This window comes from Calypte anna, chromosome 3 (assembly GCF_003957555.1).
Source record: "Calypte anna isolate BGI_N300 chromosome 3, bCalAnn1_v1.p, whole genome shotgun sequence".
Classification (NCBI taxonomy): domain Eukaryota; kingdom Metazoa; phylum Chordata; class Aves; order Apodiformes; family Trochilidae; genus Calypte; species Calypte anna.
In genome coordinates, this window is record NC_044246.1 from 34,139,879 (window position 1) to 34,261,774 (window position 121,896).

At 41.9% G+C, this 121,896-nt stretch overlaps 4 protein-coding genes across 12 annotated transcripts; 1 reads left to right on the plus strand and 3 right to left on the minus strand.

The window, feature by feature from the left end:
- Window positions 1–1,689: 1,689 nt before the first annotated feature.
- Window positions 1,690–20,216, minus strand: LOC103525261 (solute carrier family 22 member 2-like). Its single transcript, XM_030447523.1, is given in 4 exon segments — window positions 1,690–1,850; window positions 5,593–5,701; window positions 7,182–7,604; window positions 19,872–20,216. Coding segments are annotated over 4 exon segments (1,038 nt in total).
- A 9,690-nt stretch (window positions 20,217–29,906) lies between these two features.
- Window positions 29,907–59,908, plus strand: SLC22A3 (solute carrier family 22 member 3). Its single transcript, XM_008490186.2, has 11 exons — window positions 29,907–30,590; window positions 42,325–42,428; window positions 42,976–43,130; window positions 47,589–47,754; window positions 48,766–48,883; window positions 54,108–54,205; window positions 54,352–54,566; window positions 57,405–57,513; window positions 57,775–57,887; window positions 59,000–59,099; window positions 59,833–59,908. Exons 1-11 carry the CDS (start codon window positions 30,177–30,179, stop codon window positions 59,888–59,890), a joined length of 1,650 nt encoding a protein of 549 aa, XP_008488408.2. The 5' UTR covers window positions 29,907–30,176; the 3' UTR covers window positions 59,891–59,908.
- Window positions 59,909–62,178: 2,270 nt separating this feature from the next.
- PLG (plasminogen) lies at window positions 62,179–86,215 on the minus strand. 3 transcript variants are annotated; one of them, XM_030446865.1, is made up of 19 exons: window positions 86,114–86,215; window positions 83,023–83,158; window positions 80,538–80,644; window positions 76,234–76,348; window positions 75,099–75,238; window positions 74,379–74,436; window positions 74,136–74,254; window positions 73,095–73,257; window positions 72,375–72,505; window positions 71,461–71,626; window positions 70,540–70,706; window positions 69,488–69,636; window positions 68,511–68,604; window positions 67,450–67,570; window positions 66,624–66,698; window positions 66,145–66,285; window positions 65,232–65,338; window positions 64,197–64,342; window positions 62,179–62,688 (listed from the first exon to the last, which is right to left on the minus strand). In XM_030446865.1, exons 1-19 carry the CDS (start codon window positions 86,160–86,162, stop codon window positions 62,527–62,529), a joined length of 2,346 nt encoding a protein of 781 aa, XP_030302725.1. In that variant the 5' UTR covers window positions 86,163–86,215; the 3' UTR covers window positions 62,179–62,526. The 3 variants fall into 3 exon arrangements, with proteins under 3 accessions (XP_030302725.1, XP_030302724.1, XP_008488409.2); XM_030446864.1 differs by having other exon boundaries at window positions 74,379–74,496; XM_008490187.2 differs by having other exon boundaries at window positions 74,379–74,499; window positions 86,114–86,214.
- Window positions 86,216–93,439: 7,224 nt separating this feature from the next.
- Window positions 93,440–118,442, minus strand: LOC103525253 (plasminogen). Of its 7 annotated transcripts, XM_008490188.2 has the most exons (19): window positions 118,331–118,442; window positions 115,438–115,573; window positions 114,701–114,807; window positions 110,253–110,367; window positions 109,002–109,165; window positions 108,387–108,516; window positions 108,151–108,269; window positions 106,503–106,665; window positions 105,504–105,634; window positions 104,512–104,671; window positions 103,983–104,173; window positions 102,918–103,066; window positions 102,058–102,151; window positions 99,883–100,000; window positions 98,908–98,982; window positions 98,225–98,365; window positions 96,256–96,362; window positions 94,649–94,794; window positions 93,440–93,718 (listed from the first exon to the last, which is right to left on the minus strand). In XM_008490188.2, exons 1-19 carry the CDS (start codon window positions 118,377–118,379, stop codon window positions 93,560–93,562), a joined length of 2,454 nt encoding a protein of 817 aa, XP_008488410.2. In that variant the 5' UTR covers window positions 118,380–118,442; the 3' UTR covers window positions 93,440–93,559. The 7 variants fall into 7 exon arrangements, with proteins under 7 accessions (XP_008488410.2, XP_030302718.1, XP_030302719.1 ...); XM_030446858.1 differs by lacking the exon at window positions 98,908–98,982 and having other exon boundaries at window positions 118,331–118,441; XM_030446859.1 differs by lacking the exon at window positions 115,438–115,573 and having other exon boundaries at window positions 118,331–118,410.
- Window positions 118,443–121,896: the final 3,454 nt, after the last annotated feature.

The window sequence follows — 121,896 nt, forward strand, 5'->3', positions numbered from 1 at the left end:
TCCATTTCTCCAGCCTCTCACTAGCTGGTATAAATGCTGATGGTGGGACATATATTAGGTTTTACTCTACCGGTCTTAGCTGGATCACAATACTGAGATGGACCAGGTCAGCAAGATTGTTTTCCATTTTCCAGAGCAATAACCAAGAGTCAAGGAGAGAATTCATTTCATGACTCCCTCTGTGTGACTAATGCTGTGAGGAGGCAAGCACTGCTTGCCAACACATTTGGTGCAGCCCAGGGGTAGCAACCCCCAGTGAGATCCAATGTTAGCCTGAGGATGAAGGAGGCTGGGAACTCAACCAGCACAGAACAGAGGGAATCTAGATAGATGTTTCCAGCTTTCCAGCAGCTACTCCCTTGTACATGATGAGCCCTTGCTAGAGGACGTAGCTCGAGAACCTGGGCAAAGAAGAGGGTGCAAATAAGGCCAAAACCTCTGGGAGAGAATTTATGTAAAGAACGGAAACTTGTAGCTGGTCGGGGGCAAAACAGACTCAAATCATTGCTGATGATTTAGGGCACTGAATCATGCACCTCCAGCTGGGGTGCAAAAGCTTTTCCTTACCTACTGTACATCAAGATGAACATTTTCTGATCTGAGGTGTCTTGGCCAGGTCTAGAAATGAAGGTTTCAGCTTTCCTCCATCTTCATCTTCGGAGATGAGATTCTGGGAGTACAAGGAATAGTACAAGAGATGACAGGAGAGAGTATGCAATTAATATTTGCCCCAAAACTAATGGGAGAATGAGGGTTTCCTTTTGCTAGGACAAAATAACCTCTACAGAAAGTATTGGGGAAAGAAAACATGAAAATTTATACAGACAGTCTTCATATCTGCATAGTCATAGCAATTTTGTGTGTGAGGCTGCTGAATGGCATGAAACAGCATTTGAAAAAATAATGAATAAGGGTGTTCTGAAATTTTAAGTCATGAGATTTGGTTAGTCTACTGTTGATTGACACTGCATAAAAGAAGATTTTTACTTGTCTACTGGCTATTTTTACAAGCCTCTTTCCCCAGATCTGCTCTGCAAGAGTCCTAGGCAGTCAAAGACAAGAAAACTCACATGCCTCTGCTTCAGAGGACTGCAGTGCTTATGGTCACCAAGCTGCTCCCTAATCTAAACCCAAAGCAATCCTAAAATTATAACATTATTTGCCTTGAATCTTGCATATATGCAGCAAATGCAGTGCAGTCACTTGGAAAGAGAGAGGTAGCTGCTTCTTATTTCCCTTGGTGATGAGCTTTATAATTTCCACAGCTTTTTCATTTTGTTTTTGATCCATGACCTGGGAGTCTCAGGCAGACACCTGCAACATATATAAGCATCACAGCAAAAATTGTCTTGGCACCAAGGCTGTGAAACCCAAGTGTTCTCTCTCACAGCACCACTTGCTGCCTTTTCGGGAAAAATGTCATACAGCTTCATAGCATTATCAGATAGCTCTTGTCTTTAGACTTTTCCCCTCATTTTGGCACATGCCTCTTCTGGTATGAATATTCCCTAGTTTTCGGAGATGCCTCCTAATGATTCCATGTCTACAAGCTGGTGTAAGCTTGGGTCACAAACACCTTCATTTAAGCCCAGAGGTCCAGTTTGGTAGCAAATAGCAGAATGTCACCGACTACTCTTTCAGCAAGGGTCAGCCCTGCTGCTGAACCAGGGGGTTCCTGCCAAGAGGGTGTTATTGCAAGCTGAGGATGTAGCCTGTCAGACAGCCCCCATTGCTGACCAGTCACTGTATCAGGTGGAAGCTCACCATCCATCTGTAACGTGGTGCAAAGGCCATCAGAACCCCTGAGATGGCACTGATCAGGACTGTGACCAGGAGGCAGAGTTTGCAGCAAAACCTGCGGTGGAAAAGAAGAGAAAAAAGAGGCTAAGCTGCTGACAGGGTAGGGTGGCAACCCAAAGAGTGTGAAGAGGATGGAGATGGTCCCTGTGCCCGTCTTCCCTGCTCATTTTGGGTAGTAGTCTGCATTTTCAGACTTTGCAGCATATTTCATTTGTATGATAGAAACTCAGGGGACTACCCTGTCCCATGTTTTCAGGTCATTGTCCTCTTCTTATTAATGACTTAGCTAATGACTTCAAGAAATGCTCTGATATGGCTCTTCAGCCCATCTTGTAGAGCTGCAATAGCTTTTTAATAGGGATCATGTTCAATAACTGTGATACTTGTTTTCACATCACCCTTGGTTAATCATTGAGCTCTTCTCAAAGAGAGTTCTGCACATCCCTGTTAGTTATTTGTCGTTCCCTGTATCACCATGACTAACTGATAATAAAAAATAAATTGTTTCCAAATGAAACAAGCTTGTTGGAATACTGGAAGGACATTTATTTTCTAGCTGACAGAGATAAATATACACTTAGAAGTGTGATTTATAAAAAACATTGAATTAGTAAAAGTCCACTGATAAAAATAGCATGATAATAAATGCCAGCAAAAATAAGTATCTTCTGTTCTCCAAAATAGTATCAGCAGATCCCATTTCTCAGGCTTTTATCCTGTCATGAGCCTGACATTACAATAATTTTTGACTTGCCTTAAAGGCCACCTCAAGGGAGCCTCATCAGAGCCTCATCATGAGTGGTGCCCTCTCCTGCAAAGCCCCTTTCCCAGTACCCCAGCTCTGGATGATCAAGGTGCAATGGTGCATGTTAGCACTGACCTCAGGAGCTCTCTAGGGACACAAAGGTTCCATTTCCAGGACACCTATGACTCCTGACAGTCAAAGTCAGTGCCTGGATGTATGCCCAGACACTGATCAAGTAAATGAGCTCTCTCTTCTCAGAGAAAAGCACACTTGCAAAGAGCTTATGAAACCTCCCCTGAAGTGCTTGAAACATTTGCAGGAGCTGTCCTGAGTGCATCAAGTTGCAGCAATCTCATTCCTGAGCAAACTGGTGCTCCAGGGGCACCCTGGCTTTCTGACAAGATGAGGAAGGATGACTCAAATCCAGGAAACACAGAATTCACAGACCCCATTATCTTTTCCCCATTATCTCTACTAAAATTGAGGCTTCTGGGCTCGTTTTTGTCTTGAGCACAACGCTCTCTGGGTATGGGATTTTTTTATTGCTCTTGGTTGCTTCCAGTGCAGGAACTATGGTGAACTGGGGCAGGGTGGTGAGCAGAGCAGTAGAAAACCCCTCAGTGATATGACATGCATGTGGTTTATCTTATCAGCAATGATATCCTACTCCCTCATGTCTTCTCATACTTTTGCTTGATGATAAGTCATGGTAAAAAGATCTTCCAGTATTTTGGCAAAGAGTATTTCAGATATAAATGTCTGTCTGTTTGGGAGCTCTGGTTTCTATTGGCTTGCACAGCCACAGGCTGACAAGAAATGCCTTTGTTAGTGAATTTGATTGCTTAATCCACCTCACTGCTGAAAAGGTGACCTGAAGAGTGGAATCTGTGATGGCTGCAGGATCTGCTCACTGCTGTTCCATGTCCTGTCATGCCTGTGTGGGTGGCTGCTACATATTCCCTCCTTTGCTCCCATAAGCTGTGCATCATTATCTAAGTGTCAGTTCTGGGAAAAAGGATGAAATACTTTCAAATTCACTAGAAGACTGTCCAAAACACAAAAATTTGGATGTAAGGGAAAGAGAGGATCAGGGGGCTGACACACGTTTCTGATGCAAAATAAAAAAAATTAAATTATATCTTTCAATATATGTTGGAAGAAAAGCAAAAATTGAAATAAGTTTGTCAACCTTTGTCCTTCAAATCAGACAGGGAATTCCAGCCCACAACTGAAGACTGGATGTAGGATCTTTGTGGTACTGCTGTAGCCATTTGATATCTTTCACCCGAAAGAGACTTTTGCCAAAGGTGTAGCAGCACACAAGATGTGGCCAGGAAGAGCTACTTTGATAAATCTGTTGCAAGACAAACCTCTCTTAGGGCATGGGGCTCTGAGGTCCAAACAGGTTCCAGCAGAAGTGCACAAACAGTGCCCTGAGTCTGTTGCCCTCAGCACTGGTTAGCCTGGCTCAGTGCTACTGCTCTAGATTCAACTGACCTCTCTGCTGGCTTGCTCAGGACTGAGCTGAGCCTGTGCTTCAAGCCTCACCTTTCATTGGCCCCCCAGTCCTGCTCATGCGCAGTGGGGGCCCGCCCTAATCAGGCACAGGTGGGCTTAACACAAGCTCATGGCCACTACCTGGTAATTAGTGGCACCTGGTTGCTTCATTTCACTACACTTTCCCCCCCCCCCTTTTTTTGTTTTGTTTTGTTTTGTTTTGTTATAAAAGAACACAAACAACAAGAAAGAAAAATTATACGATGTCCAAACATGCGAATTCAGCATAAATCAGTATCTTCGGATAAAAATCTAATTGAGTAAAAAGCTTAAGAAACCTGTGCTCCAGTTCACTAACGTAATGGTTTATTGAGGCCTGGAAAGCAGTCTGTCCAATACATGCATTTGTGAACTTCTGAATAAGCAGTTTGTTCATGTGGATGGGTTGGCTAGGACTGTGATAGCCACTTTTCCCACAGAGATGGAGTGCACAGCCTGATGGATGATGTGTTTGCCTGCAAGGAAACATGGGAGCAGAGGCCAGCAACACAAACACATTCCCATCCTTGTTTTGTGACATTATAGATGCGCTATGAGGGATGGCTCTGAACCTTCCTGTAGGCCTTCCCCTAAGGAGAAAGGGGAAAGTGAAAAGAAGGGAAGGGCAGCAGTATCTGCCCAATAGAGTTGATCTGGGACCTGATCAGTGTGGGACGAAAAGGCTATTCCTCACTGTGCTCTCCTGTCTTCTAAGAATACAAATTAAAAAAATAATCTGTCCAAAATAATCTGTAGTGTATTTGACACTACGGAAGGATTGTTCACCTTGTATTACCTTCACCTCTTCAAATTCTAGCTTCAACCTCTGTTTTACTGAGAAATCTGATAACATGCACAGGAAGGTCAGCTGCAAAGCATTTAATTTGTTCAGAGTCTAACCTTAAAAAAACCAAACCTCTGAGCAGATATATGACACGATGGCATTTCTGATGGCCAGGAGGAGATGAGGCATAATAAGGTCTAGATCCAGCTACATACAGAGCCAGCTGAGAGCAAAGGGTGACCAAAGAAAATTTAGGAAGGAGCAACTTCTTCTATTTCTGTATCTAAGGAAATCTCTCTTATTTTGAAACTGATTTATGGTCATCTGGATACTGTTAAAATTAATATGAAACAAGTATGCCACAAAGATAGAAAATAGCTCATGGTGCATGCAATAAAATTTCATCTCAAACTCTGAGCATGCATTGCAGTTTGCCACTGTGACAGGAAACCAAATATCACATGTGAATGTATGAATTGCCCATGGAGCCACTGGGAGGCTGTAAAAGCGAAGCAACACCATGGTATTTCTGTGGATCCCTGGGTCATGACAGCCTTAAAAAGCAGGGGTTGAGGAACCACTATCTACCTTTGTAAGTGACACATGGACCTTTTGAATCAAGTTTTAATAGTATTCATTTCCTCTTTGAATCATGAATTTTGTTCGGTGAGGTACAGAAGGCAGATAATCAGAGGAAACAGTTAATCTCACACCTGCCTACATACTACATATCTGTCACCTATGTAGCCAATGCTCACAGAGCTAATAAAAACCCTAGCATTCACACACGACTGGAAGAGGTCCAGCTTCCAGGAGTCTTCAAACACCAGGTTAAACTGCAAGGGCAACAACCACAGTGAGAAGCACAGGAACATTCAAGGCAAAAAGTGGTTGTATAAAGAGGAAGGAAACTGATGACAAACAAGTAGAAAACAGGCTCCAGAAAAGAACACCCCTAATCTCTTAAACTGACATCTGCAATAGATTCGCCTGAATTTTCCCAAAACTTGGGGAAAGGTTACACTCTGGAAAATGATTGCACAATGACACATAAGGAGAGAGAGAAAGGGAGAGAAACTTTGGACGAACAAATTGAGATGTTCAGAAAAATCTTACCCTCTCCTCCCTACCCATCTGCTTGAAATCTGGAGAACTCTTGGAGTATTGTTTCCTACCCGGATGCCAAGGCCTATTTCTAACTGTGTATTGTTTTGCTGTGTGAAAGCAGCACAGGATATAAGAGCTGGTGAGCCTGCCATGAGCCCAGCCAGAGGGGAGCCAAGAGATGAGTGTCCTGCTTCTCATTAGCACTGGCAAAACGCCCAGGATTTGTCTGACTTTTCTATGCAGTGAACCAGTACTCTGTAACTTGCTTCTGATTTACAATTAACAGGTTACCAAACCTCACCTGGCAAGGGAAGGAGGGCAAACTGGTGATATCTTCTCTACAGCTAGAAAGCTCCATTCAGGAGTAAATAGACTTCAGCCCAGAAAGAAGCATGAATGTATTTGACTGCTGATTTAATCACTTTCTAGCCTGGACAAGTTTGCTGGGGCCATACCAAACATCTCAGATCTGTTTCCCTGTTCAACTGATACAGACAACAGATGGGAGTGCTCTTCTCTGCCCTGACCCATTTGTCCCAGGGGAAGGTAGGGTGGAGTTGCTGTGTAATGGTGATGATAGTGAAGCAAGGGAATATGAATACCCTGACCGAGCAAGCTGTGAAGCATCCAGCATGCCAACTTTTAAAAAGTTGAGGTGTAGTTAATACACATATGGGAGTAGAGGAGAAGTAGATCTCTCTTGAGATTCTTCCTATCATTCAAGCCTTTATGTGGCTTTTAGACTCTTAGTACTGTTTTGCACAGTTTTTCACTTTCTAAACTATTTAGTTTAGATAGTATAAGTTGGAAGAAAAGAATGCTGCTGTTGCTAACTCATTATCTGACAAATTTAGCCCCATCTTCTTGTTCACTGTACATGAATATCTTGTTAGATTATCACCCAAACGTGTAGTTCCTCAGTTTGGCCTGTGGGGTGTTACTCTCAATTTGGTGATTGAAATATTGAATTATGAGAATAGGTGTTGTATGACTGATGACAAGTATTGCAGTATGATCCTCCCAGGAAAAACAATAATTTCCCATTATTTATCCATATGAACCTTTGCCCAAAGTCCCTAGCAAGTCCTGATATTCCCTCTTAGCAGTCAGGTTCAAGCTGTGCACCAAAAGCAAACTTTACCAAAACAGGATCTTCTATCTTCAAAGTGTGCAGGCAAGAGTGATTTTGCTGGACAAAATGAATTTTACCTCTGTCACAAGAGAGGTCCCTGGGGAGTTGTAGACCCAGCCATCCCGGCAGGGACCAAGGGGAGCAGCGCTCTGGTTGCCCACAAGGCTGCCAAGGGGGTCGGTGCAGCTGACGCCTGTTGTGTTCCAGTCCACCTCATACCTCCTGCAGCGGCTGCTGAAACTGTCCCCGTGGCCACCCCACTCGGGAACCGTCAGATTCAGCTGCTCCTCCAGGCTCCAGCCACAGCGCTGGCTCAGCTCAGCCACCCCGGGGCTGAAGCAGGGATGCTCGGGGATGAACCCTAAGGAGATGACACCCACGTACACCGGGGTGAAGGAGGCAGAAAGCAGGCAGAAGAGTAAGAGGGTTTGTTTGTGAAAGAAGCTGAATTCCCCGATCTGCTCTAAAATGCCATCCAGGGTTGACCTCTTTGCATGTTGCTTCTCATAAAAATACCTAACTCAGCTGCTTTCCAGGGCTTTGCCTTTCACTGCATGCTGAAATGATAGCCGAAGTGTTAGCTCCCAAGCCACAAACAAATAATTAATAAATTTAGTGAATTGTCAAGCCCTGCATCACAATCTTTGTTTCTCAAATGCCATTTCTAACAAAACTGTGGCTCTTTTGTTTTGACCTGTTATTAATTTCTTTTGTATATGACACACTTGGAATTCAAGAGCTGATGTCTTAGATTACAGCCCTTTCAGTCCTCCCCTGTGAGTCTGTCTGTCTGTCAGTATGGAGTGGGTAATAACTCCTTTGTCCAGCATTTTCAGAGGCAATGCAGGGAATGTTATCTTCTCCCTGTTATTTACACATCTGGAGACCTTTCTAATTTAAATTCGCTTGATAGAGATGACCTCTTTGGGGATGTAGAAGAAAACACTGCAGAGAAGACACAACAAAGTGGCAGATTTCTTTTAGGAACCTAATAGTTAAAGAATAGTGTTGTGCCCCAAAAAGCAAGCATGGCCCAAGGACCCATCACCAGCCCTTGTGAGCTCACCCTGCCCTCTGCCTCCTGCCCTGAACCCCTGGAAATAGTCTGCAGAGGCTGCTGTAAATCACAGCCCTGTCTCACAAAGGATTTACAGCTATTCCATGGGAATTAGACAATGCTAATGTGTAAATGTGTGCTTAAGCAATGAAGACATCCTCAGCCTCTAACTGAGGGGGATGATATATGTCCTGTTCCCATAGCCGTGGCTGCATAAGATCCTTTCATGTTGTTCCCCATTTGCCTGGCCTGTAAACAATTAGCTTTTGTTAAAATAGCATAAGCAATGATGGAGAACTGGAAGAGGTTCAGTGCAGCTGAACAACATCAAAAGTGTGGATTTGGAAAAAAATAATCTGTGGGCAAATATTTCTGCCTGCAATTTTTCTTCAGACAGGTTTTCTTACCCCTTTTTCTAAGCCGAACTGTAAGGACTTTGCAGCTTGTTCAGTGCTTCTGATGGCAATCCCTGAGCAGGTTGCTGCCACTGAGTTGATTTCCCCCTGAGGAGCACTCAGTGACCTCTTCAAGTTTTATGAAGTACAAAACTAAACAATGAGCCCTGGAGGAAAGCAGAAGTGATAAGTAAAGTGGTGTTTCAAAGGGCTATTAATCACCAGTCCTGTTGAGTTACACTGACTGGCCTACCTAGGAACTGTCATGAATCACAAATGGGACTGCTACTTTTCAATCAACATCTCTCACAGCTAAGAAAGCCCAGAACTTTGACCATTTACAACTAAAATGTTCACCTATTTCTGCTCAGGTCTGGCTTATATCAGAAGGAGGGAACGGTCTAACCCTCTGGCAGCTTTCAAACCTTGCACCCACCTGCTCGCAGACTTCTCAGCAGTGCACATATTTGATGCATTTGTCAATAGGTAACACCTGTAGCAGCCAGAACTGAACTATATGCAACAGAAAATGCAGAGAGTATCCTGGATAGCTTCTTTATTCCCTTTCCTGATTCGGCCTAGTGTCATTTCATGGTTGAGGGAGGGGAAGGAAGCCCAATGCAAATATTGTATTGATAAGACAATTATGCTGGCAGAAAGTTGTATTTCTGCTTTTGAGACAGATTCCTGTTCTTTCTCTTGGAAAAGCTCCAGTGCCAGTTGAGTATTCTCTGGCAGTAAAGTCCTACAGTGGGAGTCACTACTGTGTAGCTTCAGCTGTTGCATGATGTTCAAAGGTTTTGATATTGACAGATGAGCTGCCCATGAATATCCCGACAGAAGTCCCTCCTGTATAGGGTGACAACAGTCTTAGGGAACTGAGTGGTGCATCCCACCAGAATTAGGGGATGTGAAGTCCCATCAGCATAAGGACACGTGTCTCCTGTCACCTGGACACACATAAGTGTGATCTCTTTAAGTCACTTTGCAGCACTTTTTCTTCTATTTCACTGGTGACAGGCTAGGAAGTAAGCATGCATACAGATCTGAATGCATGGTAGATCTGAATACATGGGAATGGAGGCAGAGTGACAGCTTGCTAGGGTGACAGCCATACTGAGGAACGAAACAGGCCTAAGTATGGACTCAAGCACTGTCCTTAATCTTTACTCCCCTCTCTAGTGCTGTTTTGCCTGATTCCTGTTAGCACAGTCCTGACAGTCCCATGGCAGGTTTGGGGTGGTGATGCCAGACAGGCTGTTTCTAGCAGGCAGAAGGGAAAAGATCACTCTGACTAGGAATGGTGTATACAGATGTAACCCATGCCATGCTCCATGCCTGCAGCAATAAAAAATGGGCCTGCATAGATGCAGCACATCTGTCACTGTGTAACATGTAGGGCAGCCAGAGGAGCAAGGTAAAAAAGGAGCACTTCTGTTAGCAGAGGACATCTGTGCCTCTGATAGGAGACCTATATTGCCCTGCAGTGGCAAGTTCATGGAACAGTGTCAGCTGTGACAAGTTTAATGCATATAATCAGTAATCCCTTCAGTTTATAGTAGTGAAGCATTACCATGCCTGCTTTAAAACACGTCAGCCTTCAAAAACCTGGGGTAAAGATTCCTATACTCTGACCTTCCTGAGCTTTAGATGTATGCTCACTGGGTTGGGTGAAATGTGAACAAAGCAAAGCATAAAACGATGCTGAAAGAAATTCACAGATACAAGACAGGTCTAATCCATCCAGAAAAAGAGTGCGCACTGATTATGATAATATATATAACTCTTAGCTGTCAAACAATAGCCTTCATTCAAAGATCTGAAATCATCTCCTAATGAAATCACTTCTGAAGACCAAGAAATTGAGGCAAAGAGATACAGCAGGCTAGCTCTTCAGATACATGGGTTTTCAGGTCTTTGAGAGTTTAAACTAAAATGATTTTCAGGTATTTTTAGAGAGTGATAAGGTTCCCCCTGAATCTCTTCCAGGCTAAACAATCCCAAACTCCCTTAATCTCTCCTTATAAGACTTTCTCTCTAGTCCTTTCACAGCCTTGTTGCTCTCCTCTGGACTCACTCCAGCACCTCAAAATCCTTCTTGAAGTGAGGGGCCCAGAACTGGACACACTACTCAAGGTGAGACCTCACCAGTGCTGAATACAGGGGGAGAATTGCATCCATAATCCTTCATCCACTATTTGTGATGCAGGCCAGGATGCCATTGGGCTTCCAGGACACCTGGGCACACTGCTGTTTCATGTTCAACCAGTGGTCAACCAGTACTTCCAGGTCCCTCTCCGCCTGGCTGCTCTCCAGCCACTCTTCCCCCTGTCTGTAGTGCTGCATGGAGCTATTGTGGCCAAAGCGTAGGACCCTGCACTTGGTCCTATGAAGTTCATACCATTGGCCTTGGCCTATCAAACCAGCCTGTCCAGGTGCCTCTGTAGCTGGATGTGGCATTTAGTGCCATGGTCTAGCCAGTATGGTAGTGTTAGGTCATAGGCTGGACTTGATGATCTCAGAGGTTTTTTTCCAGCCTCAATAATCCTGTGATTCTGTGTGATTTACTAGAGATGCCTCAGAAAGATATTTCAACTCAGGTGCCTCCTGAGATAATCCTCTACAAGCCTTCCTTGCATGAGTAAACATTTGTACACTGAATTCCTTCTAGTGAGTCATTCTTTCACCCATACCATTTAGTAATAATTTTTATAGGTGTTTACCTCCAGGGATGGACCTTTTCATAGTTCTGTTCCTGTGAGTAGAGTAAGAGCAAGGATGTTTAACAGGGAGCTTTGGGCATGATGTTGTCTGTCATAATCATGTGCTATCATAGACTTGAGCAGATTATAGTACATTTAGAAGAATGTGCTGGAGAATCACTGGAAACATCCAAACAGTAGGCCATGCTCCCACTGAGGTTTGCTGCCTCTGGATCAAGATGCGGATACAGGAGACAGAGAAAGCCAGTCTGATTTCTTGGGGGAACATTCTACATCTTATCTCCTTTCCTATGGCACTTGTTGGTCCTATAATCCATGAATTAAATTAACATGGTAAGTGGGAAGTGGCTGATCTGAGAAAGTATCTGCCATAGTCACCTGTGGGGGCTCAGTGAAGGGATGAGGATGAACCCACATAAGAGAAGGGATGGGAGCACATGGCTGGGATCTCCTGGGAGAAGGAAGCTGGATAGGAAATAAGCAGCATCCCCTCCTTGAAGCGTTAGGGAGATCACTGTCTTGTAGCTTTTAGTAGGGCTTCACCTGAGCTAATGTCAGCTGTGAAAAAGCTGAGCATCTAGACTGAGGTAGTTGTCCATGCCTGTTGTCAAGGCTTGTCCAGTCAATAGAGGACAGGCATCTCCAGAAAAATATCCAGATGCAGAGGAGGAGCCTATGGTGGTGGTTAAAGGCTGATCTGTGCACTCAGAGCTGTTAAATGCATTTGGAGCACCACACAATACACAGCTAATGTTGACAAGGTGCTGGCACATGGGGACATTTCTGACAAATTAACCAGGGCCCAAAGTGCTGAGCACACGATAGGGTTGACTGCAGGTGGCTAGCCAACACCCCATCTCGTGTGGATCCTACTGGGACAAAGGTGCCTGTCAAAAAATATTCAAGCGAATTTGAACTGCCAAAGAGTCTGTGATACTGCAGTGCTTTGTGTCCTGGGAGAGCTCTGAGAGCTACATATCTGAGAGCTGACTATAGAGGGAGCCTACACACCTTGGTTTTGAGTTATTGAAAACAACATGTGTTTGCACTTGATATTTATTTGCACCCTGAGAATGTATTTTATAACTGAGACAAACAAAGTGTACTTCATGGTTGGCTCACATATGACTAACACATTTTTCTCAGATGATAATCACACTACATTTGGCAAAAGCCCTCTAGTTTTTGATAATTTGTGTTTAGATCCAAATGTCACAGCTTGAGCTCATTTCCTTATTGAACACTAATTACCATTTAGTATTGTGCAACCTGGAAATGTCTCCTCAATCCTGGGCTTTTGCTGTGGCATAGAGCATGATATGTTGCTGAAATTTGTTCTCTGACTATTTAGTTTTTACAGTTGCAAGGTGGCATGGCTTTTGCCAAGGATGGGAGCACTGCTGAACCTCTGTGAGACTGGTAGTTGAGTCAACATGGTAGTTGAGTCCATGAGCTGCCTGAGCCCTGTGTGAGGAGCTGTTTAGGCCAGAGTGAGGGATGCTCAAGCTGCCTGGGGAAAGTGAATTGGCACTGGAGCAGCTTTGCTTGCTGTAAACTTGTGCCAGGGTCCTGCTGCTTTTCTTTCATCTCCCAAGGAGATGGCAAGGTCACTCCATAATGTGACTGGGGTTTGCACAGCCATTGTTATCAAACAGAGCATTGATAACAGGCTACAAAGAGGAGCAAAGGAGTCCAGGCAGCTCTGTAACTACCAGCCTAGAGCCTGGAGTGTGCTAGGCACTTCAGGAAAAATACACAGGTTTTGTAACCTGCAGATGAGAGCTGGAGGGGGTGACTACAACCATCCAAAGAGCTGAGGCTGAATCCATCCAGACAAGCCTACCTAGCTCTTTGGGTGATTCAGCACAGGCACAGTACAAGCGGTCAGCAGGTACTGGAAGAAGTCCGGAGAAGGACCACAAAGATGACCAGAGAACTGGAGCATCTTTCCTACGAAGACAGGCTGAGAGAGTTGGGTTTTTTCATCCTGGAGAAGAGAAGGATCCAAGGAGACCTTACAGTGGCCTTCCAGTACTTGAAGGGGCTTACAGAAAAGTTGAGGAGGCACTTTTTTACAGGGCCATGTAGTGATGGGATGAGGGCAAAGTATCAAGATGAAAGAGGGTAAATTTTGATTAGGCATAAGGAAGAAATTCTTTACTGTGAATGTGGTGAGACACTATAGCAGAGAAGTTATGGATGTCACCTCCCTGGAAGTGTTCAAGACCAGGTTGGATGGGGTTTTGTGCAACCTGGTGTGATGTGAGGTGTCCCTGCTCATAGAAGGGGAGGTTAGGACTTGATGATCCTTAAGGTCCCTTCCAAACCATTCTCTGATTCTATGATTCTATGAACCTCGTGTCTCACTGTCACAGTCACTGATGGAGTTGGGATGCACACAGGTCCCAGGGCTTCAACTTTCTAGTGAGCAGCTGTGTATGGCTAGTAAGAACAGGCCCCATCCCCAGGACTTGCAAAGTTCTAGCTGTGTTATTTCTTTTGCACAGGTGACCGGCTGATAGCTGCAGTAGGGTTATCAGAACTCAACATGAGATGAGCTGTGCAAAAAGTACAAGTATTACAAGGCCAGATCCCACATGAAGGACTTGTTATCAAGTGAGGATGGAGTGAACCTGACGACATAGGATGCAACATAATATGTTTCTGCTGGAGGCCCAGGTAGGTTTTGCTCTCAGAGACAACATACTGGGAAGCTGCACCTGTAGGTACCTTTCCAGGGCTGTATCTATTTTACTGTTCTCAGCCTGGGCATGGTCACTTTAGGGGTGGTTTAAACATTTTGATTCCTTCTGTCCCACTTACAGATGCTGCTTTTGAACTGGCAGCCCTGCAGGAGCAGGAGCTGCTCCATGTCTTGAATAATAGGGAAGAAATAAGTTAAGTAGGCTGTGCTTAAGCTCAAAGGAAGCTTGTGATTTTGGAAGGGAAGAAAACATAGGAAAAAGCAAACTGGCAAGTAGCAAGCAGGTTTGCTGTCAGGGCAGCCAAAAGACACTGGCATTTCTACAAAGGCTGAGATTGGCCCTGCTCAGCAAGACTTTAATACATAGTTAATTGTGAGCATTTAATTGTGCTGTATGGTCTTGGGTGTTTGATTGCTTAATGAATTGCTTGATTGCACAAATTAATCAGGTACTTAATGCTGTGCTGAGATAGCATGTCACAGCAGCACACCGTGAGGTAAGGATTGGAGCCACCTCCAACACCTCACCCCTGCTCAGAGCAAGGACAAAAGTGGTAGCAGGGGGTGAGGCTGCCCTGTCTGCAGGGATCAGACTGGGAGATGCCCCCTTCCCACTTGGGAGCAGAGCAAAGGTGCTGAAGGAGCAGCAGATCTCACCACTGTTTTAATTGTCAGGAGTCCCCAAATCTCTTCTTTCTGGAGCTCTCCCCTGGCCTGTGCCTTTCTCCACTTTGACACAGTGGGGACAGCACCTACCCAGTGGGGTTGCACTGAGAAGGAGAAAAGAGGATACTTTGCTGAGAGATAGGTGATTGCGTGGAAGAGAGGGTGACTGTCTTGTCAGAGAAAGACTCTGGGACAAAATCTTCTGAACCTGGGAGGAAGGAAAGAAACAAAAGGGCATGGAGAGAGACTGCTCTTGTCACTCAACATCATTTTGTCCTCTTTGAAGACCCCAAACTGTTGCAAGACAAACCTCTCTTAGGGCACGGCGCTCTGAGGTCCGACAAGTGTTCCAGCAGAAGTGCACAAACAGTGCCCTAAGTCTGTTGCCCTCAGCACTGGTTAGCCTGGCTCAGTGCTACTGCTCTAGATTCAACTGACCTCTCTGCTGGCTTGCTCAGGAATGAGCTGAGCCTGTGCTTCAAGCCTCACCTTTCATTGGCCCCCCAGTCCTGCTCATGTGCAGTGGGGGCCCGCCCTAATCAGGCACAGGTGGGCTTAACACAAGCTCATGCCCACTACCTGGTAATTAGTGGCACCTGGTTGCCTCATTTCACTACATAAAGAAGTCACCTCTTTGCCCTGCTTCAGCCTGCAGTGAGCCCCTCCGACTCCTCCTGCAGCTGTTGTCCTTTGCCTGTCTCCTCCTGAAATCCCAGATGCTTGAGGCAGGGACCTGCTGTGCTGGGTTGTCTCAAATGGTGTAACGCTGTGAGACACTCTTTAGGGGAGTAATACCTTTAATACTAGAAGAGGGTAGATTCAGGTTACACATTAGGAAGAAACTCTTTACTGTGTGAGGGTGAGACACTGGCACAGTGTGCCCAAGGAAGTTGTGGCTGCCACCTCCCTGGAAGTGTTTAAGGCCAGGCTGGATGGGGCTTAGAGCAACCTGGTCTGGTGGGAGGTGTCCCTGCCATGGCACGGGGGTTGGAACTGGATACTCTTTATGGTCCCTTCTAAACCAAACCATTCTGTGATTCTATGATTTTCTGAATTTCTGGCAGGCCTGCTCCTTGTGTGTCACCATGCAGCTGGTGTAAATGTGGTCTAACAACACAGGCAGTTACAGAATCCCCCACATGCACTGTGCCAGAAGACTTCAGATTATTCTTGGATTTCCTTTAGAGGCCTCAGCTAAAGAACCCTTTTAACACTTCTTTATAAAGACACTCATTTCCTATGGCATGGTTATAATTTGTTTTTCACATGACTGAAGGTCTGGAATCAGACACACAGCATGTATTAAAAAGAGTGTGAACCAGTTAAAACTGACCTAGACAAATAGCATTGGAGGATCAATCAGTGCAACAGATTTAGTGAAAGAATTTTTGCCTCTGAATTTGAGTGTGTTTTTTCTGGATGTAAAAGAAGTCCAAATATATTCTGCAAGCTTGAATCTCTGGGGAATTAAGTATCACACGCACATAGCTGTTATGCAGTTTGACAGTGTTTGTTTACACAGTTGTTCATAGCCCTGATATTTATGCTTTTAAAAGAGCTTTCTGCTCAGCCAGGGATGCTTCTGTTCAAATTGCTTGTAAAACCAGCCCATTTGTAGCTGAGAAATGGCAACTTGCTTGTGGGCTTCCATGCTCAGATCTGCTTACTCTGACACTGTCTGTGTGCTGAGGTGTCCAGGTGCTGCCTCAGCAGAGGATGAGGTATCCAACACTATTTGTTACAGTAGTTACTCTTAAGTCTTTTGTTCTGGAGAAGCTGAGACCTCTCCTCCTAAGTTTTATTTCCATATCTTAGCTTGTGTTTTAAATAATTTTGGATTTTGGTAATTTCTTTTTATGAACATTTGGGCATCCATCTACACTTCTGGGAGACAATGAAACATACTGATGGCACAATTGCAGTGCCAGTTGCAGCCACAAATGAGACAATGCAAACACAACATCTCAGGGTAAGCAAAGATAAAAAAAGTCACCAAGGAGCAATGGCAAGTAGTTTAAAGTCCAAAGATAGCATACAGGCCCAATATTCATGGACAATCAGATGGCTTTTGGTAGAGAATTGTGGTTGAATGCCACAGACCCATAATGAAAGCAGAAAGCCCTGCCTCACTTCATCCCCAGGACTGCTGACATTTCAGTGGGACTAACTAGACTAAGGGAGACTGTCTGGAGAACTAAAGGGAGTCAGATTCAAGGGAAAGGCGACTGGCAACAGGCAAGGTTGAAGCCAAACATATAACAGAGGATTTAGGAAAGAGAGGCAGATGTTTTCTGGTCCTCCTCTGCAGTGTCAAATTGTCCTGTGCTGCGCAGATGGTTTCAGTGCTGCCCTCCCTGCTGCAGTAAGTACTTTAATAACTGCTTCCAGTGTTAGAAACAAGGCAGTGGGTGGATATTGGTGGTGAAAGAAGCAATGAAGCGGTGATGGACACCGTTAGTAACCCTGTTTGGGTAGCAGCTTTTGAAATGAAACAGCCACGAGAAAGCCTGGCCACTTTATAGTTAAGAGAGAGGGTGGAACAAGATCATTGGACTTGGCCCTTTGTATGGATAAACCATAAATCCATCACAGGAGAACAGATGGGTTGGTGTGGGTCCATTCTTGAGTTGGGAGGAATCAGCTAAACAAAGGCAGGAGAGCTTTCTGCAGAAGTGTCTGACTCAGTGAACTGAAACCAAGCCAACCATGTTAATTAAGTGACTATGGAAGCTTAGCCTCTAACTCAAAGATAAAAACAAGAATGAAGTGGAGGAAGCATTCACAGAAGTAGCCATGGATTCATGCATGGGAACAGCATTGTGTGCCTGTGTGTCTGTATGTGGGGTGGTGAGTTTGCAGGGGTGGGCTTGTGTTACTCAGCAGGTGATATACAAACAGCTGCCCCCTAAATGTGTGGCCAGACATGCAAACAGCACTTGGCCCATTCTGCCCTTCTGAGACTGAGGCTGCAGAGCTTGTGGCATGGATTTACAGTGCACAAGCTGTTCCCCAGGGAGGTGTTTTGGACTGAGTGACCTTGTAAAATGTATGTCCTTCCTCTCCTGTGTAGCAAGATGTCCATTGAGGTTCCAAGTAGCCTCTGAATTATTGGCTGGTCCTACAAATACAAGAGTAAGTGACCTATGAATGTATTAGGAAATTATGAGCCTAAATCATCATTAAATGTCTCCATGAGGCCCTAATAGTGGAAATGGGTGGGGGTCATACCTATGGGGACCATCCAGGTGAGTGACTATTCTTAGTCATACATGAGATAAATTATGTGCTGTTACATATATTTTGGAGCCAGGCCATAGCTACATCAAAGTAATGTTAATATTTAACTGCACCTGCCCCTGAGTTACAACAGAAGATGCGGTGATCTCAGCTTTTCCACCTGACCTCAGAGTTCATGGGCTGCAGCAGAGTTGTCCCACACCAGTAACACCAGTGCTGGTTCCCATGTCACACAGCACAAAAAGCTGACCTGAATCTCCTGAATGCAAACACATTTCTGTTGAATTAGTGCACATGACATAAGGTCTATGCCAGTTTCATGCTTTCACATCAGTGTTCAAGGCCAGCCCCAGGATGGCAGGTGATATCCAAGCCAACATACAGAGATGGACCTCAGCCAGGACAGGAGTTGCCAGAAGGTGTCTTTGATACTTTCTAAGCAAACGATCATCACTCAAGCACATTTACGTGAGTGCAGTGTTTTGCATCATTTTTATCCAGCACTAGGAGTCTTACAGCCACACTGATCAAAGCCTCCATGCCTGCCACTGGTGCTGGTAGTGTATGGATGCTCCTGTGTAGACCTCAGCAGAGACTCCTTCCCAGGCTGTTCCTGCAGCAGATGCATCCTGCAGTGGTTCAGATACAGGTGCTCTGCTGGGCTGATCTGTGCTGCTGGCAGGCTGCAAAGCAGTGCCCAATCTGACAGTTACCAAGCAGGGAACAAATATACTACAGACTCCCGAACTCTGATCTTATCAAGAACATGCTGTAACACTTTTGTGTGTGCTCTTAGATAGTTACAGGGGGTAAATGTTAAGACAAAACTCTTCAGTTAAACAATAGCACACGAGATCTTTCTTTAAACTTCTGTCTGTGCTGTTGTTATTTTTGGGTTTCCAGGCTCAGTGAACTCTGAAAGAATTAGCCTTATGAAAATATCCTCTAGATCTGCTAAATAAAGATTCTGCATAGCAACTGAGAAGGTGATAAACATCTGAGAAGTTTCATAAGCTCCAAAAAAATTAGCTAAGTTTTTGTAAGCAGGCACCAGGAGTAACCTATGACGCAGTAGTGTGCGAGGGCACAGGACCATCCTGTCCCCATGCATGCCCCATGGAAGTGCTGGCAGTATTCATTCAGCATTAACAATGCTGATTTTTCAGCACTTCCAATCTCTACTTGAGTGTGACATCCACTGGACAAGAAGTTGTTCTTCCCTTAAGTCCTGTGACCACTTTTGGTCCCCTTCTAAGGATGCAACCTTCCTGCACCTATGGCATGGCATCTGGCAGGAGCCTGTGCCCAGGAGGTGTCCACAGCATCACAGTGGCATTCGGTGATGCAAACCCCTGCTCTTGCCCTCACAAGTCCCTGTGAGTTCAGAGTGTGAGGTGGTGAAGGTTTTGCTGCTACAAAGACGTGATTTGGTGGCAGCTGAGTTGATGCCCCTGTGTACAGGACCCCTCATAGGTCTTCCTGGCCATCCCTGAATGTCCTTGGCTCTGGGGTCACACTGGCCATGTCTCATGTCCCTACTTAAGCTCTGTGTCTTGCATTCCTGCTTCTTCTGCAAACACTCCTCATGACTGATGTTTCTTTGCCTTTGTCAGGCCCCTCAGAAGCATCCCAAACCACCTTTCCATGACCCGTCCTGGCCACAGCCTGCTGCTACTCTCAGCCAGTGGGGTGGAATCACTGAACCTCAGGGAGCCTCAGCCCAAGGCTCATGCACACACACACACACACGTATACACACAGAGTGTTAAGTCTATCGCTCTGAAAAAAAAAAAAAAAAAAAAAAAAAAAAAAGAGTAGGAAAGAAGAACCCACTTCCACGAGGAGAACATCAGCTGGACACCTGACCTCAGCCACCCTGTCATGGACACCACAGCAGCAGACAGTAAGACACCAGCTTCTGTGCTGCCCCTCTGGTGTCATTTTTCCCTGCATGGGAGGTCAGCCTCTTCTGAAATGCTACCTACCTTCAGTGACAGTGCTGGAGAGACTCTGTGTGGACATTCATCACTTTGGTTAAAAACTACTTTTTCTGCCCTGAGGTTATGGCTTGGCACCACAACACTGACAGTCAGAGCTGCCTGCTGATCTGTCCCCATAGAGGACCCAGGGACAAGGACATATCCTGCACTTAGCCCACCAGGAATCCCTTGTCCTCTCCAGCTCTCTGGTGAGGAAATACCTGTTTTCTCCCATGCCCCTGCCCCTTGACCGGTCCCAGCTCTTCCATTTCTCCTTGGGGTCAGCAAATCTGTGGGGCCACCAAAGGAGCTCAGCAGCTCTCCCATAGGGACATGGCCCTGCTCAATCATTGTGCCGGATAAACTCATTCCCTCTCCTTTCTATTTGTGCCTGCTTTGCACAATTTTCTGTTTTCCCTGTTCACATGAGTTCATAGAGCTTGAAGCAGATCATTGCTCCACAAGCTGCTCTTCCCTCTCAGGAAAGCATCTGATGGCCAAACCCACCTGCAGGCAGGGAAAGAGACAGAGGCAGCAGCAAGTACCAGCCTGCAGTGAGAAGAAGATGAGGTGGTCTGGTGAGGGTGAGTTGAGCCAGCTAGCTCACACCAGAGAAACCAGCAGCAGACAGTGCTGTTCTCCCAAGCTCTTTCCAATGACCATCCTCATCCCCTCCCAAACAGACTGCCCTTAACTCCCTGCCCCCAGTTTTACTGGTTTTGCAGTAGTATCTGGTATCTGTGGTATGACAGCATAGGGTATAGCTTCCCTATTTTGCACCTGCATCAGCGATTCCTTTAAGCCACTCTTTCCTTTCATCATATACTTAATGCTTCTCTTTTTCTCCGTTTCCCATGTCACCTTTTAATCTCCCATGTGGTTATTTTTTTTTTTGTGTAGGTATAGGTCAGGGTTGGCCTTTTGCCTTCATTCCTCGGTAGGGCAAGCTAGCAGTGACAGCCTGGAGGTGAGGGCACCAGGTGAGGTTAGAGCAACAATCCCTATGGGCAATGTGGGGATGAGACCCAAGGCCTGCTAAACAACACTGGTTTGCTACCATCACAACATGGAGCTGACAGGAATAATTCTGTTATTTGGCACTGGTAGTTTTGTTTTGGTTTGGTTTTGTACACACACACACAGTATTTTCTAACAGAGGCATAAGAAAGCAGAGCTGAAGTTACACAAATTCAGCGTGACCTTGTTTCCCAGCAGCAGTGTGGGGAATGGCTTAGTATGAGTAAGGTAGGCTGAGGTTGCTTGGAGATTCATAGGGAAAAATGAAACACAGGATCACCACAGGCACATCTGTTACTTGGAGGTCTTTGTTACAAGCCTTCCTGCTCAAGCAGGGCCACCTATAACAGATTTTCCAGGGCGATATCCATCGAGACAGATTTTGAATATATCCAAGGATAGAGACTCCACAACCTCTCTGGGCACCCTGTGCCAGAGCTCAGTCACCCTCACAGTAAAAAAGTTTTTCCTGATGTTCAGAGGGAACATCCTGCATTTCAGTTTATGCCCACTGCCTCTTAAAATATCCTTCTTAAGAATGTGCTTTAACCCCCTTCTGGCAAAAATCCTGCAGCCTCTATATACAGAAGTTTGCCCATGGCCTGAGTCAATGAATCTTTAAAAAATCTTGGAACAGTATGAACTAGCAAGGATCACAGCTGGGACTGTGGTAGCAAGGTCCTAGGCTTCCTTATGTAGGTCACAAGGCCGGTCTTACCCTCTTGACTGATGGCTTTATGGAAAAGGAGAGTAATAGGAGGAGGGATTTCTCATATTGTACATAGTGGTTTGTCCATAAGAAGACCGGACTTGCCTGAAAGGCTCATCCTCAGAGAAGGGAAAATTGAGGTGGAGCAGAACAAAATAAGAACAATACAGGATGTGATGGGAAAGCCAAGGCAGAAAATTTCCCTGAACACAGAAAAATCAGCAAAGGATTAGCTGAAAAGACCATGGGTTTCCAGAGGATAAACAAGAGGCTTCCTTGCCAAATGCTGACATATTGCTTAGCTAGTGCTATCGTTCTGAGCAACAGCTGTCACCAGGAAAAATGTGAATAAGATATTCTTTGTACTTTAGAATAAGTTTTCATTTGCAGCATATGACTGAAAGGAAGGAGGAGAGAGAGGAAAAGTTTTTTCCATGTTAGTTCTGCCAAGCCTCTTCTGTCTGGAACAAAATTGTCGGCTATTCCTTGGGAAAACTGTTGTGAAGAGGATGGAAGTTGTTGAAGATACCTTTAAGCTCCCACCAACCTGGGGTGAAGGCTGGGAGGGTGGAAGCCAGGACCTGTAAAGCATGAGTTATGTGACAGAAAGCCTTCCTTGGGTATACCAATCAGACTGACACATGCTTCACCCTTTACCCCTGCTGTGTCAGCCTGGCAGCATGGATGGGATGGGCTACACTACTCCTTGCCCCCATGGAAAGGAGATGAGGCACACAGCTGGGCTGAAGATGAGGACAGGATGAGGTCCATGCTTGTGTCTGCTTGCTGTGCAGCAGCATGAACATCTCCTTGGCTCCTGTTATTGTACACAGCACTGAAGGAGGGCAGGTATTTGAGGGGTAAGGATGGTGCCAGAAGCTCTGCTGATGGAAATGATATGGTAATATTGCTGTTTTCATTCATTAAACAAACCCAAAGTGAATCCCTTTTGCTTTTATTCAGCTATCATTTTGCTAAAAATACCGTATGAACTAATCCTCTCAATAAAGCTCATCTTTACATTATTGTCCTAAATCTAAGTTTCAAGGAGCTGGAAGTTCAGCTCCAGTAACAGCGTGTTCACTGGAGGTGATTACATTCCTCGTGTTAGCATGGAGGACCAGATAGGTGGGACTGGAAGTACTGACTGCCCTGGAAATTGTGGTGGTGGGCCTGCCCCCAGGGAAGGACACCTTTCCATGGCAGCGGCTGGCACTGCCTCAGGCTTTCCAAGACTTTCCCAATTGCCTATTCCACTGCAGATGGCCAGCTTGGAGCTGGGGGGGGAAGCTGTGGTCGCACCCCTTTTCTGTAGCTGATGATGTCCCTCCACCATTCAGTAGCCCCAGATCTTGGTTACTGCATGGCTACAAAGGCTTAGTCAAGGGTAGCACAACTTCTGCTGAGGCTGGGTGTCAAGGGGACCAACCTCACAGCAGGAAGAACAATGTTTGGATAACAATGCCTTCCAGTCCCTGGTGCCCAGGGCTTTCCACTTGTTGCTATACCCTGCACTGTGGTGACACTACCACGGTCTACCTGTCCAAGTTTCCTGATCACTGCACTCCTCTTACATAGGAGCTTCTGTTCAGGCACAGGTTTGGTCTGTGGACCTTGACAACTGAAAGCTCAGCCTAGAAATACAGCAACTGTCTGAGGAACTCACTGCCATCTGCATTATTTTGTCTGATTGAGCTTCCCAAGGTTTAGATCTTAGATTTTCCATCCAGTTACTGCAGGACTGTTTTATGGGAAAATGGATAAAAACGGTGTAGCCTCTTCAGAAACACTCAGCACGAACTGTGCTTTGTTTAAGCTCATCTGGTTCTCCAGGATTTTGGGATCTCAGACCAATGTAAGCAATGTCTTGTTTTTTTTAATGTTTCTTGGATAATTCTTCCTTTGTGTCTCCACATCAGATACTTACATCTTTCTATTTCTTAAATACACTCAGAAGCTCTTACTAGGGAAGGGAAAAATACTGTGGATCCTGTGTAATAAACATACTGACACTTAAAAGCATAGAAGCATTAAAATAACTGAAAGTCCTGAGCAATGTGGTAGGTCCACATATCCAAAAATGTCCATTTTAAGTAGTATGCTAGGTGCTGGATCATGAGCAGTGAGTGTGTGTGCCCAGCTAAGCAGCCTGACGAAAGTGGCCCCACCTCTCTCCCTATTAATAAAACATGGTAATCAAGCAAGAGGTGAGAATCCAGCTGTAAAGAATTCCTTTGGGTTGTTATTGTGCAGTTAGGGCAAAGGACACAATGTTATTGTAGAGATAAACTACAAAAACAGAGTCAGCTATAAATAGTTCGTTACCACTAAGGCTTTCCAAAAACACTACAGGGAGATTAGAGAAAGGTGCCCAGGAATTAGAAGTTTGCATCCATCCTTCCAGGATGACTTGAACTTTTGCTGGTGCATTTGGAATGTACTGGGTCTCTGCTGTGACTCTGAATTTATGCAGGTCCTGCAGCTTTTTTAAAATTTATTTTCACAGTAACAAAGTTGTCATTACCTTGGAAAGCCAGAAGCAGGAATTTGCTGAGACTAAATAATCATTCACATAAATATGAAATGTATATTGATTCTCCCATGGGGAGTTTGATCAGCTAGATATGCAGGATCATGGGGTATTTAGAACCTAAATTTACTTCTGTACCAAGTCATGCTGCTTTTACCCAAAGCTGTCCAGAAAATGTACAGAAATGACTCTATTGCCTTTTTTCCATACAAATATATGGTAGCCTTTTTGTTACACTGACCATCTTAGTAGTCTTCTAAGTTCCTCAGATCTCAGCAATAAAAATTATGCAGTAGAAAGGCTACAAAAGATGCTTGTTGGGAACATTTGATATACCAGCAAACTGAGAAATGGTATGAAAGTAGACAAAAAAGATGAATGTTAGAAACTCTGCAAGGAGGCTGTGGTGGGGTTGTGTTTTTTGTTTTTGTTTTTAATGAAAGTTCAACTTCAGAAGCAGAGAAGCAGACAGCTAGTGAGTGGCATCTCTCCAAGTCTTCATTGCAGTGACACTATCCTTAATATGGTTTAAAAGTTTCACCTTTAGTCTCACAAAAAAGCACGGGAAACTTTCACACAAAGCCCTTTTCCTAGTATTAAGAAATGTTTGCTTCCAGCTTGATGGAAATAGAGTCACAGGGGAGAGATGTACAACCGTGAGAAACCATGAACAAAACTGGTGTGATTTCCCTCATCTGTTCCAGGCAGGACTTGAGGTAGGTGCAGCTGATTAAAAAAACCAACTTGTGATTCACAGCTGTCCAATAACACAGGGAAGGAGGAATAAATGGATGATGCTTTTGTTTTATTAGGCCTTTACATCCATCTCTGGATATTTTTGATGCCTTTGATGGACTCAGCTTGTCTTATCTCGTGGCTGAAATGCATGGTTATTCTAAGTCATTAGCAAGGGTCCTGGCAAACATGCTGTGGGATAGAATCATAGAATCATCTGGGTTGGAAGGGACCTCTGAGATCATCAGGTCCAACCCTTGATCCACTACTACCGCAGTTACTAGGCCATGGCACTGAGTGCCACATCCAGTCTCTTTTTAAATATCTCCAGGGATGGAGAATCCACTACTTCCCAGGGCAGCCCATTCCAATGCCTGATCACCCTCTCCATAAATAAATTCTTTCTAATATCCAACCTAAACCTCCCCTGGCACAACTTAAGACCCTGCCCTCGTCTTGCTGAGAGTTGCCTGGGAAAAGAGACCAACCAAGGAAGGAAGGAAGGAAGGAAGGAAGGAAGGAAGCCCTTGCTGCTGGCTGCTGTGGGAATGAGCCTGCAGGAGCCCCAGGGGCTGTGAGCACCTAAATGCCATGTGCCCCCCACCCTCTGCACCAGGACAGCAGGAGGAAAAGCTGAGTGTGTGAGAATGAGCACAGGCTGCAGGCAGAGGATGGCTTCTCGTCATACTGTAACTTTTTTCCCTTCATCTGCTCAAAACTTCAGAGATATGGTCTTGTCTCAGCTGTAGTCATTACTGGTCTGGTTTGGATTTTTTTTCTCTCTCCTGTGAAGAGAGAAACAGAAGCCTATTTGCTGCTATTTTGCTTTCTTTTCACTCTCTGCTTTTTTTTTTTTTTTTTCTTCCTTGTTTGGATTTTCCCTTCTCTCCCTATGGCCCCATTTAGTCTTGCTGTTTCAGCTGCCGTCCTAGAGTTGAGTACAGATGCTCCTGGTTGTTGTATTCTATGTCTCCTAGAACTACATATATTTATATTTGTTCTTGGAACCAAGGGGATAAAAATATCCCAAAGGCCATGGAAATAGTGAGGGTGGGGGCTATAGTGCATTGTGCATTACTTTCATGAATTGCCAAAAGGTGGAAACCCTGTTGGCTGTAACTGACTTTTCTCATGTCTCAAAGTTAGCCTGTAGCTCATGAAGTTGATCTGAAGGCCTGGGAAAGAACATACTCCATTGAGGAGAGTTGTCACTTTTTGAAAGAAAAAAAGGAAACCTAGGGGAAAAAAAAAAAAAAAAAAAAAAAAAAAAAAAAAGATAAATAAAAAGATGAAAGTGGGTGACTAGAGGAAGAAGAAAGATTAAAAAAGCGAAAGAGAAAAAACAACAGCAACAAAACCCAAAACACAAAAACTGTCAGAGAAAAAGCTGCATGTGATTTAGTGTCCTGCCTTGGAATGTGATTGTTCCATGTGTGGGAGAGGGGAGTGTAAACACCTCTAATTGCTCCACAAAGAGGTCTCACTCTGCTCTTAAAATATTCACTATTTATTTGATTTCCAAAACTGAGCTCCCGAATCCGTTCCAGCCTGGCTTCTTAACAAGCTATGCTGTAACACTGTGAGCCCGGGAACATGCAGTATTTCTGGGGCTGGAGTCAGGCTTCTGCTCTCCAGCATGGAAGAGCCATGATTTTTGCACAGGAGAAGCAAACCCACAGGATGCAGCTGAAAAGTATGTCCCAGGTGAAGGGAGTGGTGCAGAATGACAAAGGACTCTGCCATCTTCTGCCGTGAGCTGAGCTTTGCCACTAAGATCTGTACAATGAACTTTGAGCTACTACTGCCCGGTTCTTTGTGGTGGTCCCTGCCACTGGGTCATGGGTTAGAGGAGGTAGAGATCCCCAGATGCAAGGCTGTGGAGATTCCTGCCCTTTCTGTTGCCATGGAGAGCTCAAGACTGGTGTAGGCAGTCTCCCAATCCTAGGATGTTGGGATGCTGAGTAGTTTGCACCCCTTCTGCTTAGGCTTATCCAGTCTATACCAGAGTTGTCTGGGGACTGAACATTTGGTGCAATGTGAAGCTGCATCAAGCAGTGAGACAATAGGCAGGGTGTATAATCGCTGCCCAAGCTTGTTTCCAGGCTCTCTTTTATTTAACAAAAGGCATGTATGTGTCTGCAGGAGATCAAAACGTAGGTCACGTTTTTCTGCACAGCTTTACCATGGAAGTGGTGCTGTAATTGGTGCTGTTACATAGTATGTCTTCAAACTGTTATATAGTATGTCACTGCCCCTCTGCTTGTAAGTGCCTCAAAAAAGGACTTGGAGGTTTTTAGGTGCTTGCCTGAAGCATTGGCAAAAGGTATCCAGGGCATTACAATGAAGTTATTTTGCAGGATTCAGTCAGAGTAGCTATTGATCCCAATGTCTCATGCTGTCACCCAGACATCTGTGAATGTTAGTGTAACACCATGAGCGTACAGGGATTGTGCCTTCTCCTCTAGACTAAATAGTTTTCATTCTCTTTCCAAAATAGCTGTGACATTTCAGCTTCTAAACAGAGCTCCAGCTGAGGATGCTCATGATTTCAATTTAATTGTACTTCTGTCTCTTTCTCCTCCTCTCCCTTTTCATCACCACTTCTGCCTCTGCTGTTTCCCTGGCTTGCTGCCTTCCCACTCTTTCCCCTCTCTCTTTCTGTTCATTCCTCTGCATCTATTTGTAATTCTTTTTTCTTCACCATCTTCCCTGGGTCCTTCTTCTCTTGCTTCTTTCCCAGTGTCAAAGAGCATATTTTTTTTTCTTTTTTTTTAATTGTACATATAGGATAAAATGTTTAAAATGCTGGTTGCACCCTGAGATCTGTCCTCAAATATTTAAAAGCATTCTTTCAAGAGGATACAGTTGCCGTTTTTGTATACAAATCCATCATCTTCCTGTCCTTAGATGTGTTCAGCTCTCCCAGCATATGGAGCTGAATTTCCAGGAAAACCTCAGGGAAGCTGGGAATTGCTTGCTGTAAAATAAATGCACTAATACACTCTCATTCATCTGTTACTGGGATATTTTAGATTTCTTTGACAAACTGGTGTCTTGTAGCTCACTGATGTAGTGACAAATATCAATAAGACACTTTTTAACAGAGAAATGAAAACACGGGTGAACACTAAGTAACTAAGATTGCTTTGATATCGTCTATTCCACAGTTGAACTGATTTTATTGAATGAATTTTCAGCTGTATGACCAGCAGTATAACACCAAGAAATGTCAGGAAGGCTCTCAGACGTCCACTGCTGTGACATTAGTGCTGATCTCTCTTTCAGCTGCTAGGTGTTCTGGCTTCTGATCTGGCAGGCTGAAATGAAAATACTGTGTCTGACAAGAGCACAATGCATGAGATGTGAGAAATTTTGCCAACCTACAGTGTGAAATTTTACTAACCATGCTTTCTTTTGGGGAAAGAAAGTAGCTCCAGAAGCAATATTGAAACAGCAGATTGAATTCTTACTCCTCTGAATCTGGTTTAGCTCCACTGGTTAACTAAAAGGTGGCTCTGGTAATTGCAGCAATGGCTTTCTGAAACAGGTAAAAAACGCTGAGCACATGTACATTGATTCATGGGTTATGAGGTGCTAACCCTCATGACTCACAATTGAGCTAATTGAGGGGTAAGGCTTGAGAAACACTGGAGTTTTAACATACCCTTGAGCAGAGCTGTGAGAGTAGCACACAAGCCAAGTATCAGGCTCGTTCCTTGTTCATTTGTCTTTATGGTGGTTCTTGTAGAGACAATCTCCTCCCTGGTCTCTGAAAGCTGCCAGAACAAACCATCTCACCTTTGGCATCTCGGCATGGCTGGCCCTCCTGTAAGCCCTGTTAGGATAAAAGCTCTTCTTGTTTTTGAAACCACCCATCAGACTTTGCCTCATCTCCTCAAACACAGACCTGAACACGAAGTCATGTAAGCTTGATTACTGCAAAGCAGCATAACAAAATTCCCCCCAAAGCATTTTCTGATGCAAGCACAGCATCAGATGCAGCACATCTACCTAGCAATGTGAATCTTTGCCAAGCTCACACCACAGCATCAGTCTTCACGTCTGTCACAAAGTTCATCCAGATGTATTGTCTGCACAGCAATCAAAGCCTTCCTTGGTCTGGATCTAACTTTTAGAAATGGCACTTCAAAATGATAGATGCCCATCGTCAAAGCTGTAGGTAAACAGAGACAAGGGTCTGCAGGAGATATGTTTGATGGGTGCTCCTCCTGTGATTTTTGCAAGAGAAGAGAGTGGTAAGGGACCTCCAGGACAAAGTGCAAAACAGCTGCAGTTGCACATCAGGTTTGGTCCAGTGAGTTCTGCACAAGATGTGCTCACATGCACACAAAATGCACCCCAGTCCTGGCTCCCCCTTTTCCTTCCTCCCCTCATTCAAACAAATAGTTAAACAGAAATATGAAATAACTTATTTTTCAGTAATTTTTGAGGAACAAAACCTGATTGTTTATCTTTTAAATATTTGGAAGGTTATGCAAAATTAAAATGAACAGGGTCATATAACAGTCTTTTTTAACAGGTAGATCCAATTAAAAAAAAATAACCCTGGATCTTGGACTGATGCAGTTTGTGAGCTCAGCTTTATTTACACTCTATAAAGGAAAGACCCTTGCAAATTTGATCTGTGCAGATGGTGAAGTAGTGCTTTGGAAAAGTAATTGAACATTACCACTTCTCTTTGCTAAAGGAGAGAGTTTACAGCTCTCTTTGAAACAACTTTCTACTCCTGCCATCCAGCAGAGAGGCTGCATCGCTCACCGCTGCTTTTTGCAACAGCTTCGGCGCTCTTTCCTATTTAACTCCCTGCATTACCCTTGCACCTATTAATCCATCACAGCCCGTGGTGGAAGCTGACATTTGTGGCTCCCCCGGCCCGAAGGAGTTAACTGGGCTTATTACATAATCTGTTTAACATTCGGGATGAATAGGAAACACTCGCCCCTCCTCTCTTACAATATGTTTGTGCTCTTTAAATCGCACTCCTCCCCGGCTCCTGCGGGTGAGCCCCGCGGTACTTGACATGCCCCGAGCTCCCCTCCCCACATGTGCCCGGGAGCACTCTCACGCCTGCCCGCAGCTTTGCCCCTCTCACACGCTGATGGTGTGACCGGCGTTGCACACCCACGCGTGTGTGTGCGCTGGGGAGTGTGTGGGGTGCGTGCACATGGGAAGCAAGGACTGAGGGGAAGGCGAGGCGGTCACATTTATAGGGAGTGCCAGCAGCCGTGGAGAAGTGTGAAAGCAAACTCTGCCGTCTCTCGGACTGCTGCAAGTGGACAGACACCCCCCCCCTCACATCATGCCATCTTTTGATGAGGTTTTGAAGGAAGCCGGGGAATTTGGAAGATTTCAGAAGAGGGTCTTTTTCCTCCTTTGCCAGACAGGCATAACCTTTTCTTTCCTCTTCACCAGCGTAGTTTTCCTTGGGCAGGCACCAGGCAGCTACTGGTGCAGGATCCCTGGGGCAGCTGAATTAAGCGAAAGATGTGGCTGGACACTAGAAGAGGAACGAAACTTCACGGTTCTGCCCCTACACCTGGGCAATGGGTCCTCCAGTGGGGAGTGCAAGAGGCTGGATGTGGTGTGGGACACCTCGGTCAGCTGTGCCAGCCCTCTCGTTCACTATATCAATCACAGCGTGGGCAACCTGCCACTCACAGCTTGCCAAGATGACTGGGTGTACAAACAGCCCCACTCATCCATCGTCAGCGAGGTAAGGAAAATCCCTGTCCTCTAATCAGAGGCTCCCAGCCCGGTATGGGATTACGGAGGCAAAATGCTGGAAGGGTCTTTGCTTTGGTGTCTGGTTTTCCTTCCTGGATTTGTTTTGTTCCAAGTCGCAAGCAAACTGGGACAACAAATATGATGAAGTGCCAGCATCAAATTTTAGGGAAAAGTGTGCTGGTCTGGAGGTTGGCTCTCCTATGCCACACAAATCCCAACATTTTACACAGAGATTTCTCAATCACAGAAAGACTGTCAGATTAAAAATTAGTGTTAAATCCTTACAGCTGAGGCTTCTGGTGCCCAGCTTTGGGCCAGCAACTTTGGTGGTATAAACTCCAAGTGTAGGTGATACCACTTGATGATCTGGGCCATTCTAAATTATCCATTCTCTGCATTGTCAGTCCTGAACATTTAAGTCTCCAGGTAATGAAAAAACCTGGTAGCAGACTGCCCTTCTGAGATCTGACACGAGTCAGCAGAAATGGCTGTGCTTACTAAAGAAAAAAAAAAGCAAGCACACATTGTTGGCCAAATCTATCATTTAGCTTTTCCTGAAATGTCAGAGAAGTGCAGGCTTTTATTGCTAGTGGTAAGTGCTGGCAAATGTAGTGACATTTTAAGGAGGCTATGGGAGACAATTTCAGATGCCTTCCTAGGAGATCCTCTGTGTAACTGTGTATAATATGTAATTGTGCAGTGCATTTGCTGTGGTCTGGCTCCAGCACAAAGGTTCCACACTAGGAGTGCAGGGATGCAAAACATGAAGTGTGCTTAGAGGGGTTGGCTAGGAAATCATCAAGATGCATTGCAAAATCTGTCAGCACAGCTGTGTGCCCTGTCAGACAGAGTCCTGCCTGTCTCATGAGCCTTCTGTTTCAGTTTTTAACTAGGTGCTTACACTGGAGCTGTGCCCTCCAAAACACAGAGCAGGGCAAAACAGGTGAAGCCCTGAGCAAGCACTCGACTGAAAAGCTATGCCTATGCTGACCTTTCAATTCACCATCCTTTCTCCATTCAGCTGGGACTGTTGGATCTGCTCACAGTCTTCAGGCTGTTCAGAGCAGCCTGAAGCTTTGTGCCTTGAGCCTGCATCCAAGCTGAGCAGTTTTAGCCAGGGTCTATGCTCAGGAGAAAATGAAGCAGAGCACCTGTCTGGCCCTAGAGCAAAGCTTCAGAACTGGTTTTTGTGTGCAGTCACCGAAATCAAGGCTGTTCAGAGAGATGCAAATGACACATGCAGAGCTGGTTTCAAACTCAGGTCCTCAGCTTTGCCCATGCTGGCAGTGGCTGTGTGGGCAGGAGGATGAACGCTTCCCAGGAGCCATAGCTTGGCTCTGGAATAAATGGCAGCAGGTGGCCATGGTGGGAAGGTTGTGCTGGTGTCTCTGAAGTGTCTCTGCTGGGGGATTGTGCAGGCTTAGATCATGGGTCTTGTACCTGGGCAGTCTGTGGTCTGTGCTAGCCATTCTCCTGAGCTTCAAAATAAAAATGCAGAGACTCTTTCTCTTTTCTTGTTCCTTCCCCCACCCCCACCCCTTTAGCCTTGCACTAGGTGAAAGCATGTAAGTTGTGTCCATAAGACTGTGCTCAGAGTCCATTTATAGCAGCAATTGCTCTATTTAGCAGAACCACTGTGATTTTCCAGCAGCTCTGAGCCACTGAGTACAGCTAAGAGAAAACTAAATCAGTGTTTGTGTTGCAGCAATAAATGGGAGTGAAAGGTTCAATGTTCTCTGGCAAACACCTTGTCCAGCTGTACCTTCTTCCTCTCTTTTCCTGAGGAGACCTGCCAGGCACAGGGGAAGGATGAGGGTTGAAGGCATGCTTGGGAAGTGCTCCCCATCCATGCTCCCAAAGGTGTACACTGGGAAAACCACAGAGTTAGAGTCTGCAAGTAGTGACAAGCTGGGACTTTCTGCCCCCCTGTGCTGGGGCAGCAGGCTCCATCCTCAGTGTCACTGCTGCTCCTGGAAGGATTCTTGTTGGCCAGTTGCACCTCAGCCAGAGGGAGCTTGGCTGTGACCTGTGGCACTTGTGTCCTGGTCCCAGTTTTGCAACATTTGACAGATAAATCACATCCCATGAGGTTTGGATTCTTCATCTAGAAAGAAAGCTTGTGCCATGCATGTCCTGGCTCAATTGCTTTAAAATCAGCTACTGAAAGGAGCTAGGTGTCTGGTTAATGCTTTTTATGCACAGCAAAGACAATTTAAATCCCATATTTAATTTAAGTCTTCTCTCGCTCAGTTGAGGCTCTAAAAAATTATGACTCGATTTAAGCAGATTTGTGCCCTGTTTAATGAGCTCACTAGAGAGATCTTTTTATTCTTGTAACTGCCTCATTTTGTCCATGTATGCAGAAATGTTTCTGTTTCTTTCAACTATATTAAAACTTCTGGCACTTTATGTCTGGCTGAATTAACAGCGGAAGTGACTGGGAAGACAAAGTTAAAAGGATGAATTACATGATGGTCTGAAGGACATATGCTCAGGCAGAAAGACTGAATATGGAGAGGGAAAAAGTAAATCAGGACACTGAAGGAGCTCTTCCAGGCCTATGCCAAGCAGTGATCTGGTGTGGATTTGCTGTGTGGCAGGAGAGGCAGAGGGAAAATGCGGGCATGTACAGCCTTGCTGAGTAAAGATGTCATATCACAGAGCAGGTCTGGCAGCCAAACCACAGGTTTGAGCACTCTAAAGAAGCTAAATCGTACAGCTGAAGGAACTGATTTATGAGGAGTTGGGAAATGAATGGTTTTGCAATGGTTCATTGCTCTGATTGGTGTATGACTGGAGCATGTTGCTCACTGTCTGCTCTCTCTTGTCCTAGCTATCTTCTGTAAAGGTGTTCACAGTAGTGTCTGCAGGAGGAAGCAGAGGAAAAAGGGGGAATGTGTACTGATAAAAAGTACACTGATAAAAAGTTCTGCTGCTTTGTAAGCAGAACGTGGGGTGCCTGCTGGATCGTCTGCTCTTTTGGGAGTTCTGAGTCTCACTGCTGGGCTACAGCAGGGTTCTGGGAGAACACACCAGTGTTTTTCTGAAGAAGAGGAAAATCTATTCAGAAATCAACACAGGAGCAACACATGGCAAAGCCAGTCAGCTTGGTATAGTGACAGGGGAAAGAGCACTGCTAAAAATTCCCTTTTAAAATCTATTTTTTAAATTTTTTTTTTTTAAATGTCTAACGGGTCTGTGCTCCACAGCTTTCAGGCTTTTCTGAGAGTCCAATCCAGAGCAGAGGAGGAGTTGTCTACTGGTGCTGTACACACACAGCCCAGCACTATGTTGCCTGAATCAGAGCTAAGCAAACCAGAGCTGGGATGATGTAAAGGCTCTGAGAAACTAGCAAAGTTCTCCACTATGTGTAAAACTTGGCAGTCACCCCTCCAGCTCAATGGTGTTGTAGGTGGTGGATCTGTGCAGACGACCTTGGCCCTGGGCAGTCTCCTCCCATTTATCTGAGCACGTCTTGCACAACTCCCTGTGAAACTGGAAGACCCCGCTGCATGCGTCAGCGGCGGGACGGGAACCCAGTGGCTTCTCAGATTTTGCTTGGAGAGGGAGGCTGAGGGGGTAATTATCGAGCTAAATACCATTCCTGGCTCTTGCCATCTGATGCCATCTGAAATGCTGGTGGCTGTAGCAGGTGGCTGGCACTGCTCGAGAAGGAAGGCTGGTGACAGCAGCACCTCTCACATGAGGAGGAGAGGAGGAAAGGATGGCCCTTCTGAGCAGCAGATGGAGAAGTAAGAGGAGCAAGGGTACTGGGGCATGTGCTTGTGTGTTGCAGTGCACTGGGGAGGCTGCAGCTTCATGCTATGGCCTGAGTGTCTGAAAGGGAGCCTGGGTCATCTCCTGTGCCCTGAAACACTTGAAGTAGGAAGCATGTTGCCTGCCATGTGTCCTGCCAGGTGAGCTTTATGAGGGACACAAGTATCCAGGACATGCGGAAGTCGATCAACATAATTTCTCCAGGAAACTGTGCTGAAGACAGAGTTACTGACCTTTAATACTGCTGGAGTTTGGCACTAAGTACTGTTGTCCCCGTGGAGAAAATCTGGTGCTCTGAGAAAAGGTGGCAGGTGATAGTTTGCAGAGCACTTTTGCTCAGACATTTTTGGTGGTGATGACTCCTGGAGGCATGTGCAGGAATTGCTTCTCCAGGTTGAATGGCCTGTGCTGGTGGATGAAAGGAGCAGGGAAGTTTGGATGATCACAGACAGCTACAGCACAGCTGGCATATTGTAGGTTTAGCAGCCTTTGTTGGCAGGAGTCCATCAGAAGGGACCAGTTCCAATATGCTTCATCTGCAGCAAGTCTTCATGCCGTTGATGATGTCATTTCAAGACCTGGCAACAATTTATTGCCAAAGCGTGAGGCCTGATGAGGTGGACAAATCTGAACATATCCCACTGCATCTGCTAGGAATAAATCTTCTCACTTCTCTGCTTGTCAGCTGTCTTGGAAAATACTAGTCAGACAGCATGTACAGAGAAACCTGTAAGCAAAGCAATAATATTTGGTCTCATGGCTTTCACAGGCCTTCAGGGCAGTGGATAACATGGCAGTCAAACTCAGGATGGAGAAATCACAGCTGGTTCTTTTGCTGCCCTACACCAAGAAAATCATCAACACAATTCACCCTCAAATTGTTGATATAGTGTGATTATTGTCACTGCTATGGCAGTTCCCTCTCTTCAACTGTCATGGTGAAGTTAAACTTAAGTAAAGGAAGAAAAGAGAAAAAGTGAAGGCAGAGGAGCAGAGGGAGCAGCTATTGCCGAATCTCTGAAAGTCTTCTAATCTTTCTCCATGTCAAATTGGCTGGAGCAGTTCCTTACACAGAAAACCCCAATGTTGTTACATTTCTGTCAATGCCATCAAGACACCTAGTATTGGCTGGGGATTTGGACCTTGATTTTTCTTCATGTTTTTAGGACAGCTGCTGTTTTCCAGCTTTTAGGAAATTATAAGTTTCTCCACCTTTCTCTTGCTTTGACCATGGATATAAGAAAAAAGAAGATAGAACAGATCTTCTGGCCAAGGAGGCTCAATGCATTCAGGTGAGCAGCAGGGACACAGAGATACCAACTGGTACCTTGGGCCATCCACAGGTGAGAAACTTCCAAAGTTTTCTTAGCTAAGCTGTGCCTCAGGCCTTGAGCCACAGGGACTGACTCCATTGTCTGGCTAAGTTGTCAGCCTGAAACAAGACATGGAGAAAGACACTGCGTTAGCACGGACAGAAGCTTGGACAGAAAGAGAAAAAAAAGGGCAATGTCTCCCATTCCATAGCATGTGATTGCAGGGTGTATTGTTGCAGTAAGGATGAGTGAAAGATAGAGGCTTGACAACCCAGAGAACAAGGGAGATGAAGAAGAGCTGCCCAATAACAAGGAAGGAAGAAGCAGCACAGTCTGCATCTCCCCAGGTTTCCTTAAATGATGAATATTGCCCTAAGTCATTTGTCACTGGGAGTGGTAGGGTAATCCAGTCTATGTTTGGCCAGCTGGATGAATGTCACTTAAAATGTATATGTGGGCTCTCTATATGCTGTCGTAACTGGGCTGAGGAATCACTGTAGATCACTTTAGTGTCCAAAGGGTTATATTTTGAAATATAATTGTATTAGGAAGTAAGGTGTTTCCAAAATCCTATACAAAGCTGCTACATATGTAGGAGATTTTAATGACATGCTGTTATTTAAAACAGTGCATTTCTTCAGGAATATGTGTACTGAAGTGTTTTGGGACTTTCTCAGCACATCAAGGCCTCTCAGGAACCAGCAATTACAAGTCTGCGGTTGATCTGCATGTCAAACTAAGTTCGAAAATGTTTGCCCTCTGCCAAGGCTATGAAGAAATAAGCAGTTGCCACAGCCCCAATCTTTCACAGTCATTAGTCATGTATGAATATTTCTTCTGTTCCCATCTCAGCCAGGCCCATAAAGATTACTCTCTCCTGCCTTTAAGATTATGCCACTAATGAACTACAGAGGCCCAGGGCAAAACCTTTTCATTTCTCACAGGGAGATCTTGATCAGGTTGTTTGCTGCTCCTTTAGAGATCAGCAAAGTGCACCTGTGTAAATCCTCCTGACCACTGTCAATATGCACTGGGATTTCATGTTGATGTCCAAGCATCTCGGGGAGAGAACATTCATCATAGGGGTGTATTTTCAAGCAGCAATGTGTGGCTGCCTGTGCTGAAAGGTCATCAGGGTGGAAGGGACTGATTTTCCCCACTCTGTTAAGGACTCTAAAGAAGGGGATGAGCTGAAGGAGCTGGTTCTTGCTATTTTAGCAGCACCCCACTTCTGCTCAGGATGACAGCTCACTGTCAAGGCTAAGAGGAAAGGAGTGCAAATGTGGATTATTTATCAATTTGGGCAGCACAAGCTTTTTTAATCAGCTGCCCAAATGGAAGGAGGCTGTGTTTAGGCACATGATACTTTTTGTCAGAAACCATGGAGGCAATCCCAGCAGCAAATGCAGAGATGAGTTGCATGGTTTTATTGGTTCATGCAGTTGTGCAGTGAAGGGCTTGGCAGTGAGCATTGCAATGTTGAGGAAGAAGTCATGAGGGTATTTTTTTTTTTGTTATGTTGCTACAAAAACATGTACTTTCAGGGGATGGAATAGCCTTTTACTCACAGTGAGAGATGGTTGCTAACAGGAGTAGGAATTCTTGCTCCTTGATGGCACATAGAAGTTTTCCTGGTCAGTGAGCTCCTCAAAACATAGACTACATCTGCCTGTACATAGAGGCAGCCAATGTAGTAGGAGTGTAAAAATAATCTTATGCACGGATGGGATATGACAGTTCAGAAACAGAGATGATGTACTACTCCACTCACTTTTGAGGAGCCTGCTAACATGGGTAAGGAAAGAAGTTTGGGAGGAGGGTTACATTGGAGGGCTACAGGCTAACTGGAGACAGGACAAAACACTGGGAAAAACAGATGCAGATGTGGGACCTGCCCTAGGTGATCCTGCTTTGTCAGGAGGGTTGGTGTTGATGATCTCCATAGGTACCACCAATCCCTGCCATTCTTTGATTTTATGGTTCCCCTCAGTGCTGCAGATGGGGATAATACCAGACACAGGAAAACCAGGTCACAGCTGAAGTGGTGGTGTGGGTCTGACAGGCAGCTTGGATCAAAAAAAGATCTCTGCAGAGTGTGCAATTCTCTTTTAAAGGTTACATTCCCCTCTAAAGGTTATGTTCACAAATGAAAAGCAAGACATTAGCAGGGTGATGACCTAAGCACTAGGTACTACGTCAAGCAAACAGAAAAGGTCTGAGAATGCTTATCTGTGCTGGGTTATTTAAATAATTAGAAAATAACAAAGCACAGACCTAACTTAGTAAAGTATGGTTAGCACGTTGCCACTAACCTCTTCAGAAAGTGCTCACAGTTTCTTTGAAGTTTTCTGTATTTTCCTATTTCCTGGAACATCTAAGATACTTGGCTATATTGTAAGCCAAGAACTAAAGCTAAGAACTAAGCTGCTGCCTAAATAATCTGAAATTGCTGTTCAGATTAAAACATCCTCTCCAGTAAAGGCATTTTTTGCCTCTCTCTTCCTGGGATGCATTCATTTGCCTGCCCTCTTTCATGACAGCTTATTCATTGCCTGTTTACAGTCAAGAGAGATCAAATTATTTAAGAAATAAATATATCCTTTGAATAAGGACCAAAAATATAAACTCTGAAGGCTAGTGCCTGCAGCAGGCACTGGGGTTGGTCTCTCCTGGCAGCTGCCTGCCTGGCCATGGCTCCAGTGCTGCCCAGCACAGCCACCCACCACCACCCTGGGAGCTGGGCTACCTTGGTAGCTCTGCAGATTTACTTCTGGGTCCTGGAAAGGCAGGTTCCTTCCCAGGAGGGTGACTTCACAGTGCACTGAGGGTGCAGGGTGGGAAGGAGGCCTCTCCTCCTCTGGCCAGGAGCTGCCAGGCACGGTACTCCCTTTGCCATCACTTGGGCTACAGGGAGTAACCTGGTGGGTGATCCTGAGGAGGGCTGCAATCCCAATACAGCCTATAGGAGTTTGAAATTTGGGAAATCTGAAGTCGACAACTGAAATTAGGAGTGAGTGGATCATAAGTGAAATACAGTGTTCTTGTCTACAGCTTTGATGTCTCTGTAAACCTCATATAATTTTGACATTCCTATAGCAGTTTTATTATTACATGAACTCATACATTTTGTTCTCACATCAATTTATTGGTGTTTCCCGAGAGGCAATAAAACTCTTTCTTCCTCATTCTCTCCTCAGCTGTTTGACTTACAAGGGGAATCCCCTCTCATGACCATCCTCTGCAGGAGCCATAGTATGGATCAGAAGATGTCTAGCTCTCTGACTCAGGCAATTCTGTGAAAGGCTCTTAAAACAGGTCCTATATGAAGCCCTTGCTGCTAATCTATCAATCAGCCTGATATTTATCTCTGAGGTTTTGATCTTTCAAGGAGCCAAACCACTTGTGAGATGCTGAGTGATCTTAACCTTCACTTGGGAGACAAATCACCGTGCAGATTACAGGCTCAGATCTCCCTGTTATTCCTGAAAACTGCTAGAAGTGAGGTGTGAGGACTCCTCTCTGCCCCTCTGGGGAATAGTGCTCCCAGGGTCACTCCATAAGCATCTGCTGGAAGCAGAAAGAAATGGTTTGAAGGTTTGTATTAAACAGTGTTCAGATCTGAAGCACAGATGCAGTTTGAAGCTGACCTATGTCACACCCCATCACTTTAACTGCTGGGAAAAATCAGAGCCCCACAGTCAGCTCTGAAGTCACCAGTAGGAAGTGGCATGAAATAACAGAGTGGTTTGTAAAACAGCCCATAGCATGGGCCTCTGAGCTCTCACTAGAGCTATTGCCCACCCAGCAGAGTGTGGGGTCTTCCCTGCTGATGCTGGTCTGACCCAAACCCACAGGGAAGAGTGCAGCTGTGTGGTGAGACAGGCAAGGAGAGTGAAAATCATGTGCTGTGCTTTGGTTCCTGGAAGAGCTGGTGCTGAGTGATGTTAAATCTCAGCTGAACAGCAGCATTCAGCACCAGAATGGATCACCTGAAATGCAGGCCAGGGGAGCCATGTAATTATTTCCATTTCTGGTTCATTTCAGCAGCACACTTTTGAAGGCAATATTTTCTCATAGTTGGTTTTTAACTCTCTGGTAAGCTGTAGGCTTGCTGGTTCAACATCAATCTACAAGAAGGGCTGGAAGGAGGATCTGGGGAACTATAGGCCTGTATAATAAAATTTCTTTATTGACAGAGTAGTTAGGTATTGGAATGGGCTGCCCAGGGAGGTGGTGTAGTCACCATCCCTGGAAGCATTTAAAAATGGGGTAGATGGGGCACATCAGGACATGCTCTAGTGGGCAGGGTGATACAGATATTGATGTTTTTTATTACTTTTTTTTTTTTTTTTTTTTTTTATGGGGGGTGATGTTGACAGTTGGACACAGTGATCTTAGAGATCTTTTCCAACTGTGACAATTCTGTGATTCTGCATCGCCTTTTGCAGGTGGTTTCAGATGTTCCTTTGAGAACTCCAACCTGTGCCACCAGCGTTGCCTTCTAAAATCTTCTTTTAATTTTTATTCTTATGAAAATACTTTGCTTTCCAAAGCTGCATATTTTGATACTATTTGTCAGGGTTGTCATAGTTTCAAGGAGCAAGAGGTTAATCAGTGTTTGAAGTCTGAAAATGCTGCTCCATGCTCAGGATATTTTGGGAGAGCATTGCAATAACCCTTAGTACAACAATCAGTGTTGGGGGGGTGGGGGCGGTTGGGACATCTGGTGGTCTGGGAACCTATGAGGTTACTAGCCAACTTTTTCTTCACAGTTCTGAGAGCTGGCAACTGCTGTTCTCAGTCACAAACTTTCAGAGTCATGGCTTCAAGAAAAACAAAAAAACCCAAAAAACCCAAGCCCTGGACTTCCAGTAAAATCATAATAACTTGCAACAATGATTCTGCTGTAGTTACTGTCAGCGACAGTGCAAGGAATACACTTGGAACCAAAACTAAGGAGCTGAATTTTAAAAAGTAATGAATAGCCTGTAGAAATGAATGTGAGTGGCACCTATGTGGAGTTCAGAATATTAAAAGGAATTGCTTATATTTAGGTACATAAATAGATTTTACCTGTGCTTCTTTAGATTCTTGGGTCCAGATTCTGGGGCAGTGAAATCTGAAGTGTGGGTGCCCTATGTGTCTCCCATGGAGGCACATCTGAAATCCCAGGCCCAGGGAGCACTCACTGAGCATTACAGGAGGCAAATGGGATAAGGTGGAACTTGGGTTTGTGGGCACTATGTTTCGGTTTGGAGAATTGTGAGTGACACAGGAAACTTTTACTCTTCTCTTTTATTCTTCTCCATCTGTGATAGGACCAGAGGTGAATGGATGTAAGCTGTGTCAGGGGAGGTTTAGGCTGCATGTTTGGAAACATTTTTTCACTGAGAGGGTTGTCAGGCAGTGGAATGTACTGCCCAGGACAGTGGTGGAGTCATCATCCCTGGAGGTATTTAAAAGGCATTTGGACCTGTCCTTAGGGACATGGTTTAGTAGTTAGATTATGGTGTTGGTCAAAGTTCAACCTGAAGTCTCTTCCAACCTAAACATTCTGTGATTGTAAATGCCCCTGTGGCCCCCTCTCATCCAAGCCAGTGTTTGAGCACTAATGCTGTGGTATGAGTGCTGGTGAGCACAAATGTGACATCCCGTGCTTCAGTGAGCAGAACCTTGTTAGGGATTAAAAGTATTCTTGTAGTTCATGCCTGAAAGCAGAAGCATCTCTCTAGGGTAAATGGTGGCAGATGCTGTTGTCTGTGGCTTTTCCTGGCCCTGAACTCACATTCTTCTTAACGTTACACCAGGTATGGATTGAAACCACCCAACTCTCATAAGGTCAGTGCGATTTGGAAGGCAGGGGTTAGTATTTCTTAGTATTCCTAATAATCTCTGAAGTAATTTCCAATGATATGCTGCCTGAATAACTACTTTAGTTTCATTTTATTTTTAATTTTAATTCCTAGTCTCTTTGTCTTTCTCCCCCTCTCCAGCTTTCCTTTTCCTTTCACCCCTGCCCATCTCCATTCCTGTAAATGAATTCTTCCAATACCCACCAATCTAACACCATGCTAGGGAGTTATTGCTATTGCAGTATAAGGAACAGAAAAGTCTGGGAAAGCTGCACAAAGAAAATACATACTTAACATGTCTGAAACTGATCTTTCAGTTTTCAGTTCCTTCAGAGACCACATATTTTTGCTTGTATCTAGAAGGCACTAAGAAAAATAATTAAACCATTTGTATAAGCTGATGTTTTCACTGGCTACAGCTCTACTCCCTTATTCTGCACTGAACAAAGTACTGACTTTGTCTTGGCAATGTATTTGACAGCATTGTGTTTGGTTTGCAAAAGAGCAACTTGCTTTCCATATCTGGACAACTGTTGGTATCAAACATGGGATCCTTTCTGCAAGGAGGAGCTTTCCCTCTATCTTCACAGTAGCTTAAACAGTGCTTGCCCTGGCTGCACTTCTCTGGCCCAGTGATTCTTGCTCTTAAACAAGCACATTGGAACTTCCCCTTTCCCTTCTTCTCCTTCTCACCCAGCTCTCTGCATTTTCTATTCTGTTTTGCCTTTATGATGATGAATGACCCACCTTGGGTGTTTATGCCTCTCCTTTGTTCCCACAGTATAACCTTGTGTGTGGCAATGCCTGGATGTTGGATTTCTCACAGGCTATCCTCAATCTGGGGTTTCTGGTTGGTGCATTCACCCTGGGCTACGCTGCAGACAGGTACTGTATAAGTGCTTCTGTCTTCTGGTTTGTTTGGAGGTGAAATGACTTTTAGTGTCACCTTCAATCAACACTTTTGAGGTTTAATTGGAAATAACTATCCCCAGCCTGGAACTCTGAATGTTGCCTGTCAATAGCACTGAGAGTGGTACTTTCACAGAGCTGTCTGTAATTACTACAAGGTGACTAATTTGTGAAAAAAAGAAATCCTGAACAAAAGTTGCCCTTGTTTCAACTGGATCAAAAATTTGAACTGTAACATATTGCTCCTAGTTCATATAAAAATGACAAACCGTTTTCTAAAATAAAAGGAGGCCTGGTTTTAAAGTTGGTGACATAAAGTCAGTGGTAACTACTGCAGGGAAGAGTCCCATACACCAAGGGCCAGTGCTACAAAGTTTGAGGCAGCCTCCCTTCAGAACAAGGACAGTCTCAAAAAGGCACTGTTAAATCCAGCATTAAAATAAGATGCCAGGAAAAAAATAGTTTTGTGTCTTTAAATGATTGTCACTTTTTTTCTTTCTTTCTTTTTTTTTTTTTTCAACAGATATGGCAGAATCCTCACCTACCTGTTCTCCTGCCTCGGGGTTGGGATATGTGGTATCATAGTGGCATTCTCACCAAACTTTACTCTGTTTTTGATCTTCCGTTTTCTTCAAGGTGTGTTTGGAAAGGGAACCTGGATGACATGCTACGTGATCGGTGAGAACTGTTCTTTCTTTTCTGGTTAGGTAAAGTGAAGAATTTTTGGAGGACAAGAAATCTGGCTTTGTCTGCTCTTGATAATATTCATTTTGGGGGAAAAAAACAGTGGCCCGAGGCTCAACAGGCAATGAATAAACCAAGTCTATCCTAGCCAGTGAATTTTTACTCCAAGACAAGGTGACTGAGTGCAGATTATAATTTGATATCACCCATGGTCTGGGCTCATACCTGAACAGAATGTTTGGCAAAGCAGTCCCTGGTCTTTGTCCAGGCCATGCTAGGGAGATTTCTATCAGATCATCAGTATAGTGTTCCATTACCTGGCAATGTCTGCTAACTTACTGGTACAGAGGTGGCCTCAGACAACAGCAGCATGTGCAAACTCCTTCTGATAGTTAGAACTGAGTATGAGATGGCCATGTGTAGCAGTGTACATTCCTGCCTGACTTCATAGGATCCCATGGAGAAGAGCAAGGAAGAAGCATTACATGAGGACAAACTTACAAGAATGATGAGTTCTTCATACCTGTTCAGACTCTCCTTCTGTACCCATCACCATGGTACCTCAACATGCCTGTGAGGAGCTGGCCACAGGCAGTTCAGTAGCAAATGCAGCATTTCTGTTGCTTTTACGACTATCTAATTCATGGGCTCTGATGAGGAGGGATTAAGATAAATAATTAAGAGGTAGAGGAGTGGAATGTGCATATATAAATGTTTTCTTATTACAAAGAAGATCGCTAATATGATCAAAATCGACAGAGCAAGCTTCAAATCAAACAGGATACACAAACAGGGAGATGGTTATTTTTGGGAGAGTCTGATCATGTTCCACAGAGGCTCAGAGGAGTTAACTGCTTTTCTGGGAGGGCAGACACTGCTCTTCATTCTTTAGCTGGGAGTCTTTCTTTAGTTCCAGGCTGGATATATTTTACACCAGGATCCATAATAGGATTATTATTTCCTGAAAAAGGAAAAGGAATGGAAGCTTTTTTATAAATAGCATTAAAACAGCAGGGTTCCAGAGCATTTGATAGGTTATGGTCATGGCCCAGCAATGAAGGTCCTTATATAACAAGCTTGCTTTCAATGAGAGAAGGGCGTCCTGAATGACTGCCAGGTCAGATAGGGAAACTCCTCTACAGCTTGGAATTGAGGAAAGCATCCTGCTGGAGATGAAGCGTCAGGTTTTCTTAAAAAGAAGATCAGTCATTCAGTAATCTGTGACAATCCAAAACACAGTGAGAATATCATTATTTAGTGCAAAAATTTGTACCATCACTGTAGTCTGTGAGGCCTGAGACAATTTTCCAAAATTCACAGTGTAATTTATATGAGTGAGACCACAATTACAACCAGATGTAAACAGTTAAAGTGAGACCTAGGAACACAATGGTGATGTATGCACAAACATACCAGTCTAGCTCTCTCATCTTCTAAAGCCCAGAAACACCTAAGTTTTCTGGGCAAAGTAACATTGCTGAGTAGCCCAGGTCCAAGATCCAGGGAAAGGGCCAGAAACTGCTTCTTCCCTCACTTCCAAGCACATGGCCTAATTTTAAACTCAGATCTTATCCTAAAGCCTTGGCAAATGTTCTAACCAGCAAAAAGTTTTATGAAAAACCCACAGCTTCCTTAAAATGGACAAATTTTAACAGAAAGGAACATTTTGCAGTGCTCAGATCAGACTGCCTGACTTGGGAAAGGTTCAGAGACACCACGTCCTTAGGGACAGTATATTACCACAACCCTAAGCAAGGTGCTTAACTCTTGCAGAGAATGATTCTTTCTAAATCTCTGCTTTTATGTACATTTTTTGATCAGCCAGAGTATATACTAACCTAACATCTTTTAAAAGACAGATACAGATCATTGATTTTGTTGTACCAGGATGGTGGTTGTTATTAGTACATCTCCCATGCTACTGAACTGGGCTTCAGAATCACAACAGACTTCCCTAAGAACCTCTTTTTGCTTTCACATACAACCCATATCTTCCTGGGACAGTGCTGAGCAGTTACCTTTAAGCAATAGAGTTGCTCCTGAGCTGTGCAGATGTGGGGGTCAAAAAAAAAATAATAAAGGTGTCATGGGTCTGTACTTCGCCAGCTGAAACAAGTCACTGTTACTTATAAAACTGTGTCTCCTTTAGTAAAACTGAAGAAAAGAGAAGTGTTTTCTGTGTATTATAAATCAAGACAAAGCCCTCTGCTTTTACTCTGATGTCTAGGTAGTGGTGAAAGTTTTGAAATTAACACGAGACATTTCCTCATGCATTAGTCACCTCAACAATGGATCTCAGGGCCTGAACTATGGGCTTCAGGCCTATATCCATATACATGGGTTTTGGAAGTGATCAGACACATTCACATAATAAAAAAATCCATCAAGGGATTAAAAAAAAATGTCAACCAAGTCCCTTTTGTTCTAATAAATGAAGCAAGGTGTGGAACATGCCATACCACAGCAAACTGTGGACTACTCTCAGCAAGTTTGCATATGATACTAAACTGGGAGGGAGTATTGATGTGCCTGAGGGCAGGAAGGCTCTACAGAGAGACCTTGACTGGCTGGATCCATGTGATGAGGCCAGTTATATGAAGTTCAACAACTCCAAGTGTTGAGTCCTGCACTTGAGCCCAAACAACCCCAGGCAAAGCTACAGGCTTAGGGAAGAGTGGTTGCAAAGCTCCCCAGAACAAGAAGGACTTGGAGATGCTGGTCGACCTTGGGCTAAACATGAGCCAGTAGTGTGGCCAGGTGGCCAAGAAGGCAACAACATCTTGGCTTTATCAGGAATAGTGTGGCTCGTGGGACAAGGGAAGTGATGGTGCCCCTGTACTTGGCACTGGTAAGGCTGCACCTCAAGTACTGTGTTCAGTTCAGGCCCCTCACTACAGCAAAGACCTTGAGCTGCTGGATGAGTTCAGAGAAGGGAAATCAAGCTAGTGAAGGGTCTGGAGAAGAAGTCTTACAAGAAACCTCTGAGAGAGCTGGGGTTGTTCAGTCTGGAGGATGGAAGGCTAAGGGGAGACCTTATTTCTCTCTGCAAATACCTGAAAGGAGGTTGTAGTGAGGTGGGGGTTGGTCTCTTCTCAGAAGTAACAGGCAACAGGACAAGAAGAAATAGTCTTAAGTTGCACCAGGGGAGGTTTAGGTTGGGTATTAGAAGAAACTGCTTCATTGAAAGGGTTATTAAACACTGGAAAAGGCTGCCCAGGGTGGTAGTTGAATCACCATCCCTGGAGGTGTTTAAAAGATGTGTAGATGTGGTGCTTAGGAACATGATTTAGCACTGGACTTGGTAGAATTAGGTTACTAGTTGGACTTAATGACCTTAAAGGTCTTTTCCAACCAGAATGATTCAGTGATACATCAGTGCCCAGAGCAGTCAGCATGGTATGACTAAACTCTTTTCTCCACAGAATCCTTGTCCATATTACCTGCTGGGATCAGCCCCTGCCTGAAAGATCCTCTAGCCTAGGGCATGGGCCAAAAATGTGCCTGAAAGTGTGCTAAGAATTTACCACTAAGCATGATCATGATGCAGTCTCAGACCCCTGTTCTGACTCTGTTTACCTCATTAGTAAACACACAGTCAGAAAACCCTCTACCTGAAGGGGGACAGGTGAATTCATGAGGAGGTGGTGCCCATCCTTAGAATCATAGAATTGGGTGGGTTGGAAGGGACCTCAGAGATCATCGAGTCCAACCCTTGAACCACCGTTGCGGTTGCTAGACCATGGCACTGAGTGCCACATCCAGTCTCTTTTTAAATATCTCCAGGGACGGAGAATCCACTACTTCCCTGGGCAGCCCATTCCAGTGTTTGATCACTCTCTCCGTAAAGAAATTCTTTCTAATGTCCAACCTAAACTTCCCCTGGCACAACTTAAGACCATGCCCTCTTGTCTTGTTGAAAGTCATCTGGCAAAAGAGATCAACCCCCACCTGGCTACACCCTCCTTTCAGGGAGTTGTAGAGAGCAATGAGGTCTCCCCTGAGCCTCCTCTTCTCCAGGCTGAACAGCCCCAGCTCCCTCAGCCTCTCCTCATAGGGTCTGTGCTTGAGTCCCTTCACCAGCCCAGTTGCCCTCCTTTGGACCCGCTCCAGGACCTCAATCTCCTTCCTAAACTGAGGAGCCCAGAACTGGACACAGTACTCCAGGAGTGGCCTCACCAGCGCTGAGTACAGGGGCAGAATCACTTCCTTGGACCTGTTGGCTACACTGTTCCTGATACAGGCCAGGATGCCATTGGCCTTCTTGGCCACCTGGGCACACTGCTTGCCCTGGTCAGTCTCAGTGACATGCTTACAATGCTGAAGGCACGATGCTGGACTAGACAGACTCATGGCCTGATACATTGCTATCCTTCCTTATGTTACACTACTAATATTTTTCTTTCCAGCCAGGTTTGTTTCTGTATTGTTTATTTTGGCTTTCTTTCTGCTCAGTGACAGAAATTGTTGGTTCTGACCAGCGGTTCGTTGGGATCGTGATTCAGATATTCTTCACTCTGGGAGTTATGATTCTCCCTGGAATTGCCTACTTGGTTCCCACCTGGCAGGGGATCCAGTTGGCCATTTCACTGCCCAACTTCCTCTTCCTGCTTTACTACTGGTAATGTTGCAGTTTTTGCTCTTGCCATTATTACTGTTGCTATTTGAGCACTTGAGACCCCCACTGTGTCCAAAATCTCCAATGTGCAGCATGCTATAGTTTGGAAAGAGGGTGTTTTCATGTTGCTGATTTTGCCATTTTTAACATCACTAAAAGTGAGCTGCAGAAACATGTTACTTCCCTTTTTCTGCCCAGGGTTTGCCTCTCTTGTCAGACACTGTTAGCCCTTCACAGAATCCTTCTCTGCTCCTGCTTAGCCTGGGGCTGGCTGTTTATCTGTTTAACTTGACCAAAGTCTGCTTTTCCCATCAGCCATGGAACCCTACCCTTACCTCTAATTGCCTGCTCAGCTCATGCCTGGACCTGACCTACAAGTCCCATGAGCTGGGCAGTGCAGCTGATGAGAAAGCAGAGGCACCGTGTTGTGGGGCACATCTGTCCCAGTGGAGTGCAGCCAAACTGTGGGCTGGATCCAAAGAAACTCATCCCCACTCCTACTCATTGTTTCCTTAAACAGTGCCTGTCGTGAGTTTGAGAATGTTAATTATATTTAACCCTAGACCAGGAGAAACCGAAACACTGATCAGTGTTATTGATTTGTGTTCATTTTATAAATTCTGTGTACACTTTAGTGTGTGTATGTCTATCTTACAGCACTAGACAGCTAGAAGTTTCCTAGTGTCTGTACTTGGTACCACACGTTGCTTAGTGTTGACTTTCATTGTTCCTTGCTGTCCTACAAGCACCTTGTTTGCTTATTGGTTATAGTGATTTTGACATCCATTGTGCAAATGCAGTAGTTAGATTTCTTATTTTTCAGCTTTGCAGAGTATTGATATAGTCTCTTTCCTTCTTTCTCACACACAAGGATCAGATACAGGAGACTTTCTGTCTCCCAAAGACTGAAAAATCAGCATGCTATGGGTTAGCACAGACAAAAGGCAAAGGAGTTCTGTTTACTTAGGATGGTAATGGGCAAAACTCCCATTTATGTCTTCTATGTTCTTATAGGGTGGTTCCTGAATCTCCACGTTGGCTCCTGACACGCAGAAAGGGAGAGAAGGCATTAAAAATCATGCACAACATTGCAAAACACAATGGGAAATATCTCTCACCACATTACTCAGAGGTACTGTCATCTGTTTGAGCTCGAAGGTTTTTTGCTAATCTTTCTTAATCTTTTGAAAGTTCAGTTGTGTTAAAATGCATCTGCATTAGATGATGGGCAACACTCTTGAAGTGTCACGCCAGAACAAGGTTGTCAGTCCCATACCTACTTTGTCAATTGCAAGAGGGTAAAAGTGAACTGGCTGGAATGACATGGGCTGAAAAAAGAAGCTCACAAAGCAGTGAATCAAGTCTTTAATTTTCAGAACTCCTAATTTAAAAACTTGTGGTAAGTATCATAAACTAGACTGAAGGACAATGGTATTTCCCAGCAGCTGCTGCTTTAGCTGTTAGAGTGAGGGGAGACATCAGGATACACTTCCCCGGCTTCTTTGCCAGAACTTCCTTTAACAAACCAAAGAGAAGATGGTGTAGAAAGCCAGAATTTAATTATAAATTTACTACCCTCACAACAGGTATAAGATACACCCCAAAACTGAAAACAGGAGAAACACTATCTGGGATGCCTATTTACAAAATAGGAAAATTGTATTTTAGAATTCAAGTCCATTGACAAGTGGTCTTGACAGAACTGAAAATGCTTGTGCATTCCAAAGGGTGCTGTCATGGCATTGCAGCATTTGCCTTGTTCTGTGCTGGGGAGCAGTTCTCAGACCTTTTTTAGCATAGCATTGGCCTTGTAGTTCAATGACAATAATAGATACAGCATGGTTCCCGTTCCATAACCCACCAGGTCTGGATCCTCAGTGCTAGATGTAATAATGTCAGAGATCATTACCTGAATGGGTGAAAACAGCTGATAATTGCTAGCATACAGTCACCCAGAGGTGGCATACTGAATGCACTCAAGCATTTCAGAAAGACTTTGTGATTTTCATATTGAACTGACTCACTGACTGAAATAACAATGTCCATCTATCAGGACACAGTAGTATCCTTTATGTCTTCATACATGCATAAACCTTATTTTTTCTACATATACAAAGTTATCATGTGTGACTTTTAACTACATTTTCACTGAGACTAAAGGCAAAGACTTTGGGATGGCAGTGTTTGGAGGGGGCTGATCCTGCCAGAAAGGGACATCATGATATGTGTGCTCTGCAAAAAGTAGGTGCAACGTGGGTTCCCACAGCTTGGTATCTTTCTCATTGTTCTTTAACAAAGAACAACCTGAGAATGCAGCCTTGCTTATCCAAGAAAGTGGGTTTGCTTCAAAAAAACCTAGAGTATAATTCTAGATAAAGTAACTATTGACACTTATGAAATACCAGCTAGCTGTTTCCAGATCCACAATCTTACTTGATAAGAAGCAGGCTCCATAAATTGCCCAGCCAACCTAAGCAGCTCTGCTTATACAGGATGATTCTACTATAAATATAGACCTTGCATGAAGTGCACATAGAAAAAGATATGTGGCAACAGAAGAAGTACAGAAATGACCAGGTGGTTTATACCAATATTCCATTATCTTTCCACATCAGAAGCATATGGTAATGACAGTTAATGACACTCCTAGCAAGTTAAAAGTTCACACAAAAGGTTTCATAGAGAAGCTGGGCCCTATCATATACTGTGCCTCTTAGGACACATTACTGTAGACTAAGGATTTCTTGAAATCAAAACTAGACCTATCAGCAGAAATGAACATGCTGACACAGGTATTTCTACAGCTGGCTGCTTTATTCATAAAGAACTTGTTTAAGTGCCATAATAGTGCAGAATAGCATTTCTATGAATATTATGTTGTTCAGTGTAGCACACAAAAGTTAACGATGGGGACAGGGAGGATTATCAGGGGGAAAAGTTACAGATAATTTCCTTTGTTATGAAACAGGATATACCAGATAAGACTTGTACATTAGTGAAACAACATGACAGAAGGTGTTTTAATGATCAGCAACAAGCTAGGCCAGCAATGAAAAAACTATTTTTCCAGTGCAAGCCAAGATATCTCTGTAATACCAGCCAAGGTTAGGAAATCACCCTCAGCTGTCCCACAACACAGAATGAACTTTCCCAGTCACATTGGTGTAGCATCTTATGAAACTGGAGGCCTGCTGACTGAAACTGGTGGGAGAGAAACAAACTGAAGAGGCTGACTAAGGAGACAGAAAAGAGTAAATCCGTGTATTGTTCTTGGCTGGGGCATGTGAGATCCCCATCCTGGTCAACATTACTTAGTGCCAAGTGTGGTCCAAGATATGTAGTGAGAAGGTTATGCTGCTGCAGCTCCCTCTCCATTTTCAGCCCTGTGCTCCTACACCTGCATCTCCTCTCCTGACATCAGCATTTCAAAAGTGTCACATCAGAATCAAGATGTGTGTCCTTTTTTGTTTTAAGTTACATATAATTTTTTTCAGAAGTGTTTTTGCTTATGACCCTAAGCCACTCACAGCTGAACCAGATTAACCTCCACACATCCAGATTCATGCTGGATCTGTTCCTGGGACCTTTTTAATATACAAGGTCTGTCATCCTTGGTAGCATGCCCAGAGGAGAGAAAGCATCTCCAGGAAACACATTAGCTGTGGATCAAGCGTGCTTCTCACATTAACTCACGTCAGAATTCACTTTCATGAGGGGACTTCAGAATTCAGAATTTCATGCCCCTCAGTTCAGGAAGGATATCGAGGTCCTGGAGCAGGTCCAAAGGAGGGCAACCAGGCTGGTGAAGGGACTCAAGCACAGACCCTATGAGGAGAGGCTGAGGGAGTTGGGGCTGTTCAGCCTGGAGAAGAGGAGGCTCAGGGGAGACCTCATCACTCTCTACAACTCCCTGAAAGGAGGTTGTAACCGGGTGGACGTTGGTCTCTTTTGCCAGACGACTTTCAACAAGACAAGAGGGCACGGTCTTAAGTTGTGTCAGGGGAAGTTTAGGTTAGATATTAGAAAGAATTTCTTTACGGAGAGGGTGATCAAGCATTGGAATGGGCTGCCCAGGGAAGTAGTGGATTCTCTGTCCCTGGAGATATTTATAAAGAGACTGGATGTGGCACTCAGTGCCATGGTCTAGCAACCGCAACGGTGGTTCAAGGGTTGGACTCGATGATCTCTGAGGTCCCTTCCAACCCAGCCAATTCTATGATTCTGTGCAAGGTGCTGGAGGTGTGGAGGGACAGGGAGAAGAGGCATTGCCCATTAGTGTGTTTTGGCTAAGATATTCCAACATCTGCAAGAATTTCATTGGCCAAGTCCCTTCCATGTCTCTTTATGTATCAGCCTCACATTTTCATTGCCATGCAGAAACCACAGATGACTTTGTATGAAATGAAAAATTTGATTCTTTTGCTTTGTCAGTTATAGCACCGGTACTGTCAAGAACTCATTAAATTAACTATAAAGTATATACTCTTTTTTTTCTAGTAATTATCCAGCTTTTTTGTTTCCCTACAAAGATTTGACTTTACACATTTATTTTTTTCATTGATAAAAAAAATGCTCAGTCATGCTTGGAGCAGCAGTCATGCTGACTGTATCTTTAGTCCTTTGGAAAATTAAAACTGTATTTGCACAAAGTCACGATTGATTGCTGGCAGGCTGCTCTTGTTAAACACAGTCAGGGCAGCTTTATAACCATAATATAAGTCCAAGAGAAGTGCAGAAACCCAGCAACATCCCCACAAAGGGCTCTGGCATGCAGTAAAAGTGGCAGCTCTTTGAAGAAAACTTCTGTCTTTGGTTACAGAAGAAAAGTAAGAGGAATTAGAAAGAAAGTCAAATAAATGTGAGGTTTCTCTGTCCACTTACAAGGTTTGGTATCACTCACTTGTGAAAAAATAATGAATAAATACATCCTAGCCAAGCCTCACTGAAAAAACACCTGTACTATCTTATGATATGAAAAACAAATACAGGGTTAAAGCTTTGGGGATAGCCCTGGATGATCTCAGGAGACTGACAGGCAATGCCTTTGGCTCTGGGCTTCTTATCAGCCAGTATCTGCATGTTCCCATATGCTCTTCCATCTGTTCACCCACATCTTAAGCCCTCCCCATCTGGGATCATTCACCTGGCCTCCTGTGCCTACCTGGATAGAGGATGTTGTGATGGTAGAGAGGGATTTACTTCTCTTTACACTCTTACGCCTCAACCTCTGAGGAGTCAAAGAGGAAATTCTTCTGATAAAGGTGCAGCAGGTTTACCTCTTTGTTTCTCACAGATGCTTTGAGGGCTGATGTCAATCCCAGCCATATCTGGGTTCTTGGGTGATCTCCTGGTTTGTCCCTGCCTAAAGCCACCTCTGCCTTCTCTTCCTCCTCTACCTGACCTGCCAAATGAAAATAAAAGCAGAAGGGCTGACACCTGGCTTGAATATCACAATTCAAACTGCCAGCCACAGTTAAAAGCAGCCTCCATCAGTAAACCCAGTTCCTTATTGGCCTGGCTAATATTCTGGCTCCCTAATATTCCGTAGTAATGAACTCCAATATTTAAACATAGGCTATGTGAAATCCTATCCTTTTCTGTTAGTGTTAAACCTAACTAATGCTTTCATTGAGTGCTTCATTGTGACTGTATTGGGAGAAGTTGTGAGCAGATTTAATTTATTTATAGGCAGTATGAGAACCGTTAATTCACATTTTGCCAGATTTTTTTAATTCAAGGGTAAAAGTCATGTTCAGCACAGTGCTTGTGTATTTTAAGACTCTCTGAATTTCACCAGTTTAATGTTTTGCAGCACTCAAGTACCTTCAGACAGATCTGCTCTTTCTCTCACTCCTCTTTTCCTCCTGCTGCCCAGCTGTGCCACCAGCTCTGTTTCCAAACCCACTGCTTGGTGCTCCCCTCTCTCCCTGCTTCCCACAGACCATCACTTTGCCTTTCCTGCCATGGCCTTTTCCTCACTGTCACTTCTGGCAGAAAGCAGCTCTGCTCTCAGTGACCCTGATGTGATAATGACTGCTTAGTGCTTTCCAAGAAATACCAGGTCGACCTCTCTCAGTTTACAACAAGGAAGTGATTTTTCTACTCTCTAGTCAACTTTGGGGATTTTTCCCCAGATTTTTGCATGGTCATCATTAAGGAAAGCCCACAGCTGTGTTCTTATAAGCTATTTCCTATATCTATGCACTGCCCTGGAGTGCTAAAAGCAGCAAGCTGGCTTATCAGTACCTTTGCTTGCTGGACTGGAATATTGCTGAGCACCATGTTTACACAGAAACCCTGCCCCAGCTCCTGCCTGACCCCTGACAGATGACTCTACTGCTCATGTTTCTCCTCAGATCACTCTTAGCAACGAGGAGGTCAGCAATCCCTCCTTTCTTCACCTGGTGAGGACACCCCGCATGAGGAGGAACACGCTCATCCTGATGTATGCCTGGTGAGTGCCCTTGTAAGTCCAGATTGCTGCTAGTGTGGGGGGATTCGAAGAAAAAATCCTTTGTGGCTTTTAGGGTGTTTCCAGCTGTTTGTAGTAATTAATTTGCCTCTCAACATTTTCTTTTTCCTCCCCTTTGCTGTTTTTAGGTTCACAAGTGCCCTGATCTACCAAGGGCTTGTCATGCGCCTAGGAATTGTTGGAGGAAATCTCTATCTAGACTTCTTCATCTCAGGAGCTGTGGAGCTGCCTGCTGCTCTCCTAATTTTAATGACAATTGATCGCATTGGCCGGCGCCTTCCCTTTGGAATAAGCAATATTGTGGCAGGAATTGCTTGCTTCATTACTGCCTTCTTGCCAGATGGTAATTCCCTTCCCAGTTTTAGGCTCTTTAGGTCAATAACTTCTCTCTGACACTCCTTAAGCAAGGACAGCAGATCACCAAAACTGTTGGTAAAAGTAAAAAGTGTTTAGTGACACGAGTAGCACCACAGTCCTGGAACAACATACCTTGTTTGCTTATAGATCGCCCTGGGATATCTAATGGTCCTTATCTTTCATGGGCTGTGAGCAGGAGCTGGGTGTAATCTTAGCAAAAATGTACATGAAGGCCCTCTACTGCTTTTGAAGGCAAATGCAAGGGAAGAGTATACAAACATCAAGGAAAAATACATTCTCTGACTTGGAAGTCCCCTAATGATGTAAGACACCAGTGATTTAGCTGAGGCAGCTTGGTGGTCTTCTCATTTTCAAATAAAATGATGCAAACCACAACACGATGTAGGGGCTGTGACAGACAACATGGAGATTTTTGCCCTCCTCTCACCCTCCCAGGGGTTTGGAGAACATTAAGGTGTTGGAGGAAAAGTAGGGCTTTTATTAAATTTCTCTTATCTGGTTTCAAGGATGTCTAAAAGTTCTGATATTGCACACAGGCTTCCAAGCACATTTTTCTTTAAATTGTCCTCCTTCCTCTGTATTTTTTTTTTCATTCCTGAAGAAGCATTTGGAGTTGTTTTGAAGCAAATGTTACCACATCATCCTGCTTTGCCTTAGCATAGCTGGGGACCAGCAGCTGAACTGGCATTGGAGAGGCTTATTCCTCCTGAGGGATGTTCCTGTCAAAGTAAGGGACAGTTCTGGACAGCCTTAGAGCTTTTAGTTCCTGAACATATATTGCGAGGTGATCGTTTTCCTAGAGAAGAGCCATGAGAGGCCACTTCAAGAGTATAATGTGCCCATAAAACCAGGCAGGTTTGTGGTGAGTGCAAAATGAAATCCTTCAGAGTGATGTGTTGGTTCACCTCTGTTTCAGTTAAGCTCCCACTAAAGGGATTCCTCCCAAAGTACCTAAAATTAATGCTACATGCTGGAGGAGCTTTACTGCTTTAATAGGAGCAGAAGTGATGAGAGAAGGAAACAGAGGGAAGATCAGTGGCCTGTTCCTGGTGCTGGCACTTAGTGGCTGCTTGACCACGCCCTGGAATGCTACGATTTTGTCACTTGTTTGCATTCATCTGTTTGCCAGGTAGAGCCCATGAGGATTAACTCCGTGGTCTGGGAATGATTTCCCCAGGTGTCCACTGCTGTGCTCCTCTGAGGAGAGCATCCATACACTGAGCAGGTGATAGCTGCCCTGCTTACCATGTCATTTTCTGACCTTGTTAGCATTTTTCTTCCCTCTTAAAAAAGTACAGAAGACCTGCTTGGGACATCAGGACCTGGGGAATGTTGATCACCTGGAGCTAAAACTGTTGCAGTAGGAGGAAACAAAGAGTGGGGGATTAATTCTGCAAGACCATGAACACCTTCATGTATTTCGGGCTACACCATGTGCTGGTCACAGTGCAGCAGGTCTGAAGTCAGAGCAGAAGCATTCTGTGGGGTTGGCATGGCATGAGCAAGGGGAGAAAGTGGTGGTCTGGATGCTGCCACCAGCCTGCTCCCAGCAGCACTGAAGTGCTGAGGTGACCTTGCCCCAGTGAGGAGAGGACAGCCTGGGAATGTCACCCGCACTTCAGGGATCTGATGAACTGAGGGGTGCCAGGGAGACAATGTGGATTTGTTTTGGTTTTTTCCAGGCTTTGCTTTTCTTACAGGTTTTCAAAACCAGAATTTTCAGGGCAAAGGCAGTGTCTCACAACATGTGATGAAATTTGATGGGGGTTTGTTTGGTTGTTTTGGAAGGGAAATAACCCCAAGCATCTCATTTTTCTGTTTGGAGCAAACTCTGATGTTTTCTTGTTCTTCCTATTGAAGCTTTGGGAAAACACAATCAGTGCCAGAGCCATCTCCAGTGGCAGAGCTTGCCTTTGTGCTAGGTTCAGGCTTGTTATTTCACTCGCCTCCCCATTGGCATAGCTGTGATTAGCCCATACAAGTGACTGTCCTCTCCCAAGAACATTGCAGAAGTGTTTATTGCATTCCTCATGACACTCCTCCAGGGGCCCCTGGCTCTCCAGAGAGAGCAGTCAGAGTCCTGAGGGGCTGCATACAGTGAGACAGGATGGCTCTGCCCCATGGTGCAGATGTGACCATCACACACCCCACTGATGCAAACAGAGCAGTGCCTGGGCACCAGAGCTCGAGTGGGGATGGGAAAGCTGGGCAGAGCCAGCCAGGCAGTATTAGGCCCCTGGTTGTGCTGAGTATAAAGACAAGCACCAGAGAAAGGAAGAGGGAGGATGGGGAGCAGTATTATTAGGAGAATGCCTTATGTCCAATGGCTAGACAAATAATGAAGTGTAGTTGGCCTTCTCTGGGGAAAATCATTTTAATATTGCTGCCGATAAACCTTTAGAGGTAGCTTCTTTGTGATCAAAAGGGTTTGGGAGGTCACTTAATAGAGTCTCTTACAGCAGAACACTGCTATCTAAATAAATGCTCCTTTTCAGAGCGTAATTTGATAATCAACGTGAAAGCTTTTAACATTCATTCCCCCTCCTATGCTGTTATGCCCGAGCAGAACCTTGAATCAGTCAATTGAAAGTGATTTCTGATTTTCTTAAAGCAGCCTTGCATGATGCTGGAAATCAATAAATGTCAGTACAGATTGCTATCTACATCAGTGGTCCATCAGCCTGACCTGCACAGATCCAGGGTTTCTGTGACAGAGCTTCTGTTGGCAGAGCCTGAGGCTCTCAGAAACACTCTGCTGGTGCATCAAAGCCTGCTTCACCTTTGTTTCTCTTTGTATGAACAGATATTTCATGGCTGAAAACAACAGTTGCCACTCTGGGAAGACTGGGAATCACCATGGCTTTTGAAATTGTCTATCTTGTGAACACTGAACTATACCCTACGACACTGAGGTACATTGAGAGCTCCCAAGAGCTTTCAACTTTTCCCTCAGCTTTTCCCCATTCCCTATTTTACCACTTTTTAATAGAACTCAGTTTTGTGCAGAGTTTCCTAACTGAATAGCCACTGCTAAATGTGGATGGTGTACTCTGATGAGATAATTTTGGAGCTAAGTGTATGTTCTGTTCCTTAAACTGCTGGTTCATCTCTTTGATATAGCTTCTCAAATATCTGTTTTTCTATTTGCAGAAATATCTATTTTTCTTTTGCAGAAACTTTGGTGTTTCCCTGTGCTCCAGTTTGTGTGACCTAGGTGGGATCATAGCCCCATTCCTGCTTTTCCGATTAGCAACTATTTGGTTGGAGTTACCTCTACTTATTTTCAGTAAGGTTTGATTTTAAATGTATTTTTCATTTAAATATCCTCCTGTTAACAGAGCTTTTCTTCTGGAGCAAAAGTGTAATATATTGCCTCATCTCCCCCTCAAACCAACCCATGTCAACCTTCATGCCCAGAGCAAGGGGCTGACGAGTGAATGAGTGAAATGTGAATGATTTCATGGGATGCTATGGAAGATCCCAGGTCTGCTTGGGTGACTCATCTGAAAGAGCATAAAAAGAACTACGTGAGGTGCTTTAAGACTGAGAAGTCTTACAGCTAAGTTTGGTAATTGCAGAGAAATAAGATTAATCTCCCAACAGTAGAGGTTAATGTCCTTTAAAAAACAATTGATTTGAGGGTTTTTTGGAATATACAATTATGACTATGGATGTTATATTAAAAAGTAACCACTCAATCCCGTCAAGCTCTTTTCTTCAGTTGCATTTTTTAGAGAATTAGTCCTGTGAATTTTGTTGGTAAAAGTAATTTTAAATATGGAAGCATTAGTCTGTGTCTAGACAAGACTTCTGAGAGGCATATGTGACTGACAGGCCTTCTATTTTTGACTTATTACAGTCTTTAAATTATATCTATGCAGGAAATTATTCCAAAATAATAATTCTTGATGAACTATTTTAGATTGGTTCTCTGTCTGAATGCTCTTTCCCATGGATCAATTTTTATTCTGAATCACTTAATCTTCTTTGGCCTTGGATACATGAAGAGAGTTAAAAAAATCTCAGTGGTCTCAGAAAACATAGATGCACCTACCTGATGATAGATCCCCTTGCCCAAAGGCAGATTTGTTTTATGTAAGACATGGGGTTCCAGTGCAGTTTCTATGCACTTGTTCATGTACATTTATCTCAGGGTTTTGACTTATAATTGCCTTTTAGGGCAATTCAGGCTGCAAATGATCCCCTGCCTCTTAATTTTTCTTTTAATAATGCAGTACAAATGTGTTTGATAAGAGTAGGGCAATCAGAAATTGCTGTTGCACTTTAAAAATCTTACTTCAGCCTTAGTGTGAATAAATTTTACTTAGTGGATAAACCCTTAAAATAAGAAAAGTAACAATTTCCACTGTTTTTGGATTTCTTCAATGTCCATTGTAGGTATTCTTGCAGTTGTCTGCGGGCTCCTAGTATTGCTTTTACCAGAGACAAAGGGAATATCCTTACCAGAGACAGTGGAGGATGTGGAACAGCTTTCAAGGTATGTTACCTATTTTCTTACATTTACTTGGATGAGGTGTCCTGAGAGTGTTCTCCAACCTTGTCAGATTTCAAAGTAAATTCCCCAGTCAGGCTGATATTTTGAGCAGGTAGTATTTTCCTCAGTAGAAATGTGAGCTATTCAATACCACTAAGGCAGATTGTTTAAAAAAAAAAAAGAGGCATAGGGAGATAATTTGTACTTTTCTCATAGAGACACAAAGTTGTTTTGTGTCCCTCTAGAAACAGAAATTAATAGCTTCCTACAGATGTACAGCAAAGTTTAGCCTGCAACTCCATTCAAGAAAACCAGCCATTACCTTAGTCTCAGCATCCTGTGTGGAAGGGCCCATGATCACGAGAGCATATCCACAATTTGTGAAGTCATTGAAAACTCACACAAGATGAACTTATAGCTGAAGTGTTGTAGACACAGCTTTGCCACTCCTGACACCAAGGCAGACAGACTTCACAGCACTGCGGGCACACAGGGAACATTTACACCTTGGCTTGTTTGGCAGTAAATTTCTTGAGGAGCCAGTGCTACACATTAATTTTTCAAACAGTGGTTCCAGATATTAGATCAACAGCTTTTGCTTGCTTCAATGTACAAACTAAAGAAAGAGGAACATTTCTATGCAAAAAGTAAGTGTTTCAGTACTGCAGCTTGGACTACAACATGGTCTACATATTTTCTGTTTTTTTCATACCTCTCTGCCCTTCTATTTCTTCAGTCATTTTGGTAAATGTGGCAAGAAACGGAAACACCAAGACACCAACTCTTACATTTGACCTTTGAAGGACAGCACTGAGCAAAGAACTGTGTTCCCATACTGGGAATTTGTTCTCCACCTGCCACTACTTTGAAACTCGCTGTGGAGTATGGAATAAACTCCATGTTCTTCTTCTAAGCATAAGGACATTTAAAAAAGGCTGTGTATTTTTCTATAAATATGGAATAAATTCATTTTTTCTGAGTGTGCTGTTTGCAGAAAGGGAGCACTCTGTGGTTCTTGGTAGAGAAGAAAACAGCTTAAAAAGATGCACTATGCGGCTCAGTGAGCTCTTATTTATTTCTTTATATTATTGAGCCATTTGTTTATTTGTATTGTTAGCACATACCTTTGGGTGTAGAGGATTGCAAATGGTACTGCTTGTTTAAGATTCAGATGACTTTGGGGAAGAGAGGATGGCTATTCTAACCCTTGCCCTTGGAGAATCTGGACAAGGAGATCTGTTATCTCAGGAATGAAGAATGCTGATCTGCCTGGACCTCACTTTAGTCAGGAGGGATGGGAATCAGAGGTGTGCATCAGGAGACCCTCACCCTTGTCTGCTTCTCTCCTCTATGGAGCCTTTATCAGAAAAATCCCTGCTTCCCCCTCTGTTCAAGGAATTTCTGAACTGTGGTCAGAAATCCTCTGACCACAGAAATCCTCTGCTCTTTCCGAGGGCTTTCAGTAGGTGTCACATCCTACACAGGGCATTACCTCTGCAGGGCAGATCGTCCTGCTGCCCACTACTGCCTCCCCCCAAACTTCTCAGGCAGCAAAGTAGTGTTCTCTTAAGATGAGTGGGTTGACAATGAAAGGTCTGTCGTGACCCACTTCAGTGAAAGCCCTCTTCAGGAGGGGCCAAGCAATGCCAGCTTTAGTTGTCTTGCATGTATTGCACTTCAGAGACTCAGTGAATGATGTGATGTGCATAGCAGACCCAGGATCACCTCCCCATCACCAAAGCCACATGGTCAGTGTGACCACAGAATCCCAGGAGCTGTTCTTCCTGCTTGCAAAGAGGTTCCCCAGACCAAGAAAGAGGTAAAGATGCTATTTGGTCCAAACGTTCCACTGCCATCAAATTTGCCTTGTTATTTCCTCTAGCCTGTGTAACAGGCTAGTGAAAAGTTCCAATTTTTATTGCCACTGACACTCTTGCAGAAGGAAAAGATCACAAGTTACACACTTTAAGAGGTTATGAGGTGAGACTTTTGGAGCTGCTCAGGTGTGTCTTGGCATTTCTGGTGGGTTTGGCAAGGACAGCAGGGATGTCAATCTTCAGCACAGAATTTCTGCTGTGGGAGTACTGCGTGGATTTCTTGGCTGACACAGAAAATATGTAGAAGAGTATTTGTCCCCAGCAAACTTCCCTCAATCAGAGTGGTGGGTGGGGAATGCTTTATCAGAGATGTTCCTGCTCAGGAAGGCAGTACCCTGAGATCATTACTTCTCCCAGAACCAGAATCCAGGTGTAGGAGCCTTAAAGATCACCCAGCCACCTAAACTCCTTTTTGTAGCTCTTGTTTCCCTTTTAGTCTATAAAGTTTAAAACTAAAAAAATGCAATCTAAAATAAATTACTTGCATCTTGGCATACCTGGGATTGGATCTCTGCACTGCAGAAAAAGAGCTAGACAAATCACAACTGAGGAAGTAGCTGTGTTATATGGAGTAAGGTCCTCAGGCACCTGTGAGGTGATCACTGATTGATAAGAAAGGGGTGCAGGATGGGAGTGGGGACTGATAGTCAGCAAGTGTTTAACTTTGGCAAGTATGAGCCAAGCTTTCCCTGGAAAGCATTTCTAAAGATCTAAGTTTTCAACTCCTGTAACCACATGAATATGTGGACATCATTTTCTTTTAGAGAAGAAAAATGTACATGTAACAGTTATACAATGATATGAAAGTTATAGAGTGAAACAAATGGGTACACAGAAAACAATTTTATAATACATTATATGCATTGTCATTAATTGCTGTAATGATTGTCAGTTATTTCTCTTTTAACTATGGACTAACTTTAGGGTGAGGCTATTTTTTATTCCCTGTTTTATATCTTTGATGCAACCTTTGTACTTCTGCTGACACAGATTTCTATGTCAATAAAAAACACAAAAATACAAACCAAATATTTTTGCTTCTTTTTTTTTCCTGTCCCATGTATTTAATGCTATCAGATATATCTAATAAAACCACACATGCCTATAAAACATGTACAGTGAGATTCTTCTTTGGTTTGTGTCATCAAATTGGTAAGAGGCTCAACTCATAGAAAATGAGAAGTATTCTCCTTTTTTCATTTGTTAGAAGCCCATCTTGGGAAAGTCAGCCTCAGAAAAAGAAGTAATTGTAGATACTAATATAAGTTTGGAACGCAGATGTTCAGTTAGAGTTGAACTTGGGATTTTTGACATGTATTTTAGAGCTGGCTAAGTCTATTAGCAAGCAGAGCAAACCACAGAATGCATAGAAGAAGGGTAACACACCATCAGTTGCCTTTCTTGGCAATAACTGTCAATTTATGGCCATTTTGAATGGATGATCATATTTATTTTACATTCTTATGAATGATTGTATCTTTAATATTGCACTTGGAATCTTGCCTTTCTAATGTGCATACTACTTTCCAGGAGAGGACAGTCCATACCCAGGGTCAGTTGTTTTCCATTATACTCTTAATCCAAGAAACATAACTGGAAACACGAACGTAAACACCAGGTTTCATGGGTTGGGCACAGCCAAGACCCCAAGAGGTGACTCCATGTTGGACAAATTTATCTTGGTCCAGACAGACTAGAGGTCCTCCACTGTCCCCCTAAACAGGGAAAGAACAGGATGATTGTTTCACAGATATCCCCACAGGAGGCACTGAAACAGAAGTACCTACCAGGTGTGAGGGCCACAAAAATTAGATGAAAAATGGAGCTGTAGGCAGCAAACAGTTCTCTGTAAATGCTATTGGACACTTTTGTAAAGTTATCTCTTCCCATCACCCAGGTATCACATTTATTTTTAAAGTAAGGGTGAGAGTAATTTGGTGAGAAAGAATCTGATTTGCCTTAGTAACTTAACCTGTGATTCCTTCCTCACTCTCCTCTCTGAGGTCCTCACAGCTTCCTGCTGTTACTAGATGATCCAGGACCAAGTGAAAGCGTGCATTCCAGCCACATGTGAATAGACATGGATGCACACCCCTCCATGGCCTGCTTGCCTCTCACAGTGCTTGTGCATAGACCAAGTGCAATGCTGGCAATGGCCTTGACCTGCCAGCTAGGGCAAGCTGTCTTCTTCACAGATGACTTCTTTATGTAGTGAAATGAGGCAACCAGGTGCCACTAATTACCAGGTAGTGGGCATGAGCTTGTGTTAAGCCCACCTGTGCCTGATTAGGGCAGGCCCCAACTGCGCATGAGCAGGATTAGGGGGCCAATAAAAGATGAGGCTTGAAGCACAGGCTCAGCTCATTCCTGAGCAAGCCAGCAGAGAGGTCAGTTGCTCTTGGGGTAATAGCACTGATCCAGGCTAGGCAGCCCTGAGGGCTATAGGCTCAGAGCACTATTTGTGAGTCTCTGCTGGAACACCTGGTTGGACCTTGAAGCACCGTGCCCTAAAAGAGGTTCATCTTGCAACATCTTTACAGAGCTATCTGCAGCTTTTCATGGAGAAAAGTTTCCATCTTGACTCAGTAAGTTAAGCTTTTCTAAGATGGTTCATGTATTTAAAGAAGCTGAGCAACTCAATTTCAAAACTTAGGCTTCTGGAGAAAGCCTTCACACCATGCCAGTGAGATGAACTATGGACAGCCATATTCTTCCTTTTCAGCAAAAGGGAAGTCCAGCATGCATTTTGCTTCAACCAGTGTGATTTTCATAGGCACTGGTGGAAACTGGTTGGAAACTGGTAGTTGCTTTGGCCTTTGGTATGCCAGCTTGGCAGACTCCACTGCATTATTCCTTAGCTTCTAACTGAGGTGTGTCAGGGTATTAATTGAGCTCACTTGGACAGTGGAACCAGTTAAGCCCAAGGCCAGAAAAGTGGTCTGGGAAAAAAAAATTACCAGACCATTAGTGATTCTAAGCTGGCTTCCATATACCTGGCCCAGGCAGATACATATTGCCATGTTGTCTGTAGTTCAGGCTTACATGAAAATCTACCTGTCCCACTTCCTAGCAGCAGACAAGGGAAAAGCAGAATCCATGTGCATTTTTCAACTTCTATGCTACGCGGTATGGCGGTGTCTTAGGGCTAATTCTGTGCCACTAAAGCCATCAGTTCCATTTGACTGTGCTTACAAACAACTCTGGTGCTCACAGACCTCCTTACCTGGCAGGTATCTGTGCCACCTTGAATATTCCCAGCACAGAGCTCGTGCTTTCTGACTTTACCATTCAAAAATTCAGGGCGGTTGCATATTTTATTCTCGATTACAGGGAAACCAGTTTCCTTTAAGTAGCCATCACCACCAGTCCCTTCGCAAATAGAAACAAAAACAAAACAGAATAGATTACAAAAGTAAATAAACATCTTCATAAAACGAACACTGAGGTATGGAAAAGCAATGAAATAAGCACAGTGTTTATGCACTATGCGTATACTTCCCACACATAATACGAAGTTATACCAAAATCATTAAGCATTAGCAGTATCATGGCACCTGTCACCCTCTACCAGCCATCAAAATCCACACTGATCTGGCTTACTTTTCTTCTCCCTCTGTACATCTACATGGATCCCAGACCCACTTAAAGATGTAGGAGTAATTTCTAAGCCATTTTATTCCTCTGCATATGGGTTTACTCCTCTGTGGGACAGAGGAGGTAGGAAGTAAAGAGATAGTTGAAAAAGGCATGATGGGCAGCAGCAAGGAGCTGAAGAAGGTACTGATGCTCTTCTCAACCAAGACAGAGTGGAAGGTTTTAAAAATGCAAGTATATTTATATTTGAGTGAGATCTGAACTAATCTGGTTGGGATTAAAATAATTCAAAAGAATGAGTAAATTCAACTTCATGTGATTAAGAAATAGCCTAAGTCTAGAAAAAATTTCTTACTGTGTATAAACTGACTTTAGAGAAAAGCAGAGTGGACTTAAGTACAAGAGTTATCATCTTCTTAGGTCTGTTTTCTCCTCTTTTAGTATTTGTTTAGAGGTTTTCACTTTACATGGCTCTGAATGATTTGGGAGACTCAAAATCAGAGGGAGACAGTGGAGAACATGGCAGTACCTGATGAATTTGGTGAAATAGGTATGCATGTAAGAATTGTGGAGGGTGTCTTTGGCACAGAGAAAACAAACTTTGTATGCAAGTGCATACCACACTCCAGACACAGAGCTTTCAAATGTGTTAATACTGCCTCACCTCTTGTATCCCCCCATCCTGTCACATAGCACTCCTCTCTTCCTCCTAACACAGCGTTTTCTTTTGGCAAACAAACTGGGATTACATGATCATTGATGACTGCTGGTCTGAAAGAAACAAACAAAAGGGTCAAAATAGTACAAATATCCTCAATACTACTTACAGGTTTCTAAAAAGATTTAATATGCAGTCAGAGCCCACATCAATCTGATTTGCCTTTGAGTGCAGCTAAGAGAAGGCTCAGTTAAGAAACCACATTTATTGTGCTGATCCTCAGTCTGTTTTGGACCTGTGCTGCAGCCACAGAAATCAAAAAACAAGCACTATATGTTCACATCTGCTGTCTGTATGGACATATTCCTTTTGATTATACAGTGTCTTGGTGAGAGTTTTTGATGAATGGAAACAGATGCAAGAAGGGCCATGCTGGGTATGGCATCAAATATGCACGCTGTTAACCTGCACACCAGATGGATCTGCTGAAAGAAAAAATCTCCCCCCACAGCATGGAATAAGTATAGGGTGACACCATGCTATTCTTGCAGCTTTCAATCCTCATTACCTTATCAAGGTAGAAACATGTAGGCAGAAACAGAGTGACAGCTCCTCTAGGCATTGCCTCCTCCTACTCTGTTGCCTCTGCTTCACCTCCCAGCAGCTGTCACCCAGCACATTGCCAGCCTGGGTCACTGTCCCTAAGCCCTCCTCCCCTCCCAAAGCAGCCCTTGCCCTTTCTGAAGCCCCACAGCTGAATCACCTTCTGCAGAAAGGGAAGAAAGCGAAGGTCTTAAAATGACGGCTGAATGGAGTGTGCATAGATACACATTTCTGCAACACCAGCACCCATTATTTAGTTAAAATAAAGACAAACTTGACCCATTAGGACAAAGGAACACTTCAGGTGAAAAGGTACCTGCTCAGTTTTAGCAGAGCAATGTCTGCCCTCTCTGGCTGCTTGAACAACTTCTCAACATCTCGTTTTTGTACTGATGCCTCTAATGCTCTTTCTCTGTGTAGTCCAAGGTACACTTTATATGCAGATGGCCGTGAGGACCTATTGGAGATGATTGCACATGTTGAGCTGGTGAGCGCACACTAAAGGTGTAAAACACTTACGATCCTATTGGGCACCTTGTTTTGTCAAAGACAAAAAAATAAAGTCCTCTGGGGTTTCTTAACCCCTTTTTATAGCACATGAAATCGAGTAGGCAAAAATTATCACTGTAATTTCTTCTGGAGTTCTGTAAAAACTCTAATGAATGATGAATGACTTAGATCAGTTCTTGACTGTTTGCAAGCTCCGTACAGAAACAGCTCAGGTTGCCTCTTTGGCCTATTTCAATTCTCCTCTGATTTTCTATCTATGTGGTGGAGGCTGTAAGAGATACTTACTTCTCCAAGCAGTGAGCGGCAGTGAGAACCCACTGTGGATCTATCAGAGTTCCCCCACAGAAATGCAAGCCAAAACTGTAATAAAGCAAAAAGACATGAAATGGGCATTGGTTAAAGGCTGGGAGCTTAATTCTATTGCAAGTACATCAGGTAATCTTTGTTACATGTATGCCTTTACAAACTACCAACCTTATTCTACATTAGAATTAAGAATCAAAGGTTTAACTTTGCTCAAACGATATTTAGTACAATGACAGCAATGTTGTGTGAACTGTTTTGTAAGGTTTTGTATGAAAATACCTAGCTTGTTTTTCCTAACTTGTATTTTATTACTGGAAAATCTGATGTGTGATGATATATACCCATTTAGAGATTTGGGCTTTTATTTAGCTCTGATCACAGTCAGAAAGCTCTGCTGCTGGTCTTGATTCCTAGTTATTCTAATAACTTTTCCAATAGGTTCAAATGCTTACATGGAAGGACAAATCAATTTCTGTACTAGACACAGTACAAAAAAAAAAATGTTCAAACTGTTACTTCTACTTGTAAGATCCTGATTCTACTGTAGAATATTGTGAGAGACTTAAATTCAATCTTTTAGTGAAAGTGTTTTTGAAATTAGTGTTGTATTGATCCTATAGGTATTTATAACAAAACAGGGCATTCTTGGTTTTCTAAATGACCTTCTTTAAGACTAGCACACACAATGTATATCCTTGAGCCATTTTCAAATTAAAATCAGGTTTAGAACAATGCAATTGTAGCATCCTGTGAGAAGCAAGTGTTACTTGAATGTAAAGCTTAATGCAGTGGGGAAAGGCCATACCTTGTCCGGAGGCTTATTTGCCAGGGCCAGGAGTGTGGATGTGAAATACACCCAGCAACAATCCTTTGAGCACACAGCTTTGGTTTGAACTTGGATTTTCCACACTCATACTGGGCGGGAGCTATAGAATAAATAAAAATTAATCACTATAAGGAACATCAGTGCATTTGCTGTATGCTCACTATGCACTCAGAAAACTAGGTGAACCTGTTACATTGATAGCTTCAGCTTTTGATTCTCTGCAGCAGTTTATATACCACACACCACCTATAATTTGTCAGTTTACCTTCATCTGGAACCCTTAAAATGCCTGGCATTTTTTTTTCCCACATACACTTATTAGTGCTTAGAAATTTACACATTAATATATAGACAGTCAGGCAGAAGAAAACAGAAAGGGAAGGAGAAGTAAACAGAGAAGGAAGAAATAAATTATCTCAACATTTTTAGATGTAATTTTACAGATGTCAAAAAGCTGAACTGGTAGCTGGTTTCAAACTAATCTTGGTGGTAGAGCATGTGAAATTCAATTATGTCCACTCATATCTCAGGATCTTTTGGTACTTCAGATGTCTCCGAGTTATTAAAAAAGATTAGTGCTGACTTAGCCATGGGAAACTGACTGTGGCCAACACAGAATTTAGAATTTATTGTCAGTGAAAGGAACCAAATAATAATTAAATAAAAAAATAAAGTCACATTTTTTGTTCTTTAGATAAAAAAATGAACAAAAATTTTTAATTAAAAAGTAAATCAGATATTCAAAATTTAATACTATAACCTTGTGAAAAGGGGGAAATTTCTGCAGCAATAAACCTATTTTGAAGCACATGACAGAACCCCTGTGAGCCACAGTAGGGTGCAGGTTCATCTTGTGCTGGTCTTTGATCTTCCAAGGAATAAGCACTATTTTTAAGACTTCAAACATGTATTTTGAGACCATAGGCTTAATTTGCAATCTAAAGCTATGGCACTGTCTTTCAGTTTAGTCACCAAACATCCATCAGTTTTCATAAAAGGTTATAAGAAAGGGAGACATGAGTCTTTAAAGGAATAATTACAGCACTTGGGAATGTCACAGTACTCCCAGGCTTTTCTTGGGTCTGTTGTGTAGCACCAAGGTCCATTCACATCTCCATCAGGATTCCTGCAATACTGTAACAAAAATAAAGACACCAGCTATTAATCAGGGGACAAAAAGAGCCTATGGATGCACATTTCAAAATTAAATTTGGAATTATCTTTTTTTTTGGACCTCTGAACTCTTGAAAAGTAGAACTGGAGCTGGAATTCAGTACAGGATATGTGATGCCATCAGAGGACTGGCTAAAGCAAGCTCTAAAATCATGTACCTGGAGAAAAAATCCTTCACACTGGCAACATCAAGCCAGTTCTTTATATCACGTACAGAGTTTGTCACAAACCAGGCAAGTGTTGCGTAATGGATGTTGCAAGTCTAGAAAAGTAGTGATGAATATGTGTGTTAGGACTAGGGAGATGGAGGTTAGAGATGGAGAATGACTTACAGGATGGGTCAGATGCATGCACATTTTTAAGTAATGGACTGCAGCAGAAATCAGAGAAATGGAGGGGGAATTAGTAGAAGATGTAGGCTGCAGTCCATCAGCTATATATCTCAAGGAATTGGCGCTGAGCCTTGGATCCCTTGCCATCTCACCCATCACTTATAACTGAAACCTATGAGCCCAGGTGCTCTTCCAAGCAGAGGAGGCATAGATGGCAGAGGTGCTGCCTGCACTCCAATTCCAATTAGACCTTAGCAGTGAGGAGAGGCAAATGCCAATCTGAAGCCCCTTGTCTGTGCTGCAGAAGCACTCAACAGAGCTCCTGGGCATCGGTGTGTCCCACAGAAGTACAGACTGCTTGTGTGAGCAAGAATTGGCATGATAAGGTCCTTGAATTGGACTGAGCAAAATAAAATAATTTACAAAGACATAGCAGTAAATGCTTGCTGAGGGACCATGAAGAAGAAGGGGGAAGCTCAATGGCAGCAAGTATTAAATGAACAGCTGTTTACATTTTTGTCCAGGCCTGCTCCTGGATGAGTCGTAGGAGTGAAATAGTCATGGCTGTGAGGTTTCTGAGAACTCCACTCTTGACAAGTCCTGCCCCTTGCAGTTTTTGCTACTGTGCCACGATAGTCTATACCATTCTCATGAATGCAGTCTGTGAAAAAAGAAGAAAAGGAAATGACTTTTTATTGGGAGCTACTGGGCCTCATCCACACTTGGTGATGGTGACACAGAAATACATGAAGGAAATGATACTGGGGCTTACACATCCTGAATGATTCATATGCAAGGAAAGAAGGACAACATAGTGTCAATTATAGCCAACAATCACATTTGAGTTTCCTTGCATTTTAAATGTTTTGTTCATGATCATGGATGTCATAAATCAAAGGAGCTTTGATTCACTTTAACCCCTGTGTCTCCAGAAGCCAGGGGCACAAAGCCCATGCACTCATTAAGTCTTTCCTTATGGACTCTGATATTTGTCCACTGCAACATTTTTTTTCAGTAGGTAAAAAGCTGTAATACATGTTCAGCTAAAATTATTAGCCTCCTAATCAGAAGAACATATCATAGCAAAAAAAAGAACAAGATAGTAAGATGCAATGCATAACAATGTTGCATCTGGATGGAATTTAAAAAGCCAGCTGTCCTCTGGTGGGAAAGGAAGCTCTGGAAATCTGGATGCATGGCACAAAAAAAGACTTCTGAGACGCTTGCTAGCAAAATGCCATCACCTTTATAATTGCTGTTATTGCTAGTAGCCCTCCCAAAGCAGTGTGTAGACCTCTAGCTATCTGTTTCCTTGTGTTTCCAGTATTGCCAGATGTAGTAGATAACATGTGATATTAACTTAAAATCAAATACAGAAACCCTGCTATTAAATTCTACTAAAAAGTTGAGAAAATTAAGAATGGATATAGTATTATATTACATTCTGCCTTTATCTAGAGTTTCCTCTGCTTCATCTTCATTAAATTATTAATGATGTTGCCATAAAAAAAAAAAAAGTTTGCTGGTAATGAGTATTTCTGAGGGAAGCAAGAAGTATTCTTACCAGGATTTGGTTCCAGTGTTGTCTGAGGAGGTTTTGGCAAACTTACTGATCCTTGGTCATCACACTTCTTCAGGTTGCAATACTCCCATCTCACTCTGGGGTCAGTAGTGTAGCACCATGGGCGGCTATCAGCATCGGGATTTCTGCAATAATTCTGCCTCAGGTCCCTAGAAATGTAAGCATATTATATTCCCATCGATGCTGCTGCTCTGAGGAGAACTTGAAAGTACAATTTAAAAAGCAGGTCTGCTGCAGAGTTAGAGTATATCATTTGTCATGTACAGTGTGCAACAGAAATCCTTTTTCCAGCTTAAAAGAAAAAATAAATCAAGAAACATATGCAGAATACTTAAGTATCTCAACTACTTATTCACTGATACATGCTTATAGAATACCATTTACAAATCCAGATAAGTAAATGCACATAAGTATATTAAAGATAATACTTTTTACTTTTTCAAATACATGAATAGCTTTTAAGAAGATACATGTGGGGTTTTTTGCATTGTGGAATAAATAAGTAGTGAATAATAAGAATACGGAAATAATCCATCACTCCCCCACAAGGAAACAAAGTCTTAAGCTCATGAATCAACTAATGTGTAAAAACAGTTCATTTGACTACAAGGGAAAATTTATGATCAATCTTAATTCCTTTAAAAGCAATGTAGAAACATAGAGTTATTTAATCTAAAGGAAAATAGTGACAAGTGTGGTACGTTTCAAGATGAGGTTAATAGAAAATATTTCCACTTTAAAAAAAAAAAAAGAAAGAAAAAAAAAACAAAACAAAGGCTTATTTTTGTCAAGTACATTCCTTCCCTAGTTTTAAAATCATTGTTGTGTAAAGATGATGCAAATCAAGGTGAATGCATGAATGGCCATTTTTCAGTGAAGGATGGAAATGAGGAACACACGTACGCGTTGGGGAACTGCTCGGCTGTTTTGTTGTGTCTGTGCGGGGACATGGAGCTCCAGGCTTGACATTTCTTTCCCGTGATAGTGAAAGAAGCTGTGCCACGGTAAGTCACACCATTGCCTTGATAGCACTCCTCAGAAATTTGAGCCTGCTCAGGCACATCAACAGCTGTAGTGAATAACAGAAACCAGTCCCTTGCATCTTAATACTTTGATATTTATGCAGGAGCATAGAAAGCCAACAGAAAACACCCAAGCCAGAGTATTTCACTGACTGCCACAGCACACTCTGTGTAACAGAATCCTTCTCAGACTGCAGATCAAAAGGGAGATTTCAAAAAATGTTTGTAAAAATTTTGTTATATGCTAGATTAAAAGCACTTGTACATCCATTTTACTGTCATGCACAAGGATTTCTTTCAGCTAATAAGCCAAGTAGTCTACATATGGACTTCTCCAGGGTAGGGGAATTTCTGCGGCTTTGCCACAGAAGCATGTGTGGAACAAGCCTGCCTTGTGTAAGGACAGTTTTCTTTTGATTGCTTTTCATGGAGTCTTGATTCAGTCCTCTTAAATTATCTTAGGTTTCGCTTGGTTTTTCAGGAGCTGGCATGTAAATCTAATTATCTTTTCCATGGAACTTTTAAAAATTTGGAGGTGGAGGCAACCACCACCCAGTAAAAGAAAAAGACCTCTGTCACTGCAGTTCTTCCTGAGTTGAGTCAGGCGGTTACTTAAAAGCTTCTGACCCCATCCACCAGACTGAACATACCTGCCTGGGCTCCTCACCAGGCTCAGGAATTCAACTGGTAGCAACATCGAGAATGACAGAAACACTACTAATGATCAGTCACTTAAGATTTTGCAAAATAAACCACAATGAATGTTCAGTTCCAGATGTCTCCTGTTGTTCTTACCAGGCTCCTCTGGCTCTCTCCCATCACAGGAGGGGATGGTGCAATATTCCCACCGGGCCGTTCTGTTGGTGGTGTAACACCATGGCATCTTCTCACCATCGGGATTTCTACAGTAGTTTTCCTCTAGGCTCCTGAAACAAAAAATTGGCTAAGACAAGTCTATCATGAAAACCTAGTAAAGGTTATGAGCAGCAGGGAAATGCACATTGCTGCTTAATTTACTGTTGTATTTACTGGTGGGTAGCTCTACTGTCATTACTGATGGCCTTTACTAGCTGAATAATTGCAGTTCACTGGTGTTTTGGATGTGCTAATCCAGACAGCTTCTAGATTGATGGCTGAACTAAGAGATTATATTTCATGTAGTACTTTGAGGCCAAGAGCAGGACAGCAGAGATATTGGATGAAGGAATCTAACCCCAAGAAAATGTCATAGTTGTAACTTTCTTATTCCACATTGCTTCACCTCAGCAACAAGACAGCAAAAGGATGAATCAAAGAGGTGAAATGTCAGTAAAGCAGAGCTTGAAAGCCAGAAGAGGAGACACTAGTATCCAAAACCAAAGGAACAAATAAAAAGAAATGTGTAAAAAAATGGAAAGGATGGAATCCAGCATGTTATAAATGCTGGTGCAACAAAAGAACTCTTCAACATTGTTGAAGAAAAATTAAATAATTGTACTTGTTATGGACACTGAATGGTGCAGAAGTTTCACTTACTTGCAGGGGTAGTTTTCCGGAGTGCGAGCATGTCTGTGAGGAGACTGAGAGCTCCAGTGCTGACAGGTATTTCCAAATTCAGTTACAGATATCGTGCCTCGATAGTCTTCTCCTCTTCCTGACAGACACTGACGCCCTGGTGCAGGAGGTGGTGGGGGTGTTGCTATTGCAGAAGAAGGATCAGAAATTTAGCAGTGCCTTATATTAAAAACCAAAATTATTTTGAGCTTTATAATTAAGCATGCTTTTTAGCTTTCTCTGCAGGCAAGGTTTAATGACCAAAGTGTTTGGAAAGTCTAAATGGTAGAGAAAAGATCTAAAAATATCTTGACTTTTCTTTCTTCCATTTTAACATCTTCACTAGCAGTCAGACTTCCAGAAGAGCACTTTCATCTGCCCTTTACAGTAGCCAGGATACAACACAACCAAGCCCTGGCAGCACCATCAGAGTGAAGCTGGAGGGTGAGCAAGTGGTGATACTGTGAGAAAACCAGGGAGATACCGTCAGGCCCATCAGTGATAGCTACAGGTATTGGTGCAGATACAAAAGAGATGTACTCTGATTGGTGAGAGTTAGAGACAGCAAGGATGAGGTCTGGTGAGAAGACTTAAGAAAAAGTATCTTAGTACAGACTGGTCTGTAGAGGGGAAGGAAATTGAACACGTGAAGAATTTAAGTGGAAGAGGGAAACAAAATCCAAACGATTTTCACAAAGACTGAAACTGCTTGAAATCAAAAGCAAAACATCTGAAGAAACATCAGAAGCACTGAAATGCCTGGTCATGGAAGAGAGATAAGCTGCAGGTAATACCATTAGAAATGGCCATGACAGAAACGTCTAACTTCGAAAGAGCTATCAGGGGTTAATTTCAAAGTCATTTATTTATATATTTGAGACAAAACTCAGCAGTCTTTCATTCTTCCTTTTATCTTGGGGTTTCCCCTTTTTGTTCTAGCTCCTTGCATCACCCTGAGTGGAAGGTGTCTAGATGTTTTTGTGCCTAGATATCCTGTCCTAGAAGTTTAGAAGTCAGACTCACTACAACGAGGAATGTCACAATATTCCCAGCGTTTAGTGGGGCTTGTAGTGAAACACCAGGGCCGAGGTTCACCATCAGGATTACGGCAATAATTCATCTTCAGATCCTTCTCTGGAAAACTGAACGGGAAAAAATAATTTAAAAAAAAACGTTACTAATGGCTGTAATAATTATCTTGTCTGGGACAGGGTGATCTTCAGGCCACTCTTGATGATAAACAACCCATCATAGAATCTGACTCACTTTTCTGGGAGATATCCATGAGAATGAGGATGCTGGGAGTCCCAGCGCTGGCACTGCAGCCCAGACTCTGTGGTTGCAACTACTCCGTGGTAGTTTTCTCCGCTGCAGTGCATGCACTCTACTGTAGGAGCAAGGCAGGACAAGGACAAGAGAGACAGAAAGTCCCTGAAAAACTGGCCCATAAGCACTCATACACATCTCATACAAAGCTCAAAAGGCTTACTAGAGCACAAGGCTGAAGGCTGGTGGTTGTTTTGCTGAAGTGAAAGCTTATTTTTCCTGGTAAAATGACTTTAACTAGTTTTTTGCATTTATAGTATTCAATTTTTAAAAGCTCAAGATTATAGACTAGATTTTTAAAAGCAGCTAAATTCAATCTACTAAGCTATAAATCCATGCCTTGATGCTGTCACATTTAATAGAACTTTGCAACAGAACTGCAAACAGGCAACTGTCATTTGTTTCAAATCTAGGATTTTGATATGTAAATGCACTCATATACTACTGGTTTTGTTATTCTAGGGGGAAAAATATTTTGCATAGCTGTTTCCAGGGTATTTTGATATATTCCTAATTGATGTTGAAAATGTCTTAGGAAAGTTTTGGTTTCAAACTAAAGTTTGAAACAAATATTTGATTAAAACTAAAGGCATTTGAATAACTTCACAGTCTTGAACACATCTTCCAAAAAGGGAAAGAAATCAGTTTGTGTATCCTGACCTTCACACTCTGGGATGTTACAGTAATCAAATCTGGTAGCAGGATCTGTTGTATAACACCAGGGGCCCTTTTCATCATTATCAGGATTTCTGCAGTAGTTTTCCTCCAGTCCTGCGTTGGGATATTTTTCAGGTGTGTAACTGGAACAGAATTTAAATGGGATTAGAGAATAAGAAAAATGTCCCAACCGTTCATCTGAGTACTCTAAAGAAGAAATGTTTGTCTGAGGATCATTTTTTAGCTATTGTTAATTAGAAGTGCCCTAATTGTGTGCCATTTGATACTCTTCAGTTTCCAGTAATTTTTTTCTCAGCTGAGATACTTTTTAGTGTGCAGAGAAAAGTCTCCTCTGGGACATGTTCCCTGGGAGATGCAATGGGAAGATATTTGCTGAAATGGGAAAATTCTCTGTAACCTCAATTCTATGCCAGTTCAATAGGAGGCTACTAAATAAACTGAGTTTATTTTTCACTAAACAAAAACAGATAAACAAACAAACAAAGAAACAAACAAACAAACAAAACCCAAAACAAACACAAAACCCAAACACACAAGCAAAAAAAAAAAAACCAAAAAACCCACCCTGGACTATATGTCTATGAATTGCCTCATCGATAAAGTTACATCTCTATCTCATCTGCCACATGTTATACCTTTAAACAAAAGAAGTTCTTGCCCTGTTCAGATTAGTGGAAAATTCTTATTTCAACAGAGCTAGACACTTCCCTGTCAAGTGTTTCACCCATGGAAGATGAAAAAACTTAAATGCAGCTGACCATGTCCCTGCTGATGGTGTAGCCCTCATTACAGGTCTCTGAGTTACAAGTCAGATTAGAGAATTATTATATTCAGGATAAATTTCAGTGCACCAGGTTAATGGTCAGTGTACTAGGTAAACAGTGTGTTTAGCTAACAGTTGGACTTCATGAACTTAAAGGTCTTTTCCATCCAAAATTATTCTATTCTATTCTATTCTATTCTATTCTATTCTATTCTATTCTATTCTACATGTAGAAAAATATTATATAAGTAGACTTTGAACACCAAAAAAAATTGATTATGAGACTACTTAGAACATGTAAATGGCTTAGAACAACAACAGAAAAACATATAAATATATATGAGAAGGCCTTACTTTGGTTTATGGGGTGCATTATCAGCCCACTTCTGGCATGGAACACCTTTCTGAGTTTTGGCTTCTGTTCCTCTGTAATCTACCCCTCTTCCCTTCTTGCATTCTAGGAGATAAACTGAAATGAAATGTACTTAATTAACAAGAATCAAGACATGTCCATTTTAGCATATATAAAATCCATTTCAAGGTAATACATTTAAATACATTTGGTCACAGTTTTTCTTCCTTATGCCATCAAAAACGGGCAGCTCACATTGTAAAAACCTTCTAGTCATCTGATATTTATATTGAATTAATTAGCAATGAAAAATCTATCTGATAGCCAAAACCTTCCAAACCTGTATTCTAGAGAAATATGTGACAAAACCCAATTATTTTGAGAACATATTATATTAGATTTGAATAATAAAATAAATTTTTAACATTTAAATATGCACCATAACAAAATAGAAACATATTCTCTTCCATTGCCTCCTATGACGTTATTATAGTTAACCACAGTAATTAAAATCAAACCTTTAAAGAGAGCCACCTGAATTCAGATGAAGATGTTAAGAGGACAGAATCCAAGATTCATTCAGATAAATTTTATCAGGTGAAATTTTTTTACAGTTCATATAAATGTGAATGACATTGTTTCATTAAAGTTCTCCATGTCATGAATGAGAATTAATTCAACATATGCTAAAACAATTCCTGCTATATGTTATAAAATTGATAGTTTGTTGAAGGTGCATATTATGTATACTTTTGTACTCTTAGATTTTGGAACTTCATAGTACCTTCTTGAGAAAAAAGAAAAGGGGGGGGTGAAAGAATTAGTATTGAAATCCTGTCTTTATATAATTCAAGAGGAATTTTAAGGCTGAATAAACCTGGGGGGTTTTATTTGTAGCCTTGAAAACATTAAATTGTTTGAAATTATTAATCATTACACTAAAAATAATTGCAAGCTCAGTGTTGTGTTTTGTTGTTTTTTTTTTCTCAGGAGGAGAGAGCAACTATGACAGCAACCATGCAATCTTTGCCATTTCCCTGGGAGAACTGAGCAAGCAAAGAGCAGGTGCCTGCCAGGGGAAAGCAAGCTTGTAAGGGGCCTGATCTTGGCACATTCCCTCAGAGCTTCTGCATCTGTAGTTTAGGGACAGTCACTGTCAGGCAACATGTCCTCTGGAATGGAAAAATAAGCAGAAAACTCATTTAACATTTCGTTACACTCAGGGCAGATTTCATCAGTGTCTCCTTTCCAGCTGCAATGAAGCAAGCTGTCTTTCAGCTTTTCTTCCAGCTGCTGTGACCTGGCTTGTCTCACTGTCTTTAAATAGCTTCCAAATAGATATTTGGGGATACCCGGGTTTCCATCAAGTCTTCTCAGCATTAAAATTACACCAAAGCTGACATGGAAAGAGAAGATGAACATAAATCTGGAGAAATAATGCCATTTTACGTAGATGTGTCTTGTGAAAAGTGAAAAAAAGTAATATTTGAATCTGAAATAAGGTTCAACTCTACTGTAGGCCTATAAACAGCTTAGATCTGGATTTATAGATGTACCTTTAGGCACATCTATTTCAATGCATGTATGTGGGCAAGTTTACTCTGGAAACTTAGCTGGAAGCCATTTGGATCCCTCAAATAATTTTGCAATAAATTAACATCAAAAACCTCTACAACTGAATCAGTCAAGTTCTGACTCTTTCTGTTTGCATAATCTTTTGACCATTTATATAACCTTTAGGGCATATTTTTTTCTGTCTGATGACAAATAACCTCCATCCCCAAACTCAAACCAGTCCTTCAGGTTAACTATTTACAAACAGATACATGGCTAGCAATTCTCATATGCTAGCTTCAATTCTTGTTACTTTATCTATACTCCAGAGAAGGTTAACTTTCTCTTTTACAGCCCCTAACACAGAAAAAGTAATTTTTAAAGCTGTGAATTTCATACCAATTTTCATCCTTTTGTTTTAAAGCAATGCAAGTGGGTCTTAGCAAGTAATTGCTTCAACTGAAAAAAAAAAATTGGTTTCAGCAATAGCATTGCCAAAACATCTAGCCATGAGAGATGAATTTCCTTGAAGTATCAGGACAGCAGCAGCTGCTGAAGACAGTCATGTCATCTGCCTAGGTAAAAGCTGCATTTTGATTTCTGTTCTGTAGCATTAAACTGATGAACTGATGCCAGCATTAGAATAGACACATAATTATTTGAGAATGTCTGCAAATGAAGACATGAGCAACAAAGAAACCATCTCAGTAGGCCGTGTCTTTCATTCTCATACCTAGGTCCATCTTTTGTCTTCTGTAGGTCCATGTGCAAAATTTGGACAATTCTGTTATGTAACGCTACAGCTTTTCACACTTATACTGATGGGGTTATGTTTTTCAAGAAACTAAAATCCATGCCTATTACCTCAAAGGGCTTAAAAGAATGCAGTAAGAAATCCTCACTGAATATTGCAGGACTCTCATCCAGCTTCTAACTTCAGCCAATCCAAGGGATGTCTCAAAAATAAAACAGTATCACAGTCTAGCTCCTGACCACAATACAGAAGCAAAACCAGTAGGGATTATTTACATGTAAGTTATTTGTTTAGTCTTTAAAATTTATTTCTTGCCAATTGATCCATTCAGTTTTCCTTCTGCAATGGGAACTGAAGATCTATTAGCATTTTCTTTATTATGATTCAGGGAAATTCGCAACAGCTTCTGGGTAAAATATCAACATCTTATGTTTAAAACATTAAATCACCTGTCATATATATACACCCCAAAAAAAGGCAGCTGGCTGTAGGCTTCAGAAAATATCAGCCTGAAAAGAATCTTCAGTGGCCTTTGGTCCAAACCCCCATAAAAATCACAGCCAGCTTTTGAGCTGGATGAGGATGCTGAGAGCTTTCTCCAGTCAATATCTGCAAGGCAAAGGCTCCACAGCCTCTCTGGACAATGTGTTTACCCATTCTCCCTGTGAAAAATTATTTTCCCTATATCCACATCTGAACAATTCTAATTTGGATCCTCAGCTGCATTCCAACTAAAGCTAACAAACCACTCTATAATATCTTTTCCTGAGTGCTACAAACACATAATTTATCTTATCTTACAAGTATTTTCAGGTTAACAGAAAAGTAAAGATGCAATTTTCTTAATGTCATTGGTATTTACAGTATTGGGATTCTTGACTGCTGGTTAGAAACTGGCCTACTGGAATTCCTACATGGCTTGCAGTGGATGACAACTTCGTTTATTTTTTGTGCACCTTTCTTTGTTGAAAGAGATCAACTTCTTGGTAGATACTATATTTTAGAATTTCTGAATATTCTTAAAAGTGTTAGTATTTTTTAAAGGGCTGAAAATTGATAAATAGTGAAAGGCCATGATTAGGAAGGCATTTAACATTGAACATTTGTACCTATGTTCAAAGTTACACATTATCTTACATGTCTGAATGATCAGAAAGATCTTTTCTCCCTTGTGTATTACTAAAGTCAGAGAATAGCACAATGAAATATGTTACATAAAAAAACCCACATTCATTCTTCCCTCTATAAAGCAAGAGCTCAGTGTTTGATTGTATAATTCAAAAATAGTTTTAAACCCCAATAATTCATTTGTATCTGACAGAAGATGATAGAATTTCAAATTACAAAAAAATTGGATAGTTATTAGCAAATACACTTAACTTACATAATCCTCATCTATGACAAAACAAATCAAGCATGTGAAAAAAGAAGACTATAAAAATTCACCGCATTAATTCATTATATCATAAATATATAGATTCGGGTGAAAGTTTTAAAGCTTGTGAAACTGAAAGAAAGTTGATTTGAGTCCCACCCAAGTAAACTGTGCATTTTCTTTAGTGCTACAAATGAAAGTATTTTGTAGTTTCCACCAGTTTTCCAGTGGGCAAAGGTCTGTCTCAGGAACCATTGCCAGCACAAGTAGCTCCTCCTAGAACCTTCAGCAAAGGCTGAGAAGACACAGCTGTGGGTTATTTGCTGTTTTAAGAGAAGAACAGAGAAAGGACACTTAAACACCTCCATTACTCCCAGCACCTTCTGCATTTCCCAAGTGCTCGTTTCTTCCTTGGTAGGAGCAGGAGGGAGCAGGAAAGATACTGGAGCACTCATCTGGAAAAAAAAAGTGGTGTAGCACTACTACACCAGCAATGTGGCAAACACCAGGTCTTAGGTAAGGGCTTACCCAGTGGAGGCTTAGCCCCCATTTACAAGAGGTTTATGTGAGTCCCACTGGAAAGCATATCTCAGTGAAATAGTATAAAAGAGACATAGACATACTTCTTTTTTCATAAAGAACTGCATTTGTTCTTCTGAATAACATCGCTGTTTTGGTGTTCTCAGACAATGTTAAACACTGTTGGTCTTTACTGGTGAATAAGAAGGCCCTGTTGAAATTAAAAAGAGAGAGAAACATAAGAAAAAACAGTAAAAGTGTGTATTAGGAACACATGTTTTCTGATATTCATTTGACATTTTAGCAAGTTTTGGCAAGTTTTAGCAAGCAGTGCACTTCAGTAGTATTTATGCTTGAGTACTGTTTCACAAATTCCTGAGTATCACAGCTCCCATTTTCAGTGGTGACTTTGACTCCTAAGTCTTCATACCAAACTTAGGTTGAAAGGGAGGTACATGAATGAATTATGATAAGAGACAGAGAAGGTCTATAATGCGCCAGAAGTTCCAAAGAACATGATGAAGAGGATATATGAACAAGGGACTTTAACCTTATTTCAAAAAATTCAGATGTCCATCAAGATGCGAGACAGCATTCAGCAGTTACCAAGGAAAAGGTAAAATACAACAAGCCAGAACCCTAAATTACCTTGTGATAACTGTTCTGAGTCATCACATGTGAAGCAATGTAAGCACTTTGGAAAACAAAAACATTTGTCTTTTCAGCAATACCTAACCTACAAGTCTGCAAAACTGGACTTGATGGTGTAACCTTTACAATAGCATCTAGCAAAAACTCCTGACAGGCTAAGTAATTTCTACAACTAGCTTTCCTTAACCAAAAAAAAGAGAATTAGCAACATGGCATTCAGTGTCTAGGTCTATAGTGGGAATGTAAGTGCTGACAAAACCAGTTCTCTAGCCCTAACACCAACTGGCATGATGCCATTGTGCCTATACTTGTAAATTTGCACAGCCTCTCCCCAGAGGAAGGGGATCACATCTGAACTTGCTGTGAATGGTGTCTGTGTGTTGCCTGAGGAGTGCTGGGTACCCTGGGTCAAAACTACACTGGGAACTATTCCCCCATATGCAAGGTGAACTCTGAGTAATGTTAAATTTGCAAGTAGGGATGTAGCAAACAAGCATGGTCCAACACACTGCTAATAATGAGGTGGGATAATGAGTCTGAATTACCAATATGAACCCATTGCTCCAAAGCCCTGATGTGATGGTGCTGGCTTGGTCTTAAAGCTCTGCCTAACAGTTATCTTTCTTTCCTTCCCTGCCAGATAGCATCTGTTATTTACTCATTCTAGTAGGTCTCACACAGTTGATTAGGGAACAACCCTGATGCTAATCCAGTGTCAGGTGCCGGTAAGCTCAGGCCTCAGGCAAACACTAAGGAAAGATACCGTGTCGGCATGCACCTCAAAAGAGAAAAATAATCTTTTGAAAACTGTAAATATATAATCTAAATATGCAGACCTGCCCTCTCTGCTTTTCTTCCTACTTTCCTGAGAAAAGTACTGCTTACACTTTGCCCTCTCTTTGTGGTTTTCAGAGAGGGGAGTAAGATCAAAGTCAAAGGGTGGTACTTCACACAGTGAGCAAACCCCTGTCATCCTTCAGGGTTACACCTCTTCTGAATAGATCTCATTTTCCATTTTGATTTAAAACCCAAACTTATAAAGCACATTTTAAAAGTCAGCACCTGCCTTGAATAAAAGCCTGGAGATCCAGGTGCTGGAGACAGCCCACAGAGAGTCAGACTGCTGAGTTTAAGAGGATACACTGCAGAAGTGGTAGATCAAGAACTCATGAAGATTAGAAAAGGAAACCTCCCTGCCTCATATGTAAGGACAGCATCCAGCCACAGTGGCCAACTTTTGTCCTCATTACTCCACCTGCCTGCTGGACTGCAGAAGCTCAGTGGTCTCTGAAGCTTTGGCACAAGAGGCTCAAAACCCTTAGGCTCAAAGCAATGGGCTCCCTTGGTGAAGGAGTAAGTCGTAAAAGATAGACCAAGGGGCTACAGAGCACGAAAGGTGTTGATCAGTTTGAATACAAGGGCAGAGAGAGAGCTTAGCTGGAAGCAGAGTGTAAGACTGTTAAAGTTTCGATGGTAATTTTTTTTTTCAAAGTAAATATGAGTTATGTTAGTTTGATATGTTAGTTCAAATCCCAGTAAAATTCGGAATAATGTCTGTATCTGCAAGATAATAGTGCAACGAATATAAGCAATGCTGTTATTGCTGGCCTAAATTTCCAAGGAATGAAGTATAACTCTTCTTTTCAAAAGGATTGCAAGAGTCTTGATAAAACCATGCCAAGCTGGTTTTCAGTGTGCAAGGCTGTGCCTCATGGTATCCTAATGTTTTCCGACAAAAAAAATCAACATAGTTTTCTTAATTTCTCAGTTTCTGCTGTCTTCATCCATATAACATTGTATCTATATATATTTTGTTTTCACATCAACCCCCAGAAACACATACTAAGAAATCCCTCAGAAGTTCAGACTGCTGATAAATGAGGTAGACTGCTCTGTCATCTGTAATGAAAGACATACATGGGAACCAGTGGAAATTACCTGCAAGAAAATTTATCTTCGGTTTCACAGTGCTCTGCACATTCTTCTTCACTATTTGCCTTATAGATTTGCTTCTTTGGGTTGAGCAGCCAAGCTCCCTCTGTCCTCACATAGCTGTCTAGTACACTCCCTTGCACTAAAAGAAAAAAAAAAAAAGAGGTAAGAATGTTAATATTGACATGGTTTATTTTAAACTTTATGTTAAATTCTTTGCTATCTAGTTGAGAAACATAGTAATTTCATCGCTGGAATAATTTGATTAATGGTGACAACATATGGGTAAATTTTGCCTTCCTAGTTTGGTTAAGGGTAGAGTCACTGAAAACTCCATGTAAGGTAGGACAGAGAAGTGGCTTGACCTGTACTTTGTTTTATTCTGAAAGTCATGAGAAGTAACATCAACCTAGGGTATAAGGTGATGGGAGCAGAAAACTCGACTCAAGGAGTGAAAAAAGTAACGTGTTTCACCTCACCAATAAAGAAAACAGTGGTTGCCCATACTTTGGGAGAGACAGGGCTCAAGAAGAATGCAAAACAATGGATATCCATTGCTGACACCTACTCTAATGGAACAACATCAGTTTTATCAGCCACGCCATAGCTGCCTCTTTTCCAATGTTCTTGCAAGAAACAAGCTCTCTTCAGTCACTGGGCTTCTTACCTTTCTCATGTTTAGTTTCTAATTTTTGTAAAAGTGCTGTTTTTTCATGTTTCTGCTACAGCTATGTTACCTCTGACTATTTAATTATAGTTCACAGACCTGTGACTTTCATGGCTTCCAGCTGTAGGGCCACAGAGTTGCATTACTCCTGTGATTTTTAGGGGTTTTTTTGTCAGATGAGTATATGACCCAATGGGCAAATATTTGGCTCTGGGAGTTCCCCATACTCCGTGGTTTCAGTCCCAAAGAGACATCAGCCTTGTGGTCTTCGCCACACACCTCTGCTCTGAGCCCTGGTTTTGTGCCTTGCTTCACGCAACTGCTGAATAAAAGGCATCCAGGGTATGAACTGGGCCCTGGCTTCCCCCTCATGCATGATAGTCGTGCTGAAGAGAGGATCTTTCTTCATCTCTTTCTGATCCTTCTCTTTCTCAGTCATAGCCCAGTGCCAGGGGGAGGGACAGAAAGCAGCCCTGTCCCCCTGCCTCTGACTGGGGGTTCCTGTGGGATGGGCATTGAAAGCTCTTCCAGGAAGGCAGCTACTCCTCCATGTCCTGACTAACACTGCTTTGTACTGTGAAGCAGGTCCAGATGCCTCCTGATACAGTAAATACCTGAGTGCTAGCTCAGCCTGCAGCAGAGGATTTTCTCTAAGACCACCTTGCAACTATGAGACAGAACTGAGAAAATAGGTTCAAAAGCTACTTTATGCTTCCCCTCCTACCACTGCAAACCCAGAGAAGTTACTGGATGTTGGTTTTTGCAAAGAAGAAAAAAGAAAGCAGATAAAAAAACAAATTACTTGAGAAAAGATACAATAAAATTCCATGTGACAGTAGTCATAGGAATCACCGATTCCACTACTCATTTAAAAACAAGATTGACATTAGGAACAAACTAGTCTTGAGAGAAAACATTAAACCAGGTTAAAACAATATCATAGGAATGCTGCAATGCTCTCCACAAGGATAAGAAATGCAAGTAAAGAATTTTAATTATAGTACACAAACTTAATTCTTTTCACTTTTGAAGCTTAGCAATAATATGGTCATTATAAATACAGCATTTGATTTTTTAAATATTGACAGGGTATTTGTGTCATAAAAATATTTCCCCCTTTTTGGTTATGATTACAAAGCAAGGCATAATACTTAGAAAAAGCAACAAGAAAATATATGCAAGCTGATGAAAAATGCAGCAAATTTTCTTCTACTGTTTTTCTTATATCTGTGGAATTTTTCAGCTCTAGAAAGATGTACTAATGCCTTATTCAGAAATGCAAATATTTGCCACCGTTTGATAAAGGATTTGCAAGCAAAAGTAGAGGATTGCAAGCAAAAGCCTAAATCCCATATTTCCCCCCCTCTATAAAATTCTTACTCATTTGAGAAGTGTATTTTATTTGGATGAGCCTGTTCCTCTGAAAAAGAAATGAATCTTAGAAACTAGAATTTTAATTAAGATTATAATTCTCAACATTAAATAATACATAGAATTTTTTATGCTGGTGCATGTCTCTAATTTTTCTAGCTAAAGTCAACCCACACATTTTTCTACCACCTTTTTTATATTTTAAAACTCGGTGTATAAAATGCTTGTGTATTTTTGGGTGGTTTTGAATATTTGCTGGCACACTCATAAATGTACTTTTAACTGTGATAACAACAGAGAGTAGTTATAAAGCAGGACTGAAAGATGTGCCATCTGAATTCCATAGTTCATAGAAGTTTAAACTTTTACAATTTTCTGTAAGAATTACAGTCTACTAAACCCAAAGAAAGACATCTGTAAAGAGCCTTACTCAGTTTTTATGTGTTACAAATTGTTTTATATTGTCTTTCACAAAAATAGTCTTGTAGCACCAAAAACACTGTAGAAACTAATGCTGACCATATTTTGGCTTCTCTATAACAAGAAAAGAAAATTTTCCAGTTAAGATTGTGGCTATGAAAAGAACTGAAACTCTAGTGGACATAACAATTTTTTTCTTGTGATTTTGTTTTTCACAATAAATTCACAAATTAAAAAACAACCAAAATAGGGATCACAGTAATTGACAATAAGAGAGACAAGAAACAACAGCAAGATAAAAAGCTGCTGAAGCCAGAGACAGCAATGTCTTTGCAGCAAGCCTTTTCTAGGCTGCTTTCCAAGCCTGCCCTCATTTCTGGCCATGAGGTAAAGTTGCAGGGAGCCACTGATTGCCCACACAGACATCAAAGCTCTTCTGGCATCTCTAATGAGCACAGCACTGGAGCAACCACAGCTCTTGCTTTGTTCAAGAGCAGCTCTCTGGCCAGAGAGCCCCAGCTCCATCACTGTCCAGGTAAGTGCTGACACCAAGATCTAGGGACCTACCTTCACCCAACAGAGGCTGCAAGCCTTTGGCTGCCATCTCACCTGAGCAAGCAGAAGGCAAAGGACTCTTACCTGAGCTGAGCAAGGAAAGAAAGAGAAAGGCAGCTTTGCTAATCCTCATGGTGGCCCAGCTGATGGGTGCTGGAAGCTCTGTGTGTCGATGCACAAAGTTTTATTGACTTGCACTGGAGTGAGGCAGCATCAAACAAACAAGGCAGGTAGGTGAAGTTAATCATTCTCCTGGGCTGTGACCCCCTGTGCCATGGTGTGGCCACTCAAACAACCTTGAAATGGATGGATTACCAAATCAGATTTAATCATTTGTACTGGATGCTGGGAAATGTGAGGACACTTTCCTGTATTGCAGGGCATGGTTTTGTTCTCAAATGGTTCAATCTTTCTTTACTAGAGAACAGAAGAATAATGTTGCTGGAAAGCATGGGAAATCATGGGGTCATTCAGAATCTGAAAATAGTGTCCCAGTATTATTTTCAGCCATGCATACCTGTATTGATTGATGAGGACCAACTTCCAGTTAATCTCAGGGTAAGGACAGCTATCAGATCCAGGAAATATTATCTTGGTAAACTAGTTCACTATTAATAGTAATAGTAACAATAATAGTAGTAATTTATTTTTGCCCTTTATTAAATTGCTCCTTCTCTCCTATGTTTCCTTGAACTAGGCTTTTCTTCTTTTTCTTTATTTGGGAGTAAGACTTAGAGTTCATTTTAGTCAAACAGCATAACTTTAGCTTGAAGACCCATAGACAGCTATTTAGTGCTCCTCTTATCAGACATTAACCTCACACTGCAGGCATAAACTCATCCAGTGAGGGTGCCAGACTTTGCTCATCTGTGTGTTATCCTGATTGCAACATCAGCTCAGTCTGCATTTCCCAAGTGTCCTTTGCCTTGGAAAAATTTGCACTGAAGTATCATTCCATGCCTTCTCTTGCATGTTAGGTCATTCGTGTTGCTTCCAAACAATCTGTCAAATCAAATCAAATGTGCAGGTGAGGGCTGAACACTGGATGAGGAAAACAGGATTGCATGGGTGCTGCTGGGTGATGCAGTTCAGTCTTCTGCAATTGAAGGCAAAATGTTAACAGACCAATGAGTTCCTTTTAAAAACTAGGGAGCCTATCCAGTCCCTTGTTGCCCTATTTACTTTAAGTAGCAATTGCTTTGTACTGAGGGCCTGGGATAAGGCCCGGGGTGCAGGAGTAAATATGTGAGATAGGGACTGTAGTATGGGAATCAACTGTTCTTTTACAGGCTATGTGGAAAATTTAGAGTTGATCCTGTTTGTGCTATTTTCCTCCCACAGGGTGCTGTAACCCAATGTTATCTGGTTGTTATCTGCTATCTGGTTCTCTCACTGAAGCTGAATCTTGTGAACAAAGCCAAAGAATGTGCCATCTGTAGAGGCTTGGGAGACCACTAATTCTGGGCCAGGGAAGCAAGCCATATGGGCCCAAGAGAGGAGCTGATGGGAGCTGGACTCAGCTCAGGGAGACACTTGGATCTTGTGCAATTATCTGCAGGACCGTACTTACTGGGTTTTAGGAACAATTATTCATTGCTAAAAAAAGGATAAAATGAAGGAGTAGAATATAAAGCAGGCTTCCCTTTTGAGAACTGCTCAAGTCTGGCTTAGCCCCATGTGTTTGTAACAATCTCAACCCCAGTTTCAACTCTCACTCCAGGTCCTGCATGCCCTCTCATTCCATACCTCCTGACTCCCTGTCTATTCTCTTGTCCCCAGCCACAGCCAGCATCTGCTTGCTAATCCCAGTGCCTCCTTCACATCATATATTATCAGATATCTTACTCCAGTGCTAAATTTGTTTTTTTCACAGCCCAGGCCCCTCATCCCCAGTCCCCACCTGCCCCCCACCCCCAAGAATCTCTGGCACCTTCCCTGTCCTTCCATATCTCCCATTTCCATTGAGGTATTCACTGGGATACTGGGCTATGCTACACATCTGGTGGATAAAGTGTAAGGAAAAAAGCTCCATATGTAGGTCACATGGAGCTGCTTCTGCACAGAAGAGATTTGAAAAGCCTTGAGTTTTAATTGAGTTTGTAAAACATTTTGATAAGCACAGTGTTTTAGAGGTGGGCTTTTCCTACAGGAGTTCAAAATCAAAGGAGCAAAAGGTGTGGTAGCAAAAGGTGTGTTAACGTGTGTCCAGGTCAGTTTGGGAACATCTGCATGCATCACGTATGCAAGCACTCTTTTGCAAGCTTTCCTCATGTTACAGGGCCCCATTTACTTCTTTCTAAACTTGGGTCTGCTTCTTCTCTGAATTTTGTTGCCTTGAACCAGATTAAAATGCACCTATTTCAGCGTGGATGCTCCTGATTTATTTCTAAGGAAAGGGAAGAAAACCTATATTGCCATTTCTTTCAAAGACACCAGTGCAGATTTGGATTACTGATCTCTGTCTTAATGGATGAGCTCCCAGAAAGCTGGATTTAGAGATACTGTCAGAAACTGATCCTGTTACAAAAATGCTCATTCTGTGAGTTTTTCACAAGAAGATATCAAAACAGGGAAAGTGTCTTTCATCTGCCAGGCTGCCACTTTCTCACTGTTGCCTTGTGACAAGGATGTGTCCTCTCAATGTGTTGTGTTTGAAAGGATCTCTTCTAAACTGTTGATTTATCTGGCTTTTTGTGCCTTTCCTCTTTTCCCATACAGATCCACACATTGTCTAAACCTTTCCCTGTTTCTGTTCTTGTGGTGTTTGTTCTCATTTATTTGACCACTGTGAGGCCTATCATAGGTGGAAGTTTATCAGATCTTATTTCAGAGTCTAGGTACATTAGTTAGCACAGTGGTTAAAATATAAACAACAGAAGGAGGCTTTTTAAATAGAAATTGACCCTTGAAATTGGGTTTACTGTAAGCTCAGAAAAATGCCCCGCAACAGAAATGGCAAACAATGTCAGAACACGGGTCACACTTTATTGGATAAGTTCACATGAACACAGTCTTCCTGCATTTCAGAATCTGAGTCAAAGAATCACAGAATGGAGACCACTTTGTCCAACCCCCCTGCCAGAGAAGGTTCCCCTAGAGTAGGTTGCACAAGATGGCATCTAGGAGGGTTTTATATATCTCCAGAGATGGAGACTCCACAGCCTCTCTGGACAGCCTGTTCTAGTGCTCTGTTACCAGTGTTCAGTACAGAAGATTTTCTTCATGTTTCAGTTAAACCTCCTGTGTTCCATTTTGTGACATTAACCCTTGTCACTGGACACCACTGAGAAGAGTCTGGTCCCATCCTCCTGAAACATGCCCTATAGATTTTAATAAGCATTTATGAGATCCCTCCTCATGGATCATGAGATCCCTTCTCTTCTCCAGCTTAAATAGATCCAGCTTTCTCAGCCTTTCCCCATATGGTAGATGCTCCAGTCCCCATATAAATTTAATGGCTTTGTGCTGGACTCTTTCCAGTAGTTCCTTGCCCTTCATGAAATGGTGAGCTCAGAACTGGACACAGTATTCCAGATGGGGCCCCACCAGGGTAGAGTTACCCTCCCTCGACTTTCTTGCCACACTCTTGATGCATCCCAGGATGACATCGACCTTCTTGGCCACAAGGGTGCATTGTTGGCTCATGATCATCCTGCTGCCCACCAGGACTTCCTGGCCCTTTTCTACAGAGCTGCTTTCTAGCAGGTCAGCCCCTCGCTTATACTGCTGTGTGGGGTTATTCCTCCCTAGAAGCAGTACCCTACACTTGCCCTTTTTGAACCTCATGCAGGTCCTCTCTGCCCAACTCTCCAACCTGTCCACGTCACACTGGATGGCAGCAAAGCCCTCTGGTGTTTCAGCCACCCCTGCCAGTTTTGTATCAGCAAACTTGCTGAGTGTACATTCTAACCCTTTGGTGCCATTCAATGACAAAGTGCTGGTACTATTATCAGATTCAGAGTCCAAGTTCCTAACTTCTGTGACAATGTATTGCACAGTAACGAGTTGCACTGTAAATTTAAAAATATATCTGTTATCTAGACAGACCAGAAGACTGGAAAATGCAAAAAGCCTTGCCAGAAGTAGTGTATCATTATATGCCAAAACCAGGAGAGATGGCTGAGAGTAAATCCAGAATTCCCATGAAGCAAGAGGACAGCTAAAACCACGGTCATTTTCTCATCTGGAGAAAATAGCAAAGGATTTCCAGACTGTATTCTCATAAAAGCTAAAAAAAGCAACAGTCCCAAGTCACGCAATAACACCCAGAAAAGACTCAGATAACATCAAAACCAAGTGAAAGAAAATACAGATAATATTGTGATGTGAAGGTGAAAGAGAGTCCTGAAAAAACCCTGTAGCAAGAGATGGACTGCTAAGAAACCACACGGGTTCCTGGGAAAGAAACCCAGTTTCCAAATGTGATGCATAGTGATGTGAAAACTGCCATATTTATTAGTGTCCAGGGAGAGCTACACTGACAGTCACCCCAAATCTAACCAAAAATTATTGAGAGATACTCTGGTGAAACTGTCTGGGAAGAATGGCCTTTTTTAAACCTTGAAATCAAGAACAATGGCTTTTAGTTTTCACGAAACAGAAGGAGCATTTTAGTGACAGATGTGTGGGGTTTGTTGGCTTCCACAAGGAGCTACATGTGTCTGTGCTACTGCACTCTACATTTCAGGCAACCGTGCCACCTGGGTTGGGGTTGGCAGAGCCCAGCAGGCACAGTTCAGCCTCTTCTACCAGAAGGCAGTATCAAATACCTGACATTTCCATTAATCAATGCCTACAGGCACTGAAGAATAGCCTACAGGCACCAAGAGGAAAAGGAAAGATGTTGGGTCTGGCCAGTTATTGCGGAGAATCTGTGCCAATGTTTGGTGAAGGAAGAACACTATTGGCAGAACTTACAAAAACAACAGTACACTGGGAGTAGAAAGCAAGTGCCAGATGGCAGCAAGCCTTTCATGTGCTCCAGGAAGCATTGTGCTCAATGACTTCTGAGAGTCTCCAAGTTTATTGAGCAGACAGCTCAAGAAACACCTTTGGGGCTGTATTACTACAGGAGAACTAGGGAGAGATGCACTGAGTACTTGACGTAAAAACTTGTGTGACTAGAGACTAAATTATCGTGGAGACAGAGTAAAAAGGAGCCATTTATGGGTTCACACCTCAGGTGCTTCTCCATCCCTGTCTCACAGGCTGATCAAAGGATGTTACTGGTAACAACAGGCCTTGGAAGTGGTTGCAGCCTAAACCATGTTCCCCTGTAAGAGCCTGTTACATGTTTGGCTGCTTGCACTGGAAGAAGTGGAAGAGACTCACCACGGTCTCCAGCTCCTCTGGGTCAGAGCACAAAGGTCGGTGACCCTTTAGAGAGGTGGCCTCTTCCTACAGCTGTTGGACTCTATACAGCCAAGGGCAGATTGGCTGGAATGAGAGCAGGCACTCAGACAAGGGGACAATGTTCAGGATCTGGAAGGAATCCATGAAGAAGATGAGGTCAAGAAAGACTGGGTTAAAGAATAGCTGTTCAAGACTATCATGATGAGCAAAGGAAACTGATGAGCAGGTCATAATAGGAATCATAAAGAAGTGATAGACAAAAATTGAGGAGTGAGTAAAGAGTCTGCAAATACTTTATTTTTAACTCTAGCTTTTTTTTAAATCCCAAAATGGGTTTGTGGTGCCTCACCTCTGTAGAGTTCTTTATAGCTCTAATAAAGTACCTAAATACCAGATATAGATTTATAATATACTTTAAAGCAGACATAAAACTGGAAGACTAAAAAATACAGAAAGCCTTCTTCAGATTACAGGTCCATAGGAGAAGTCCATTACAGGGCTTCTGGTATTAATCAATACATATACTTCATGGAAGTGCTGTGTTTTTGAGAGGTACCCAGAAAATTGGAACAGCTGAAATTGCTTTAACTTTGGTAACTGATGTTACCGAATGGGACAGGTGAGTTTCTGTTGATTTCTTGTGCTGCTGAAACACATCCCACTCAGCATTTTAATTTGGTCAACGCAGCACTGCTTTGAAGAGCCCTTCTCTAACCCAGTCTTTCCTGACAGCTTCAATAGCAGTCCTCTTGCATTGCTCTGAGTGGCAAGCAGGTCTGGTTTTGTGGTTCTGAGAGGCTTAACCAACCTGGAAGTGCCCTTTCTTTCTCTACCTCCCTGCCCTAAGTCAGCTCAGGAGCACGTGATGTCCCTGATAAGGCAAACACTGATACCCTGGCACCCAGCTCCACTTGTCCAGCCCTCTGAGACATACTTGCCTCTTCACAAAGATGGTCAGAGGGCTGAGGCACCTCTCCAATGCAGTCAGGCTGACAGGGTTGGGATTGTTCAGCCTGGAGAACAGAAGGCTCTGGGGAGACCTTACAGAAGCCTTCCAGTACCTGAAAAGGGCCTAAAGGGAAGCTGCAGAGTGACTTTTGATAAGGGCGTTTAACGTTAGGACAAGGGATAGTAGGATTAAATGGGAAGAGGGTAGATTTAGATTAGACATTAGGAAGAAATCCTTCACTGTGAGCGTGGCAAGACCCTGACACAGAATGCCCAGGGAAGATGTGTCTGCCCCGATCCTGGCAGTGTTCAAGGCCAGGTTGGATGGGGCTTTGAGGAACCAAGTCTAGTGTGTGGTGTCCCTGCTCATGCAGGAAGGATAGAACTAGGTGATCTTGAAGGTCCCTTACAATGGAAATCATTCTATGATTTCATAAGGCCTGAACACTATGTCAGGACTGGATTGTTGGTGTTGCAAGTGGGAGAAGGATTTCTGTGCGTATGCCTGACAAATGTATTAAGTGTACCATACACCAGCCAATTCACTGCTTTGCCCCCTGGAGTAGTGGTTAGTAGTTTTTTTCCATGCAAACATCTAACCTAGGAAGCTAAGGTGACTGCAGAGCACAGCACAAATCTCTGCTTGGGTAGTGAGAGGGAGTGGAATTATCCTCAGGAAAAAGCAACCCCACAGGACCCTGCAGGTGCTGGATGGCACAGTGCAGGCACAGTCTAGCTTGGCCCTTCCTTACCCAAGGCAGTCTGGTGGCTACTTTCCTGGAACAGCAACAGAAAGGGGACCAGATGCTCTCTGATGGGTACAGGGGCAGGCCTAACTTGAGATAAAGTTTCTTACATGGGGAAGACCATGTACACAAAGGTAGGCCAGCTGCTTTCATGTACAGAGCAGAAAAAGAGGTGTCTGAACAAAGAGGAAGCCACTTTCATGACTTGATAGACATCTCAAAAGGGAGGAGTGAAGTAGGAACCTTACAGATGCTGCCACATGCAACATAGTTAACTTTACCAGGCACAACTTAGACACACTGACAGGCAGTAATAGTTTGTCAGCTTGGCTATTGCTTTGAAATAACTAAGTATGCTCAGACAGTAATTTATTGTAATTTATTATTTAAGATTCTTATGAATTACTACATTTTAAAAAACATACTTGGAATGCTGTTTCTGACACATGGGCTGCTCTCCAGAAATGCTAGCCTGCATCCACAGTCAGTGGGCAATCACTGCATTCTTGATCCAAGAAACAAAAGTAGGAATTTGGACAAAAACAGTCTTTGATGGCTGGGTACAATCCAGTCCCCAGGAGGTGACTCCATACTGGACAAATCTGTGCTTATCTTGGCAGACCAGGGGCCCTCCAACTTCAGCCTAGGGAGAAGAGAGAATAAGGTGACTCCTTTAGTGATGGAGAGGCAAAATACTGGCAGGAATAAAATTGTGGTAACTCTGAAGGCCTCAAAATAAGACTGAAGCAAGGACTATAAATACAGGGAAGTGTTTTATTAAAATGGAGGGGGAAAATTGTTCCCAAGAGTCTGGGACATTCCTCAGCTGTGAAGAAGAGAGACCTAACAGCCAACCAACCATTGATGTGGGAAAATCCTCACATCACTGTGAAGCCAATTACACAAAAGAAAGGAAGTGTCTCAGTTTTGCACATCCTTTGACCTACTTGATCTTGGACAAAATGACTTTAACTATTAGAATGTTTTTTCTTAAAATCCAGTCATGGCAGGAGATGAATACCTGTGTGCCTACCAATGAATGCACTGTCCAAACTCTCAAAGACATAGTTTGTAATGGCAGACTTGAACACCACTCAGTCAGCTTTTTATTGAAAAGCTCCCAATGTGATACCCTCCATTAAATCTTTTCATACACTTGTGAGAATTAGAAAACTGGCAGCAGTTCAAGTTTTGTTTAATCAAAGGATTAAACAAAGATGAACTACACCACCAGGCTGGACCAGAAACACTCATTAGTTTCCCCTGTTTCTAGGAACAAAGGGAAGTCTAAGTAGTGTCTCACAGGATTTGTATCAGGTGAGATGGGGTATCCACAGTAATAGACCACTATGAGTGGGATATGTCAGCTTGCAGTCCTGAAAGGAAGGTGAAATTACCCTACACAATTTCCCTGCTTTTCTGGTTGGCTGTGTGAGTGAAGAAAAAAAGATGCTACCTATAGCTCAATTCTTCTGCTTCATGCAGAAGTCTTGAATTCCTGAAACTGTTTATGAACCTTGAAAGAAGAAATTGCCAACTCACCTGCTAACGCTCAAGGCAATATTATTCTTACCTCACAATTACCTCTGCTTCCAAAGGTAAATCCACCACAAAATTCGTGATTTTTGACACTTCCATTCAGAAATTCGGGGCCATTACATATTCTGTTTTCAAGCACAGGGAATTCAACTTCTTTTAATCTGTTGTCTGTGTCAATACCTTTATGAACAACCAAGAAAATACACCATTATAAATGGTACCTTAAGCACTGTGCCCCAGTGAAACCTCAGTAATGAAAGGACTGGGATCCATCCCCAGCTCTACAATAATTTCTGAGTTCCTTCAAGGTCCATATTAAATCTTTCAATTTTTTTCTAAATTTGGATCATTTATAGTTTAACCTCAACAAGTAGAGGTTATTCTTTGCCAAGTGTCACAAAATAAATAAAAAATGTTGCTCAGTGTTCTGAGCCATTGCGTTGGTTTGTAGGCTTTCATCCTGGTGCAGTAGCAATGGCTTGTTTCAGAGGGAAAATGCTTCCCTGGATTTACTTTCCATTAATTTGCACTCTTTCAAGCCAAGTGATAGCATTTTCCAGACAAGAAGGGTTTTCCTGAAGCCAAGGCTGAATTTACCCACAACACAGTTTGTTCAGATAAGGGACTCTGGCTCTGCTACCCTTACCATTTTCATGAACTAGTTGCATGGCATGGCAAGACTCTCTTTCCCACTATCTAAATGTAACACTGGTCTTCTGATTTTTCCATTCTAATTAATACACTTCTGGAAGAAATCTCCCCTGTACTATTTTTTCTGGCTGTGATCACTAGAACACAGGAAACAGCTGCCACCCTGTGGCAAGCTAAAAAAAAAAAACAAACCCCAAAAAACCCCCCAAAAAAGGAAAAAAATGAAAAATGCAAGGTAAGAGAGGGAAAGAAGTGAAAAAGTTAGAGGAAAGGCAGTGAATACTGTCTATGTTAGATAAAAGTGCTTATTGATAATGCTGATGATTTACACTAGTAGCAGAGTGATTTTTCTGAAGCATTATTTTCATAGCATCAATTTTGTAGCTGAGGGCAAGGTAATGTAACCTCTGTGCAAGGTTTTTGTGGTGAAATTCAGTCAGGGATGTGTTCTGTTAATTTATTTATTTATATTTTAATTCTTTGATTAAGCACACAAAGTAGAATCAATTAGCTTCATTTTACAGGTGGAGTATTAATAAGGTATTGTCTGGCAAAGCTGTTGCGTTCCTGCAAATGTCTCTGCAGAATATGATGTTTAGACTACAGGAAGATAGCAAAGGCTTCATTTGGGTACTTAAAATATTTATATCTGAAGGCCAAAAATAAAGGCAAGAGCATTATTTTAGTATTGTTCTTATTTGTGCAAATACAGTTTATACCTAAGATGAAAAAAGACCAAAATAGACAAGAGATACAAGGTGGTAAAATCTTCTCGTCTATCCTTATTTTTTTTTTAATAATTCAGTTTATGTGAGCAATGAGGGCAAAAAATCAAGCTCTGAGAGAAACAAATAAGAATAATATTGCCTGGAGACCTCTGACTTAGTTAAAACTTAAGTAAAATGTGTTTTCAGGTCACATGAATGCACATATTTTGTGATAGGATTTGAAAGCCCTCCTAAGTTTCCGACCGCACAGAGTATGCTTTACCTCTTGTTTTTCCCCAGGCAGTAAGAAAACATACTGAGTTTCTTTCTACTATCAGACTGGTTTCAGGCAAACAAACTGGTTTTACATGGTCAGTAATTGCTACAGGACTGGAAAATAAACAAAGAATAATTAAAATATCCTTAGAAAAATTACAGTCAGCATATTCAGTTTTCATATGCAAAAGGCTCTGCATGGAATGGTGTGGAGAAGGAGATGGTGTCTTAAAACTGTATAGATGATGGTAAGATGGTGCCTGATCACTTAGTGAATAAAGAAGTTACTGAAAGTCTCTGGGATGTGTTTGTAGGCACAGTAACAGTGTGAGCATGTTTAGAGCATAGTGCTAGAGTGCTGACCTCTGGTTACCCCTCTAGTGTATCTAAAAGCATGTGCACAGCCCTAGTAACCCTTACAGGTGCTCAGATCCCCCCTATCTCTGAGGTCATGGACATTTTCAGGGACTTCACATGAGAAGGGAAGGATGGATGAATGAGTAAATAAGCAGACACAGCTGAAGTTGTGGAAAACTCCTTTCTCCTTTGAGTGATATAACTGTAGGTGACATCATGCAGTATCTTGTACATTACCAAGTCTAGCACCTCAATAAACACCAACCTAAAACTATTCCTCATCACAACATTGTGCCTGGAGGCTTCAGCACTGGAATAAAGCTTGATATGGAGTAGAAAGAGCCCTGGGAAGCAGTCCTGCAGAAGATGAAATGTTGCATAGAGAGGTCTTTGCTTTAGACTGTCTGATCCCTTACAGACTTCCAGCTGTAGATGTGAAAACAGACATGGAAGATCTGGAAAGAATGAGGTCCACAAAGAAAGCTGAAGACAAAAGTAAAGAAAGACTTTAATGAAAATGAAAACAAGCAAAGTTGATCTAAGCCAGAAACTGAAGGATATGGTGTCCATATCTTCTATTTGTGGCATCTCATGCATGTGTTCCAATGTGAGTGCTGCTGATGCAAAACTAAATAGTGCTGTGGCATGCATGTATTTATATGTATCTATACAAATGTACATAGAGCACTGAGTGAAAGAGGAATAGAATGACATAGTTACAAGCACTACCAAGCATAAAACTGGTGGGCCAAGAGTTCCTTCTACTCAACTGAAATCAGTGGGATTTTGATTAATCAAGCACCAGTGAATCTGAGTTGAAATTTACATCGGTCTAAGTTCATTAAAGCTGTATCTTGAATTTTAAAAAAGAAATGTCTTCTCAGGTCAGGCATGAGCTTTTATTGGTTTTTAATCCATGCGTGCTAAATATAAGAAAAAGCATGAAAACAATGCGTAAGTAAAAAAGTTTCTGGAGCATTCCAAAAGGGAACAAGTAATATTGAAATAACTGCACACATTTCATAGCAGACTGCTCAGACTTCTAAGCAAGACACAAGAGGACTTCAGGCAACTAAGGTTATGCACAGGATTTTTCTCTGTATCACAAGCAAGATCTGGTTTTACAGAGCTGTTGGCCAAGTCTGCGGCTCATTGGCCTGGCCTAAAGCAGTGCTGGGGAAATTGGATCTTTCTACTGGCTCCATAAAGCTGTTAATGACTGCTCTTGGGGTGCATAACCCCCAGACCTGAGCAGGAAAACCCTCCAAGCACAAGATCCTCCACATACAATTCTGCTTCAGTTTGGCTTGACCCTCCCTGCTTCAGTGGAGCTGCTGCTGGCACATTGTGAGTGGAAATACCTCATGACAGTCCTGCCCATCCTAACTGGTCCTTGACTCTCCCAAACTGGGTAAGAAGCACAGGTTCTACCAGTGCAGTCATTCAGCAGGAAAGTTGATTAGAGCTCACCCTGGAACAGATGTCTATGCTAGCACTCAAAGGGACTCATATTCCTTCATGACATGCACCAGCACACCTGAGAGCTAAATCCAGAATAAATTAACACGTAACTTCAGAATAAAGGTCCTAGGAGTGGAAAAGTTGGACTGAAATGGTACCTGTTCAGCTTCAGCAAAGCAATGTCTGCTCCACTGGGTTCCTTTAATATTTTCTGAACACTCTGAATTTGCAGGGATGGTTCTGCTGCATTGAGATTCTGTATCCCAAGAAACACCCTGTAATAAGAAGGCTCTGTTGACCTGGAAGAAATGACAGGGGAAAAGTTATACATACGTATCTGTAATGGGGAATGTCACTCTTACAAAATTCAGTGATTTCTCTGGAGAGCTGCAACTAACAAGATGGTCAGGCTGCTGCTGATAAAGATGTCCACATTTGTTAGTGGAGAGAAAGGAAAATATATCTTTTATAACAGTCTTATTTTTATGGCAGTGAAAAATCCCATGACTGCAAATAATGTGGCACCTTGTTGCAGTGTTCACAACTCCTCAAGCCCCAAGAGGCAGCTGCTAGCCAGTTTTTCCAAGTGCAGCTAGCATCAGCACTTCATTAGCATCCTTTTTTGCATGCTTTGGGGTGGGGGAGAGGGCAGACAGCAGAGGTAATCTCTGTTGCACTCTGGTATTGTTTTTGACTGAGACAGGAGCAGAAGATAAAAACCAGTTTTCTGGCAAGAAAGACAGGAACTAAGGAGTAAAGAAAATGCCTTATTTGGTATATCTTCCTCCTCTGTTGATTTAGTCAGATAAAAGGACTGCAGTTGGCTCTAGAAGACACTTACTCTTGTAAGCACTGAGCTGCAGTAAGGACCCACCGTGGATGTATCAGAGTGCCAGCACAATGGTGCATGTTGGTGCTAAAATAGAGAAGACAACCACATTCATTTGAAACTGTATAGAAAATTCTCCACCTCCTATGCTGTGCACAATGGGAAATATTAGCAAACTAGCAGTATCTTCCATATTCAACCTCGTTACCAGTCATAGTTTGTCTTTTGTCAATGGCAACAGAAATCAAATGAAGATGTTCGAAGGATAAGCTTTATTTGCTCCAGAACATGAGAATATGAAAAGAAGTTTGACAGCTATGTGAAAATTTTGCAACTCTTGCTTTCAGGAATTTAATAAAAATAATGACATTTCCTAATAATTTCACTTGTAATGTAAAGGGTTTGTGACAATGAGCAATTAATAACAGGAAACATCCTTTTTTGATTTATGGGTTTGCTTTGGATTAGTTCTTTAAAGAAACCTTAGAACTTTTAAATTTTCATCGTGACTGTGGAAATGTTATGCATAATTGTTTTTTTTATACTGAGACATTATGGTTTTCCTACTGCTTCTAACACAACTCAGGTGATCACAACATCAATCTACATTTGAACCAGATTGGATGCTAGGTAAAAATGGATGATCAAGATCTATTCATACACACTGCAGATTGGTGCCTATATTCCTGGGCTTAAATCCCCCAGTACAGAATGCAATTAACTGTCATTATCCTCAGTGGGAATTATTCCTTCTCCATTTCAGTAAATAAAGGTGTACTTGATGCCTGCAGTTCAAGTTTCCCCTCTAAAGATTTAAGAGAAAGTGAGGAGTTTGGGATCAATGACGCAATAAGTAGTTATCTATTATCTATCATAGTAGAAATTTAAGATTAAAAAAAAAAATATCTTCAGAAGTATGTGCATTGCTTGCCATCAGTGTCTTTCCCTGTTAAAATCTGGTGCTCATGGATGATAATACAGCAGTACCTTGTCCTGAGACTGACATGCCACGGCCAAGCCCCTGGGGATGCATCACACATGCTATATTGCTCACAGGTTTTCTCACTCCTCACTGGGACTTTTCCACAGTCATGCTCAGAAGATGCTACAGAATTGAAAAAGCTACAATGGAGAATTTTGAAGCAGTTCTGTAATGTCATCCATAGTGCAATCAGATGAAAAGAGAATGGCATAAGACATTTTAAAATTTACTTAGGCTTTCATCTTTATGTTGGCAAGTAGAAAGTAAGGGTAAAGAAACAAGAAGAATTTTAAGACTCCATCATCTTATCATTACCTTGAGCATTTAAACCTGGGGCTTTGACACAACAAAACACTAATTTGTAGTGAAATGAGGCAACCAGGTGCCACTAATTGCCAGGGAGTGAGCATGATCTTGTGTCAAGCCAACCTGTGACTAATTAGGGCAGGCCCCCACTGCGCATGAGCAGGACCAGGGGGCCAATAAAAGACCCTAATTAGGCACAGGTGGGCTTGACACAAGCTCATGCTCACTCCCTGGCAATTAGTGGCACCTGGTTGCCTCATTTCACTACACTAATTTATCTGGAAAAAAATGTTAAATATATCATATGATTGGATATAGTCAGGTAACAAAAACTACAATGAGCCCCACTCACAGAAGAAAATCTGTAGGGAAGTAGGAAAAAAATCATAGCTAAAGTGGAAGAGTTTATTGCCCAGACAGTAATAACAATTTCTAAATTCTTTTAAAAATCCCAGTCTACACCTTGGTTGAGTTCAAACCAACCCCTAGACTGTAAATAAAATTGAGTAACTCTTACCTTGTCATAAAATATTCCAATTTTGCCCTCCCACTTCTCACTCTACTTTCTTTTTAATCCAAATCTCTCTTTGTTGTTCTTGTTTTTGTTGGTTTTAGTTTTGTTTTGTCCATTTTTCAAATAGATTGAGTTTGTATGCTCAGTAAGACCCAAAAAACTCTTTCCAGAGCTGAACATGTTGCTATGGATATTACACTTTTTAGTTCAAGAATGAGACAATTAATAAAGTAATCAAAGGCAAGAGACTGTAAGGTTTCCCAAAACCTTAATTTTCAAAAATGCAGTATTCAAAGCCTGATTTGGAAAGAGATCAGACCTCAAAGTGAAGCTCCACCAGAGCAGTTTCAGAGAGGAGGGTTTTACAGCTGTGGTATGTGGTCTTTGCATACCATTCTTAATTCTTCTAGCCAGCACAGCTCTTAAATCTGGTTGTCAAAATGAACGTGTACAATTACAATGCTTTGCTGCTTAGAGGAATACATTAGATGGCCATGGTGAAGAATATCACCTATTCCTGAGGAAGTGACCACTCTTCACTATTTCGAATTGCTACATTGTCAAACAGAGCACAGACCTGGCCTCTCACTGTTACTGCAGTAAAAATAATAGATGAGATGAAGAAGAAACAGAATTTCCATATCTGTGCCAGATATATTTAAAAAAAAAAACAAACTCTGCCAAAATGCAGGCAAGGTAGAGCAAAGCAAGCAAGGTGAATGCTGCCGAATTTTTCAGTGAACACCACACCTGCTTAGCACACCAATAAATCTTGAAAAGTAGAAAAACTAATGAAGGAAATCTGCCTAACATATCCAGGACTAAATTAGCTCCCTTCCCTAAAAGAAAGGCAAAATAGCTAGGGACAGATTATTTTAACATTCAGATCAAAATAAAAATTAAGTCAGCAGAGGATGAAAAGGGTTTGAAAGAATGTCATCTCTGGTGCCCCCAGCTAAGAGGAAAAATGTATGAGCAGGTTCTTGAGCTGTCACAAAATGCATGGAAAACTAGCATGAACATGAAGAAATACTCTCCTGTAGTTTGAGGATCCCAGAGAAGGAATAGGCCTCTTCACAGCTTCCCTGGATATTTCAAATTCAGCTAGCAGTCCAAATGCTTAGCTTGACTGACAATAAAGAGCACACAAATTGTTATTTGTGGAATCTTTCTGGTGATGCTTAGCACTAGGTCGCCTAAACTGTTACAGGTGCCTGATTGTGTCAAACTTCCAGATAGACCTAAATTCAAATATAAAGATATTGTATTCTGCAGGTTTTATGGCTGGATTGAAAACATTTTGTAACTATCAAAAGAGATTGTAGAAAGGGAGGACAGAAAAATCTATAAGGATAATTACAGCAACGTGGGATTTCACAGTACTCCCATTTTTTTTCTGGGTCTGTTGTGAAGCACCAAACACCATTTATATCTCCATCAGGATTCCTGCAATACTGTAATAATTAGAAAAACATATAATGAGGACTCCAAAATGTCTGGAAGGAAGAAGTCTGTGAGTAAATGTTTTTTAAAAAAAGTGTTAAACTAAAACTTTGAATTATTTACCCCAACTACTTTTTCACTGGATGTTAAATGCTTTCTATTTCCCTGATCACTACAGTCTTTCTTTCCTTTATCTCAAAACCGTTAGGTGAAATTAGAAAAATATTATAAAATTGCTCCCATTTTCTTTATCAACCAAGATTCACCCTAGCTCCAGTACTTTTTTAAGGCCTCATGAGAAGTAAGGTTTGACATACAATGACTAATTGCTTTGCACTAGCGTGTTTATTGTTGGACTAATCCTTCTTCCCCTACAGTCAGGGAGAGAGGGTTAGGTCAGCTCTGAGAATTTGCCAGGATCCTACTTAGTTTATGACAAACATCAAAAGTCATTGCTTTGGGGTTTGCAGAAATCAGGGAAGCTCTGGATGATTTATTTTGTGGTGCTTGCCTGTCAGCATCAACCCCACAGTGTACCTCTGTGCTTGAAGTACCAACGTCCTAGGTGTAGTAAAATGCATCTTTCCCTCTCCAACACTATTATAGGTCTGAGCTATCAATGTGATGTCTTCCAGATATGTGTAACCTATACACTTATAGATGCTCAGTCTATAAAGACTATAAAGACTATAAAGACTGAACATGAAGTTTTTACTGAGGGGTCATGGAGAATGGAGGCAATGTTCAGTGACACCAGTGGCATTAGCAGCTGTTTACGTTTTTATCCAGGCCTGCTCTTGGATGAGTCACAGGAGTGAAGTATTTGTGGCTGTGAGGTTTCTGAGAACTCCACTCTTGACAAGTCCTGCCCCTTGCAGTTTTTGCTACTGTGCCACGATAGTCTTTACCATTACCATTAATGCAGTCTGTGAAAAAAGAATAAAAGGAAATTATTGTTAGTTGCTGAATCTGTATGTGGTGTTGGTAAGGAAAAAAAGGCAGACAAAGTATCTTTGTGTCTTGCACACTCTTTAATGTCTATATCCTACTGAATGTACAGAGTAATCAAATTGGAAAAAAAATTGAAGAAACTTCAGGCTAAGCATTTTCCATAACATATTGCAAATATCCGAATAGACTCCAAGACTTTTTGCCAAGTTGGTATCAGTAAGTACTTTCCATGAGAGAATCATATTTCAGTGATTACATTGAGAAAGCAATTGTTGCTTCCAAGGCCATTCTTTTATGTACTTCCTTCTGCTGCCTGTGATTTAGAGCATGCAGCTCCATTTAAGAATGTGTCTTTTTTATATCCTTGCAACCTTCCTTTGCAAAGTCACTAATATGTGGAAAGCTCTACCACACATTCAGAAAAGTCACACTACTTTGGCTCGAACTATGAAGGAAGAAACAAAGCAGGATAGAGAAAAAACCTATTTCTCTTGGTGAGTACATTTTGCAAAGCAGGGCTGCCTATGAACTATACAACAAGCTAAGGTCAACCTCTTGGAAAGATAAAGCACAGCACCAGCAAAATTCCTATAATATCAATAGTCATTGTGATCGTACTTCATTAGCACATAGCTGCAGAAACACTGGAAACTTTGTTTTCATCTTGTTCCCCTAAACAAAAATATATATTTTACAGAATGCACTGTAAAATGGTATAGGCTACAGGATATGAACTGACAAGAGAGTTCTTGTGGCAAAATACAATTGTACAGATCTGAGAGCTGGAGGAGGGATGTGGCTGGTATGTTGCAGCCTTACTCAAGAATAATACATTACTACTTCCTCTACCCACGAACTCTCTAGGAGGTGTCACTTATAGTCAGCTGTTACCAGATATTGTGTGTGTAGTGAAGTCAATATTTTGTGCTGTCCTTGCAGGGGAGACAATTTGTGTGGGCTCTTGTGTAGGTTCATCACACCTCTTGATATTGCAGTACTCCCATGTTGTGCTGGGGTCAGTGGTGAAACACCATGGGCTGTTATCACCATCTGGGTTTCTACAATAGTTGTCCCTCAGATCCCTGCAAAAATAAGGCAAGCTGCATAAGACTGAAAGTAAGCAGAAATATCCTGATTAAAAAGGTGTGAATTTGTACTGTGCAGAGCTGAATACATCTGTTATTTTTTTTACTTATTGCCAGATAACCTATTACCAGAAAACACATTTATTGTTGTGATTTGAGTGGAGAGTTATATTACACACGTACCTCAGACATATATTTATGCATAAGTAACATTATTCAACTACTGGCTTGAATTCTGGCCATAACATTTCAGCGTTCTGGGTAGCTAAATAAATGCCTGATATGCTGGCAGTGGTCATTGTCAGATAAAGCAAAAAAAGTTGAGATAAACATACGCATTTGGGAATCTGTCCGGGGTTTTTTCATGCCTGTGTGGGAACATGGAGTTCCAGGCCTGGCATTTCTTTCCGGATACAGTGACAGAAGTTGTGCCACGATAACTCTGACCTTTGCTTCTGTAGCACTCCTCTGACAGGGGAACCTGTGCAGGCACATCTGCAGCAAATAATTGAAATTGTTCTTTCACATTACAATCTTATGTCCTTACTGTGCTGGCACATGAAAGCATCAAACACCAAATGACTCATTTATACAGACAGCATCTACTGAAAACATCATGAGCAGTATGAAAAGTGGAAAGGCATTTCCAGAGATATTTAGAAAAATTTCAAAGATTACCTTAATATGTCAATTGTTGCTCAGTGGAAGGTTTACCCCTCCCAGTTTAATTTTTGGTATATGTGACCAGGTTTGAATGAAAAGTCAGGAAATTCCCATTAAAAATTTTCAAATGCTAGTGAGTTTGGCCCTGATATGTTTCTAAAATGAATGTCATGTGAAATTTTAATCTATTATCCTTTTGATTAGATTAAGACTTTCTTGTTATTTTTTGTGCTTAAATGAATTGATGTTTCAGATGAGATATTTATTACCTTCGAGGCACCTGTTCTCTCCTTTCTGTCTGCTTTCAAAAAATGTGACTTCCTAATTTTTAGTGTTCTTTCATCTCTTTAATCTTGATTTTTGTTTTCCAATTAAATTCCAAAAAATCCCCTACCTTTGAGAAAATAGAGAATATAAAAAAATTAAGCCTCTTTCAAGCTGTAACTCTTTTATTGGATCAGCTGGTGATTTACATTCTTCGCTACACTTTCTTAACCATTGGAAGTCCAATATTTGGCAGATTTTGTAACATGCCAAGCAGAAAAAAATGCATTGACAATAAAGACAAAGTTAGTGAAAAAAGATTTAACACATTTAAAATGAGAAATAGTAAGTCTCTGACTGTTTAAAAGTCCTTATCTCAAGTATACTCCACTAGTCATACCAGCATTCCCTTGTTCTGCCCCATCACAGTGGGGAATTGCACAATATTCCCACCGAACGCTGCTGTTGAGAGTGTAGCACCAAGGCCTCTTCTCTCCATCAGGGTTTCTACAGTAGTTTTCCTCTAAGCCCCTGAAACAGAAACACTGGCTTTATACTACTGATAGAAATCAAGAAGTGTTGTGTGCAAGGCTATTAATAACTACTGAATGCAGGAATCATCTCAGTGGTTACATTTATTCTGTTTGGAAATTATTAATTACCTCATGCTCCACTACTTTGGAACTAATCAGCAGCCTTCCATTTACTGTCTAAATGCTGATGATATATGAAGAACTTTTCCAATGATTACACTTTCTCCTCCTCTTTTTGAGGCAAGTAAAAATCTGACGTCAAAACACAAGCCACTGGTGTACCTGAGTGTTATGGTAAAAACCAGGTGAGACTGGATGTCACAGACTGACCCTGGAAGAATGTGCACATGAGAAATGGTCATGTGATTATGGAGAGGATTTCACACACCCAGGAAAATGTGTGGGATCCATTTCACAATCCACAGGTTCAAAATACAGAGTTAAGAGCCTGTTCAGTCCCACCTAGCCTTGCCCACTGATAATGCTCTGCAAACCCAGCTCCTCTGACCTTGAAGCACAAGGATGTGCTTGGACCTTGGAGCATTACTGTTCAGAAGAGTAAGGCACTGAAACTCTTCCAAAACACAGGCGGGGGATTTTTAACATAAAATAGTAAATACTTGTAATTCTGAAGTGGGATGTGGAGAAGACCAGTGAGACAAGCAACTGAGAAGAAATGGATAAAAAAAGAAATGCTGGAGAAAATTAAGAACAAAACCTGAAGAGAAGCAATGAGAGCTGACAAATGTGGGAGAACAGCTTATCAACACAGCTGCCGAAAAACTACACTCGTCTTGCCTCTGCATCTGGATCTATGTAATAATTATGTTCTCTGGCACTTGTTAAAATGGCAAAGCTCAGCATACTTGCAGGGGTATCTGTCAGGAATCCAGCCATGTCTGTGAGGAGACTGTGTGTTCCAGTGTTGGCAGGCATTTCCTGATTCAGTGGTGGCTATCCTGCCTCGATAGTCTTCTCCTTTTCCTGAAAGACACTGGGAGCCCAGACCAGAGACTGGTGGGGGTGTAGCTGTAGCAGGATATAAAATTAAAAAAAAAAAAAAAAAGCAAATTAAACAAAAAATATAGCTAGACTGTGCTTCCAACTACATTAAAAACCCCTCTGTTTTATGTAATGATGTACATGCATTTTTTTTTCTTTCAGTAGATGTAACATTGGCTGCAAGACATAGCAAAACCAAAGAGTACATTTTCACAACCAGTGGGCCAGACAGATGTCCTGTGTCTGCCCTTTTACAGCAGTCAGTAAATAACCTTGCTGGATCAAGACAGACTTCATGCCTGCAGACCCCTGAGAGCAGAGCTGGAAGGCAATAAGTAGTCCTGCACAGTCTTGTAAAAACAAGTGGGACGAAGGGAGTACATTAATCTCATACACATGGGTAGACTGGAAGGGTAGAAAGGATAAGAGCCAAAAAGAAAGTGTGAGTAAAACTCAAAACAGCATCCAGAGCTGAGCCTCAGGAATTGGTGAATTGGAAAATTGGAGCAGAAGAGTTGTCAAAGAAAAGGGGTTGTCTCGCATGATGGCAAAAGCAAAGAAAGTGAAAGTAATGATAAGGAGCACAGAAACTGCAGAGGGAAGAGAGAAAATAAGCCTGTAGTGAATCATACATCTATTATATACACTTTCTATGCTGAATTTCCCAAGGAGACAAGTATGACTCTAAAGTGTTGGTCTGTTCCTAAACTTTGTTAAGTTAAAAGCACAGAATAGAGGTGCCATGGTACCTTTCACAATTTACTTTCTCATACAGAAATCTATAAATAGTCACTCTTCAATGTGTAATTAAGCATGCTGAGGTGAACTGTATCTAGCAAATACATGCTGTTGCTTAGAGCACTGGCAAGTGAAAATGTATAAGAAAGCAAGCTCTAGAGGTGCAAGTGGGTGAATTTCTCAAAGTGCAATCCGGTTCTACAAATGGCAATGCTAATCTTGTTAGTCAGTGCTTTGGAAATATCTAGATTTAGTGTACTCAGGCTAACAGGTTAAGTCAGCTCACTGATAAATCAGCTTTTTTGCATGCATCCTGAACTTGTTTCTCAGGGTTCATTCCTTGCCAAGAAAAAGCCAGTGCATGCTGTGCTTGACAGGTTCAGGTGAAATATCACAATATGGCCATATGATGGTTTAGTTGTTTCCCATGAGTTAGCAGATCAGATGAAAACTACCACCTGATTTAATCTGAATGCCCTGCCTCTCTTGGCCTGCCTGAAAAGCAAGGGAGCTGAAGACAAGTTAAGGTTTCCATAATACATCTGGAAATGCAATTATTGCACTTTGTGACACCTGTATCCTCACTGATGTTACATAATTTTATGTAAGAGAAATTTAGTGAGCGATTCTGCTTTTTAATGTCTACTTTCCCTGGTTCACAATAATCTCCTCAAGTTGCTCATCACTGTGATTTCTTTTCTTCCCTTTCCTTTCCCTACATTGTTTTAATGAGAAGATCTGCCCTCTGGAATGATCTCAGGAAATCAGACTCACTGCAATGAGGAATGTTGCAATATTCCCAGCGTTTAGAAGGACTGGTAGTGAAACACCAAGGCCGAAGTTCACCATCAGGATTACGGCAATAATTCATCTTCAGATCCTTCTCAGGAAAGCTGCATGTTGAAAATTAGAAGCTTGTGAGTCAGCTAGGGCTGGCCGTGGCAGACCCTGTCTGCAGGCAGGGTCTCCCAGACACTGCAGGAATTAATTCAGTGCTGAGCATGACTCACTGTTTTGGGGTAAATCCATGCATATGAGGCTCTTGGGCATCCCAGTGCTGGCACTCAAGCCCAGACTCTGTTCTTGAAATTTCTCCATGGTAGTCTTCACCATTACACTGCATGCACTCCACTGTAGGCCCTAGGCAGAATGAAAACAAAGCAGCCTTGACACCAGCACATGAATTCTGATCCTGATCTGTTTATGAAAGACTGCACTGAAAACAAAAGAGTTCTCCAACTGCTGATGAAAGGAATCAAGAGGACCGTACATTATAGCCTAGCCAAGTGAATACAGCTTTAGGGATATGACTTTGTCATGTATTTGGATGTATTGATAGCAATGGGAGTTCTGTATGTAACAATCTCTATTGTATCAATCTCTATTCCTGTTAAAATTAAATTATTTGTCAGCGATAAAGAATAGGATAATATCAGCAAATTATTACAGAATTTCAGTTCCCTCATATTTACAAAATTACACTGATTACATTGGAGCCAATTAGGAAAACGGTCTTTGTGTTGAGAGCTCCTGAAGTTGAAACAAACCTACAATAATAAAGCAAGAACAAATAGCAAGAATAATATTACCTACTCAAATTTTCTTTTTCTGGAAAAGAAATATACCTTCTGCAGTGTGCGTGACCTGGTGCTCACACTCCGGGATGTTACAGTAATCAAATCTGGTAGCAGGATCTGTTGTGTAACACCAGGGTCCACTTACATCTGCATCAGGGTTTCTGCAGTAGTTTTCTTCCAACCCAGCATTGGGGTATTTTTCAGGTGTATAACTGTAGTAGGATTAAAATTATTAATAGTAGTAAGTAACATAAATACTACAATTAATTAATAATAGTATTAATAATGTAATTAAGAAATAGGATTCAAATTCTGTTAATTTAATGGAGCAGAATGGAAATGTGCAACTTGTTCAGTTAGATGTGGATTCTGTGCATTCACAGTAAAAATAAGAAAGATTCCATACTGTAATCCATAAATGAAGTCTGGGAAACAGTCTGTAACTACAACTATATGTAGCTTCTCACTAGGTCCCAGTTAACAATGATGAGTGAGCTTACAGCCTGTAAGGGCTATGACAGCCTCAAAGGACAATTACTGTCTTTAATACTTGCACTCAGCTGATGCAGTCAGCTTACTCTGGCCTGTGGCTCTGTCATGTATTTTTCTTAATGCAGCTACTTTAGAAGAAGAGTATTTCTAGAAACTATTCAGCAAAAACAACTGGATCCTAATTTGCAGAGATCTTGAAGCAAGTGACCCTGGAATTCTTCCTATAGCAATCCTCACAGAGAAGACTACATGCTTTTCAGACAAATAACCTGAAGAAGTACATCCCAGTTTCATTAGAATGATAACAAAAACCCCTTTTCAAACAGTTAAAATTCCAACACAGATCAAAGAAAATAGGCCCCCTGTTTCCACACTTGCTTCAGTGATCCCAGTGACAGCCAGCCCAGAGAAAACTCTGCAGGTCCCTTTGTCACTTAGATGATTTGCTGGCTTTCTTCTTGACTGTCTCTAGATGGCAAGCAGAAGGTCATATAGCTGTAAAGATACCACTGCCTTTTTTTTCATCAGAGATTGATAAAGAGGGAGCATTTCATCTTCTTGAGTGGTTCAAGAGCATTTAGACACAACTTCTCTAGCTGACAATGCACCCTTTCCTTACCCAGACCATTTCAGTTCTCTGTCAGCAGAGTCGAAAAAAGCAAGGCAGATGAACATAAAGTTGTCTTTAAAAATCACCTGACAAATGGCTTTGATAACATGCAGTATAAAGTTGCTTATACACATAAAGTTGGGGAAGCTTGGAAAAGATTCAGAACAACATGAAGAGAAATATAAATAAGGCCATACTTTGGTTTGTGAGGTGTTTGTTCTGCCCACTTCTGGCATGGAATACCCCTCCAAGTTTTAGCTTCTGTTCCTCTGTAATCCGTTCCAATCCCTTTTTTACATTGTAGAAGGTAAACTGAAATAGAATTGGCTTTGTTAATTCAATGGTGTTACAACACTGCATCTCTTGATACTGAGAATCTGCAGATATAACTCTGAAGTCTGTCAGTTTATGATGAATTATGCTTTGAACCTCTTGTGCCTGCAAACAGAGAGATGTGATTCCATGAGGCATTTTAAAACAAATTAGCTAGCAACTACTAGACAACCACAGAGGAAAATTCCTGCACATTTTTATAAAGCTAATAAAATCAAGCTAAGAAAACATACAACAAGTTAGAATCGGCTTTGGCATGTATAAAATGCATGTTATATTGCTATACTACTGGGATAACAGGAAAGGCCTTTCACCAGCAGCTGGATATTCTTTAAAATTTATTGTTCATAAGTACGTTTGTTGAATGGATATCATGTAACTCTCCCTTCAAGACACAGAATTTTTAGTTATCAGAATACATTTGTTACTTAAGTAGCTCCCACACCTTTGTTTCCTCTTAGCCTCAGACTACCAGGTACCTTCTAGTGGGGTTCCAAAGCAGAGAGAATGTAAAGCATGTTGATGATGGGTTTTTTCATAAGAGACACTGAAAAATCTCCAGTGACGGGGAGAGTGATTCTAAGTTCCCCTTTCAGCAATTTCTTTGCCCAAGAAGAATTCAACCTGAGCCCTCAAATATGAAATAGAGATGTTAGAGCAAGAATGGGAGACCAATCTGACAGGGAAAACAGCCTTTTTTGGACACACTGCAATACTTACTGGCTTCACAGCATGTGGCTGGTACTGCATATGTCTGTGCTGCATGTCTTACTAAGGAGCTCTAGGAGTAAGGTACTCCTGAAGTGCCCAAACATCTGGTCACTGCTGCTTTACTGATATTGCCAGGTAACTCCTAAATGATTTTAGCATGTCTAAATGTTAATCCAGACTCATCTGACACCAAGTGACCACTGGTGAAGGCTCTGTATAGCTGGGTCAGGAATAAAGCCAAGCAAGTAACTACCCTGCTCAAATGGTGCATAAGGACCACCACGGATTTAGCCTTAGTATCTGATCTCTTTTAAATTGAATTCTTAGTAAAATGGCTCCTTTCTGCTTGATCTCCAAAGTCTTTCTTACTTTTGTCCTGTGCAGGGCTTTGCTGTACTGGCATATAGGCCTTGGCAGTTTGTGTTCCTCGAAAGAGTGCTGGGATCAAGAGCCAAGCTGTATCTCAAGACAAAATTAAGGGTTGACGGAGGAAACTGCTCTTAAAAGATGGGCAAGTCTCTAACCAAATTCATAAGGACTTTCTCAGTGATCAAGTGCAAAACTTTGATTATTAGCCACAAAAGAAGCTAAGCATTCCAGATGACCACTGAGTTAGTAAAAAGGCCACAGTTCTTAAACTCTGAGGTGAAAATTAGGGTGAAAGAACAAGGCACCCTTGGAGGTGTGGGTTGGAAGAAACCGAACTCAACATAATGTAGTGAGTGTAGCCTACAAAACCTATGTATTTGTGCCTTATGGATTATTCCTGCTATTAACATGAAGGCTGTAATGAGAAGGCAATCCTCATGCAGTGATTTGCCATTAACACAGAGAAAGCAAAACTGTAACATATATCAGACATAAGTTCATGGAGCCTTTGTAACTAGGGACAATTTGAAATATTGTGAATGGACAGCAATGCATAGCCCAGCACAGGCAGACAAATTTTTACACTCATAGAAGAATGAACCCTTTGCTTCTAAAGTAGTTGTTCTGTACAGATATTTTACATCCAACCCCAAGGAAAATAAGCTCAGGAAAAGACTGAAGCCAGAGTAGCTGTTACAAATTCCAAGGTCTGAGTCTCTGCCATAGGTGAGACTGCACTGTCATCATCAGCCCAAGGGAGATGCAGTCACAAAATGTCCTGGAGTTTGCTACCTCCATGCAGTACAGATTCCATCGTATCTCAGCAGAAAGCAGTTTTACAGCAGCTATTTCCTGGTGCTGAGGGGTCATGGTGGGGACAGAAAACCTTTCTGAGGTTTAGGGACACTAAATGTCTTTATTTGCAAACTCAGGCTCAGACTGGGTGATGCTAGCTATGATCATTAGTTCGCTTCTAGGAAAGTGAGTCTCACTTTTACAAGGCATTTTGATGGCCTTATGAGAAATATCTCTAGTTTGGTGTAGATTTGGGACATTACAGATACCAAACCATTTGGATTATGCAGATATTTCACAAAGATCTTGGCAGTGGTAGGTCTCAGTTTTGGAAGAAAGAGATAGTCTTGTATTCCTGCTACTGAAAGTAAGAAGGAAGATGACTACATGCTCCATTTTTAAAAACAGGCCCTGAAAAAAATTGTCTTGATGTGTACCAATTTAAGCCTGGGTTATTATCTGGCACTCTGTGACAGAATATAATTAGGGTCAAGGAGAATTATTTATTAACTTAGAAGGGCTAACTTCGATTTAATAACTAATGGCTTGTGCATGTGTCTATTCACTTTCAACATATGCAAAGGAATTTACAGAGCACATACTCCTCCTTTATCTTGTTCTAGCCTTAAAGGAAGGTGACAATAAATTTTTGCTCCATTTAAAGTGTTCCAGCATCCCCTACATGCATTATTTCTCTTGTGTCAGAAATTATATTTTTGGCTGAACCTGAACTTCCAGTATTCTTCTGTGCTACTGACTGACACATCAGTGGTTCCATCTACAAGGAACATGTGAAAAATGTGGTGGATTCTCCGTCCCTGGAGATATTTAAAAAGAGACTGGGTGTGGCACTCAGTGCCATGGTCTAGCAACCGCAACGGTGGTTCAAGGGTTGGACTCGATGATCTCTGAGGTCCCTTCCAACCCAGCCAATTCTATAATTCTATGATTCTGTGATCAAAGTGGAGAAGATCTCTCCAAGCATTTTTTATTTTGTGAGGTCTGTTACTGGGGCAGGGGGACACATGACTATAGAGCTAAATTTTTTTGATCAAAACAATTGTAACAGTGACTTTGCCTTTAAAAACAGGAATGACTGTGACCTGAAGAATACTCAAGAATGAAGCAGTACACTTCAAAATCTATCATTCAAGCCTTTAGCAATCTGTGCCAGCTACATGTAAACCACACGTTGAGGAAAACTGGAGATCAAATCGACTTGTCATCAGCACAGAAACAAGTTATCAAGGACTATATCTTGCACCATAAGAACAAAATGTCACAGACAGATAATCAGCTTGAGGTTAAGCTAGTACTTACTGAAGCCAGCTGTTACAAACTGATTTGCACCTGGTGCTGGGATCCTGGCAACCCATTATCACAAGGAGTAGCAGAAGAATTAGGGTGCAGCTGATTAAATGTGAACATTCAAGCTTTTTGTTATGTTTGGGCCAGATCTCCAGCAGAAATTAATGTATCCATCAGAACTGTATCAGTTTATACCAGCTGGGAATGTAGACAAGAACTGCTTTCTTTTTAAAACTCTGAGATGGCAAAAGGGACCTAAACCATGATTATTCCTGCAGTTTCAGTTTTCTGTATGTCTTTGAAATGCTTCAGAACTGGAAAGACACCAAGAAAATTGTCTTTTCAAGCAAACTGAAATGTTCTGATAAGAAATGTTTGCTATTTGTCTTACATATCAGTTAGTAATAGGAGTTTGTTTTTTTATCCAAAAATGACTCATTGGAGTTAGTGTTTACAATCGCATGATCTATGTTCCCACAAAACCTATGAAAATAGTCTATTTTAAAAAATAAGTTATTCTCCCAGCTATATAGCATCTATTCAAAACTTAGATAAGCATTAATTAATTCCAAAAATAACTTTAAAATCAAGATACTTCTGTTCCTGGCATACAAGAATTAAGCATAAACAAAATATCTTGCAAACCATGAATATTTTATTGTAATTTTTAAAAACCCCACAAAAATTAAAAGTCAGTACAATATTTCAGTCACATAATTCTTGACTTCCAGCCACTTAATTCTCAACTGAATTATTACAGAGAAAAGTAGGTATATAGGAGTAAATAGCCCTGTAGTCTTGAAAATTTTTTATGACCAAGGTCTCCACTAGCTCCTTGAAGCAGAGGACTGCAAATAAAGGGCAGATAAATGTATGATTTTTGCTTTGGAGTGTGTTTATTCAGGCTGGTCCCAAAAGTACATGACTAAAGGAGTGAAATACATATTCAAATGCAAGGATCCTCAATGCTATATAGGAAATTCTCCATCAGTTTCAGCCAAGTTCAGAATGGGTGCAGGCCCACCTCACTGCCACCACCTGCAATAGTTTATTCCAGCAGCAGAAACTGAAAAGATGCAGGTATAAGAGGATTAACATGTAAACATGTGCCATCTTAATATATACATACTTATCTTCTCATAAAGAACTGCATCTGTGCTGTTGAACGTCACTGTCATTTTGCTATTTTCAGCCAATGTTAAACACTGTAGCTTTTTCCTGGTGAATAGGAAGGCCCTGTGGAAAATGAGAAGGAAACAATATTGATATAAAAAGCACTATTTGTAATTTAATTTCAAATTATTCTTCTTGCAATTATTTTTCTATAAATTATTAAATTCCTAGCACTGTCATATCCATTTATATCTTTCAGACACTACACTCAGTATCTGAAACACTGAGTAAGAGACTGATGCTCTAAAGTGTCTGCCTTTTTAGGATGTATGACTATGTAAATAAGTTGCTGTGTGGAAAGCTAACTACTGCATTGACAAAACATTATCACCAGCATCCTAGCTGCTTGGGTCAGTGCCTTTCCCCACAATTTATTAGAAACATCTCACCCTTCTTTTGTGAAACAGGGCAGCACCAAGCTAAAGAGGCATAAGCAGTGTTCCATGTGACATTGGATAGGAGCATAAACTTGAGCATTCCATACAGAATGAGCAATACATGGTAAATCCACTTTTTACTTGACCTTGTGGTAATTTATGGAGGGAGATAAGCCTCAAGGTAAAGGTACAGGCATGGGTGATATTGCTGTGGCAGAGCTGCTGCAGCATGGGGATGTTGGTTCTGAGCGACAGTAGGAAAATAGCACTGATGAGCAGACCCTACCAATAACAGTTTTAAGATTACAGAAATTACCTGCAATTAAAATTTCTCTCTGCTTCACATTTCTCTGCACATTCTTCTTCATTATTTGTTGTGTAAAACTGCTTATTTCGAGTAAGTATCCAAACACTATCTGTCCTTAAATAGTCATCCAGTATATCTCCATTCACTACAAGAGAAGGAAAAGAAGTAGATCTTAAAAATGAGAATGCTGCAGTTAGAAAGATCTGTGACTTCTAGTATTTACACGTGAAGGCATAATTTGTCTTGTGTAATTCTGGGTAAAACTTAATAAACTCTGAGGAAATTTGTCTCTTTACACAATCACAGCTGTGTGACTGGAATATGTCACTGGAAAAAACAGCAAAAAAGAGATGTAGAGGAGCAGCTCTGAAGGGAGTTATGTGTGGGTTTGAAGCTGAGAATAAGAAATGTGAAGCAAGAGTAAGAGGGACTTGGAAGAGGGACTAAACAGTGTCAAACAAATACCAGTCAGAGAAAGATGAAGGGAAGTGAAAGCAATATGGAATTTTCATATAAACATGAACTGGTAGGATGTGTGTTTATGACCTCCCAGGTCAATGATGCAGTCACTGCATAGTTCACTGAATAGTGACCTAAGATGTCTTGCCCTGGAGCAAGAAATCTCAATCATAAGATTACTACATAGCTTTTCACAATTGCCACCATTATTTTCGTTGTAATGGATTGAAGAGACTTCCTAATGAATCTGTTAGGCTGCATCTCTGTTGCAACAAATTAACCCAAGACTGTAAATTAACAAATCAAGTAGCATTATTATATCTAAAAGCTACACGTGCATAAGATTTATATGATGTACTTGCTAATATTTTAACACTTGGCTCCAAAATGTTTTTGCTCACAATGGAATCTGTCATCTAATTGTGTGGGTTTTTTTTTTCCTTTGTGTCTATAAAGATTCTATGTTTCCATCCCTAACTTCTACAAAACTTCATTTCTATAACCAGCATCAGCTCACAAAGAAGTCATACTGTTTAATAATTTCACTGTTCAAGATAGATTATTATTGATGAATCCAGGAAATTCATAATCTTGTACAGCATTCTCACAAGTAACATTGTGAATTTTTCCTTTCTGCAAGCACCCATACTAGGGTCAGTTCACTGCAACATCACTCTAATGTAATTAACTCTCATGATATATAGGTCATCCATCACCTACTTCCACCTGACACACATTCATATAAAATAAAAGGTATTTGGATCACTAATGAAAGTAAGATAATTAATTGTCTGAGGGCAATCTTCCGTGTCTGCAGAGTTGCCTCAAGGCTACAAAATCTGCAGGCCTTAAGAAAACCCTGACACCTAGGCCTCCAATATCTAATCTTCTGTTTCAGTAGGACTATGTGGAACACCAACAGCTTACCAACTTCTTCTGATGGGATAAACAAACAAGTGTTTTCTCTCCTGTTCTTTTTCCTTAACTGAGGCCACTGTTCCAAAATTGCAGGGGACCAGAACAGGAAAATACTACTTTCCAAACATTATTGGCTCATGATATGTTTGTCCAAAGAGTTCTACTTTTGATTTAATTTCTTTTCAGTGACCGTAAAAAAATATTTTGGATGGCATACATAAGCTAAGAGGAAGCACAGACTGGCAGAAATTTAGATAACAGAAAAGAAAATGTGATGCTACTTGCCTGAAAGATTGCAAAGTGCAACCTTTAAGAGGAATACAACACATTTTAAAATGCATCAGGGAATGTATTATTCTGGCTAAAGTCCAAATCTTTGCAAATCCAAACATGACACATGAAAATTTTAAAACAGGCTATTCAGATACATACAAGAAAATCAATTTCTTTTTTTCATATGTATCTTCCCAGACTTGACCAGTATGAATCAAAAAGACTTAAAAGTTAGTTTTAATGCAGTTTTGTGGACTTCCAAGTTGGAAAAAAGGTGACTTAGAGCAGATAGCAATGACCAAATAAAAAAAACTTTATCATCTCTTTTCTAAGCACAATCATACAATGATATGTTCCTGTTTCACTGTCATTTTAATGCCTGAGCTATTAGAAAATCCTACAAACTGTGCTTACATGTTTTTAACAGTACTTTTAAAAAGTCATTTAAGGGCCATACCATGATTTGCAGTGTCGAAGTACTAGAGAATATTATACCTGGTTGAAATCGGATTGAAATGTATATGACATGTGAAATATTTATTTATAGACTTTGTAGGTGAGCTTATAATTCATATATTACTGTTAGCTTAACACCTATCATATTTTGGAGTTATAAAAAAGAATTCTAGACATATTTCTGGAAAAGTTTATCTAGGTTACTGAAGATTACATTTCTACCTATTGCCCCCAGGGTAAACAAGAGAGAACACTTTCTTGTGTCTGGCAACAGAAAATGTGAAATTGCTGGAATATAAAGGAGTTTTTTAATTTTTAATTTTGTTTTAAATACTTCATTTAAAAACTTCAAAGCTCATGCAAGAAAGGATGAAAATCAGTATCACCGTGCTTAGCAATGTTTGATAGTAAATACAGCATTAGCATTTGGTCTGAAGCTTGCTGAGACCAGAGACATCTATCTCACCAATTGCTATGGGCTCTGTAGCAAGCCTTTTCTAGGCTGCTTTCCAAGCCTGCCCTCATTTCTGGCCATGAGGTAAAGCTGCAGGGAGCCATTGATTGCCCACACAGACATCAAAGCTGTTGCTCTTCTGGCATCTCTAATGAGCACAGCACTGGAGCAACCACAGCTCTTGCTTTGTTCAAGAGCAGCTCTCTGGCCAGAGAGCCCCAGCTCCATCACTGTCCAGGTAAGTGCTGACACCAAGATCTAGGGACCTACCTTCACCCAACAGAGGCTGCAAGCCTTTGGCTGCCATCTCACCTGGGCAAGCGGAAGGCAAAGGACTCTTACCTGAGCTGAGCAAGGAAAGAAAGAGAAAGGCAGCTTTGCTAATCCTCATGGTGGCCCAGCTGATGGGTGCTGGAAGCTCTGTGTGTCGATGCACAAAGTTTTATTGACTTGCACTGGAGTGAGGCAGCATCAAACAAACAAGGCAGGTAGGTGAAGTTAATCATTCTCCTGTGCCATGGTGTGGCCATTCAAACAACCTTGAAATGGACGTATTACCAAATCAGATTCAATCATTTGTACTGGATGCTGGGAAATGTGAGGACACTCTCCTGTATTTTGTTCTCATGTTTCTTGGCTTTACTTTGCTAAGGTAAAGATGGGGATAGTGTTGGTGGAAAGTATGGGAGCACAGGCACAATCTAAATCTACACAGGTCTGTATATTCAGGTTTAGGACCCAATGGTACTTTCAGTCACAGACTTGCACTTCTTAGGTGAATTATGCTTTTGTATACACCAGTCCCCTAAACCAGACCCTGAAAATGCTAACTCTGTATCAGAATTTCTTTCAGCAATTGTCAGTGTCCTTCCTGGAGGACAGATGCTTCCTTCCTTCAGGTGTTTCCCATTTCTGGGATGGTTTTCTTGTTGTTCATGACTTCAGAGGCAGTGTCCACTTTGCTTCAGCATACTATGTCTTTGCCCTCCAGGCAATGCTCCTGGTATCTCAGGTCTGTCCATACCTCAAGGTGCATCCAGGGAGCCCAACAGATTTCAGCAACACCACCTCCATCACTCCCACAGGGCTCAGATAAGGCAAGCTAGGCATTCCCAGACTGGGTGCCCTTAGGAATTTCACCTGGTTTGCCTGGCCAGCTGGTAAAAGTTTCTACAGCGGTTTGCCAGGGAGGAGGAGAAGAACAGTTAGGAGCAAGGTGAGAATTCCACGTATTCCCCTCTGTGCTGGAGAATGATAGTTCTGGGAAGGCCCTGAGAAGTACCCACATCCCCGTGAGCACTGATGAATAGATGAGCCACCTGTGGTAGAAGCAGTAGTCCAAAGCTCAGTGCCTCCAGGCCACTGGTGGGAAATGTGCCCTGGGCTGGTGGGGAGACAGAAGGAAAGTGACCTTTCTGCCTCAGCTATGAAACTCTGCAGAGGGTTCTCAATAGGTCAGCCAGTCCTGCAGTCAGAATGGGCAGAAGTAACACCAGGAAGAAAACAGATGGTAATCCGGGTAACTGTTTTGTGATCAGTTGTGTCCATGTACCATCTCATCCACAGCTCATCTGCATTCCTACCTCCATAATCACTTTTTTGAGCATATCATTCAACCCCCATCACACTTGGCAAAGGGATGAAACTCTGATAAATCCTGGGAACATCCACCTTATACACATGGACAGGCTGTCCTAATGGCAGCCATGAGTATCTCACAGAGTATGGGGACATGAGTAGAAAGAAGCAGGATTAAGGGATGATTTGGGAATAAGGAGGACATGGAGGAGCTGAAGGTTTCCCAGGTAACTATAGGACAGAGGTGGATTCGCCAAGAGATGAAGGTTGACAAGAGATTCAAACTACACAGAGCCTCTCTTGTTCTGCCACTGACAGCATCACTTGCTCTGCCCTCAGGCTGCAGAATGCAGATGCAGAAATCTGAAGCCATTCTTGATCTGCTAGTAAATAGTATGGAAAATTCTTTCCTCGTGGATGCCCTCTTAATCTTAGGCCAATCAAAAGCAAGGAGATTTTTAAGCCCATTTTCTATTTGAAACAAAGGAAGCCATGTCTTTGCTCGTGAAAATTATACTGTAATCCTACTTGATTCTGTTTGGGATTTTCTAGAGAATGTGCTGTCCTAGTAATGTCCAGAAGGGTGCAGCAGATTATACTTTTTTGACAAAGGTGACATTAAAACCCCAGCATAAGCAAAGGAGGACAGTAAGCACTCATGATACAGTGGCAGGATATGCTTGTCCATATGCTTAAAAAAAATCTCGAGGGATTTACCATTTCTTTGCTCATATTACAGCGGTAGCTTATATGGAAATTTCTTTTATGCAAATATGCTTTTCTGTTCCTTCCCACCACAATACAAGAGGTTTAAAGTTGATAGGTTTGAACTTATGTAATTTTAACAGGTACAAAAGCTTTACCTTCTTACAGTGGTATTCCATGAAGGAGAGACAACAAGGAGAAAGAACGAGGAGAAAGAAGCCAAGCATAACATTATCATCACTGCAAGATACTAAAAAACATAAATTATGACACAGTGAAAAACAGAACCATCTATTTGGAACAAAACAAAACAAAACAAAACAAACCCACAATTTTTTGAGAGACTAGCACAGATTTAATCTAAATTTAAAAAGTGAGAAGAAACAGCTCCCTTGAAAAGGAAAATAAATATGGGTAAAATTAATAAGTTGGTTGTGAACTGAAACTAAAGTTCTTAAATTGATTTGGGAGAACATGGCTATAGAGCTGCACAGAAATTAAAACATTAAACAATTTGATTGTCAAGTGTTAAATTATAAAATACTTTCATTAGGCTTCTTGCATCTTGTAGAAAGAGATTTGCACATGTTTGCTCATTCTACACTTTTGCTAGGGAACTCCACGCAGCTCTGCTGCATTGTCTTGGAGTAGATATTTTCTTTAAGTGATGAACAGAAGATTTCTCAGTTAACCAAGGAGATACTTCCAGGCACTGATTCTGTAAATTCTGTCAGTGAAATATAAATATTTGTGCTGACTTTGAAGGGCTTTTAGACAGGCCTTGTATAATTTGATATTCTTAAAATCAAGTTAAATATTCTTGAGAGGCATAGAAAAGAGTAAGAATAATCTCCAAATAAGTGGTTGAGGAATAAAATACACCTCATCAAGGACATTTCCTCCTAGGAGTACATAATAACAGAAAAAATCCTCTGAAACCCTCTCTCTATATACTTTCTTGAACTGACTAATGACATTCACAAGCTCCATGAAATATAAATTAGTCAGATGCATATATATTCCAAAGGATCAGGTTCTAAAGTACTTTGTACTTTCTCTACTCCCCAGCTCCCCTTTCCTGGTAAAGACACACTGATAGGACTAGCAAGTGAGAGATGAACCACCCAAAGTAATAGAGTTGATAGTGAGTGATAAGCACAACTTTTGTATCGATTGGCCAACTCATTTGTTTTTCAGATTAATACTTTTTGATGTTTAGTCACGGAATTCCCAACTCCCTAGATGAATGAGCATCTATTTCTCTAATGGTTCTCTATTTCTCTAATGGTTTCCTGCTTCATGGTAGATTTTGTTCATTGAGACAAACATGATTCAGGTAGACTGTCAGGGCACTGTTCAGACACACTGAGAGAGCAGGACCTTGCTTCATTCATCAGCAACATGTGAAAGCCGTTTTTACAAATTTCAGTACTTCCTTTTGTGGGGCTCCACTACTGATAATCTGCTTGTGCTCTTGGATACTTACATTTTTTCCAGAGGATGCTACAGATTATGGTGATTACTATTGATATCAGAGCCTCCACCTGAATTCAGATACCAAGTGCTAGGAGCTCAAGAGGGATACCAAGACTTTCTCAACCCTGAAGAGATTACTTTGATATCAG

Bases quoted from the DNA above. Each gene is read 5' to 3' on its own strand.
- SLC22A3 (XM_008490186.2), top strand. From the start codon at position 30,177: ATGCCATCTTTTGATGAGGTTTTGAAGGAAGCCGGGGAATTTGGAAGA. The intron at 30,591-42,324 runs GTAAGGAAAATC...TTGTTCCCACAG, and splicing joins ACTCATCCATCGTCAGCGAG to TATAACCTTGTGTGTGGCAA. The intron at 48,884-54,107 runs GTACTGTCATCT...GTTTCTCCTCAG, and splicing joins TCTCACCACATTACTCAGAG to ATCACTCTTAGCAACGAGGA.
- PLG (XM_008490187.2), bottom strand. From the start codon at position 86,162: ATGAGGATTAGCAAAGCTGCCTTTCTCTTTCTTTCCTTGCTCAGCTCA. The intron at 74,255-74,378 runs GTGAGTCAGATT...TTTCCCGTTCAG, and splicing joins CATGGATATCTCCCAGAAAA to TTTTCCAGAGAAGGATCTGA. The intron at 67,571-68,510 runs GTAATTATTCCT...TTTATTCTATAG, and splicing joins CTGTGACATTCCCAAGTGCT to CTCCCGCCCAGTATGAGTGT.
- LOC103525253 (XM_008490188.2), bottom strand. From the start codon at position 118,379: ATGAGGATTAGCAAAGCTGCCTTTCTCTTTCTTTCCTTGCTCAGCTCA. The intron at 110,368-114,700 runs GTATGTATATAT...ATTCTATTTCAG, and splicing joins AGTTCTTTATGAGAAGATAA to TTTACCTTCTACAATGTAAA. The intron at 108,270-108,386 runs GTGAGTCATGCT...TTCAACATGCAG, and splicing joins CATGGATTTACCCCAAAACA to CTTTCCTGAGAAGGATCTGA.